Source organism: Salvia miltiorrhiza, chromosome 4 (assembly GCF_028751815.1).
Source record: "Salvia miltiorrhiza cultivar Shanhuang (shh) chromosome 4, IMPLAD_Smil_shh, whole genome shotgun sequence".
In the NCBI taxonomy this organism is placed as follows: Eukaryota; Viridiplantae; Streptophyta; class Magnoliopsida; order Lamiales; family Lamiaceae; genus Salvia; species Salvia miltiorrhiza.
In genome coordinates, this window is record NC_080390.1 from 42,264,468 (window position 1) to 42,408,646 (window position 144,179).

The window sequence follows — 144,179 nt, forward strand, 5'->3', positions numbered from 1 at the left end:
ATAAATTTGGGTGAGACTATTTTAGGAATCAAAATTTGAAATACAGATCAAAGTTCAAATTCGAATATGTATTCAATGACTTATTTATTATTTTGCTAGTATTTTATTGTGTTTAAATCCGAACTTTGACATGCATATTCGATTTCACTCGATGCTTCTCATATTTTATGTAATGACCCGACTTTTAATTGAGGATTTAAAATCTTCTAATGACTGATTAAAGATTTATTTTGATAATTAGGGTTCAGCATCCATTAATAAAATACGAACTTATATGAATTTGATGATTTATATACGTGATGATTTATTTTTATTTTTATTTTCAATGGATGATGCACTCAAAATATATTTTGAGTCCATTAATCTATTACCGAGGATTTAACATTGAAGTGTTAAATATAGATCTTTTAATTGATTGTTAAAGTGAGCCCATGAGTTATTTAATTTATGTTAGAGGCAAGTCCAAATGGATTTTATACTTCAAATAAGAATTAGTCTTGTATGTGTCAATGTATTTAAATGAGTTTGAAACCATATGATTAATGTATTAATCTCTTAGACATTTTGATGAGTAAGATGGAACCATACTAAGCATACTGAAGAAATTCCACATTCATACTAAGCATGCTGAAGAATTTCCACAATCATGCTAAGCATGCTGAAGAAATTCCACAGTCATGCTAAGCATGCTGAAGAAGTCCACGATTCTCATCCATCCAAGCCACCCCATTTTTCTTTTATAACCTACACCATTTTTCACCCATTCCCACCTCTGCAGCAAGTTTCACCCCAACAAATTACAAGGTAATAGAGCAAGATAATTCATCCCATTCAATTCTTCTTCACAACAATTCTAACTTATGTGATATACCAAATCTGCAGAGACAAGCAACATTCACCACCAATCCAAGGTTTTCCCTATTTCACTTTTACAGGGAATCACCAATTCATACACGCCTGTTTAATGTTTCACAACAAGTTTACATATGTACATATGAACTGAAATTTCTACACTGAGTGTTTTATTGCAAGAAAAGAATTTCAGATTTTATAAGCATTACAGTACATGATATTTATAATTTCATATTTACAGTGTATGACTTTGCAGTATATGTTTTTGCACAAAAACCCTATGCTAAGTGTTTGAATGAAATCTGGGGTGAGCCCCTGTTTTGTGTGAGATCCGAGGGAGACGGCAGCCGCGGTGGCTGCCGGTGGTCGACGGACGGCGGCGGAGCCACAGGGTGGTTTTGTTCTGCCATAGAGGAAAAGAGGAGAGGGGTTTTCAGATTTTTAATTTAGAAAAGGGGAAAATGGTAGAAGATAGGGTTTTACCTGGGTTGTCGGCGGCTGCGGCTGCGGCTTCGCCGGAAATCGGAGGGAGGAAGGGCGGCGGCCATGGCTGTCCTGTGGTCGCCGGATTCGAGGGAGTCGGTGATTCAGGGCTTCGGCGGTGGCTGGCTTCATTAACAGCTGCTGCTACTGCTGCCGGAGTCGAGAGAAGGGAGATGGCTGACCGGTGCTGTCCTCGCCGGGGAAGAAGACGACGCGGCAGCGCGGCTTACGCCGTGTCTGCGTGCGTGTGTGTGTGAGTCAGTGAGAACTGAGAGAGAGGGAGAGAACCGAGAGGAAGAGGAGAGATGCCAAGGGAGAGCAGAGCGCCGCTCGTCGGCGGCGATGGCGCCATTGAACGGCGGCGGCGGCGGAGAGAGCGCAGAGGCGCCGAGAGTGGGAGAAGAGAGAGAGACGAGAATGAAGGGGGAGGGGCGCAGCTTAGGTAGAAGAAGGGGGAAGAAAAGAAGAAGGGTTTGGGTTAGGGTGTTTGAGGTTGGGCCGGGTTTTGGGCCGGGTTTTGGGCCGTTTTTAATAAGTAGTTGGGCTTGTTTTTATAGGGCCATGTTCTATTTATTTATAATGGGCTTATTTCATTTAAAAGTTTTGGGCATTTGTTAATTTTTAAATGTTTGGGCCTTGATAAAAAAAATATATATATATGATAGACTTAATTTATCTAATTAATTTGGGCTTATATCTATTTAAATTATTTGAGCTCTTAATTATTAATTTAAATTGAGCTTGATTAATTTAATTATATATTGACCTTTAAATTAATTATTTAAATGGAGTTCTTTATTTCAAGTATTTATAAATGGATTTTAAAGTAAAATATTTTGAGTTAAACTCTTATTTAAATTAATTCTTTTCAAATGACTTATTAATATGGATTATTTGAAAATGATTAAATGATTTTAAATATGAGAAAGCATGATCTATGATGATATAATTTATCTATGTGATATTATAGGATTTGTTTTTAAGATGACAGAATATTTGACTTGATGACATAAATAGAACGAGTTATGATTAATGCGCATGTTGATGTTCGAATAAATAGTTCGAACCTAAATGTTAGTTATGTGATAAATGTTTTGAGTTTAAGGTTTTTGAACGAGACGAAACAAGATTAATATGGATGCTAGAACCCTAAAATCATTAAAGGAGATAGTTTAGTTTAGAGACCTATCTTCCTTTCTTACACGACTTTCTTCTCGAACTTATCGACTCTTCGTCAATAAAGGTCCAGACGGGAAGTGAAAGCTAAAGAAGGAGGTAACTCTACGCCCCTAGTGGGAACGGAATGAGGTAGGCATTACTTTTACTATACGTATATAGAGATCCCCTGCGTGTCGTAGGCCTCTTATACGAATGAATGCATGAGATGATTTAACTGTTAATTTCAGTTTTATATATCAATCAAATGAGTTTAATGTTACATTTGAGCAAGTTATTTCGTTACAAAATATTTGAGTTAAAGTTATTTCAAGTATTGTCTTGCCATAAAATGTTTAAATTTTAGTATGATATCTATCTGCTTTGGCTTTGCCAATGATGCAATCGAATTCGAGTCCTGAGTAGTTGATAGCTATCCTGCCAGGGCTAGTGTACACCAGTGACCGTGAGTCATCTAGCGGGTTGGCCGGTCAAGTGACCGTGAGAGGTGGCCACCTCTCCGGCACACAGTTCCAGATATGATAGATTACAAGAGAACTTAGTCTGCAGACGAACTTTAAGAATCACAAATGAATTTAGTAAGCTTGGGCCTTTTTAGCGAAAAACTCCCTTGCTGTACTGTTTATGATGGCATGACAATTTACAGTTTTGAAGCATGTATTTTTATACCTAGGCATACGTGCCCACTGAGTGCTTTTGTACTCAGCCCTGCATATGTTTTCTAAATGTGCAGATTGAGCTGATGTGATGATGGTGCTGCAATGAGCGGAGTCTCCAGGGTTGTTAATAAATAGTTAACCTGTCTAGAATATGTCTTCATACATATGTCTAGCTACTTTCCGCTGCAAGATGTTGTTGATGTTATAGTATATTATGTCATACTTTGAGTCTTAAGAGAATGGTTTCATATGATGTATAACTTGATTAATGATATTAATTAAGTTTTATGTTGTCTTTCATAGACTGTTCAAAAGAGTATTAATGAGTAAATACGATGATTTTTCTTAAGTTAAGTAAGATTTACGGTTTCAAATGATGCCCCTTTCTTTCCCCGCTTCTAAATCCCCTTCCCGAGTCATAACCCCGGTTAAGCCATCCTTAGGGATTGCGGGCTGTGACAGAGTGGTATCAGAGCGAAGGTTAAGCTCTGAATTAGAAGTCTTGAGTTTAGTCTAGAATGAGTCACTAGACTAATAGTTATTAACAACCGTGAGCTCAGCGCACCATCACACCAGGCTCAACGAGGTATGTAAAATTTCAAAGTTTATTTGACGTTAAATTTTGAAGAGCACGATGTTGAGGTTATATGATGAATTATGATGTTATGCTTTAAAGATGCATAGTTTGAGTTTGAGGATGACAACATGATTAATAATGAGTTATTATGTTGTAAGAGCCTATGTTGACGTTACATGATGAATCATGATAGCGTTTATATCATATGATGTTATATAATTGAAGATGCATAATTATGAGTTATGATGTGATGTATTTGAGATGTTTTGTGATGAGAATTGTTCGAGCAGTTGTGATAAGTCACGATGATCTAGATGAAGGAATCTAATGTCATTGTTAAGAGAGATTTTCTACTAAGTAGAAGGATGAAATGAGAACTTAGAGCTAAAGCTTGAGAGAATTAGCAATTGCTTTAAGTACTTGTTGGTTTGAGTTATGAGTTTGAGTTATGAGCTTGAGTATAATAGCATGATTAATGATGAGTTATTAGCATGCTGCAATGAGATATTGTACGATATGTTGAGTTGTTTGGTGACGCGAGTTTTGCTCACGCAACCTTAATGGTACTTGAGGAGGTATCATGAGCCATAGTCTTTGGAGATGGCTTTGAGAGAGAATTGTTGAGTTGTCTTACTGAGTCACGATGATTTAGATTAAGGGATCTAATATCATTGTTTAGAGAGATTCCCTACTAAGTAAAGATGGGACGAGATGAGAATTTAGATATTTTAAGCTTGAGTTTTAAGATAACAGTACTACTTAGTAGGAGTTTTGCTAAGTTATGTTTTGTTTATTTCGGTTGCTGGAGCCGAGTAGAGTTAGTTCCTAGAGTCACCTTTAAGTTCTCCTTATAGGTTGGCCAGGACTGTTGTGAGATCGAACTCAGGGAAGATCAGATACGAGGACGAGGCGTACAGTATGTGGTACAGAGATACCCTAGCAGATTATCAAACACATGTTCATAAACTATGAAAGGATGAGAAAAAGCCAAGGAAGGCTAGGGTTGAAAGGATGAGAAGTAGCCGAGGAGGGCTAGAGTTGATGAGGATGAGAAAAGAATCCGATGTAGGCTAGAGTTAAGGATGATCTTGAGAGTATGAGCAGTACACCTTTGTTTTTGATTAGTTTCAATTACATTGCGATGTATATAACTTACTTAGGAGATACTGATACTTGAGCTTTTGACATGCTGATAGATAAGCATGCGAATATAGTACCCTACTGATGTTAAATAGATGGATGTTCCTAGTGTGCTAAAATAGCAACTAGATGAGTTAACTGGTAGCAATTACTGTAAGAGGTCCAGACCGAGACATAGTACTATTAATGGTGTCGGTTTAGAAGGGACATTACGATAGATACTATGGTTTTTGTAGGGTTTATATAACCCCTTTATGTAAGTCCTCTAAAAAGAGGCATTCTACTGATGGATATATTAGGTTGACCAGAGTGGTCTTTTTGTTAGCATTTCGTGAGTGCTTATTGCCTTACAGATGAATGTTAAGGTGACCGTGAGGGTTTCCTTAAAGTTGAGTTAGTAAATTGAACTTGAGTTTTGAGGATGCTTAGAGCGTTGGTCGAGTTGAGTTTTCCTTTTGTGATTTCAAAAATGCCTCAAAGATGTCATCAAGAGTGTGATGTGAAGGATAGGCGGGATAATTCTCCGCCACCACCACCGCAACATGAGAGGAGAGTCGAAAAATATTGAACTTTCGAAACAAGAGTCTAGAACATAGGACCCTGAGTTTAAGCTTTTAGCTTGCTGGTGTGAACTTAAGTTTTGTTATGTATAGTATGATGAGAATTTAGAAGACCTAGAATTACCAAGTTCGGGATGATGTTTCCCGTGTAACTGGGAAGTGATTATGTTGGACCTGGCCAGTCCACATGATCCAAATCTCAGTAGACGTCTTTAGGGTTTATAAACCCCTGTATTTCAACTTCAGTTTAAAAATCAGATGGGTTCTCACTCTAGGTCATTTTGTTCGACCTGGTAGTTACTCCATTCTACCCTCTGGTTATTTATTTGAGTCTCTTGAACAAATTTTCTGCAACACTTTATATCATTCGAGATTTGAGCCTTTGCAACTTTTGAGTTGTCCTAGTAGATTCTTTTGAGGTATACGACTAAGAAGTGTTAGTATATTGACTTAGTAAGTCACCCAAACTATAGCTTGGTTAACTGTCCATCAGTTTGTGTCTAAAATTAGTTGACATTAGTTTTTCTCCTCTAATTATTATCGACCACTCCTTTTGTTAACAATTTATAGTACAAACCGTAAGGTTTGAGAATAAGGACTTGAGTTATTTTGTCTATGCTGATTTCACGATGGAATCATGGAAAAGTGTTACGCATGTGATATGAGAAAAGGGATGTATTGATGATCGTCTTTCTTTGAAAAATAGAATGTCTGGTAGATGAGAAGCTAGAAACGAGATGGGGACAAAAATGAACCATTACGAAAGATGGATGAACTTTTTCTCGAGTAAAGCTTGTTATAGCTATGAAACCAAGAATCCAGTTGAGGGTAAACTCTAGATTAAGACGATGAAGAGAACCTTTGATTTTTTTTTTGTACCGCACAAAAAAAAAAAAAAAAAAAAAAACGACTTCATGTGTTGCGTTCCAGTTGACTAGATCTACAGATTTTGGTGGGAGGCCAAAAGAAAAGCAATGACTCAAGAATGTTAGCAAACTTGTCTTAGTAAGACTATAAGACGGACAATTATTACATATTTTTTTTTTAATATCTGCGATAGGAGGAGAGAAACGAAAATGTTCAATCTAAAGCAAAACAGGATGTCTATGACCAAGTACGACCAGATTTGCTGCGACATATCCGTTATGCCCCACAATAGGTGGACATCGATGAATAGATGCCGAAGAAGTTTCGACCTGGCCTAAAGTATGAGATAAGAATGGCATTCGCCAACCATGGTGAGTTTACGTACTTTGAATTGCTCAGCAAAACTCTAGACGCTAAGGTAGTTATGCCCGGGGATCACCCGTCACAAATACAAACTGAACAAAGCGATCAAGACATGAAAAACTTTTCACCCATAGAAGGAACGACGATAGTGACACGTAGTTATATGAACCTGTAATTGAATGTAGAATCACTTAAGGTGGTAGCGAATAACTTGATGTTATACCAATATGGAACGTAGATGTAACCCTAATAATGGACTGGTTAGCTGAGAACTATATGCTATGATTTATGCAATGAATGGGAAATCTCCTTCAAACCTCCAGGAATAGACGCTTTAAGTTTTCACGAGATTAGTATAAGGAGCGGATACCAGTTATTTCATACATACAAGCCATGAAGGTGATAAATAAGAAACATTACCAAGCTTTCCTTGTATACCTAAATGGAGGAGCTAGAACCGAAAGGACAATTGAGGACATAGAAGTTATACGTGAATTCCATTATGATTATCCGGAGAACTTACCAAGACTGCCACCCAACAGACAAGTAGAATTTACCATCGACCTAGTACCAGGATCGACACGTGTATCAAAAGCATCGAACAAGATGACTCCAAAGGAATCGGAGAACCTAAAGATCCAGTTGCAGAAACTACTAGACCTAAGTTAGATCATATCTAGTGCATTCCCATCAGGAGCGCATATTTTGTATGTTATGAAGAAATATGGCACTTTAAAAAGGCGCACAGACAATAGAGCGTGGAACGAATTAATACTCAAGAATGAATATCCTTTACTGAGAGTAGATGAATTATTTGACCAACTCAAAAGTGCAAATGTGTTTTCCAAGATCGATTGAGGATCGGATGTCATCACCCAAGACAACTTTTAGAACGGGTTATGACCACTACAAGTTTGTAGTTGTGCCATTCAGGCTAACAAATGCCCAGATATATTCATGGGCATCATTGATAGAGTATTCTACCTTCACCTGGATAAGTTCGTCTTAGTGACTCCAAGAATGAAGATGAACATAAGGAACATTTAGGGACCATGTACACAAGTACTATTGGGTGAACGAATTTATGCCAAATCAATAGGTGTGAGTTTTGCTCAAGGAAGTGGCATTTTCTGGAACATATTGAATGATTTGAGTTTATATATGTGTGTTTATATTTATTAAATATTGCACGTATAATTTACTTAGATTAATTTGAACACCAAGGTTCAAATTTGATGAAGGCCGTGAGTCATAAGGCCAGAGACGAGCGATGCTCGATTTTAATTGAGTTATTTTGAGCATGCCAATGTGTTTAGAATAATTAAAAATATTTGTATTTGAATTTTTGGAATTTATTTCCATTAAATATGAATTTTCTAACTATTCGATGATTTATTAAATTGAGATATGTGGAGTATGCGAAGTCATGTAAGTGAACTAGCAGTGCATATGAGTTAATGCTATGTTAGTAAGACTATATGAATTATTTGAGTATTTATGAGATGAGCATGATTAGTAAGTTATTGAGTTTTTTTTGAATTGCATGAGAAATGCATATAAAATGGCTAAGTATGAGAAATTAGCATGGATTAGATTTATTAGTTTAAATGAGGTAAATAAATTAGAGAAGCACGTTAATTAATTATAGTTGGAATTTAGTATTTAATTACAAAGTCCGAGATTTAATCGAGAACTATGAGCATGATAAATTGTTAAGATATAATTTATTATTTAAGTTTGATATCGATTATGTGTCTAAATGGAGTGAGTGTGAGAGTTATGAATAACGCACATAAATGTTGGTCTCTGACACTCGAACAATTGGTGTCGAGTATAAATGATAGTTTAATGATAAAGAGTTTTGATGATTTTGAATTGTAGTGTTAGAGATTCTAAAACCTGATAAGGAATTTGTAGTAGCTGATGAGACAAAGAGGATGGGTTGAACCCGTAAAGGATTATGATGTTGGTATTAACCATCACATGGACAAGACCAATGTAGTAGATGATACAGTGAGCCGGAAGGCCTCGTCTAAGATAAGATAAGATGATAGAAGTGATTAAACCACCCAGCTTGAGGAAAATGGTGGTAGAAGCACGAAGGAAGGATGAGAAGTTACGAGTAAGAATAAGGATAAGAAATTTCAAGAATTACCACGAGGAATCAAATAATGCTATCTTCTTTGAAGGGAAGATATGCATCTCCATGACAATGAACTTAAGAATAAGATAAAGCCATGGCACCCATATACTGTCACCAGGAAGTACTAAGATATATTAAGATCTAGAAAAATTCTAGTTAGGAGAAATGAAACGAGATGTAACCTCATTTGTTGAAATATGTCTTGCGTGCTAACAAGTGAAGGTTTTACAACATATCATATTGTTACTTTGAGTCTTCGAGCTCATAAAGTCAAGCTTAATGTCATGTTTGGGACAAACCGAGCCCTTAACGAACCAATGAATTTCGTTGTCGAGATGGATTTTTCGAATCCATCAGACTTAAGCAAAGGTTGTCACGAAAGAGGGCAGTGAATGCCCACATAACTCGAGATTCCTACGATGAATGAATAAAAGTTTATAACGACGTTTATGCTGACTGCCTACATGCTCGAAATGGTGGGTCTCCTTACAAACTGTTTAAGTTGCCTTAGGAATGCTTTAGAGATATTAGTCGTTATAGTTCCGCTTAAACGACATAGAAATTACTAATAAGGTATGTTGAGGACGACCAAGCTAAACCGGGGTGAAAGCTGAGAACATGTTTTTGCCACTCTTTGTGAGACATATAATACCAGTTATCAATCGACTATCGATAGGTTAGCAAATGAGGCGTTATACGTGAGAAAATATAGATCACCACTTTGTTGGGATGAAATGACTAGATGATTGAAATCATTCGTCAAAATTTAATAGTGAATAAAAGAGGGTCATGATTGACAGAGTCATATGTTGACAAATGACGAATTAACCTATGATGTGAAAGTGGAGAGATAATTTCCATAAAAATTTTCTCCATCAAGAGAAATCATTGGATTCAATGTGAAGGGTAAACCTAAACTCCGTTTTATAGGCTCATACGAGATTGTAGAAAGGATAGGCCCACTGACTTACTGGTTGGCGTTAGCGCTAAGCTTTAAGAATGTGCGTAATGTATCCCATGTGTCGCAAATAGAGAAGTATGTTTACGATTCAAAACAAATGATCCATAAGAACAACATTGTTATTAGTCAATATTTGAGTTACGAAGGAAGATCCAAATCTATCTTAGATCGGGAAGTTCAGGTACTAAGGACTAAGTCGATACCGATAGTAAGGGACCTATGAATATATCATGGTCAAGAATAGACTACGGTCTAACAGGAAAGTGAAGTACTCAGAGTTGTTTTCTGCGGTACAAATTTCGGGACGAAATTTCTTTTAAGGGGGATAGTATGTAATGACCCGACTTTTAATTGAGGATTTAAAATCTTCTAATGACTGATTAAAGATTTATTTTGATAATTAGGGTTCAGCATCCATTAATAAAATACGAACTTATATGAATTTGATGATTTATATACGTGATGATTTATTTTTATTTTTATTTTCAATGGATGATGCACTCAAAATATATTTTGAGTCCATTAATCTATTACCGAGGATTTAACATTGAAGTGTTAAATATAGATCTTTTAATTGATTGTTAAAGTGAGCCCATGAGTTATTTAATTTATGTTAGAGGCAAGCCCAAATGGATTTTATACTTCAAATAAGAATTAGTCTTGTATGTGTCAATGTATTTAAATGAGTTTGAAACCATATGATTAATGTATTAATCTCTTAGACATTTTGATGAGTAAGATGGAACCATACTAAGCATACTGAAGAAATTCCACATTCATACTAAGCATGCTGAAGAATTTCCACAATCATGCTAAGCATGCTGAAGAAATTCCACAGTCATGCTAAGCATGCTGAAGAAGTCCACGATTCTCATCCATCCAAGCCACCCCATTTTTCTTTTATAACCTACACCATTTTTCACCCATTCCCACCTCTGCAGCAAGTTTCACCCCAACAAATTACAAGGTAATAGAGCAAGATAATTCATCCCATTCAATTCTTCTTCACAACAATTCTAACTTATGTGATATACCAAATCTGCAGAGACAAGCAACATTCACCACCAATCCAAGGTTTTCCCTATTTCACTTTTACAGGGAATCACCAATTCATACACGTCTGTTTAATGTTTCACAACAAGTTTACATATGTACATATGAACTGAAATTTCTACACTGAGTGTTTTATTGCAAGAAAAGAATTTCAGATTTTATAAGCATTACAGTACATGATATTTATAATTTCATATTTACAGTGTATGACTTTGCAGTATATGTTTTTGCACAAAAACCCTATGCTAAGTGTTTGAATGAAATCTGGGGTGAGCCCCTGTTTTGTGTGAGATCCGAGGGAGACGGCAGCCGCGGTGGCTGCCGGTGGTCGACGGACGGCGGCGGAGCCACAGGGTGGTTTCCGTTCTGCCATAGAGGAAAAGAGGAGAGGGGTTTTCAGATTTTTAATTTAGAAAAGGGGAAAATGGTAGAAGATAGGGTTTTACCTGGGTTGTCGGCGGCTGCGGCTGCGGCTTCGCCGGAAATCGGAGGGAGGAAGGGCGGCGGCCATGGCTGTCCTGTGGTCGCCGGATTCGAGGGAGTCGGTGATTCAGGGCTTCGGCGGTGGCTGGCTTCATTAACAGCTGCTGCTACTGCTGCCGGAGTCGAGAGAAGGGAGATGGCTGACCGGTGCTGTCCTCGCCGGGGAAGAAGACGACGCGGCGGCGCGGCTTACGCCGTGTCTGCGTGCGTGTGTGTGTGAGTCAGTGAGAACTGAGAGAGAGGGAGAGAACCGAGAGGAAGAGGAGAGATGCCGAGGGAGAGCAGAGCGCCGCTCGTCGGCGGCGATGGCGCCATTGAACGGCGGCGGCGGCGGAGAGAGCGCAGAGGCGCCGAGAGTGGGAGAAGAGAGAGAGACGAGAATGAAGGGGGAGGGGCGCAGCTTAGGTAGAAGAAGGGGGAAGAAAAGAAGAAGGGTTTGGGTTAGGGTGTTTGAGGTTGGGCCGGGTTTTGGGCCGGGTTTTGGGCCGTTTTTAATAAGTAGTTGGGCTTGTTTTTATAGGGCCATGTTCTATTTATTTATAATGGGCTTATTTCATTTAAAAGTTTTGGGCATTTGTTAATTTTTAAATGTTTGGGCCTTGATTAAAAAAAATATATATATATGATAGACTTAATTTATCTAATTAATTTGGGCTTATATCTATTTAAATTATTTGAGCTCTTAATTATTAATTTAAATTGAGCTTGATTAATTTAATTATATATTGACCTTTAAATTAATTATTTAAATGGAGTTCTTTATTTCAAGTATTTATAAATGGATTTTAAAGTAAAATATTTTGAGTTAAACTCTTATTTAAATTAATTCTTTTCAAATGACTTATTAATATGGATTATTTGAAAATGATTAAATGATTTTAAATATGAGAAATCATGATCTATGATGATATAATTTATCTATGTGATATTATAGGATTTGTTTTTAAGATGACAGAATATTTGACTTGATGACATAAATAGAACGAGTTATGATTAATGCGCATGTTGATGTTCGAATAAATAGTTCGAACCTAAATGTTAGTTATGTGATAAATGTTTTGAGTTTAAGGTTTTTGAACGAGACGAAACAAGATTAATATGGATGCTAGAACCCTAAAATCATTAAAGGAGATAGTTTAGTTTAGAGACCTATCTTCCTTTCTTACACGACTTTCTTCTCGAACTTATCGACTCTTCGTCAATAAAGGTCCAGACGGGAAGTGAAAGCTAAAGAAGGAGGTAACTCTACGCCCCTAGTGGGAACGGAATGAGGTAGGCATTACTTTTACTATACGTATATAGAGATCCCCTGCGTGTCGTAGGCCTCTTATACGAATGAATGCATGAGATGATTTAACTGTTAATTTCAGTTTTATATATCAATCAAATGAGTTTAATGTTACATTTGAGCAAGTTATTTCGTTACAAAATCTTTGAGTTAAAGTTATTTCAAGTATTGTCTTGCCATAAAATGTTTAAATTTTAGTATGATATCTATCTGCTTTGGCTTTGCCAATGATGCAATCGAATTCGAGTCCTGAGCAGTTGATAGCTATCCTGCCAGGGCTAGTGTACACCAGTGACCGTGAGTCATCTAGCGGGTTGGCCGGTCAAGTGACCGTGAGAGGTGGCCACCTCTCCGGCACACAGTTCCAGATATGATAGATTACAAGAGAACTTAGTACTGATCAGTACGAACTTTAAGAATCACAAATGAATTTAGTAAGCTTGGGCCTTTTTAGCGAAAAACTCCCTTGCTGTACTGTTTATGATGGCATGACAATTTACAGTTTTGAAGCATGTATTTTTATACCTAGGCATACGTGCCCACTGAGTGCTTTTGTACTCAGCCCTGCATATGTTTTCTAAATGTGCAGATTGAGCTGATGTGATGATGGTGCTGCAATGAGCGGAGTCTCCAGGGTTGTTAATAAATAGTTAACCTGTCTAGAATATGTCTTCATACATATGTCTAGCTACTTTCCGCTGCAAGATGTTGTTGATGTTATAGTATATTATGTCATACTTTGAGTCTTAAGAGAATGGTTTCATATGATGTATAACTTGATTAATGATATTAATTAAGTTTTATGTTGTCTTTCATAGACTGTTCAAAAGAGTATTAATGAGTAAATACGATGATTTTTCTTAAGTTAAGTAAGATTTACGGTTTCAAATGATGCCCCTTTCTTTCCCCGCTTCTAAATCCCCTTCCCGAGTCATAACCCCGGTTAAGCCATCCTTAGGGATTGCGGGCTGTGACATTTTAAATATAAACTAGAAATAGCTTGTGGTGTATGATAATAATTATAGTTTAGAGACTATACATATATATATATAGGATGCGGTTCTAGTCAGAACTACAATTTTTATAAGAACTTGAGAACTATTAAAATTACTGCATTTACTGTAGAAATTAATGCATTCGTTATTAAATTTACCGCACTCGAAAAAAAATAAAATTTTCACTCCCTTCAGGATTCGAACCCAAGTCCTGCATTCATCCACCAAGATGATGCATCCACCGTAGATATTGATGATCGAAAGGCGAAAATGGTTCTTCGTTAGTGGTTCTTATATATATATACCAATTAATATGTTAATGGCATTATATATTATTATTATAGTGTTTCTTAAAATAAATTGTAATATATGATATGCTATTATTATATAATAATTACATAATTTTCTATTAATAATTTTTTTATATAAAAAAATAAAAATACATAATTTAAAAAATAAAAAAGAAATACTTAATTAAAAAAAGAAAAAGAAAAAAGGAGTAAATTAAAAAAACGATAAAATTGAGGGCAAATACATAATATAAATCGTATATATACATACATATACATATACATATACATATACATATATAATTCATTTCAAAGTGTTAAATGTTTATAACTTGTCATTTTAAATCGTTTTATATATCATATACATCAAATTAAAGTTTGTATCGAAATCTTCATTTCAAGATGCATATTACATATGATTTTCTAAACGAAATAATATGATTTTGAGAAGAAAAATAATAATAAAAAATAGTGTTTTTTTGCAAAAACATAATAATAGGCCAATTAAGTTAATAATTAGAAGCATTTTTAATTAACTTATTTTAATCTAATCTAATCTTTGTATATATATATATATATGTGTGTGTGTGTGTGTGTGTGTGTGTGTTGAGTTTCGGTAGTACCATATTCTAAGGTAGTATGTAGTATCAAATTTAGATCACGCATTTTGTAGATGTGGAACGATAAGAACGTGACACGTGGCAGAAAGCTTCCAAAGCCTTCCAAAACAAAATCTGTGAAGGGGTAAAATTGAAACAAATTTTTTGGATATTAAAAAAAAGAATATATATATATATATATGTATGTATATATATATATATATATATATTAACATTTGAAACTGACATGTTTTTCATGCATAAATTTCATACAAAAATGCATAACTTTGCTCACAAAAATACATAATATTGTACACAAAAATGCATTGCATTTTGCGACTGATCATGTACTTCTTGTCGTTGAGCTCACCCCCCTCCCCCCCCCCGAAAAAAAAACTCAGGTCAATTTTTATTTTATCTTTATTTAATTTTGTTTCTTATTTTTTTATTTTTGCATAATTTGACATACAATGTATAAACACAAATATGCATAACATTGCACTAAAAAGGGCATGCATTTATGCATGGTTCAGATGATGGAGGGTCAATGATAAGAGGTATTTAATCGGTCGCAAAATGCATTGCAATGCATTTTTGTGTACAATGTTTATGCATTTTTGTGTGAAAAATTATGCATAAAAAATATGTGAGCTTCAAAAAATCCAAAAAAGTCAACGAAGAAAAATATTTTTTTCTAATATTCGAAATTTTTATTCTGATTTTACCCCTGCGTGGATTTTGCCTTGAAAGACATCTGCCACGTGTCACAATTTTAACTCGTCACATGTACAAAATGTATGGTCTACAATTGGTACTATACCTAACGCTTGAGTACTATATGATCTCATTTCTATATATACATATATATTTATAATAAGACATTATTTTTAAAGAAATTAAAAAGTTATTATTTAAATCAATTTAAATTTAATTTCCAATTAAAAATTTCTTTTTTAATATATTACTATTATATGTAAATAAATATAATAGAGGATATATAATATCGAGTTGGACGTACCGATTGAACAACTGAATGAACTGATCAAGAAAGCCGTCATGCCTTCTGCCATGCCTATGATGGTGATTCGAATTCCTCTATTATTGATGCTTTATTTTGTTCTTAATTATTTATCATTTTATTTTGTCAAATGCCTTTTCTTTCGTATTTCAAACAATATGCGTAGATTACACCTTTATACGGTAAATTCTACCCTACACCAGGGTCGCCGGCACTCCTAGATCGGATGTGCGACACGTGGAAAGGTGAACTTTATGGCTTTTAATAAATTTAAATACAAATTAAACATAACAGTGTTAACTTCCGTTTAAGTAATCATTTGTAGTAACCCCATTTTTCAAAGTTGGTCTGATCTAGGTTCAGTGGTCATTCCAATCACGCATTTCGATGAGTTTCGGCAAGTAATTTCGGCAAGACAATGTTTATGCTCGGCAAATATTAATTTACTTTGGCAAACATATTTTAAATTTTTAATATATAATTAAACTTATAATTATTGAAAATATTAATTTTCGAAGTATGTTTATTATGTGAAATAGATAAAAGCAAGTTGAAATTGAATAAATTTCTTTTATTTTAAAAGAATATACATACATATATATATATGTATATATATATATATATATTATATTTTCTTTGATCAATGCTATGTGGTCATTCCTAGCACGAGTTTCCATATTTTCGGCAATCACTATTTGGCAAGCCATGTATTATGCTTGGCAGACATTAATTTAGTTCGGCAAACGTATTTTTAAATATATATATATATATATATATATATATATTAAACTTATAATTCTGAAAATATTAATTTTGTGAGTAAGTTTATCATGTGAAATAAATACAAGAAAATTGAATTTCAATAAATTTATTTTACTTTAAAATAATTTGTATTTTTAATTTTGTTCCGTTGAAATACGTAATCATTCCTTTAATTAGTTTATATGATTTCAATATTTAATATTCGGCAACACAATTTTAATGTTTGGCAAACATTATTTTTGATCGGCAAAGGTATATTTAAGTGCAAATATATAATTTAACTCATAGTTGTAGAAAATATTAATTTTAGATAGATATCTATTAGATGAAATTGAGGTCGGCATATTTTATTGAATAAATTTCATTATTTTCCATGTTATCGGCAAATAATCTCGGCACCCACTTTGTATGCTTGGCAAAGATTATTTTTGATCGGCAAAAGTATATTTAAATACAAATATATAATTTAACTCATAGTTGTGTAAAATATTAATTTTAGATGCATATCTATTAGATAAAATTGATGTCGCAGATTTTATTGAATAAATTTAATAATTTATCATGGTATCAGCAAATAATCTCGGCAGCCCATTTTATATACTTGGCAAAGATTACTTTTGATCGGCAAAAGTATATTTAAATGCAAATATATAATGTAAGTCATAGTTGTAAAAAATATTAATTTTAGATGTATATCCATTAGATGAAATTGATGTCGGCAAATTTAATTAAATAAATTTCATTATTTTTGTCTTAAAATTAAATAAATTTATTGGTTAACTCCGATTTTCTACATTTATCTGTTCTAGGAATATTTGTCATTCAAATTATAAATTCTCATGGTATCGGCAGGGACGGAGCCAGGGGGTGCCTGGGGGGGGGGGGCTGAAGCCCCCTCCCAATTTTTTTTTTTTTTTAATTTATGAATTTATTTTCGAAAATATATATAGATATATGTCTTAACTTTGTTATACAAAAATTGATTTGCTTGTTATATTCACCCGTATATACTTAATTTAAGGATAATCGTGTTATTTAAAACTATATAATCTATTAAAATATTGTTCATTATTATTATTATGCTTGTCTTGTAATAGAAAGTGTATGAAATGCCCAAAAAAAAATTTGTTTGTTATTTAGATTATACTTGTCTTTTAATAAAAAATACCTAAAATGTACGAAATGTTAAAAAAAAATTGCAGTGTTTTGAAACTAATTTGTAATATATTGAAACTATATAATCTATGAAAATATTGTTTGTTATTATTACTATTATGCTCATATTTTAGTAAAAAAATGTCTTAAATATACGGAATGTCAAAAAAAAATTCTCGGGGGCTACCGCCCCCGAACCCCCGTATAGGTTCAGCCCCCTCGAACTTAATTCCTGGCTCCGTCCCTGAGTATCGGCAAAGAATCTTGGTAGTCAATTTAGTATGTCTGACCAACATTAGTTTTATTATGCAAAATACTTTTAAATGTAAAAATATAATTTAACTTATAATTATGAAAACTACTAATTTTAGAAGTAAGTTTGTAAGGTTAAATTAATATCGGCAATTTTTTTAATAAACTTTATTATTTGAAAAACACTTAAATTTAAGGGTTTCTTTGCCTTGAAATATGTGCATTTAGCGGGAATGTGTATTTTGCAGCTTCTTTCATTTTGAATTTACAGCTGGGTTACACTCCTCTTCCAGTTTCAAGTTTCGCCCGCCACGCCATCGCGTCGTCGACCCAGGGTTCTGCAAATCGCCGTCGTCGCGGGGATTCTCCTCTGATTTCGTTCGGTGAGCAGCTGACCCACAGGTCATCGTTAAGCGCATGGCTCGGCGAGAACTCCCCTCATCTTTCTGTTTTCTCAATTAAATTTTCTGTGTAATACTCAGATTTACATGAAGTAGAGAATGTCGAGAAATGAGCGAAGGGGTTGTTGATGGGGAAAACTCTGCCTTCAAAAGACAAGGATAAGGACAAGAATAAACTCGTCTCTCGCTCTTCTCACGCTGGACTGCAGGTTTATTGCTTTGTTTTTCGAATTATCGCTTAATTTTCATGTAATTTTTACGTTGATTTGTTGGAATTTGCGGCTTTAATTTTAGGGCAAATTATTATGATGGATTGATTGTGTCTATGAGCTCTTCAAGTCTTCCCTTGCTGAGTAATTTGAATTATCTCTTTCTCTTAATGGGTTAGTTGTTGTAGGTGTCCCTCACGCCGTCGCCGATTATTCTCCGACACCGCTCGTCCCTCAGTTTGCAGGTGAAATAGATTTGTGATATTCTTTGTAGCAAAGTAATTAAACTATTCAGCTTGCCTCTTCTGTAAACTAGTTAAAGTGGCTAGCAAGTGTAGGACAATAATCCATTGAAATATGACTTAACCAACTGTTATCCAGATGATTACTTATAAAGGTCGTCCGGATTTATAAACGTGGACAATAATATTGAGCTGTCATATGTTCTGGTATTTGAAAACTGTTAGTAATGCATCGTTCATATTCCGCTAACTGAAAAAGATCCTTTATAATAGTCCTCTTTGTTGTTAATAACTTAGGTGGAATTTTGGATTATAACAGTATGAAATTATGTTGTAGCACTACCCTTAGTCTCTCCAGCTAGTAAGTGTTCGGTTGTATGTTTTAGCCTTGTATAAGATATTGTTTATTTGTTGATTTTGAAAATTTTGGATGCTAAGCTTCCTATTCTTCAAAAAAAGTTGATTACTTAAATGGTTGGATTCAGAAATTTAGTCCCAATCTTTTTGTCCATCTCTAATTATGTTTGAATGTCATTGTCTGATATAATATGAATACCTAAGGATTTCTAATAAGGGAAGGATGTGTATTTGAAAGATTGAAGTGGGATTCTGATTTCATGGTTATAAAGTCAAAGATGTTTAGGGTGGAGAATATTGTACTGGATTTGAGACATATAACTATTCTGCAGCATCTGAACCTTGCAATAGGATTGATATCTATCTCTAATAAATGCATGATCTATAGATAGAAAATGTTGGAGGTTAACATATTTAGGGGGAATGACTCAAATTAGCATTTTTCCCCACAACATATCAATTTTCTTATCTGTCATGCATCTGACTACTCAAGGTTGAAAAATCAACACTACATGATAATTTCTCAGTTTACAAGCTGAGTTTAGATCATTATTTATCTTTATCTGTCATGTTGTCTGCTCCCAGATGCTCATTGCATGGGCTTGGTTTGTGTTCATTACTTGGCATTTTGATTTGCACCAATTGATGGAGAATTACTTTGCATCACGTTTATTGAAAAAATGTATGTATAAAAGATTGATTGCTTCCCATTGATTTGCAGGTCTTGTTATTGACGAGAAACCTGATCTTAAATTTGTTCAGTCCTGAGTTCGAGCCAATTGTAAGTGCTCTGCCTCATCTGGTTGCCCCAACATTTTGTGTAGAATTTTCTATCTTGCCTATAGCGAGTGCATAGGTGTGGTTTCTGTTTGAGTGATTACTGGAAATGCAATAGAACCTCTTTAAATTGATATATGTAGATTGATCCCACTACTAACGACGAACCACTTGTAATCTTGCACCTTTGCTTGTTGTACCTTTCCACCAAACTCAGGAATGTATTTTCTTTGATACACAAGTTTTGATCACACATACAATTTCACCTTGGCTTCATGGAACAGAATAACACCAATGGGAAAGCTTTTCTAGAAATCATAACTCACTAGTTTCTGACTCTTTTACCAGACAATGACCTTATATTCCTGTGACTCTTTAATTTTTCCATGCCATTGATTTGCACCAGTTTCTCTTTGCTCTCTTGTCTCATTGTTGTGTCTTCACATCAATGATCTAATTTTCCATGGTTTCCACATAACATCAGATTGTTGTTACATTTCCAAGCCAGTATTGTTAATAGAAGCCTGCTATTCCTATACCCTTCTTCCAGTTACGTTTTGCACTAGTTTTGGAGTTTTGACATTAACCAGTCTATTATTTAAACATAAGGCATTATATGCCTGAATTATAAAATTCTCTTTCATTCCTGAAATGTCTGGTTACTGAAAGAGTTTACATATATGTTTGCAGAAAGAGGTCCAATCATCATATGATGTCCAGTTGAAGGAAGTACAAGTTTCACCCGGAACTGTGATCAGTGCTGAATGAGCTTCACCGCTTCTCAGAATGGACATATTTATTTTTTATATGTATATAGTAAGCAACGCACCATCATCACCCCGAGCAATAACTGAAGCATACATATGTTATCTGAGTCTCTCTTCAAAAGCACTGTACAAGATAATCCAATAGCAAGACCTTTATACACAAGGTAGAAACAGTCTCTCCAAAATGACGCTGGAGATGAAAAGAGTCATCGGCATCATTTGTACTTACTCTACCACTGTGTAGAGCACACCCTTTTGCCCTTGTTGTATAAATCTGTTTAGGTATGAGCATGACACCTTTCTCACCTCTAACTTGTATTTTTTTCAATTTTGGTGCTCAGCTGTTGTGGTTAATTCGTTGACAATTGACATAGTAGTGGCTGTAGTGCAGTGTCATTGTAAGTCTTAGCTATCTCTCTTTTCCCATGTAGATAAGTGAGATTGTAGTTCAGTTCTTGCTGTAAACTTTCAAGTATTGATAGTGCTCCCTAATTTTGACACAAATGTGAATTCTGCACTTTGTGTTTATATGATTGCCTCAATCAAACTTATAAACGTGGATATGTTTTTTTTTTCTTCATCTAAATCTGCAATCAACTATGCTTGGTGTTTTCTGGGTAAACTCATCTAACTATGAATCATATTCTTCATTCGAATAGCAATCTCTTGAACTGATTATGCTGCTGGATTACTATTTCCAATTGTTACTATCATTAACACAAGCTATGTATAAATTTACCAATAATTTCACCTCGTCTATCAAAATTTGGCAAAATTTTGAAGTTGCAGCCTCAACATGTTGAGCACTGAAGCGGGTCAAAATAACTCAACATTTAATCAAAAAGCATACACAAGAAATGTTTACTTATTCATTGATGCTGTGATCCTATATAAAATGTTCATGTGACTAAACATTCTAAATTTATGAAAGCAAGAATTCACTTTCATGGCAGAGGTTGCTGAAATGAAATTCTGCCATACACAGACATGGCCACAAAATGGCATGATCATTACATGGGTTTTGCCACCTTAAATTTCTAAGCTACAATTTCGCCTTTAAAATGAATCTCGTTGCTAATGGAGCAAAATGAATCGGAGGTACAAGCTGAGTATCAAACCAAAAATTCACTTCTCTAGTTCTGCAAAGTCTGGAGTTCCTGCTCGGCTACAACTGAATCAACGGGCTTGTACGAGACTTCGGCCCAGTTTTTGGTTCCTCCTCCAAATAAACCACCCCCCAAATGCCAGCAGTCCAATTAGAACCACTACAACAAATGCTATGACTAACGCCAAGTAATGTTGTTGCCACCATGTCCTGGACAAATGCAATCATACTCATATTTAATAACAAAATTAATTTGCCATATTCCTTCCACTCAGCTGTATCTTTCAAGCTAATATAAGAAATGTAAGTGTAAGCAGTAAAGAAACAAATTCTTGAAGGTAACCGTTGTACCTACTTGACGAGCAGTTTTCCTCTCAGCTGTCATAACACCCATAGGATTAAATGTCAGGTGCGTTGCAACAGTGTCATCAATTATCTGTGTCTCCACAGTCAACTCCCCTAATGAACAAAGTGAACTCAGTGCCTCCACTCTAAATCCGAAAGTCGTTAATGATCGGAGGTCTGAAAAATCCAAGAGCTTGGATGTATGGTGCTTTAGTGCCAAGACCTATCAATAGCAATTCAAAGGGGGTAAAGTAACTAGACTCAGTTTTGACTTGAGGTTTCAAAGTGATAATTTTATTAAGTAAAACAATTCTGTTGTATGCCTTTACGGGGGAAATGCAAAGAAATTTGCAAAAATATAGATAAATTAACTTGTTCTTGAAAATTTGTTCGTTACTCTAACAGACTTTCAATGTGAAAAACACATTAAAGAAACCAATTTGGCTAGTTCGACAACAGGCTCACAGCTTGAAGGCTTCCATGGATGCTATTTAAAGACAGATAAACACCAATGTAATGAATTAAAAGCAACCACAGAAGCAACAAAAATGAGAGTAAGAAGGTTTGTGAACAACAACCAGACACAAAAATCAAACCTCTCTAAAAATTCAGAAGTGTATTTCGTGTGAAGACAAGGCAAGCATGTTCAAATCTACAAATTTCAAATCTTCACCAAGCCTCTCACCCCCCCCAACAGGGAACCTTAACAAGCCTCACATTTTTTTGCCCCAAATTTCAATAGACAATTTAATAGAACCAAGCTAATAGCTAAACCATCATAAATTTCAAAAATCGAGCCCTATGTCCTAAAACTGAGACAAAGCTTACCTGCAGTCGAGTCAGGGACGGCGAGTGGATGACGGCGAATGAGAGACTTTACCGTTAAAGGCAAAGAAACCTTTAAATTTAAGTTTTTTTCAAATAATAAAGTTTATTCAAAGAATTTGCCGCTATTAATTTAACCTTACAAACTTACTTCTAAAATTAGTAGTTTTCATAATTATAAGTTAAATTATATTTTTACATTTAAAAGTATTTTGCATAATAAAACTAATGTTGGCCAGACATACTAAATTGACTGTCGAGACTCTTGCCGATACCATGAGAATTTATAATTTGAATGACAAATAATCCTAGAACAGATAAATGTAGAAAATCAGGGTTAACCCATAAATTTATTTAATTTTTTGACAAAAATAATGAAATTTATTTAATACAATTTGCCGACATCAATTTCATCTAATGGATATACATCTAAAATTAATTTTTTTTACAACTATGAGTTAAATTATATATTTGCATTTAAATATATTTTTGCCGATCAAAAGTAATCTTTGCCAAGTGGAGTATATAAAATGGGCTGCCGAGATTATTTGTTGATACCATAAAAAATGATTAAATTTATTCAATAAAATCTGCCGACATCAATTTTATCTAATAGATATGCATCTAAAATTAATATTTTCCACAACTATGAGTTAAATTATATATTTGTATTTAAATATACTTTTGCCGATCAAAAATAATCTTTGCCAAGCATACAAAATGGGTGCCGAGATTATTTGCCGATAACATGGAAAATAATGAATTTATTCAATAAAATATGCCGACCTCAATTGGAGTGCGGCGGTGGGGGGATTTTACTGTGGTCGTTGGTTGCGTCTGACATTTCAGTATAGGACTACCGAGTACCGACGTCCAAGCAAAAAAACTATTTTGGATATCATTCACTATGCTCACAATGTTTGGAAATCACAATCACAAATGCCTCAAAGATGAGTTTTGTACCAAGAAGCTTAATATAATGTATATTCATGTTTTCTTGTCAAACCAGATATAGCAAATATGAAACAGTGCCAATATTATTTATACTTGTTAGTTGTAGAAATAAGTCTTACCAGCAAGAACCAGCCCATTGGGGCATAGTGTTAGTCTCCCGCTGAGCTGATTTTCCAGAGATTGGTCAACTGTTTGTACCTGAGACACATTATCCATAAATATGTGTCATGAAGAAAAAATACAACAAAAAAAAGATACCAAGTTAGGATAATGGATCCTAACGATGTGGTAAAGGGCTTAAGAATTGCTATAATTCAGAGAGTTAGGTCTCATCTAGCTATATCTCTACACAACTTTGACCTGCTTGAACTCTTAGAAGAAAATAAACATACCCAAGAAAGGGCCTTCGTCAATGGTGGCTCCCCAGTCCCACTTGGAGTAAAATCATCCAACTCAGGTAGGGTAAGAGGTAGCTCAGCTTCAGAAACTGGAATACATTCACCTGTACCATCTAGGAATACATTCACCTGTACCATCTAAAATCATCCATAAGTCTGGATTAACTGATAATGGTAAAACCTCAACACATATATATCTCATTATTAGCTCTAGCATGTGTGTTTTAAAGAACAAATGAAGTATCTAAATCGTTCTTTTATTTAACTCAAGCAGTTGGATAATATAACAACGTTTAAGTCAATGTTAAAGTTTCATGTTTCGATAAGCTAAATTTCTTGCAATCCAGTGTGATAATGTGAAGTTCAATCATAGGCATATGCAAAATCACTAAAATGTAACTTGAGATTCTGCTCCCCAGCATTAACAGTGCATTGTTTATTCGGATCTCCACAAATCATTGACAGCAAATTAATCATCCACACTATACTCAATGCAAAATAAATGACTAGGATATATATATTTGGATCAGAACTTGTATTTATCTTGCAACATTCAGCTCGGCAACAGCAAGCTCACGTATCAATTCGAAACACCAGCGGCAGAGAGATTGGAACGCGTACAGAAATTCAGAGAAAAAGACTTGTAACAATTACATAATTTGTTCCGGAGTAAGAATCAGATATATATAATTAACTATATCCTCAAATGTTTAATCATAGATGACGAGAACTAATTATACAAATAAAACAAATATGATGTATATCTATTAGGTATAGGATTTATGCCAAAGTTCGATATATATCTATAATGAAAGATGAACACACATAACTCGAGGTGTTTCAGAAATAGGAAATGAAATAAAAATCTCATAGCATTTCATCAATGACATACAAATTAGAACTAACAATATCCTGATTGTCCTAATGTAGTGATAAAGCAAAACTTGCCAAGTAAACGGATTCACGATCTACACAATTTACCCAAATACAAATTGCGAGAGAGGAAAAACCTTGTAACGTTTGTGCAGGCGACAGTTTGATTACAGGGAACCTCAATAAGCTATTATCTAACACTTTTTGCCCCAAATTTCAATAGACAATTTAATAGAAGTAAGCTAATAGCTAAACCAGCAGAATTTTAAAAAATCGAGCCCTATGCTTAAAGCCCTAAGTCCTAAAACTGAGACAAAGCTTACCTACAGTCGAGTCAGGGACGACGACGGCGAGTGGGTGCCGGCTAATGAGAGACTTCACCGTCAAAGGTGCTGTGGCGGCGGTGGTGGAATGCGGTGGTAACTATGAGAGAGATGAGAAATTAAGAGTGAGTGAGAGAAAAAGAGCAAATAGAAAATTAACAATAGAGAGATGAGAATTGACACTAGGCGGTGTGGTGGTGAAGAAGAGCAGTGACAGCGGTGGAGTGCGTCGGTGGGGGGTTTTTTACAATCGTCGTTGGTTGCGTCTGACATTTCAGTATAAGACTGCCGACGTCCGTCGGTCGGCCTTCCGCCGGCAATCTCCTATGGCCGTGGCTCCATAAAAATTTCCGACAATGTCCGATTATTTTTCTTGTAATGAATCTGATAATTCGTAGGGAAGGAAATGGAGAAAAGTATTCCAAAAGTCTTGTTTTGACCCCCAAAAAATTGAAATTTGAACATTGGCGCCGAAATTATACATATGTCAGTGTTGCCGAAACATTTGGCAAATAAAATTGCCGAATTCTGATGCCATGATACACCACTTCCCAAGAATGTAATGAGTGCTTGACGGAAGGAGTTAACTCTGTTAACTCATCTCTGCAAAAGAAAAAGATAAATTCATAAATTAAAGATAGACACGTGTCACACATCGGAGGTAGGAGTGTTGGCGACCCTGGTGTAGGGTAGAATTTACCCCTTTATACATGGCTTTGGCTTGTGCTCCGTATACTCCGTTGCACTGAATCCAACTCAAGAGTGATACTTTGATTAAAAACAGAGTGACTCAAATAGCGTAATATTGATTTTCTTTTGGCATCAAAATCATAAATTACGCCGATGAAGCCTAACTTAAGTGACAAAGTTGAGACATCTAAAAATTCTCTTTTATAAAAGATTTTGGGTTCAATTTCATCTGCGTGCTGATAAATTTCCACTTTCGTGTAGGTAGTGTTCTCACCTTTGTGTGGGGATAGACTTACTTATTTGATTATATATTAGATACCTCATGTAATTCTAAAAAAAATCATAAATTATAAGCCTATATAACATTAAAATTTTATATGATCGACTAAATACTACTACCTCCGTTTTATTACAAATGTCTCATTATTTTTGGGCATGGAGATTAAGAATTGTGTAATTAGTAGATAAAAAACATTGATGAAAATTATTTAAATATTAGATATAGAGAGAAAAATATGTTGCCTAAAAAGAAATATGATTTGTGATGGGACATTCCATTATAGAAAGTGAGATATTTATAATGGGACCGAGTGAGTAAGTATATGATTTTGCATGTTTTCTAAATAGTGGTTCGGTTTAAAACTCGGGTTTGGTTGGCTTGATAAACTTTGGTCGGTTTAGCAATTACAATAAGTTTTTTAAATTGTAGTTACACTAATTTTTTATTTTAGGCAGTAAAACTATCGACCAAATTTTGGAAAAATTGTTCCAACGCGTCCCATAAATTGACGTCATTTTGGATAAATTTATCCCAACAAATTAAACGAGTAGTAGTATGTAGTAGTATAAGTTTTGTCGGACACGTTAGAACAATTTTTTCATAAATTAATCGATATTCTTTTTGAGAGTTTTAATTCTTGTCACGCATTTGTGAAAGCTGCAAGAAATATTATTTCACATCATGTTTGGAATGAATCTCCAATCTTTGTGGAGGATTATCTCCATATTCCATGTTCTTGTGAGTAATAAAGTTATCTCTCTTTCCCCTAAAAAAAAAAAAAAAAATCTTAACACGCACTGACGACAGCTGAACTTCGGGTTTTAATCGAAGTTGTCGTTTCAGCTAACGTACAAATAAATTTATAATACCTTACCCAAAACAGGCGTAGTGCCAGTGATAAGCAAGGGTCGATCCCACAGGATGTTGGTGTAGTTGCGTCTCGTGTCACGTTCACAAAAAAAGAAAGGGGAAAGGTGGACGTATCGTCTTGGTCACTGAGAGACTTTATCGAGTCTCAAGGGACAAGTATCACGGGCAAGAGGGAAACAAAAATAAAAACTGAAACACTAAAAGAAACAATTAAAAATAAAAGGGGAACCTGGGTAAAACAATGAATCAACAAATATAAACTCGATCGGTCATCGGCTAAGATATTCACTACTATGTATGTCTACCAGTTATAACTTACCAATGATCTGTGCCCCCATTCTCACTCGTCACGTGCACTTCCATCATCTAAGAAAATCTACCTTTACTTGTGTTCAAGGTAAGGGACACCCTATACCAATAAACCATCTTGACCTAACCATCAATAGGACGCTTCAGAGTATGCAATTAAACCAAGAAGCATTGAGCCCTAGATAGACCTGATATTGAACTTAAGCAGACCGTAGTCTACTTCAACCTCCCGTGCCCGCGAATACTCTCAAGACACACAGTGATCGTACACACCCTATAATCTTGATTTATTGGTGATCTAAGTCTACTCAATTAATTAATGGCATGTTAACTAATCAAGTCGATTTAGACACTTGGTTATAATGCCCAGCACCCCGGGAACATACACAAACAGATTCTCACGCCCAAGACAACCTCATGATTTATGAGTTTATATTCATATCATCACGCCCAACTCAGATTAATAAACTTAACTAAACGTAAAATAAATAACAAGCATAAAAGTAAATGAAGACATAAAATAAATAAAATGAAAACTTACTATTGAATAGAAATAAAAACACGACAAGCACCAACGCCGCCGACAACAAACATACGATAAACTAAACTAGCGTCTTGCCCCGAAGGGCTTAACAAAAATGAAAAACTATAGCTAAAGATTGGTGTGGTTCTCCTCTCAAATATCCTCTTTGTGCCTCTGGTGTGTTCTAATTCGTGTGTGTGCAACTGGTATTTATAGGGGAGAGTTGGAGTAGGCTGCAAGCTTTGGGCTGTGTAGAGTCCTTTATTTGGTAGACTGTCTAGGTTCATCTCGCCCAGACTCCAGCTTTGCATGAACTCTGCCTGAAGCTATCTCGTCCAGATCCGTCCTTATCAGAAAAGGCTTCAAATATATCATATTCTTCCAAATCTTAAGGGATAAACGTTCACCCTTATCCATTCTTGATTCGGACTATCTGCCACGTCAGCATCTTAACTAAACACGTCTTGCCCAGAGTCCATCCTTGCGTGGACTCTTCCATGCATATCTTCTCCAGATGCCATGTCATCATCTTATCCGCCACGTCATCATCTTGCCCAAGATGTCACTTAATGTTCCTGCTCAGCGGATCTTATCTGCCAGTCACGTCATCATCTTGCCCAAGATGTCGGTCAATCAACCTGCTCAACTCCATTCATTCTATCTTGACATCTTCTTGCTCTCAATGCTTCTCATGATGAAAGCTTGATTCTGAGTGGTAGTTAGGCTGACTCTTGGTCAACAGCAAATAGCCTAAGCTGCAACACTCTCTCCCAGAGATCAACTCCATCTTGCCCAACACCAGCGAAGCTACTACTCTGAGCGGTACTATCTGTTCTGACCATGACATCTGGTCAAGCAGTTGGCATATGTATGTCTCTGCATTGAAGTTTATCCGCACCGCAAGACTCCAATATCATGACCATGCTCCAGCTCATTCCCAGATCTCAAATAAATGCTTCATTTTGCCCATTCCAGCCTCTTCATGTCCTGCCTCATCAGTGTGTCCTCCCAGACATAAAACAAAGAAAAACGACACGATCTAGACCTAGACACGGCACAAAAAAGAGCACAAAACTTGAGCTCGTCACGCACTAATTAACTTATGCACCGAAATAGTGCAAAAATAAAATAATTTGTTATCCCTCCCCTGCTCTTTGAGTTATCTTTCCTAAGATATGCCCTAATATGTTATTCATCCGTCTCATTATAAATATCCACTTTTCATAATGAGATGTCTCATTACAAATGTCACATTCTTTTTTTGGCAATAATTAATATTTAAATAATTTCCACCAACCTACTTTATCTACTTTCTACACATTTTTTAATTTTTGTGCCCAAAAGTAATGGAACGGAGGGTATATTATGTTAATTTTGTTCGTTTTATGTTAATTATGTTATCCAAAATCTATATAATATATAAAAGATGAGTTTAACATAAACTTTTTCCCACCAAAATTTCTCTCTCCTCACTTTTCTTTTTTATTTTGATTCTCTTTTAAAAATAATTAGTTTTGATTCATAAAAAAATATTTAATATTGATGCTAAATTAAAGATGATGAAAAGATCTTTAATCTGATGTAAAAATTATAAAAAATAAATTTAAAATAAATAAGTTATTATCGTTTAAAATCACAAAATTATTTTTTTCTCTCTCTCCTCTCTCATTTATCCTCTCCTCTATCCTATCTTATTTCTTTAAATGCCACAGTTCTTCATTTTTTTTTCTATTTCATTCCTTTTCTATTTTTATTTTTATTTTATTTTATATTTTTGTTAGAAATTATTTTTAATATTTTCTATTTATATTTTTTCTATTATAACAATTTAATGCAACTAAAAATATTAAACTTATATTTGTTCATTTTTATCAATTATAAATAATTAATTGGTATTTCAAAAATTGAAAAATCAAATGTTTTCAGATTCATGTGTTTATTGAGATTATGCCGTTCATAACTTTGACTTTTTACTGAGATTTATGTTTACATTTACTTATATTTAATATATGTTTTATTTATCTAAAATATCGTTCAATTTTAATATTTGTCGTGCATCGCACGAGCGGGCATACTAGTAAAAATACAAAATGCAAGAACGAACCTTTGAGACTGCCTTTTAATATTGAACCTCCTGAAATACCTATATAAAGAAGCTTCCAGCCCAAACAAGAAGGGAAAAAGCTAATTGAAAAAGAGTTAGAAAATGGCTTTTAATAAGCTTTGTTGCTAACCTTTATTTCTCTGTTTGGAGGCAAGAAAATAATCCATTTCTTTTTAGGAAACTTTCTTGGAACTTCTCAATCTCATGGTAAATCTTCCTAATTTGCATTTTTTTTTCCCTCTCCCATTACCTTAATTTATTTGAAAACTTTATTTTCAAATTCTAATACCTTAAGCTTGAACTATACTAGCTAGTATATATTAAGTTATAGGAAGCCCATTTTCTTATAAATTTAGGATAGAGAGAGACTAATGGGATTATCAGCAAGTTTTGAGTACATTTGTGATGTGATAAGCAGAAGTTATAAGCACAAGTTGAAGAAGAAGAAGATGATGAAAGAGATGCAGACAGTTAATCTCAAAGTGAGAATGGATTGTGATGGATGTGAGCTTAAAGTTAAGAAAGCCCTGTCTTCTTTGAGTGGTAAGTTTACTATTGCCTATTCGATAGCTACCGTTTTTATTTCATTAATGTAGATCGATTGCACGTTCATCTCTATTGATTCAGAAAAAATAAAATAAAAAACTGGTCTCTATTTTATAAATGATAGTGCTACTATCATACTAGTATCACATGATAATATACATTATATGAATTAAAGTGAAAATGAGAAAAATTGAGCTGCCTGAATATTTCATGCTACTCGAAAAAAATTTATTCATCCCACAAAATAATGAAAAAAAAAAACAAATAAAAAGAATAAAAAAACATGCATGAATCCATTTATATTTATTTGAATTGGAATTTAGAATGAATGTGTGGGGCGGGCAGGGGTAAAATCGGTGGAGATAAACAGGAAACAGCAGAAGGTGAGAGTAAGAGGATACATAGAGCAAAGCAAAGTACTGAAGAAGGCAAAATCAACGGGGAAGAAGGCGGAGATGTGGCCGTATGTGCCCTACAACCTGGTGGCGCAGCCCTACGCTCCGGGGGCTTACGACATCAAGGCGCCACCTGGATTTGTCAGAAAACTAGATAATGCACTATCATTTGATGATCATCCCTATGTTACAATTTTCAGTGATGACAACCCTAATTCCTGTTTCATCATGTAATTATTTATCATCAACTACTCTCGTCAAAACAATTTTACTATCTACATTCATTTCTCTAGTTTTTCTTTCTTAGACTTTCTGTCTATTCTCTCTGGCTCACAACTTTTTCCTTTGCTGTTTTCAGACATTGAATACTTGCTGTTAGGAGTTTTGGAAACTCGTAATTTATTTTGTGAAATCTTGCTTGTATTAGCTTACTCAATGAATCTTGATCTAGGAGACAATTCAAGGAAGAGAGCCGCAAGTTTTAAAATACAAAGGAGTGTATTTTATCCTGTTTCTAATATTTTGTGTTCCACTCGTGTGATGTGACACTAAAAAAATCATCATTTCAATATTTATTAAAAATGTAAAAATTATTATAATTCTCATCATGTTTAATAAAATAATTATTATAAAAATTAGTATTAAATTAAAAAGTGTTCTACCATATACCTTTACGATGGTATTTTCGTGTTCTCCTGGTGGGACGAAAGACAATGTTCTATGTTAGAAACTAAAATTCATATTCAACGAAGCTTTATTCACAATTGTTTCTTTCCAATTTAGAAGGCAAAAATTTAGGGCTTATTTTAACGATAATGGATGCATCACAAAATTTCTTGCATCATTTGTGTAACAAAATTTAGTTACACATTCATACATGCATCTATCTATTTTTATTTTATATAAATCAATTACTTACAAAAAATATTGATATACCATAAAATATCACTATATATTATCAGAATTTTATTTAATGATATTTTTATGGGGTGATACCTTTTTAAAAAGGGATATTTGCATTAAAATACATGAACTTTCAGCAAATTCTTGTTTTTTCCATAACCTTTAAAATTTGAAAAAAAATACACCACCTTTTGATTTTTTCTGATTTTTTTCCATGGGTATGAAATACCCCCAAATAAAAGTTGATTTTAGAACTTTTGGCTTAGATTTATTGATACGTAAGCCGATGCATTGACTTTATTATGCCATATTTATTATCCGTCATGCTTAGGTATCAAAAAATCTAAGTCAAAAGTCCTAAAATTAACTTTTATTTGGGGTATTTCATACCCGTGGGAAAAATAAAAAAAAAATCGAAAGGTCGTGTATTTTTTTTTTCAAATTTTAAAGATTATGGGAAAAACTAGAATTTGTTGAAAGTTCGTGTATTTTACGGCAAATATCCCTTTTAAAAATCATGTAACAATTGAAACATTTTGTTATAGCGTACAAAATGCCCAATACCTGTTGCTTAATAACGCAGTACCAGTTAATTGACGTCACATTATTGATTGAAGCAAATTTTGTAGTAGCCAAACAAAATAATGAAAGTTAATAGTGTACCCCAAACATAATTTCAATAAATTATAGTCTAAAATACGCCTTCCTTTTCCCTCTCCCTCAAACTCTCTGCTTTTTTTTTTCTTACACTCTCTCTCTCTCCAACGACTCTCTCTCTCTCCGATTAGCCCTTATATATCTCTCTATCTTCGATGACTCATCTTCTTCAATTTTATTCGTCATCACCGTCAACATTCTCTCCTCCAATATCTGGTGAACTACATTGTCTCCCCGTCGATGCTAGATCCATTTCGATCTCTTCTCCGAGATCTAGTTCCAAATATAAGAGATATATGAGTTCTATGAGTTACAGATGTACGAGAGTTATGAAATTAAAATCTAGATCTACGAAGATTTGGAAATGAAATAGTACGAATAGTTACTTTCATATCATCCGTTCTAAGATTTGTCGTGTCAAACGCAGGAATGAAAAGGACCAATGCACCCATTTGGACCATCCATTATGTCTGTTCCGAGATATGTAAGGCTAGTACGGTTGGTGTGAATGAAGCCATTAACACCATACGTGCCAACTGTTTTGAGATCTATCCCGTATATGCGATGAACGAGCGATATGAAAAGATTTCCATTTGTACCATTTATGCCAAATGCGCAAGCGGAGACGTATTGGGGTGAAGAATAAAACAATCTCCACCCTTCCCCAATTCACTACCACCGCCCCTGCACGATGCTTTCATCCAGTGAAGAAAGTGAAAGAAACGATGAAAAATGAATTGTACGAAATGACATATTCATACATTCGTCCCAAGACTTATCGCGGCATATCTTGGAATGAATGATACAGATGACCTATTCGTACCATATCTTGTTGCAAAAAATTGAAGTAATTCAAATTCAAATCAACTTAAAAAATGTCCATTCTGTCCATGATATCATTTCCACTTTGTGGACGGCACAAGTTCTTAAGAAAAAGTGGTGGATAATAGTTGATAGTAGTGGGTATTGTTGTAAGTGGAGTTTTGGTCTCACTATTATATATTGTGAGTGAAGTTTGTGGACCTTACTGCTATAGATTGATGTAGAAAATGATCTTGTGGTTTTTAAACTAGTTTTGTTTGATTCTTATCCCATTAAAAGGGTGAAATTGGAGAAATCCTACTATTGAGAATAAAAATACTCAGTCATGCATCTTATCAATATTGCAAAGTAAACATTCCCCTTATAGGATGGAGGGAGTAGATTTTTACCTTTTCTCATCTCTCCTTTTTCACCCTAAGGAGGGATAATATTATTCTTCCATTTTTGGTGTGATAATATTATCATTTTTTGAAGTGAAAATGAGGAGTGGAAAATGATAGAATTATCTTTCGTAGAAAATAAGAAGAAAAAAAGAAGAAGAAATTTAAAGTTTTTTTTTTTTTTTATTCTTCATTTTCTCATAGTAATAAATTTATCAACTTAACTCACTCTTCAATGAAATGGCATGTTTATCACCCCATCCCGTTTAAGCAGCCACTCACTCCAATACTCAAATTTGTTACAATTTCTATACGAGATCTCGTTTTCTACATCATATATATTTAGCCTTTTTTTACAATTGAAATAAAAGATGAAATGTTGATGGTGTAAAATTGGAGGTAAATAACATATTTTAGATCAATGTTGGAATTATATAATATCTTGTAGTATATATTTACATGAAAAACAAAATAAAAGTAAAAATGGACTCTCCTTTCTTGAAAACTAGCTAGATAGTCACAAAATTCTGTAAGTGATTTTAAAACGAGTATTGATGAGTTAATTTTTCTTGATTCGTTTAATTTCCGTTGAAGGATTAGAGAATAGAGCAGGGGCTATAGCAGGCCGGCTCCTTAACTTTTTTTTTTTTTTTTTGATGAAATTACATTATAAATTATACAAACCACACACACACCCCACCTAGTGGTTATTGTGGCCGAGAGTACTCGAACCTGTGAACTCTTAGACAACAGGCAACCACCCTAACCACTAGGCCATCCCAAGGGGACAACCGGCTCCCTAACTTGGTACTGGTAGTGATGGTAATAGGGAAAACCGTAGTAAGGCGGCGGCACCACCGCCTGCGCCTCGGCCGCAGCACTGGTCTGCTCAACACTCATCAGCTCCGCATGGCCCATCTTTTTCCTCAGCCGCCGCGTCAGCTCCACTGAGTCCACACCGTCGCCCATCACCACCACCTGGTCCTTGTCTCCCCTCACAATCGCCGCCGATTCAACACCTTCATCACCCCAATAAGATCATTTATATTTATACATATATTTTGGACAATTTTCATGAATTTATGCGAATAGACATACCTGGTACGGAGACAGCAACTTTGAGAGCCTTGGAGCGACATTTGTCATTGCAGAGCGACATTCCGATCACAATCTTTTGCTGCAAACCACGAGTCTTAAGAAATCTCCGAAGCCAACAATTATAGAGAATTAATCAAAGGAAACACGTTCCTAATTTCTCTAACTTTACCGTCATTTTTTCTTTGTCCGAAATGGAGAATGTTGTTGAAATGCTCAGTATGAGAAAGTAAGAAGCAGCATTAAGATTATTTATAGGAAAATATATAATCACAATATTATACTTAGATTAATTGACTTATAACATACATATATGATTCATGGCTGATGCATTAGTCCTATGTAATTTAAATAGGACTCATCAGTTTTCGACAAAGATTTGTTCATATTTAATTATAATTAATTAATCGATAATTAAAATTTATTAATTACAATTATGTTTAATTAGAACGAATGTACCATCAAACCAAATGTATAGAGTGTAGTTTAGTATGTATTTAGGGGGTGTTTCTTGAAAAATATTTGGTAAAAAGGTTTTAAAACAACTTATAAGCTATAAAAAATAGAGTAAATATCACTTTAAACCCCGAACTATTTTCGCACTATCAATTATATCCTGAACTATTGAAAATAATTTTTTAAACCTTGAACTATCAATTTTGTATCAATTGTATACCCTTTATCCATTTTTCATCCTTTAAATTTTTAATGAGTAATGCATATAATCACGTCGTTTTATATAATATAGGTAAAAAAAAAAGAATGATTCTAATATATTGTAGTATCCGGTGAGCCACGTCAAATTTTTGAAGCTAAAAAAGTGAGCGAATGGTACAATTGATACAAAATTGATAGTTCAAGCTTAAAAAATTATTTTCGATAGTTTAGGATATAATTGATAGTGAGAAAATAGTTTGAGGTTTAAAGTGATATTTACCCTAAAAAATAACCTTCAGTTATAACTTCCCCAAATATAAGTTTATCAAGTTCAACTTATTTTTTTCATAATCTAATAATTAAGCAACAATCATTTTACTAAAAATTAATACTATTGCAATTTATCATTTTTGACATATACCCTTTCAATTTTATTTACCTTTAATTTTTTCTCTTCTTAGAATAAGCTAGAGCCAAAACCCTCTAAAATGATTGTGAACAGTTAGATCATTCGAACAAGTTAGTTTTACGAAGTAATAGAATATATTATCAAAGGAGTATTTTATATATTTGACATTTAGACATTTATAAAAGGACTTTTCGATAATAATAGGGGTTATTGCCAGAAAATACATATACTTTGTCAATTTTCTGGTTTATATCATGACCTTATAATTTGGCCAGAAAATACATCAATTTTCAATTTAATTGCAATTATAACATGACTTTATAGTCTGGCCAAAAAATACACCAAGTTTCAATTTATTCTCAATTATAACATGACCTTGTAATTAATTTAGTATAATAATATCAAGTTTAATACATTAAATATTTTTAATTTTCTTTTCATCTCACAATATACTATATATAAATACATATATATTTGATAAATATACATCTATACGTAAATAATATATAATATTATTTACTTTTTAACATAGTTTCTATTATATATGTACGTAATTTTTTTTAATTGGTCCTAATATTTTATAATTTCACAATTTAAATAAATAAATACTTATTATATATATATATATATAATATTAATAGAATATTAAAATCAAATTTATATATATGCATTTGTGTGTTGAAAATGTATATATATATATATATATATAAAACAAGATATTATATTGATGGCTTAAAAATACATACATACATACATATATATATATATATATTATGAAATAATTAATCATCTAACTTAATTTTTATAAAAATTAATCAATCAATTAAAAATATTTTATACATAAAAATTTAATATTAATACATCTAAACAAGATATTATATTGAGGCCCGGACCGTTGACCACACGGGCCGGTTCACCCGATTCCGGTTAGCCCTGAACGTCATTATCTATTGTGTTGTACTATTAATTTAATTATTTTATAAATATTTATTATAAAAATAAAAAAGTGTTTTTATATAAGTCTTAATTAATATTTGTCGTAAAAAATAATAATTTAAAAAAATTACTGGATAACTATAATAGCTTGTCCTTTGAAATTATATAAGACCGTACTATTTCAGATCTATAAGATATTTTATATATTCAATTTTGATGTAATGATATAAATAGATTGCAGAGTGATAATTGATAAACACCCTTTGAGTGGTTGGCTATAAGTCAAATACCAGCTCTAAGAGTCTAAGTCTCCTCCTTTTTGTTTAAATAAGTGTACATTTTAGTTACATCTAAATTGTTGGACTTTCCAGAATTTTCTACAGTTTCTTTTTGTTTTCTGAAACTACCCGTAAATTAATTTATTAAGAAGTCATATAATTGTCGTTTCAGCTTTAAAGAACACCTACTATACGTCTCTACGCGCATAGATGACATATATAATCCTAATTATTTTCTATAATAAACAAAGAATGAAGAATTTGATTATATCTAGTTCGTTTACTTATTTTTGTGTACAGTGTGAGGTCAATTACAAAAACTTGTATCTTGCCGACCAAATCCACGTTTCTGAAGATTTCAGGTAATTTATATAAATAATACTCCTAATATTTTTGAAAATTAATACTCCCTCTGTCATATGCAGCATGACACAGTTCTTTTCGGCACGAGAATTAAGAAATTGATATTTTGTGTGTTAAGTGTGGTAGGTGAAAAAGTGAAAATGTGAATAAAAGGTAATTTTTTTGTCATTTTTAGAAACGTGTCATGCTTCGTGAGACAGACCAAAAAGGAAACTGTGTCATGCTTCGTGGGACGGTGAGAGTACTATATTTTTTCTTTTAAAGAGATCTAATAATGATTCCCATTTTTTTTTTGTGGTGACTCAAATATCCGATCTATTGATTGGAGGAAAAACGTCTTACAAACTGAGTTACACTTCGTTGTCACACACTTTTATATGAACATGTAGGTGCAGAATCAAGCTAAGTCGAAATTTGTAATTTTCTTATAATAAATAAAATTAATTAATTAGACATTAGCTAATATACATAATTTTCATTTAAAAGTATTAATTGAACTATAGATAGCATCTCAAATTTATAATTAATTAACCCATGCATAAGTTTATGAAGAAGCTTGTCCAAAGATTAAAGAGATGAATATTGTCAAGTTGAAGATTAATTTATTTATGTTAAAGATCTCATAGATTTTTGTTGGAACGAAAGATAGTTCTCAAGTTATCCGATTTATTTTTGACTCTTAGAATGCTTACGATTTTATTAAATGAATGGTGTGAACACAGTGCAAATTCTCCACAAGAATCTGAATTAGACCGTATAACATGTCTAAAATTCTTGATGAGGAATAAATTAACAATTATTAATCTGATTATCAACAACCACCATAATCTGAATCATGAATATTTGAAATCGTCAACCTGCGGGGACAGTTGGGCTCCAGTTTTGGCTCTAGTTATGATCGTCCAAATCAACTGGACAATTACATCCTACTTTTGTTAAGAGATCATGTATATCTTAGTACATAAGATTGTATTATGACTTATAACTCCTCCAAAAGACTATTACATTTTCTCTTTCTAAACTTTTTTTAAGAGTACGTTTACGTTTACTTTGACGAAAAATGAGATAAAAAGTACTCCATTTGTTTATGAAAAAGAGTCCTACTTACTCCTTTTTTTTAGTCCTATTTAACTTTTTGAACCATCAGATCATATCTTTTCTCTTACATTTAACTATAAATTATACTTTTATTCCACTTTTTAACTAAAATTGTACTTTTATTCTAAGGTTAATTGTCTATAAATACACAAACTATATCCAAATTTTGGTTTTTAACCACATTTATCTTTTTGGTCAAAAAATACATAAACTTTTAATTTTTTGGAATTTGACACGACCTCAAAAGTTTGTTGGCCAATAACTTGATTGTCTGAATTCTGATGGTCAATCTGAATGTATAATTGGAAAGCTATTGACGTTGTCTTACTAAGGATACTTGTATTGTTGGGTTTTGGTAATCGAAAGTGGTTAAAAAAAGAAAAAAATATAGAGTTTCGTGACCTTGACTTTCATGCCATTTTTTTACTACTTCCGATTATCAAAACCCAACAATATAAGTATCATTAGAAAGATAACATTAAGAGCTTTCCAACGGTACCTTCGGATTGCCCATCAAAATTCAGATAATCAATTTATTAGCTTATGAACTTTCAGCTCCGGTCAAATTCCAAAAATATAAAATTTTATGTATTTTTTGACCAATAAAATAGATTTGGTCAAAAACCAAAATTTCAGTATACTTCGTGTATTTATAGACAATTAACTCTTTATTCTACTTTTTTGTACTGATATTATCCCTACAAATTGTACCTTTATTTTACTTATATTTACTTTAACAATGTTCTTAAAATTCGTGCCGAACCCCAAATATGACTCTTTTTCGTGGACGGACGGAGGGAAGAAGAGAAGTTTGGGTTTCGGCCTCTCCATTATTTTCGAATGGAAATGCCCTTTCACTTAATTAGTTGGGCCCGAGTTTATTGATTTCTGGGCTGCCCTTTTAATTAATACCTGGCCTGTTATTTATTTGAGCTGGGCCTTCTGTTTAATTTAAAACATAGCCTGCGCTTATCTAAAGAATAAGGCTGCGACTTTTGCTAAGGAAGGGCCTTGATTTAATTATTTAATTAAGCTATGAATTAGTTTAAAATTTATTATTTCAAAGAATTATTATTATTATTATTATTATTATTATTATTATTATTATTATTATTATTATTATTATTAAGTGTAATTACTTTAGAGCTGGTCTTGGGTACAACCGGGTTGCACCCTAACTCGCACCCTGATCTAAACCCGCATCATAATCCGAACCATGTAAATGACACTATTCTATTATACAAATGACACTACCTGCAATTGACACTATCATGTTATACAAATGATACTACGTATAAATGATACTATAACACTGTAAATGACACTGTGTATAATTGACATTATTCACCTATACAAATGACGCTAATCGTGTAAATTACACTATTCGGTTATACAAATGACATTGCCTATAATTGACACTATTTAGTTATACAAATGACATTATGACATTTTTAAATGCCATAGTGTTATTTACAATGTTATAGTGTCATTTATACGCATTGTCATTTGTATAACCGAATAATGTCAATTATAGACAATAGTGTCAATTATAGGTAATGTCATTTGTATAACTGAATAGTGTAATTTACACGATTTGCGTCAGGATGTGGATTCGGGTTAGGATGCGGATCATGGTGCAATCCAGTCGTGCGGTACAATCGGTTGTACCCAAATTTTTGTAATTACTTTATTATGTGATTGAGCATGAAATGATTTGCATTAAGTATTTTTGCAAATAAAAACATGTACTATGATTTAAATTGGTTTTCATAAATTCAATTATCAAATAAAAGTTAAGAAAATATATTATTGGTATCTTTAGCTCAATTATTTAGTTTTCAATTTTTATTAATTAAAATTTGGAAACGCGTCGTGATGAAGGAAATGTTTTAGCTCAATTATTTAGTTTTCAATTTTAATTAATTAAAATTTGAAAACACGTCGTGATAATTGGGAATGTTTTAGCACGTTCACCAAGATATTTATATAATGTAGCGATTATGCTTACATGCAATGTAGATATTTCTCACTTATTTGATTATATAATATATAAACATATACAATTGCTAGTGCTGAAATATTCAGTTGGCACGTGACATTCTTCTTGGTTCATAAATAGGGAAAAGAGAGAAATAATGATCATTGTCTAGCCACGTACTACTTCACATGGAGAAGCTAAAGAAAAATATTTCACATAAAGTATAATTTTATATACTCCATTGACCTTGTAAAAATAGCCCTAATTTTTTTTTAATATCCACACAAAATTATCTCATTCTATTTATGGACACTACCCCATAATATATTATCTTTTATATATTAACTTATTTATCTATTCTATTATATGGTGAGACCTTTTTTTCACTCATAATACAATTAATTATTATTATGGGTATTGGCCTATAAATACCCGAACTTTTTATATTTTCTGGTTTTGCACCTCAACTTTAAAATTTACCTATAAATACCCGAACTTTATATTTATTCTGATTTTGCACCCGACGAATTTTTACCCCTAAATCGTTAATGAGATGACAGTCAAATTGAGAGAGAAGTTTGAAATTTATGGCGAAACAAATAAATTTGTTGTCAATGTGAGATTTAGAACATGTAATTGTAGATTTGGGATGTCAATCCGACTGCCATTTTAGCAACGATTTGAGGGTTAAAATTCGTTGGGTGCAAAAAAAAATAAAAATACAAAGTTCGGGTATTTATAGGCAGATTTTAAAGTTGGGGTGTAAAATCAAAAAACAGAAAAAATTCGAATATTTACAGGTCAATACCCTTTATTATTATTAATATTATCTTTATGGTGAGATTCTTTCTCCATTCATAACATACTTAATTAATTTTATTAAAATTTACACCACTCCCTCTTAAGATTTTTTTTTACATAACGGAGGAGGGAGTAATAAATTTGTGAAGCTATTGAGATAAAATCGAAGTAGCCCAAAAAACCCAAATCTATATATAAACCCAATTAGCTTTGACAATAGCAACCTTGAGGATCCAAGCTAAATGTTAGCTTTAAAATGAAATGAAATAGGAAAAAAAATAAATAAAGGAGAAAAGACACCCAAACTTCTCTCAACACGGTTTCTCCTTCTTCACCCTACTTCTTTTCCGTCAATAAGCAAATTGAATCAAGGGCATTTATATAAGGTGGTCAATCTGCGCATCATCTCATTTGATTTTCTTTAATCTAAATTTCCCATAAAACCTCCGATCATTTTCTTTGTTGTATCTGTACTAAAAAACCCTTGCACATCCATTTCGCAAATTCATCCGATTGCTCCAGAAATTTTCCTCATGTATACTCATATGCTGTAGATTCAGAAGCTGCTAAGGTAAATATGTGATTATAAGCCTTGATCAATCAATAAAAACACATACAATAATTTTATTTTTGATGTCATTTTTCAGTTTAATTGTTGTCATGTTCGCCTGTGATAATTGAACCCAAAAACACGTCTACATCCACTTAAAGGAAGGGAAGATGACGTATTCATAAGAGTTTTCTATCTTGTGTGGAAGAAATGTATTTTCTGGTTTCTGCTTTGTCATTGCTGATTGATTTCTTTTTTGCAACATCTAAGATTATAGGTATAAATTCTCATTTTTTTTTCCTCACTGAATACGCATGTGTTCTTATTAGATATCTGGTATACAGTTTTGCACCTTAAACCAACATTGTGCATTGATCCGTGCGATAATGATGATAAACTGCTGTCAAATTGTGTTTCAATATAGTACATAGATATAGATTTGGTTACTTCATTCAATGACACTTTTATGTTCAGTGGGTTTGGAGCTTTAATGCCTGCGGGTTAAGTATACAATGGAATGTTGTTGCCTATGTTTATATCATTGAACACTGTTTTCTGAGCTACACGTTACATATTTTGACGTTTAACGCTTCTGCGCGTACTTGTTTTCTTTAGATGGCGTCTTCAAAATTTCCACGACAGCCAGAGAAATCTCAGGCAACACTTGGTAACACAGCAGCTAAAGCAGGAAATCCTAAAGCAACTTTTTCTAGATCTATGCCCTCAAGCATGTCAAATTTGGCGAGTACAAAGTCTGCTGCAGCTTCAGCTAAGTTCTCGGAAAATACTGAACATCTTCAAGAAATAAATAGTATAAGGAAAGCTCCTGTAGGGGCTCAGATAAAACGTGTTATCAACTTGCTCTTTAAGGTATATAATCCGTTTCTCACTTGTTGCATTTTGGTTTGGAGGGGCAGGCTGTGTTATTTTTGTTTGTTTTTTCACATTTGCCATCTACAATGAACATGATCCCATGTTTTGTGAAGCTTCATCACGTACTCCAGTGAAATATGTCTCACATTCACTAATTCTCAATAAGGAAAACTTACAACTTGTGTCATTTTTAATATTCTTGGTTGATGAGTATGTTGTGCTTTAGTTTAGATGCAACCAAATAACAATTATGTCTCATAAGTTCTTTTCAGGTTTCCACTCTGCTTCAGTTACACGCCTTTGTCTCTGCATTTTTTTTGTATGTCAGTCTCATCTTTCAGCCACAACAGCAAATTTGCTTGTTAGTCATTGAGTATGAGGTGTTCTGTGATGCGATGGGAGTTGTATCTACTTCTTTCAGCCAAGCTCTGTCCTATTTCCGGTTGTGTTATAAAAGCTAGCAATCTATAAGCAGTATGTATCTAGCAATACCTAGAGCTCCTTTATGTAACTACTGTAAGTGTTGCTCCACACGAAATCAATCGGAAACCTTATGTTAAGGTAACACACCAAGCAGCACAGAGTAAAACTTGCAGCGGAAATAAATCAACACAGAACTTTGAAAAATTTCTTCAAGTTATAAAATAACTTGAAGAATGCCTTATGGCGAAATGACTAAAGGGAGAATGACACTCACGTTCAATACCTTTACAATGGACTAGGTATTGAACTTTAAACACTCTCACTAACAAACTCAAACTGGATTCAAGAGCTACACTCCGAAATCCAACAAAACAAAGAATGCTATAGCTAATGTTATCCTAACACGAGAAACAGCACTCCTACACAGATCACTCAAAAGCTTGATATCTTCTCTCAAAGTTCGTGATCTGAACTGAACTCCTCCTTGGTATTTATAGATCTTCAAAGCTTGATCTCCAAGTATGAGTTCGTGGGTTGGGAGGTGGATGAGTGGTCGTTGAGTTAGTTGGAAGAATCAGTCAACTCAAGCTACTCATCCCTTTGATTTAGGAGCTCCCAACAACTCCTCCTTTCTCTCTCCTTATCTTCTCTTGCTCCTTCCTTCTCTCAACAGAAATCGTTCCTTCTTTTCCTCCTTCAACCTTCACGATTTCCATCTCTTGACTTGGTCAAAACACCTACAAACACAAAGTGAAGAAAGAGCAAAACACAAACTATTCGATACTAACAACTACAAATGTCTCCAATGAAAATTGTGGCCTATGATTCACAACATATAATAAATAGTCAAACAGAGTAAATGGTTTTGCCAATTCTTTTTATTTGTGTAGTGTTTTCATATCCATAAGATAATGAAGCACGGAGATTAATTTCTGATCTGTTTGGCATGAAGTAATAATCTCTTCTGGCTGCAGAAATTTGGTTCCTTATGGGAAATAAGAAGTAAGAATGCTGGTGAATATGCTTGTGCTTATAGTTTTGCTGACTGTATTATATTATGAATTCTTAGTTGAGCTGTTTTGTCCTTTTTTAGTAATTCTTAAAAATTTCATTATTCCCATTTGCTGGCATGACTTGGTATTAGTTTCATGTAGTAGCTGCTGTGGACAAGATCCTGATCAGCAGATGGAGAAATAGATTAATAAATTTTTGCTCATTTGACTAGTTGTAGAATTTCCTTCAGCTGAATCTATCTGAACATTAAGACTTTTGTTGTTTTTTCACAACCTACTTTGTAATCATTCCAGTCAATTTATCTCTTCTATCTTACATTATCATGGCATAAATTTGCATAATTCGGCTCAATACCTTATGCTGCTTGATGTCCACCTGAACCAGTTGCTAAAACTATATATTTTTTAGAGCTTCATTGTAGTTTATTTACTGTTAACATGTGGTGCTGGTCAAAGCTAGTTTAGCATCATCTAACTATTTTTTTTTTAATGTCCAGACAAGGGAAGCCTTGACTCCCGATCAAATAAATAAAGCATGCTACGTGGATGCAAATGGGAATAAGGCCGTATTTGACAGTTTAAGGAACAATCCAAAAGTGCGTTATGACGGAGAGCGGTTCTCTTACAAGGTGAGTACCGTAGAGTTTGGTCCTTGCATAAACTATCAAGTAGAGTAGTGCGTCACTTGTAATTGTTTGCCGTTGGTCAAATTACACCTTTTTCTCCATGAAAATTTTCCTAGGTCACTTACTTTTTTTTTAAAAACTACATTTGCAGTCCAAACATCAGTTGCAAAATAAGACTGATCTTCTTCAATTAATTCGGACGCGTCCGGAGGGCATTGCTGTTATAGATCTCAAGGATTCGTACACAGCTGTATTAGATGATCTACAGGTAACTTTGCTTATAGAAACTTCAAATTATGCTAGGGAAATATATGTTGCTTTGGGTTGCATTTTTCATGCATCCCACACAGTGGGACTTACCTTACTTCAGATTTGGGGACGGGATGGATTTATCTGTTTCCGAGGGAGTGTGTCAAATAGAACCTTTTCATATTCCTCTGATACTCAAAATGCGACTTACTGATCATTAACATCTTGTAGACTCTGAAAGGTTCAGGCGAAATTTGGTTGCTATCCAACTTCGATTCACAAGAGGACATAGCATACCCAAATGATCCTAGAGCATCTATTACAGTTGATGATGATTTGAAACAGTTGTTTCGGGGGATTGAACTCCCCCGCGATATGCTTGATATTGAGAGGGATCTTCAAAAGAATGGGATGAAACCTGCTACAAACACTGCTAAGAGGAGGGCTGCTGCAGAGATTCATGGCATGCCTCAGAAGCCCAAGACAAAGAAGAAGAAGCACGAGATCAGCAAGAGGACCAAGCTTACCAATGCTCATCTTCCAGAACTCTTCCAAACTCTTCGCGGACCGGGATAATGATTGCGGGATCAAGGTATTGGTTGGAGGGGATAATCACTTCTCTCGGTGATACTTCTGATCTGATTGATCCCTACTCATGTTTTCATTCATGGGGGTGTAAATATGAATGAACAAGTACTGTTTGATTCTTGAGCAGCCAATCTTGATTGTATTAAAATGTTTTAATGTCTATGCTGGAAGACATTCTGTTTTATTAAAGTCTCTAGGCCCTCATTCATTTGATTAATATTTGGGAAAATACACTTGTTTAAATGGACTTATTAATAGTATTAGCCATATAAAAAGAGTAAAAATTTAAAATGCCCACTTCCTTATCTTTTTTTGTAAAAATGCCCTATCTTATTATACAAAGCATTCTATGCCCTATTCTTTAAGTACCCTTTGATTGGATGGGTTTGCTTGGTTTTTTGTGAAAGTCTTACACATTTGACCGATTTGATAGCTATCGGTCATAAAAGTTAACGATTTGACAACTATCAGTCAAGAGTACATATGACCGGTGGTTGGCTAGATTATATGTCCGACCGGCCGGACACATTATTTTACCGGTCGGATGCATGATTTTATCGGTTGGACACATGATCCGACCGATAAAATCATGTGTCCGGCCGGTAAATTATGTGTCCGCTCGGCCGGACACATGATCCGACCGATAAAATCATGTGTCCGGCTGGTGAAAACATGTGTCCGGCCGGCCGGACACATAATCTGGCCACCCACCGCCACCGGTCATATGTACTCTTGACTGATAGCTGTCAAATCGTTGACTTTTATGACCGATGGCTGTCAAATCGGTCAAATGTGTAAGACTTTCACAAAAAACCAAGCAAACCCATCAACATCAAAGGGTAAATTAGGCACTTCACATAATTAGGGCATAGAATGCTTTGTATGATAAGAGAGAGCATTTTTACAAAAAAACTTAACGAAGTAGGCATTTTTGCCTATTAACACATAATGTTGAACATCTCAGTTTTCAAATCAAAATACGGGTGAAATAATATTCTTCTAACATGATAAAAAAAAATTGAGCAGCCCTTTTTGCCTCCTTTTTACTTTAATGCACGATAATATTATCACGGGATAGCAGTATGATATTATTTTCTCCACATTTAACTCTCTACAGAATATGAGAAAAAAAATATTAATAAATTTACAACAAAGTAAATGCACCTAGCTAGAAGTATAGTTTTTTTTTCTCTGTTGAAAGTGTGTGTATATATATATATATATATGCGCGCGCGTGCGCGCGTGTGTATATAAACAAGTATGTATATTAAATCGAAAAGTACTACTCTTTCCGTCTATAAAAAAATTGTCATTCCTTTTATAGCAGTATAGGGTCACTCAATTTTACTCACATTTAAAATGGGACTGCCATTTTACTAATAATTTTATTTATATTTTATTAAAATTTGTGTCATTTATGATGCGATAATTTTTTTGTGAATGAAAGAAGTATTTTTCATGTTTTCAAAGTAGTAGCAACTAGCAAGTACTACTTGTCGGTTAAAACGCTGCATATTTATACTTATTACCTACTTCAAAATCAAGCCGCAATGCGTTTCTGATATAATAGTTATTGGTTCATAAATATATTATTTCAATTAGAGTAAAATTTTGAAATAGTCAAAATAAATCATAAAACACAAATTATGGCCACCAATTGAAAAAGTATAAATTTTGGCCATTTTTATAGCTTTGGGACGTTTTTGCCCTTAATTGGGCGGACTGGGTAGGGTCAGGAGCGCGGGTCGCGTGCCGGATAGGATCAAGCACGCGGGTCGGGTTAGGCACTTATGGCACTAATAGTGCCATAAGCGCCAACGAAATCCAAAATAAAATCAAGTAAAATCTTGGCACTTATGGCACTATTAGTGCCATAAGTGTCAAACGTGCAGAACAAATACAGAAACAACAACATCATCTAAACCCTAAATGAAACATTTAAACCCTAAATGGATAATCTAAACCCTAAATAGAACATCTAAACCCTAAATGGATAATCTAAACCCTAAATGGAATATCTAAACCCTAGGAGGAAGTGTTTAAAATGATCATCTTGGCACTTATGGCACTATTAGTGCCATAAGTGCCATACGTGCAACAGAAATACAGAAACAACAGCAACAACAATCATCTCTTCCGCCATCGGTTTATTATGCCAAAATCAAAATTTTTGCAGTCTTCACAATAATCTATAAATAATAGTAATAAAAAACCACACAATTAACCAAATTACAAGCTAATCGCTAAAAATAAATACAAATCTTGTGATTAAATACAGAAGAAAAAAAGTCTAACTAAATCGCCTTCCAGTTTCTTGCTGCATAAAGTAGATTGCGGCAGGCATCGTGGCGACGACGATGATTCAAACCCCGCTCCAGCGAATACGTCCACCATCGGTGGCGACGCCGCCCTGCGGACCTTTCTTGACACCACCAACTCCGAGTCGGATTTGGCGCGGATCTCCGAGAGAGAGAGAGGGGAGGGAAGCTAAGATCTGGTGCGTGAGATGGGTAAAAAGGCAAATTAGGTATACCGCCTAATTAATCGCCAGATTTTGTAGTTTGAAGATTAGTGGCCAAAATTTGAGTTTTGATCTTCATTATGGCGCCGACCACATTGTTTCTTTCGATTATATATATGTATAGGATTTGGTTCAAATAAAAATTAATTTTAAAATTATAACATACAAACTATTTTTAACCCATAAATTGTGAAGATGTACGATGATGTATTTGTGTAGATTTGATGAGACTTAGAGGATTCGCAGTGAGCTTACTTGATAGCCTACTTGATAGTAGGGGACCACATTGAGTAGAAGAGGTCACAGTGGGGTTACTTGATATCTTACTTGATTTTTTTTGGTTTTGATTTTTATGATTTTCATTTAAATTTAATTGCTTAAATTTAAATAACACAATTTAATTCAAATTTAAATTGCATTAATTTAAAATCCTACAACATACATAATTTAAAAATACTTAATTAAAACCTAAAAAACATAATTAAAAACTACACAAATTAAAATTCTACTATAGATAAGTTCACGATCCGTGCTGAGGAGCTTCATATCGAGCTCCTCCCTCTTGAGCTCGTTCTTCTTGGCGTACTCGGCGGTGATTGTTTTCAAGTTCTGGTCGGACCTGTCCAACCTCTCCACGAATTCGGGTGGAGGCTCCGAGCTCTGCGACGCCTTCCCCTTCCCCTTGTGGAAGGAGATGGACGTGGAAGAAGATTGAAGATGGTGGAGAGGTTGGAAGAAGAATTATTTAAAAAAAGAAAAATAAATAAAAAAACAAAATAAAATTCACAAACGGTCAAATGGACCGAAAATTTTAAAAAAATTGGAATCTGCCAAAAACTGCCGTTTTCCAATTATTATTATTATTATTATTATTATTATTATTATTATTATTATTATTATTATTATTATTATTATTATTATTATTATTATTATTATTATTATTATTATTTATAAGGGCGCGTGTAGAACACGCGCCACAATTGAAGCGAGATCGGGTATACTCGAAAGCACTAGTAGCCCTCGAATGGGCATGTCTTGCATCGGCCTACTCGAGGATTGCCCTACTCGAGTGAGTGCTATCAAGTAGGGCGATGCAGATGCTCTTATGAATCATCATTTGTGGCAACAAATTCATCATTTTTCAATATGTTATATTTAATTAAAATATTCTCTAGGTTCGAGCCATACGGTGGACAACAATACAATTTGTATGAAGTAATCAATTAATAATTTTAATTTGGATCATATTTCTTAATTATTGTAGGTGTATATAATTATTCAACAATTCCATTTCCACATATATCATCCACAATGCATTCCATTTGTTTTTTTGTTGGTCCCATTTTTGGTCTTTACTGGTTCTTTATCACTTTCGATTCTCAAGAAAAAAAAAAAAACCTTGACAATTTACACAAAAATTGGCTGTTTTTGTTTGTAATTTTTTTTTAAAAATTATACTCCCTCCGTCCTTGAAATAAGTTTCTCTTTGGGGACGACACAAGTTTTAAGAAAGTATTGTAAAATGTATTGATAGTGGAGAAAAAGTTGGAAGTTGTGAAAAAGGTATTGGGAGAGGTGAAAAAGTGAAAAAGTAAGAATAAATAAGTATTATTAGTGGCGGAATATTTGTCCAAAAATGAAAAGAAAGAAAGAAAAATGAAGTTATTTGGGGGACGTCCCAAAAAGGAAAATATGAACTTATTTCAGGGACGGATGGAGTAGTTGTAGCTATATTTTATTGCAACGGTTATTTTTAAGATTGCCTATATTGTTAATATTATATTTAGGGTTAATTATATGAGGCAGTTTTGACTAACCATATAAAATAGTGAAAATTAATAATTGTCTTTCAAATTTCATTAAATTATAGTCAAAATTAAGTGTTTTAGACCGAATTATCCCATCTCTTCTTTCTTTTATGTAAAAAATCACAACCTCTCTCGTTTTTCTTTACTTTCTCACTCCCTCTATCTCTGAAACCCTAGTTTGTCTGCAATGCATCCACCACTCTAAATCCCTAATCCTTCACCATGCCACTAAAACTTTTTCTCTAAAGCATCGCACCGATGTACTACCATATACTCCAATTACTTTCTTATTTTTATCGAGATCTTTCTCTCTCACTGCACTCTCTTCGATGAGTTCCGGAAGTTCTAAGACTTCTAGATTTACTAGAATGATGAGATGTAAATTCAAATCTAAAAAGATTTGGAATAAAATGGTACGAATTCATAACATCCTTTCCAAGATCTGTCGTATCACCCAAATGAATGGGAAAGGGCCAACACGCCCTCATCCATATTGTTCGTACCAAGATCAGTTGTGGCAAAGACTTGTACGATTGGTGCAAATGGAACTATTAGCACAATTCGTGTCAAAACGCCCCGAGATTTGTCACGCATATGTGAGGAGCAAGTGCTACGAAAAAAATAAATTTGTTTCATCCGTGGCAAGTGCACAAAATTATGGTGAAGAAGACAACAATCTACAGCCTTCCCCAATTATGCACCGCCTTCCCCGCACCATGCTTTCTTCCAATGCAAGAAAGTAAAGGAAAAATGATGAAAAATAAAAATATAGTTTAGGAATTTATTTAGATTTTGTTTTAGTTGTCGAGATTTGCAACATTTGCTCATGTGACTTGTAATTGTATTGATCGAAAAATTAATAAAATGTTGATTTTAATTTTGTTCGTCAATTATACTTAGATTTGTTGGAACAAGCTGCAAATCTATAGTGATTTTATTGCGTCATTTTTGTGTGACCAATTGTATAAAATGGCATATTCATATCATTCGTCTCAGATGCTGACTTTGGACGAATGATGCGAAATGGAATATTTGTACTGACCGTGCCAAAATTTGGGCGACACAGATATTGAGACAAATGATATAAATATATCATTTCGTGCCAACTCTATCGGGTTGTCGGGCCATTCGGACTGAAATTTTATTGAATTGAAAATTTGCAGCCATGACCCTCTCGAATTGTTGGTCCATTCGACAAATTCACGAATTTCGCGTTGGATTGACATCCCTACTCACAACCTCAAAATTCTAATGGGACAAATATTTGACAGCCCAGTCTATTCCAGCCCTATCCAACTCAAAATTAGACTAACCTTTGTCGGATTGAGTAAGAAAGTCTTCGGAGAAAAAGTTGTAAAACTGAAGATGGTGAAATTCATAGCAATATTGGAGTTGAAGGTGAATTAATGAAGTTCATCCAATGTTCAAGGAACTTGTTGCCATATGCCACTTTCCTCATGTTGAGATATGATGAATAAGCTCTCTTTTTTTCTTACATGTTACAATTTACTTTTCTTTCAATGGGTGGTCTAGAGACATAGAATTTGTGAGGCGGAACACAAGTAAGTTTTTTGATGAGAAAGTTGAATAGTTGTTACAAGCTCAAGTGAAGCATCATTAATAAAACAAAGAGTAGTATGGCGACCAGCATTACCAATTATTTGACAAGTGATTTCCTTGACTTGATTTGTGCATCAGGGCCTCTCTCTGCATTTCAAAATATAAAGGGAGAATGAGCGAAGTGTAAACAATTACTCCATAATATTTCACATAATTAGAGATGAGTTAGGAAAGAAGTTACCTAATTAATTAATGTGAGTGTGTATATGTTTTGTGCATGCAACTCACTCTTTCCTGTTTCCGGAGTAGACATTGACAAAGTTGACATCGTAAATAAGTGTAGCATTTGCAGGTATGTTGCAGTCCCCTGTTGGCCACCTTTAAGTTCATTTTCACACACAAGTGTATAAATAAGATGCAACAAAATGGTAAATTAAATGAAACCTGAAAAGCAGCCTGCTGGCTCAGGCCCATATGCTAACTGTGGAGGGATATGAAGCTTCCTCTTCCCTCCAACATGCATTGCTGGCACACCTCCACCTCCCAAGATCCCTTGATCCAATCCCTTTATCACCTGCACCTCCTCAACCACAACAAATTTCATTTTTTAACATAATCAATCATTTTCATTTTTTCATAATCCTTAGCACACTTGAAAGTAAAAATAAAAAATAAAAAAAATTCAACTTTACTTCTCTTGGAAGTTGGAGGGGTCCGCCATCTGAGAACGCACCTTGCCAACGCCGAGGCGCATAGTAAGCGGCCTAGCACGCTTGTAAGTGCTATCAAACACGATCCCATCATCAAATCTTGCTGTGTAGTGAACCTACATTCATTCAAAACCATAAATGCTCTCTTCTAATTCACCCTATTCTATGTCTAGTGCAAGGAAAACAGAGGGAGACAAGAATTAAGATATGAAACTGACGTTGATGAGCTGAGCAAAAGGGACCTCCTCGCCGGAGCCAAGGAGGATGTCGCAGTAGCCAAGCCCCGAGCGCACGAAATTGAGCTCACAGTCGGGCTCGGAGACGGTGGCGAAGTACTCGATTCGGGTGGCGTCGGCCTCCAGAGGAGCCGCGGCAGCCACCACCGACGCGGCTAAAATCCCGGCGGCCACGCCCATGATTTGCTTCTTGAAGCCACCGTGGTTGACGGTGGAGCATGAAGCGGTGGCCCTGAATGTGTGGGGACTGCGAGATTTTGGTGGCAGAAGGGTTAGGTGAGAGGCTGCCGCCATTTCTGATTCTTACCCTTAGTTTTGTGCTATCTCAAGTTTGTGGAAGTTATGGGATAAGGCTTTGTTTTTTCTTATTCCATACCTCTTTTCCCCTTATTTTGCAACTTATATATTTCATTACGCTTTTAAATCTTTTTTATAACTTTTTTCAAAACAAAAATTAAATTTTGCCCAACCGCCCATCGGGCTTTACCGCTTTCCGTAGACTATGCAGGTCGCGATGTTGTTAAAATGAGTTGAACAAGATGTCTTAATTGTTACGTCATGTTCCATTACGTACTAAAAACATTACTCATTTCGTTCCAATTTTTAGTATCTATTTCAAAATACTTCATCCGTTCCACAAATCTTAATGCAATTTTCTTTTATGGCCGTTCCACGAATCTTGAAGCATTTCTAAATATAGTAAAAATTAGCTAAAAAATAAGGGTTGTTGATTACACTTTTCTACTTTATCAATTTTCTACTTTATTACGTACACATTTCTACTTTATCATTTTTCTACTTTATTATCTACACACTTAAAACACTAATCTTCAACTCCTTAATTCCTGTATCGAAAAGAATTTCATCAAGATTCGTGGGACGGAGGGAGTAACATAGATTTTAATAAAATAATTGAGTGTTGTCAGTAGAATAAGGATCTCACTTTATGTGAGTGTTAAAATAATTAAAGTGGAATAACGGTATCACCTAATTTTACTAAAAATAAAAATAAATACCAAAAAATGGAATGGACTAAAATAGAAATATGGATACTAAAAGTTGGAATCGAGGGAGTACTATTATACATAATTCAATTGGAATATTTATATACATAGGGGAGACGTGCAAGTAAGAACCATTAAATAAAATAAGAACGAAGTCATTTTCAGCTATTCTATCATTAAGATTTTCAGGGATGCATCATTTTGGTGGATAAATTTAGCACTTGGGTTTGAATCCTGAAGAGAGTAATTTTTTTATTTTTTCTAGTGCAATATTTCTATTCAACAATATGTACAGGAACTTGGTTTGCTTTGATATAAGCAGCCGATGCGAGCGTGAGGTTATGATTTTACCAGACAATAATACTCGTCCGCATTTTTTGTCTTGGAAGGCATCTGCCACGTATAAACATAATGTAATGTGTGGTCTAAATTTGGATCTATATATACTAACCTTTGGCCTCATGCAAACATTAATCGCTATATCGATAGGTCAATATACACACATTTTTATTTTATTAATTTGAAATGCCCTCCATATTGTATACAAGAAAAATTAATTTGTTCTAGTAATTCATTGCATGTTTATATCATTTCTTCCGTTTGATTGGCTGATTAACATTAGACATAGCAAAATATGAACAACTATAACCTCTAAAAAGGTAGTCTTAATGCAATTTAATTAAATACAAACACCAAATCTAGCACATCGGTAAAAGACGATGTGTAAGATTCTTGAAATATATAAAAACGAAAAGTGCGCCCTATTATATAACGCACTAGACATATATATATATATATATATACCGCCACGCCCATCGATTATTAATTTGTAGCCGGAGTCGCTCAAAGTGGGGGCAAATTTTGGAAATTAAAATTCTCATCAACAAGCAAGTCATCCCACTCCCATAGACTACTGCTCTTTTGTAGGTTTAAACTCCAATGTGAATTATCTTCCCCACTTTCCTGAAAATTCATGCAAGGAAAGTAAATACATCACTCAAATTAAAGCTTCTTTGTATAGGTATTGATAATTAGTAGTCACCGATATTTACCTCTAGAAGATGATTGTCAAATTGTGGCTCTTGACATGCTTCCTTGTGGTGATGGAGATTATATGCATCTTGTTGATGGTGATTACTGTGTATTTGGTCGGCATTTATATTGCGAAAATCTTCACGTCCCATAATATTATTTTCATTTGTAGCGTTGCTGCCATTGAAGAAGATAGTGTTGTCAACACTCCCAATCTCTTTGGATTGGCTCATTGAGTCTGATTTTATGCATTGCAAGCCACTTCCCATCTCGTCGTAGAGGGATTGCACCATTTCCGATGTGCTAGGGTTTATCGCCGTCGTGGTTGTGGTCGGCCTGAATATATATTCAAGAAAAACTTTCAAGAAAATTCTCTGTTAACAAAAGTATTGCCGAATCCACTTAATGTTCTCTTTTTAATTATGACATTCATTCTGTATATTTTTTTTATTAGGTATTATGTCTCATATTGTATGTTTATATATATAGAAAAGTATACATAAATATACAAATAAACTCAAATGATAGTTTTACCTTTGGATCTTGGATGCCGCATGAACTCTGAGTGGACATGTGAATTGCATCTGAAAAAACCACCTACAAATAGACATTTAAAAAAAACCAATATATATTAATTTGATGTCATTAATAACTATATACTGTTACGTATAACAAAACACACTTACTAAAGATGAAGTATATGCACTGAAATTGTCTTGGTCATGGAAGTTGAACAAGGGTTGATCCATCATCAATGACTGCTGCAACATATATAATTGTGAAATCTTATTTCAGGAATTATTTTGAAAAAATAAAGAAGTTGAGATTAAAAATATTAGGATAGCTTTGGTCTTGAAAATTGAATACCGCTGGTTGATCCATCACTAGACATTGCTGTAAAACATAACTAATGTGAAGACTTCTCAAAATTCGAGATTAAATTGCAGAAAAAAAAATGTTAGATATTGATTAATTCGGTCTTAAATTTGTAGTACCTCTGATGTAATATGGTGTGATGCAGATTCTTGAATTGGAGCCTATGGATATATTTGATGGGATTGGGTGATCGAGTGTATTTGTTGACGAAAATATATTCTCATTCATTGGTTGCTTTCCATGATCTACTAAGTCTTGAAATATGCTTTCACGAACTTTGGCGCTGCAAAAATAACCACCAAAATTAATCATAAATGCATTCAGTATTTAAGTTCTAGTAGAAATATATATAGTTTGATTTTTTTGGAAATTAATTAAGAAGTTGAAAATGAAATGAAATAAAGTACTGTATTTATTTACCTGTAGGGACTAATCCAAGGATCGAGCTGCATTAAGATTTGGCCGGAGATAGGGATAGGGTTTTCTATCATTGAAACTTGATCGTTTTGATTTACAGAAGTGGGAAATGGTATTTGAGATTGGCTCTCTAACTCCATCTGACCAGAATCAATCTAAGAATTAATGTTAGCAAAATAAGTAATGGAACTATATATCATACATCACTCATCACGTTCTCAAGTTTGACTGCAAGAAATGAAGGTCAATTAAATTATGATTTTGGCGAAGCAAATATTTTTGTTGTCAGTTGATAATGAATATTTATCCTAATTATTTGATCCACCGTGATTTTGTATTTTTAAATTTTAATTTGCTACATTGTTGGAATTTTTATTAGGCTTCATATTGTTTATTCGAAAACCAAAATGATGTTGGACTCACCTTTCGAGCAATGACTCTTTGTAGAGAATGGTTCAAGTTTCTCTCACACCAAGACAACTGATGCAATGAAGGCTCTTGCTCAGGGCCAATCTCATAATCCCTACAAATTTCTTGTATTAATGTATGAACAACTTTTCATTCATATTCAAAATTGTTAATATTCAACATTGATTTAATCTTGCAAACTTTAGGTTATACCTGAGGTCGGTTTCTAGAATTTGTAATTCTAGACCCGTTTTCTTGATTTGAAGCTCAAGATTCTGATAGAAACAACAATTAAAAATTTAACTATAGTCATGCAAGATATAGTCTTTAATCGAAATGTGATATTTTATATACATAAAAAAAAGATTATGAGAAGGTATTTGTACCTCAATCCTGATATTCGTGTATCCAGACGCCGAACGAGACAGAAGAATTGAAATTGAATTACGTCACGAGAAAAAAATATTATAGTTAGTTACAATAAATTATCACTATATATATACAAACTCGAAGGTTACATACGATGCAATGAAATTGTGTAAGAAATAGTGCCTTCACCAAAATATTGAAAATAGAAATTCACCATATGTCGCCAAAGAGGAATTAATATTTTGCTTTGAAATATTCAGAATTGAAGAGATAAATTAAAACACAATAATGTGAAGTATACACAAAAGGGGCGGGTTGTCCTGAAAACTGCAATTTAAAATGAGAATTGGTTGATGATTTATTTACAAATAGGGGATTTGCCTAACCTCATGTTTGTTCTTAAAAAAAATTAATGTACTAACATATAACATTATTAGAGTCAGGGGATTTTTTAGGACATTAACTTAGATTGATTTGAAAATTAGGACAATAACTTTCGGACTTGTAAAAATAGGACACTAATTATTTTTTTAGAGTAAATAGGACACTAATTAATAAGCGTCGTAAAAATAGGACATTTCTCAGCCGATAATTGGCTAAAAAAATGTCCTGCGGATGCAACACTTGTTAATTAGTGTCCTATTTTACTCTAAAAAAAAATTAGTGTCCTATTTTTACAAGTTCGAAAGTTATTATCCTAATTTTCAAATCAATCTAAGTTACTGTCCTAAAAAACCCTCGAACTCAACATTATTACTACATTTTACCGTGAAATGAACTATATTAAAAAAAAAAGGGAAATCCTTTCAAAGAAAAGGGAAAAAAAAATCAAATTTTCTCTCCTTCCAAGATTCAAACTCAGGTGCTGTATTCATCCACCAAATGATGCATCTATCGTCGATCTTCATGATCGAATAGCTGAGAATGATTCCGTTCTCATTTTAAATAAAAAATCTCATTTAAACCTCTTCATATATGTATAGTTTTATTTTTTAGGTATCTACTGAATCGGTAGCTATTCCATTTTTACTATGTAATTAACTAATTAAATGACAAATATAGAAAAATGCCTTATATATTGATAACAGCAATGATAAATGTGAATGTTCATATCTTTATATATCTTAATCTCATTATATATATTATGAGGCATTTTGGGAAATCAATTACTAACTAAAGGACAAAGAAATTAAAACGCTAAATCTACTGTTAGGATATTGAAAGAACGACAATCTTAGAGCAAAATTAAACCAAGCTACAAATGTGACGATTTAATTGAAAAGAACAATTTAGAATAATCATGCAACATATTTACCAAAAGAAAAAGTAATCAATTAATTAGCAAACTTAAGAAATTAAAAAAGCGCGCGACTAATATTATAACAATAAAACTGAAGAGCATCTAATATTTTCATATCGATTAAACTCGTCATAATCATCATAATCACAAAGAATCTGAAATTCAGATGCCAATCAATTGAATTTCCGGCTAATTAATTATTTGCAATAACAAAACAGATCATCTCTTTTGCCCTCATAAAGAATCTTAGTGAGACCTTATTTACTATCGCACGGCTATGGATGAGGGTGGCCGGTGAAAAACTCTAGTTTTTATGCATACAAACGATTGACACACATAAATTAATTCTCCAAAAAAAAAAAAATAATAAAACAATTGATACATATATACACAATGTGTGTGTGTAAGAGATAGAGAGAGAGATTAACTGTTTGTCAAGATAGTGTAGCTTGCTGGTATCACCATTTATGTGTCTAAGCTGCTTTAACTTCTCCATTTTTTCCTGCATCAAGTAAAATGTAATCTAGCGATAAGTTTATTTTATTTTTCTTAACTCATTGTATGCATGTAATAAAAATCTTGAAATTCAGATAAACATACCGGGACATTGTTTATATGACTGTCACCAACCACAACAACAACACCGAATTGGACAAAATCATACACAGGAAAAAAAAATTAGAACCAAATATTTTTGAAAAAATAAAAAAAAGGAAGGAAATGAATATGAATTACTTTAATCTCTTGTCCGCTGGTAGATTGACATACCGATGGAGCACATCTTCAATTCTGTGTTGAAGTCATGAATTGAAAAATTAATGATCAGAATTGTGAGTAAAAAAATAAATTAGTGTTTAATTATGTAGAGAGAGAGGGTGAGACCTCTTTTGATTGCAAAACTTGCTAACACGACCCGAAGGGGAAAATGCAACAAATGCAACGTCAACATCACAGCACACTGCTATTTCATTGGCCTTCTTCATCAGACTGCTACGACGCTTTGAGAATGTTACTTGACATTTTGTTACGTCCTCTATCTTTTTCATGTCTATTTTCCGACCCATCTCTCTCTCTCTCGGAGATGGAACTGAAATATTTTGAAATGTTATGATACAGAGAAGCAAGAAATGGCCTATTTGTAGGTGAAAAATAGTTGGCTAATGTAAAACTGGAGTCACATACAGAATAAATGAATATGTTATTACACACACGTGAGCTGCACACTTCTGGAATTCCAAACATTAATTAGTAGCTAATTGAGAATCTCAAGTTCTAATTACTAATATAATCACAGATGCCATATTAATTGTAAACTCGGAAGCCAAGGTTTACATACTCACACGTACTACCCATGTTTAGCAATAATTAACGTCTACACATTCTCCAGCCTAGGACTTCTCTTCCCTTAAAAATACAATGTTCTATGTGATATCCACTTATGGATAAGACAGATTACACAAATCAATTTAATTTTGTTTGTCCATATTTTATTTAAAATAAAGGGTTTATATTTGAGGATAAGATTTGATAAAAAAAAGTACTAGTAAATTTATCTCTCGTTTATTTAAATAGGTTGCAATCTTTAGAGTATCCAAAGTGCCTGAATTATTTATATCATTTGATCTAATTTTGCTTGATTAGTATCTCATTAAAATTATGATATTGAAGAGATTTTAATTTTAAAAATATAAATATTTAATTTACATCATATCAATCATGCAAAATAAACTCCCGCTAATAATTTATTATACGGACTTCACCATACAGGTACGTCAACTATTCATTCTACGGAATCTATAATATACTTTAAATCTACACGTATATTGACGTTTCATCGTACTTAACTTTATGCACACTAATATTTGTATAATGTAGGCGCTTCACAATATACATGCATCAATGGTTCATTGTATGGACTTCACTGTAGACTCGTACCTGAACATATATTCAACATGCTGTCGCTTAGGCTCCAAATTTTTGGGGGCCCATTATATATATACATATAATTTTTTTCTTAATCAGTAAAATATAATTTCAAAACATATGCTAATATGCAAAGTGAAAACTCTTTTAAATAATTGGCTGAAAACAATTATGTTAATATATCATTATTGTATCGTCAATATAAAAGAAAATTGTAAGGGTCCACTTTCTAATTTTTGCTTAGGGCCCTGCGAGATACCGGACCGGCCCTGCTTCACTGTATATATTAATGGTCATTCAATGGATTTACCATTTGTGACGGTTTCTGGTGTAGTAGTCGCATACGGTTGAAGTTCCATGTCACATATTCGATTCGATTTGGTCGACCTAATCGACTGTTGTTTTAATATATTAGTTATATTAAATGAAACATTTCTCAAAAGTAAATGTGACTTTTCATCAAAGTAAGTAATATATGAAATTATATACACGAAGCATGAGTTATATTAATTACTCCCTCCGTCCCAAACGAAATGTCCTACTATTTCTTTTCGGCACGGAGATTAAGAAATGTGTATAAAGTAGATAAAGTGGGTTGGTGGAAATTATTTAAATATTAAGTATAGAGAGAGAGTGTATTGCCAAAAAAGGAAACAAGACATTTCGTTTGGGACAGCCCAAAAAGGAAAATATGACATTTCGTTTGGGACGGAGGGAGTACATAAATGAAATTTTGATTTAGAGCAAATGAAACTGTATAACTAAATGAGCTTTTTATGAACAACAAATTAATAAGTCTTTATAAATGAGATTTTTCTTTAATACGAATGAGAGTTTTCTTTAAATTATTTTTGACTTATCTTAAAAATTAAAATGAGACCTTTTTATAACAGCAAATAAAATCTTTGATTGGGTCAAATCTAAACACGGTGTCTAGAGTGTAGACACGAGTTGGGTCAAATCTCGGGCACGGAGCCCCAGCGGCATTCATGTCAAAGATGCTCACAACCAATGCTTAATTACAAATCATAAGCAAAGCTGTATATCAATTTAAAATGTATAAGTTGTCTTCTCAATAAGAAATTAAAATGTTGAGCTCTGAAGTGTTAAGAAAGTAAAGTTGGTACCAAACAAGTGATGTGAAAGAGTCATCTTGCAATAAATAAGGTAGTTGTGCTGATTCTATATAGGGCTTGAGATAGAAAGTCATTAAGGTGACAATTCTTATGGGTTAGGTCGGTTTGGAATAGGGATAACTCCAATTTCAATTTCTCGAGATAATGGGATAGGACTTGTTGCAATTTTTTAATTCTTCTTTTTATGTGTTCAGACATAAGAAAGTGGAAGTGGAGAAAAAGAAAGGTCTTAAAAAAATATTAATAAGCGTTGAAATAAATGGGTGTACGTCTTCATCGCACACTTTTCATTATCCATACGAGATGGTAAACATCACGCATGTCCACTAGTAATTAATGGTGTATAGTGTAGGCTCAAAGACAGACATGGATTAATTACTTTTCAAGTTTATACTTAAAATACTTGTATTAATTCTACTTCAATTTCTCCTATGAATTATGCTGTATCTCATATTTCGTTTGGCGTTAAAACATGTTAAATGTAAACTAAACCAACATTCAATACACATTATAATGCATGTGTACGATACAAGAATGAAAGATACTCCCTCCGTCCCACTTCAAATGTCCCATTTTCTATTTTGGGTTGTCCCACTCCAAATGTCTCATTCCTTTTTTGGCAATACACACTCTCTCTATACCTAATATTTAAATAATTTCCACCAACCCACTTTATTTACTTTTTACACATTTCTTAATCTCCGTGCCCAAAAGAAAGGAGACATTTGAAGCGGGACGGAGGGAGTATATAGAGTACCTCATAAACTGATCATGGGTTCGTTGTTTAAAAATTCTTCAAGTTTAAACTTATTTAGGTTTTAGATATATTTCATAAATCATTAGAATGATAACATATTTTATCAGATGAGTCATTTTTAATTAATTTATTTTAATTTTGAATTGTTTTTTCAATTAATTTACTATGTTTTATTATAATAAAAAGATAATTAACATGAGTTCACTCATCCAGTAATTTTTTTTTATTTGAAAGGGAAAATAAGCTTTCATTAATGAGTTAAATCACATCCCGAACATTTCCGCCATATATAAGAGCATTTCTCACCACCACGCCGAAACCGAAGACCCTCAACTCCATCCTCACGTAATCTATCCTTAACGGCTGGTTTAGCACAATTGTGTCACGTGCATCCTGGTACATATCACGACTTGTCTCCTCAGACGGTGTAGGCGTATCTGTTTCACCATCATGCAGCTGCTTCTCCACACCTGCCAAATAAGAATCAGTCACTCTTCCTACTCATTCTTCTCTTATATAATTTTAATTTTTACTCATAAATATTAATTATAGTTATATATACTTTATTTTTATAACAAATAATTATAAGAGTGGGACACAATGGAACACACTAAATTGTGAAACATCCGATATTTTATCAATTTGCAACAAAATAAAATATTCAAAAATTTTCGGCAACCACAAAAATGAGGTGATTTTAATTCTCTTTCAATGATGACTTAAAATTTGTCGTCACACTAATAAAGGCGTATCATTAATTTTATTACATTTTTAGGTGTAACATCTGGATGTATACTTTTGAAATTTATAAAAACTAAGTAAAATATGTAAATTTATAAATGTGGTAATACATAAAACTACACAAGTTTCACAAATTGTCTGCCAACTTTACCCAGTTCTAAAATCATTGACAATCTATATGCATTATAATTTTTAATGTATATCGGGTACACGCATGGGTTAGGGTCTGATAAAAGTAATAGAAAAATTTTAAGATTTTGACTAGTGCACACATGGATAGATGGAATCTCATTTATTTCCCACCAACAATAAAAGATACTCCCTCCTTCCCTCAAATATCTTTCTAGCAAGGGACGATACAAATTTTAAGAAAAAATTGTTAAGTGTATTGGTAATGAAGAACCTATATATAGGCATAAAGGATAATACAATACATAACTCGAAAATAAAAATAAAAGCACAAAAGTCCGCAAAAATGCGGAAAAACAATGATCTCGATTAAGCACTGATTTTGTCTTCTGCTCGGCAATAACTATTCACTACTACGCGCGACTTTCTTATTTTGGCAATATCTACCTATAACTTTTATTCAGACCATTCTTCCAAATTCAGTTTCGATATTTCTGTAGATTTTACCAAAGTATGAACAATTACACATTTCACATGATAAAACAATATAAGCACAAAACTGTTGGAAATATGGAAAATATATATGTGGGAGAATTAATTAATTTGGAGAAAGTGTGATTGGAGAAAGTTTAATTAATAAGTGCACTTGTGTGAGTGGACGTGGAAATGAAAGAAAAAAGGAACACCTTTATTTTTTAAGCTTTAACTTGCTTTTTCTCATTCACTACTACAATACAAAAGCTACACACATATATATAGCCTCCATAGGTCGGTTAAGTATTTACTAGAACAATCTAGCTATGCAATTTTCTAAATTAATCTACTAGGTTCTAGATTAGTCTTTTACTTTTACTTTGCTATTTCACACGTGCACTAGCTAGCAGATTCTAGGTTGTTCCAACAATTTTACTTCCTATATTTTCTATTTCTATTATTTATTACAAAATATATTTTCCTAAATCAAGTTTAATTTATTATTCCAACACTCCCCCTTAAACTTGATTTATCATTCCGAGCAAACTTCTCAGCTTGATAAAATCTTCGTACTTGAGTGGCTTTGTGAAGATGTCTGCAACTTGATCTTGTGATTTCACGTATTCCACTTGAACTTCCTTCTTTGCGATGCATTCTCTGATGTAGTGGAAGCGGGTGTCAATATGCTTACTTCGATTATGAAAAACCGGATTCTTTGAGAGCGCGATTGCTGACTTATTATCCACGCAAATAGTTGTTGGCTCCTTTTGTGGCCACCCAAGCTCTTCCAGTAAACTTCGTAGCCAAACTGCATGACAAACACTGGATGTGGCAGCCACATATTCAGCTTCACATGTTGATAGCGTGACTATGGGTTGCTTCTTTGACATCCAGGTGAAAGCGGTGTCTCCCATAAAAAACATGAACCCGCTCGTACTCTTGCGGCCATCATTATCTCCAGCCCAATCGCTATCACTATAGCCAACAAGCTTATAATCATCAGTACTTGAATAGAACAGGCCATAGTTGAGCGTACCTTTGAGGTAGCGAAGAATTCTCTTTGCCGCCTTAAAATGCGTAGTGGTTGGATTCTCCATATAGCGACTCACGAGTCCTGTCGCATAAAGAATGTCCGGCCTTGTGCAAGTTAAGTACCGTAAACTTCCAACCAAGCTCTTGAACAATGTCGGGTCCACCTTTTCTCCTCCATCGTTCTTGGATAATTTTATCCCGCATTCCACTGGCGTGTTGATTGCTTTGCAGCCCTCCATCTTGAACTTCTTGAGGATTTCCTTGGCGTATCCTTCTTGTGTGATGAAGATCCCATCTTCGAGTTGCTTGACTTCCACGCCGAGATAGTACGCCATCAGCCCAATGTCTGTCATCTCAAACTCCTTTGACATGGCCTTCTTGAACTCCTCAATCATCTTTGGATTATTTCCTGTGAAAATCAAATCATCTACATACAAGCACACAATTAAGACATCTCCTCCATTGGCTTTCACGTAGAGAGCATGCTCGTGAGGGCATTTGGTGAAACCATTCTCCTCCAAGTACTTATCGATCCTGCTATTCCATGCCCTTGGTGCTTGCTTTAGTCCGTATAGGGCCTTCTTTAACTTCAAGACTTTATCTTCTTGCCCTTTCACCTCGTAGCCCATTGGCTGCTTGATATAGACTTCTTTGTCTATATACCCATTCAAGAAGGCTGACTTGACATCCATTTGATAAATCTTCCATCTATTTTGGGCTGCAAGAGAGAGTATTAGTCTAATAGTTTCTAACCGAGCAACGGGAGCAAATACCTCATCATAATCAATTCCAGCTCTTTGACTATATCCTTTTGCGACGAGCCTCGCTTTATATCTTTCCACTTCACCCTTGGAATTCTTCTTAACTTTATACACCCACTTGACTCCAATGGCCTTGTGCCCTTTTGGTAGTGTCACGAGCTCCCATGTATCATTCTTCTTTATGGCTTTGATCTCTTCATCCATCGCGACTCGCCAATTTTCACTATCTGTTGCTTCTTCAAAGCTAACAGGCTCACAATCAACAAATAGGCAAAATAAGGTAAGATCTTCTAACCTTTCAGTTTCCTCATATATCTCGCCCAAACTCCTTGCTCGTGGTGTGGCTCTTTCATTTAAGAAAGATGGTGGCGAGTCTTCAGTGACTGGCACTGGTGAAGCTGGTGGAGTCACTGGCTCTTGTTGGACTTCTCCAACTTGCTCTTCTGCTCTTTGTTCTTCTAACTGTGGGATGTAGGTGAAGTCACCGTTGGAGCTGAAATCCCATACTCCTTCTTCGTCGAACTCCACGTCTCGACTTATCACTGTTTTCTTGGTATTTGGATTATATAACTTATAACCTTTAGAGTTAGAGTCGTACCCGATAAATATGAATGCTTCACTTTTGTCATCGAGCTTCTTCCTTCTCTCATCTGGTACATGCACGTAGGCTTTGCTCCCAAATACCTTTAGGTGGGAAATTCCTGGCTTTCTCCCGCTCCAAGCTTCTTGTGGAGTCTTTCCCCAAACACTTCTTGTCGGTGATCGGTTGGATAGGTACACCGCGCACGCCACTGCTTCGGCCCAAAACTCTTTAGGCAGATTCTTCGTCTTTAGCATGCTTCTCGCCATCTCCATAATTGTTCTGTTTTTTCTTTCCGCCACTCCATTTTGTTGGGGGGATCTCGGAACTGTCAGGGGCCGCCGAATTCCATTTGCTTCGCAAAATTCTAGAAACTCCCTTGACGTGAATTCTCCGCCTCGATCGGACCTCATGGCCTTGATTTGTCGTCCGCTCTCCTTCTCGACGGCAGCTTTGAATTTCTTGAATGCATCAAATACTTCTGACTTCTGCTTCAAGAAATATACCCACGTTTTTCTAGAAAAATCATCAATGAAGAGCAGAAAATAATTATTTTTACCGAGGGAGCTTGGATTTATTGGCCCACACACGTCAGCGTGAATCAACTCCAGTGGCTTTTGAGCTCTTGAGCTTGACTCCTTTGGGAATGGCTTTCTGAACTGCTTCCCGAGTAGACAACCTTCGCAGAGTTGATCGGGATGCTTGATGGATGGTAGTCCTCTCACCATCTCATTCTTTGACAGCAACTCCAAACCGCCAAAATTTAAGTGCCCAAACCGAAGATGCCACAACCAAGACTTATCTTGGTAACACGCTTTCAGGCATTTTGCCACGTCATTTCGAATATTCAATAAGAACATTCTATTTTTAGACATTGGCACCTTGGCAATAAGATTATTTTTGCCATCTCTTATTGAAAGGTTATAATCTCTCATGTAAATATCATAACCTTTCTCTAAGAGTTGTCCCAAACTCAAGATATTATTTTTCATATTGGGCACGTAATAAACATTGGAAATAAATTCATGATTTCCATTTTTCAAGCGGATTAAAATTTTTCCTTTTCCTTTAACTGGAATTTTAGATTCATCACCAAAGGAGACGTTGCCACTTACTGACTCATCGAGCTCCACGAACATGCTTCTCTTCCCGCACATGTGGTTGCTTGCACCGGTGTCGAGGTACCACGTGTCATCTTGTCTTCCAGCTTCTCCTTTATATGCCAGAAGCACACTACCAATATCTTGATTTGTACTTTCGGCGTAATTGGCCTTCTCTTCAATCCTTACTTTTTCACTTCTGCACTCGGAAGCATAGTGCCCAAATTTATGGCAATTATAACACTTTATTGAGGATTTATCGTACCTCGACTGCGGGTTGCTCCTCCCCCGACCATTTGTAAACTCCTTTCTTTCACTACTGTTGACGAAGCCTCCTCGTCCTCGTCCACGTCCACGACCTCTTCCTCGATCTTGACCTTGACCACGTCGTCTCCCGAATTGTCCATAGCCATTGCTCGAGCCTTCTTCTTTTTCTTTCGGGCTTACTTGCAACTTTAAAAGTTGCTCTGAAATCTCTTGCTTCTTCTTTTGCTTCTCCTCATATGCTTGCAACGACCCCAACAAAAGATCGATTGTCATCTCCTCCAAATTTTTAGTTTCTTCGATCGTCACCACAATGTGCTCAAACTTTGGGGTTAGTGAGCGCAATATTTTCTCCATAATTCTTACATCCTCCAATTTTTCACCATTTCTTTTCATTTGATTAGACACCGCCAAGACTCTTGAAAAATAAACCGATATCGATTCGGACTCTTTCATATGTAAAGACTCAAACTCCCCTCTTAAAGTTTGAAGTCGTACCTTTTTTACTTGCTCCGCTCCTTTGCACGCGTTCTGGAGCTTCTCCCATGCTTCTTTGGCGGTGCTCGCGTTTGAGATTTTCTCGAAATCGTCGTCCCCTAGCGCCTGATAAATAAGACAGAGAGCCTTCTTGTCTCTCTTTCTCGCGTCTCGCAATCTATCCTTTTGTTGTTGGGATAGTGCGGCCTCGTCCTGCGGCTCCTCGTAGCCATTCTCCACGATCTCCCAAACGTCGTGGGCTCCCAATAGCGCCTTCATCTTGATGCTCCAATTGTCGAAGTTGCTCTTGTTGAGCATGGGGACTTGAAACGATTGTAAATTCGCCATACCACAAGTAGAATCTTGTGGCTCTGATACCACTTTGTTGGAAATATGGAAAATATATATGTGGGAGAATTAATTAATTTGGAGAAAGTGTGATTGGAGAAAGTTTAATTAATAAGTGCACTTGTGTGAGTGGACGTGGAAATGAAAGAAAAAAGGAACACCTTTATTTTTTAAGCTTTAACTTGCTTTTTCTCATTCACTACTACAATACAAAAGCTACACACATATATATAGCCTCCATAGGTCGGTTAAGTATTTGCTAGAACAATCTAGCTATGCAATTTTCTAAATTAATCTACTAGGTTCTAGATTAGTCTTTTACTTTTACTTTGCTATTTCACACGTGCACTAGCTAGCAGATTCTAGGTTGTTCCAACAATTTTACTTCCTATATTTTCTATTTCTATTATTTATTACAAAATATATTTTCCTAAATCAAGTTTAATTTATTATTCCAACAAAAACAACTATCAAACACTCAATTCCTTATAAAATTAACATCATGGGAACATTAAGAATCATAGAAAAGTGAGTGTTATTAGTACTAATGTTGTGTTATCTTGATACAGATGGTATAAATTTATTCTATTCGTTTCAAATTTTATTAGATATGCATTTACATCTCATAACTCTCGTACTCGAACTCTTGGAATTCATTACTAACGAGAACGAAAGTATTTTTTGAGAATAGGATGTTGATGGCAGCATATGAGTTCGTTTTAAATTTTATTAGATATGCATTTACATCTCATAACTCTCGTACTCGAACTCTTAGAATTCATTATTAACGAGAACGAAAGTATTTCAACGGTGGTAGGATATTAAGGCTTCGGCGACGGAACAATTAGGATTTGAAAAATAGATAGCTAGCTAAAACTAAGAAAAAGAAAGAATTCATGTTTTTGTACAAACAAGAAAGAAGGGTAATGATAATTCCGTCTAAAACACTAATTTGATTATATTTTATTTAAATAATATCAAATGAACAACTATTAATTTTTCACTATCCCCAATAAATTTCACATATTATTAACACTTATCTATTTCCTGTAGTTACATTTATTATTTAAATTAAATGTAATACTTTTACATGTGTTGCACGTATCATCTTATTAGCATCTCTGCTAGTAAATTAGCTTACTTTAATATTTATATATTTCAGTTTTAATTGAATATTTTATGACTTTGTCAAAGAAAAATCATCATCTTGAACAAAGAAGAAGGATGCCAAAAGGTTGAGATGCGAAAGATGTTATATGATTTATTTATGAATGTTCTTTAGCGTCAATTACCATTGGATTTCATCAAATTTATTAGCTGTATAAATTTTCCTAGATGTTTTAACAATTCAGTAAGATTGACATACATATAAATTGCAACTTACATTAATTGAAAATTATTTGAACTTCACCTATAATTTGAAAAAGTTTAGTCACATTCTTTTCAATTATTAACTTTTTCCGACAAAAGAAAAAGCATAAATATCACTTTAAACTCTAAAATATTTTCAGACTATCAATTATACATCAGTTATGTATTAATTAATCGTACCCTTCGTCCATTTTTTTTTTTTGAAAGGGCCCTTTGTCCATTTTTTACTTTCGAAAGGTTGACCTTTTCTATACCAGATGCCACAATTAATGTATTTAAATTATTTTATTTCAACATACATGGTATAAAATGATGTTAATTGTTTGTATTTTACTATTGGGTTGTTAGAGTATTAAAGATATTTTACTATATTGTCAATATGTAGACAATTATAAGAAGTTTCACTAGATGTATGATGTATCACTCATTGTACTTGTCGGGTCTGGAACAACTGAAATCTTATCCCTGCTGGATTTTAGCAGCAAATTTGAGGATTATGTTTATGCGATTCTTGTGGATATTATCAATATCAAATCTCCAAATTTTATGAAGCCTTGTTGGATAATAATTACAGATAGACTCTGCTTTCATTGATTAAGGAGAAGATTGGAGACGTGTTGTCTATATAAGGAGGCCATATTTCGTTCAAGATGGTTGGGGAAAACTTCGTGCTTAATTGCTCTCGATCACCGTGTAGTCGAGAATCATTCTTATTCTTGCTAGGTGTCCCCCTCCCCCCCGGAATGTGGTACAATTCCTGATACGGTACCTTTCTTTATTCTAGCAAAAAAAGTGTTTGTGAGGAATACACTTGAGCGCACATTGTAAAAGAGTTATAAACTTTTCTTTATTTTGGTTCTTGTTTCTCAAGGGATTAGGTGCGCCTGAGAAGTTAACTTTCAATTGTCCACCGTTGGTGAAATTTTGGGAAGGTATAGAGACATAGTAAAAGGGAGTCTTATTGTATAAGTCCTTGTATATCTTAACTTCATATAGTGGATAGGTTTCCCTGGGCGAAGCCGCCCATATGTAGGTGTTTTATCACCGAATTGAGTTATTTTTCTTGGTGTGCTATTAATTTACTATTTTTTGATACATTATGTGATATTGCATCTGCAGACGTACCTGTTGTTACACATCTCATCACATATTCTATGGATTAGTCATTCTTTTAGGGGTTATGGCAAAAAAAATACACGAACTTTGAATAAAATTGTAATTTCCACTTGAACTTTCAATTAAGCCAAAACATACACGAATTTGTATTTTTGTTGCAATTTTCACATAAATTTGACTTTCAACGGAAATAGAGCTTAGTTCGCAGTCGAAATTAAGTCAAATATATTATTTTTTGTCTTCTTAGACCTCCGAGCTTCTAAATGCTCCCCATCATCAGAAGTTAGACTAACATCGGGTGAACTTCTGACTGCCAACTAAGCTTGATGAGGAGTAAAATATGCACAAGCGTTGTGCATAACATGGCTGGAATATTTCTATTTATTCCTATTATTATTATTATTATTATTATTATTATTATTATTATTATTATTATTATTATTATTATTATTATTATTATTATTATGGTTATTTCTGATATTTGGTGCAGCTCTGACTTGACAGGGCAGACTTTCAATCGGGAGATATTGTGGCAGCCTTAACCCGCTCTCGGCTTGGCAAGCTTAGCTCTGCCTCCCGGCTATGTCGCGCCAGCTTTGGCAGCTCAATTACAAGACGGAGATCAGAATAAGAATTGGGTCTACTTGAGTTAATGGGCCGTGTGCTAGCTAATGGGCCTAAGGGCCTTAGGTTTACTCTAGTGCCTATAAATATGAGTTTTATCACTAGATTAGGGGACTTTTGGATTCATTCACCTATCATTGTAAAATGTAAACACACAAGTCATAGTGAAAAATTCTGAAGACCCACCCGTGGATGTAGATCTTAGCGATCGAACCACGTAAACCTCGTGTTCTTATCGTTTTCTATTGTGGTGTTGATTTCTGTCACATCAAAGCTCTAATTTCGCTGAAAGTTAAATTTAGGTGATGTTGGGAATCTTGTGGAATATCCTAATCCTTGTTTTGATGATACCAAAATTCATAGGTCGTATTTGTAATAGACTAGAATTGTTTTTGAACTCAAGTGTTAGAGTTCGGTTCTAGTTTAGCTTGCGGTATCGAAGGCTGAAGACTGAAGAACGAATGACTGAAGACTGAAGACTGCAGATACCAACTGAAGTATCAGTTGAAGAATCAGTCAGGAACTGATTACTTAATGCGCGCAATGGACTAATACTAAAGTCAAGTATCAGTTGAACATTCCTCATCGGACTGATCTTCCAACGTTCAGAGGAAGCCACGTACTCACAAAGTACAGCCGCATTAAATGCAGAGATCTTAGGATCCTATCTCTGCAGAGGTCATTCCTATCTGGTGGTTACTTTTTAGAGACGCCACATCTCCTGTCCATCAAGAGAGCCGTTTCCACCCAGACAAGGAACCTCGAAGATTGAAGCCTCAGCCCAAATTCGAATTGCTCTCCAACGGAAGAAATCTTGATGACGTTCTACGCCAACGGATCTATTCAAGAGTTCTCCTACAAATAGTGCTCGAGGATTACTTCAACCTTCACCGATTCAACGACATAAGCTGAAGCTCTGCCGAAATTGCTACTCAGCCTAAAGCTTAACCTCCCCAAAGCTTGAATCGAAGAAGAGAATTCCAAAGCCAAAATCAGTCACTGCTGATTACACATATTCTCTTAGACCTTAGGCAAACCTCTGTTTACCCAGAAGCCAAAGGTCAAACTTGCTTCAAAGAACTTGTTCTTTGTAGTATAGTTGGCACTCGTTCAAACCTCCCCCCAAAAGAGTGTTTGAGTGATTCGGAGTTCAGGAAGGTACTCTGACTCTGAGTGAGAAGTTTTAGCACGGGTTGTGCTGAGCAAGAGAAATCCGACGCGAGTGAAGCGTGGCTACTGAAGAAGGGTTTTCTTTAGTGGTACGTTTGTGTGCACCCGGCAAGCACACGGTTTGGTTTGCAGTGCACCTGTTAAGCACTTGCGGAGTGGATTGTTGGTCTGATCAACCGACCGTGGATGTAGGAAAGGGTTTTTCCGAACCACGTAAAAGTCTCTGTGTTGTTTACAACTTTCAGTTTTACATTCTTACTTGTGTTATTTCAATTGATAAACTGAACACTGATTAACTGCAAAGAGAAACCTAAAGACCAACAACGTGCTCCACCGAGGCTATTGCGAAACTAAGTTTAATTTCCGCTGCGTATGATATCAGTTTGACTGATCTATCTTGTGATAGTCAGGAAGAGTGTTATCATCTCTGTTTTAGCAAACCCGACTGAAGCCTTTATTTGCATCAGTTAAGTTCCAGCAACTTAACTGATAACTCTTTACTGAAGAGCTTTCAGTATCAGTCGTCAACCCTGTTTGGTCAAAACTGTTTTCAATAGAACAGGTGTCTTTGTTTGCTTGTAAAGTTTCGTTTAGATCTCTGACTGAGATCCCTCTGATTGAGGAGTTTTTAAAATAGCCCATAAGTGTATTCCCCCCATACACCTATTCGAGACCCTCTGGACCTAACAGGTGAAAATTGCAACAAAAACATAAATTCGTGTATTTTTTTTACTTAATTAAAAGTTCAAATGAAAATTACAATTTTTTCCAAAATTTGTGTATTTTTTGGCCCTAAACTCTTTACTATTTAAAAAAATTCACGTTGGATTTTACAAAATTAGATGTTTTTTTTAACTTTTAATTATCTCTACGTGGATGGATGATATAATTATTTCAAAATCAATAGTTCATGACTTAAAATAATATATTTGATAGTTTAAAATATAATTGACAGTGTCGAAGGTTTTAAATGATACTTACTAAAAAAAAGAGTTAAAATATAATCTTGATATTCATAAATTTGATAGTTTCTTTACATCATAAAAAAAATTACCTTTAAAATTTGACCTAAATTTTAAAATATGGAAAAAAAAATTTGATAATAAAGACTGACCTACTGAATTTTTAGCATCAGATTCAGTGTACCACACTTTGTGTCCCACTTTCAATTTTATTTAATTTCTTATATATATTTTCTTCAATTTCAACTTTATGTGCTTTAGTTTAATTTTGTGATTATTAACTAGGGTTTATTCCATCAATCTAGGGTATATAATTATTTTTTATCATTTAATTTCACTTTTATTAGCTAATAATAGGTTGATAAATTCAAAGTCATGGTACATACTTTTAAAAAAAAAATTGAAATAAAAATTAAATATAATTCATAGTATTATAATAAATTTTATTTTTATAAAAAATATTTTTAAAATAATAGATATAAGCATGAGACACAATGGCACACATAAGATTGTGGGACACTGAATCTCATCCCTGAATTTTTGGGCTAATTGTTTCATGCTTGGGCTGTTTTCAAATTGAACCAATTGGACTAAAACAAGATCGAACGAATACTTTTGACTCTAAACGTCTTTTTTTCTGTCGGTCTTTTAGGTTTGAAAGGATCCGTTAGTTTGAATAACATACCTACTTAGTACTTCAATATATATATCTGACAATAAAGATTCATAACTCTTCTCACATTAATAGCGCGCGATATATTTCTCTAACTAATTAGCACGTATGCTTATAAAAATTTAATTACATGTGAAGATTGCTATAAGAATCACAATAGTATAACATAAAGAAACCCTTTATCACGAAGATATTAAAATAAACGTTAGAAAAAATAAAATAATTGATGAGTATTAACCCTAGGTAGCCATTTAGATTTTTAATTGTTTTATGGTTTGTAAAATCCTTTAGTTTCACCACAACCCATAATAGAAGAGGGCAATTCTCCCACTCTCTCAACCCCTTCTTCAAAAACCACTCCCATACCCATGAAGAAATGCGACTCTATATGGCAATGGAAGGCCCACACCCCCGGATTATCCGCCCGGAACCTCAGCGCCGTCCATCCGAAGGGGTGCACGGCCACCGTGTTCTTCATGATGGGGTCCACCAGGTTCAATTTCCCGGTAGTGCCGTTATACTTCCCCATTCCATAGCCCAACACCCAGAAATCGTGGCCGTGCAGATGCCACGGATGCGTCTCGCTGTTGCTAGGGTTCATGGTGTTGGCGTTCTGCAGGATGATGTCCACCGTCGTGTTGAACTTCAGCCGATAGGCGGCGTTGCTGATGGTGGCGTTGGGGTTCGGCGGGGGGGCCGAGATGTTGTACGCCGCCGCGTCGTAGCCGTCGGGCGGCTGCCGCTGCTCGAAGGCGTTGAGGAGGTTGTGCTTGTAGGCGATGAGGTAGGGCGTGTGGGGCATGTTGAAGGAGACGTTGTTGACGGACCACCGGAGGAGGCCGCCCACCGTGTTCTGCGTGTTCAGCATCACGATGGTCCGGTCCGTTGATTGAGGCGGGGGGTTGATGAACCCTCGGCGCGCCCTGATGGCGTTGCTCTGGGCCAGCCTGGGGGCGACGTCGTCCCAGCGGGGCCCGGCGGGCGGGGCCGTGGGCGGGTCCCGGCGCGGGTGGTTGGGGTAGTAGTTGAAGAGGGCGAGGCCGTTGGTTGTGTTGCTAGGTCGGCTCACGATCTTGGCGCTGGCCCAGTAGTTTCTAGAAGGATCCTGATCGGCGGTGATGAGCACGGAGTAGGTCTCGCCCGAGTATATGAAGAGGTTCTTGACCACGAAGGGCTCCACGTAGTGGCCGTCGGCTTCCACCACGGTCATGTTGTGGCCTTCGATTTCGAAGCTCAGGGCGGAGAGAGCCGTCAAGCTGCCGATCCGGAGGCGGTAGGTCTTGCCCGGTACAACCGTCATTGCGTAAGGTGCACACTCCGGGTTGGAGGCGTTGCATAGCGCTGCCGCGATGCCCGGCGTGTTGCAATCGAATTTCCCTCTCCCTTGGATCAAGATTGACTGGATAAAATATATATATGGTTTAATTAGTGTTTAAATTAATGGTGAAATGATGAAGAAGAATAATACTATTACTATACGTACATCAGGCTCTCCAACCCAGACAAAAGGAATTGAAGAGAGGCCAAGAGATTGTTCTTGGACGCTGGTGTGGTACCAATCATTGAGGATTATACTTCGATCATAGTCGTATTGGAATGGCTCCGACTCTCCTTCCTTAAGCAATACTCGAAGCGACCCATATAAGCCAGCTTCTCTTTGCATACCATAATGTGCATGATACAAATATGTTCCTGGCTGCAAATATATAAAAACATAATTAAATAAATATGTTTATTATACTCCCTCCGTCCCTGAAATAGCTTTCTCTTTGGAGACGGCACGGGTTTTAAGAAAAAGTTGTAAAGTGTATTGATAGTGACCGGAGAAAAAGTGTTATAATTATTATTGGAAGTTATGAAAATGTGTTATAATTAGTATTGAGAGTGGTGAAAAGTGAAAAGTAAGAATAAATAAATATTATTAATGGTGGGGTAGTTGTCCAAAAATGAAAAGAAAGAAAGAGAAAGTTATTTGGGGGACGTCCCAAAAAATATATAGAGGAAGTTATTTCAGAGACGGAGGGAGTAATATTTAATGATCGTATATCTAAAGTTTCCCGCATCGAAACACTTACTATCAATAGAAAGTATTATCATACTCTTAATTATTGTGTCATTATAATATCTTCATGTATTCTTTTTATTGCTACTGCTTCAACTAATACCCCCGTGGAAATGTCATGGGGTTTAAGAAATTAATTGAGTGAGTGCGAGTGGAATTAATAATGATCTCATTTTTATTAAGAATAAATTGCATGAGATACACTTAACAAAAAATTGAAAATGAGTATTCATTTAGAGGACGGATCAAGAAGAAAATATGGTGACTCACTTTTGGGGACGCGGGATTATATACTACATTAGGCTACAAACTCCTTTTAAAATGCAATTTATGAACCCGTTAATTCTATATAGAATATATGAATCCGCTGTGAAAATGTGTGGAACCAAAACTTGAATTTTAATTTTACTTCTATGAATTTGAACTCAAGACCATGAATTAATTCAATAAAGTGATGAATCCAACATATATAATTATGATCTAAAGATTAAAAATCAATTCATAATTTATATTCTAAAATAAGTTTTATTTTAACTATTACTACTATCTATTAAAGGGTTTGACGTTTGACCTTATACCGCTAGGTGCTAGCGCAAGTTGGGCATATTACATTATTTATTTAGACTTTCTTTTCCTGTCCTTGTCATACAGATAAGGCCACGTGAGCTATAGAATTCCCATTTTGGGTGAGAGATATATAGGGTAAGCTTTAAGTTTTTAATTCAATTTTCTGTTAAAATCGAATTAAATTAAATTTGTAGTTATTTTTTTTAAATTGAATCGGACTAAAATTATTCGAATATCAAACCGAAATTATCGTAAAGTTTAAAATAAAAACCGAAAAGTCAAAAGGATTAAAGAAAAACAGAAAAAAATCCTAAAAAGCTCAAAATACCAAAAAAATAAAATAAATATTATATAAATATGGCTCTTCTTCGTTTGGGTTGCAATGAAAAATATTTGTTGTTATTAGGTTGAACAAACAATGAAAAGAGACAATAATAATAGAACAAAAACCACGGACAAATTAGAGTTGAAATCACCAACATCGGACAATTTCTTTTCATGTTTTACTTGTAATTTCCTTAACATTAATTTCTATATATGTGACAATTTCTTTTCAGGTTTACTTGTAATTTCCTTAACATTCTATATATATATATTCAAAATTCGGATGATGTCGTAAATTATGTTATTTTATATGTATTTTCTTACACTTGATTATTATTGATTATTTTTATGAGGGAGGGATATCATTTTGTTGAATGGGGGAAGCATTTTGAATCACATGCTACTCTAGAGTAGTTGAAACAAACGTCAATTCCCTTGCATATTATATGGAGGTGTCCCTGAATTTCTGGTTGTTAGAATAAAACTAAAACTTTCCAATATAATTCCAAGTAAGTTGACGTTTGTTTCAAGAATTGCAAACTTTCCCATTCAAAATATCAATGAATAAACTAGAGAAGTAAACTTTGTTTTTTCATATAATTTGTAAAATTAATCATGCCAATAATAATTTTAGGTATTAAAATCAAAATAAATGTATAAAATAAAAAATATTCATGTGAATAAACATGCAGTACTAGTGGTCACGGTAGGTAGGTATGTAGCATGTCCATTCCTATATATATAGTTCAATTTCTAAAAATAAACTACGATACTATATTAATATAATTAAAGAATGATATATAGTATATAGTTTTTGTAGGAAATTGGAACTCACCCTGTCCACAACAAACTTGTATACAAAAGTGTCAGCAGGCAGAATTGGGCATTGTGTCACCCCTTCTGTTCCATCCATCCAAGGTGTACCAATCTGTCAAAAACCAAACCAAAAATATGTTAATATCGTCACTAGCCAAGCTTATGACAGTTATAGATTACCAAGTGTAGAACTCTACTTGCCAAACTCTATTATATGATGAAAAAGATATATATCAACCTGTCTAATCCCATGCCAATGGATTGCAACATTTTCAGTGATCAAACTGTTTTTGAGGTGAACAACGATTGTATCTCCTACTCGAGCCACGATGCTCGGCCCCGGCGATCTTCCATTGATAGTGATTGCCAGTTTCTTGTAGCAATCGGGAGACTTCAACTCGTACTTCACCTCCCATTTATACTGCCTAACTCTCGCCTCCACTTGTGAACAACAACCAACCACGCATGCTATTAATATCAACAATCTTATCACTTTCTTCTTCAAAAACTCCATTTTTTTGCTTTACACACATATATGTACCGCCTGTTTCTTTATATATAGATTTGGGATATGGACTCGGTTTTGGTCTATAAGACTGAGTCAACGAAGCAAAGTCATAAATAATTATGGTCAATTATTTTAACTGGGTAGATTCTGAGTAATTTCGTTCTATACAACAATATTATTGCTAATTCAAATAGAATCCTCCCAAGTAAGCGCTGGACTGGATCGTATTCAATGTTTTAATTCCTAGTTTAATTTCCAGTAAACTTCATGAAATTGTAATGGTTTTCGTGAAAAGAAGAAATATATATATATGATCACTTTTATTGTAGATCGAAATTAAAACATAAATTGTAATGGTTTTTCGTGTTTTGATTTTTTTTTTAAACCATTTTATGGCTTATCAGTTGATCTTTTTAGCAAACACTACAAGAAAACACGTAAGCAACGACAGTTAAAAAGACGGTTCTAACAACCGAATTGCAATTGGCTAATGGCTGTTTTATTTTTATTTAAAAAAAAAAAATTAACGAAACAACCGAAAAAATAGTCCTTAGTATCTGGATTTTTTTAGAAAATACTTTTCCTACTTTTTTACCATAATTTTACACGGTCCTTAGCGTATATGAAATTATTTTAAAATTCTATTTCACAATACAATCGTTTTTTATGGTCATGAATTATATATATTGTAACACCCTAATCTAATTAAGGAGTTAAATATAAAATTTAAATAAATATTTAATGCGGAAGTCTTTTAAAATAATTTAAAACTCACTTTTAAAAATAAATATTTTCGAAAATAATTTTAAGAAAAAGAAATCTTTAAATAAAATTGGTTTTTAAAGTACTTTTAAAACGATTTATAAGATATCAAAATTTTCAATAATGTATTCAAATATAAATCTTGATTTTTAAATCATAAATTTAACAACTTTATTTTCAAAGCATGACATGAAGATGTCAGAAAAATAATTAACTAATTAATAAAACTTGTACTAAGGAAAAACTCTAAATATAAAATAATATCTTTTTAGCAGCGGAAAATATAACAAAATAAAATCTTTATATAATTAAAAATTATGTATGTATCCATGTATATATTTTCGTAAAGATATAAATTCTTAAATAAATATTTGAAATGAATTTAAATATAAATTAAACAAGTCATGACATTAAAATAATATAACAACATTTATTTAAATAAATTACACACAAATCTCAAATAGTATAGAATTTCAGAGTTTACATAACCAAAAGATATCACATGAAATAACATAATATGTTTTAAGAAACATTTATTTTTAAATAGATTCGACACGCCCATTCGACTTGTGACACCCAAATTCATTTTAATTTAAAATGAAAACGCACGTGGAAAATAATGACTATAAATAAATATTTAATGTGAAAATAGGGAAATAAATATCTTATGTTAAAATACTTTACTAAACATAACGTTTTTAAGTATAACTAAATTCAAAACATTTTACTCGCCATTCGACCTTCCACGCGCTTCCGGCCTTTAAAACCTGAAAATGTTAAATATGGGATGAGCATACAGGGTACACTCAGTGTGAAAACATGCAATAATTGTCCATGTTAATAAAATGGTAACACATATTGTCATAACGTAACATAAATTTCCATACGCACTGTGGCAACTCCAAGGACTTTAATGTCCCGGACCCTATATGTGGGCCCCTGGCGACAATATAATGGTTGCAACCCTGTAACATGAAATCGCATTATGGCATACCAAGGACGGTGAAGTCCTGGACCAATTATGCTGGCCCCTAGCGATAAATATTTTTACAACACATACGGTAAACACATAATATTAAAATGGACAAATATTAACCACGTGCATGTACTGAAATAAATTCCACACCTGTAAATTTGAACTTGAACTTGAACCTGAAAGCTAACTTGAGTAATTCAATTAAAATTTATATCCTAGTCGCGCCGCACCTAGTCAGATAAATTCAAATAATAACATATAAGGGTCTATTTGAACTTTAAAATAATAATAATAATACTAGTTTAAATCATAAAACCATTCAAAATCGTTGATCTAATAAATTATATAATAGCTTTTCCTTATAAAAAGATTTGGGCTCAATACTTAAGTAAAACTAACTTCAAATTAATAATGCAAATTTGAATATGAAATTTAATAATATCCTTTGTAAAAATATATGCAAATACAGCCCATAAAAGAAATATTATTGTTGTGGTTTATTGGCTAATTATTCAACCCACAAATAAATTAAAACAAGCCCAAACCACTTAATGAAAACTAAACCCAATCTAAAGCCTATTCTCAAGCCCATTATTAAATCCTAACTTAAATCCTACTTTGACTTCTACACCCATCACAAACATACAACTCACGCCTCTTCCCTCTCAGCCGCTCTCTCTCTTCTCTCCACCCCTCTCTCTCCCTCTCGGCCTCCTACCACCGCGCCACCAGACGGCCGCCACCGCGACGGACAGCAGCACAGCCCAAACGCTTCTCCCTCCGCCCTGACCGGAAATACTCAGCAGCGGCAGAGACCACGGTGCCGCTGCCCCTGTTTCCTCTCGCCGTACGCCGCCCCTACTTCTCCCCGCCACCGCCTCTGCACCAACTCCTCCCCCAAAGTTCAGTCCAACTCCCTTTTATCAGTCTAGATTTTCAAAATTTCTTTCTCTGTAAACTATGGATATGAATTCTATTTGATTTCATATTAAATATAAATGATAGATTTGATGATGTATGCATATATGAATTTGGAAATCTTGGTTTTGAGCAGAGAATGAAGAAACAATTGAGATGCTGAAATAAAATAACTTTGCAAAAATTATTAAAATTACCAATGGAATTCTGCAGTGAAAAGCAGATTTGAGTTTTTGTGGTGAACTGTGAAGGGAACAAGTAAGTCGGTTGCTGCTGGGTTTTACAGATTGAATTATAAAAGTTGAGTTTTTGTTGGATTTGTGAATTTTGAGGATGATACAATGAGGTTTAAATAGATTGAATTTACTCGTTCGTCAAAGATTTGAATGTGAAAGAAATCAAAAATTTGCTGCTTGTGGAAGAAAATCAAATCTTACGGAAAGGAAATTTAATTCAAGTTTGGCATGCTGATGTTTGTCAAATACTGATATGTGTGGCTAAGGAGGAAATCGAATCGGGTTTTGTGTTTTATAAGTTTCAGAGGAAAAAGGATGGAGAGATTGAATTTACTTGTTTGAACACAAACGTGTGAAAGAAAGAAAATCACAGTTTGATCAAAGTTTTGCTGTAGTTTTGATCAAATCTGACGGAAAGGTACTACAGTGACATATGGCTGAAGCTGAGTAAATGTGGATATGTAGCTGAAGTCATTTTCATAAAAATTTATTTACACATTAATAATATATATATATATATGGGCTTGTAATGTATGATAAATAAATGGGCTTGTGTTGTTTCACAAAATAAATGAGAATGAAAGAAAAACGTAGTAATTTGCTGTGATGAATTAAAACAGGAAATTTCACAGAAACAATAAAATTACCAGCTGAAGTTTTGTGAAGGAAATATCAGAAATGAGAAGTCTGTTAACTTGAATGATATTTGTGCTCTGGAAAATTTTTATGAAATGAAACCTAGCAGGTTATTTGGGTGAATTTTAAATGTGATAGCAGTGAGTGATACGTGGCTGAATAAAATTAGGTGACTGAAGGTGATTAAATCCGAATATGTGGCTAAGGAAAAACTGAACCACGTAACATCTCATTTAAATTAAAGAAAGACATATGGACTTATAATAATAATTGGGCTTTAAAGATGATAAATGGGCTTTCAAATAATAAAATTTTAACCCAATTATCATAGAAAAAGAATAAAAACTATGGCCCAACATATTTATTAAAAATATTTGATAATATAAATTTGTATCTTTTTATAAATATAATCTATAGTTCAAAGTCATTTATCTAATTAGGGTGGTTAGATATCTGATAAGAATAAAAATAGGAATGGCTGGCTTGGAGACTTCTTTAAACAAATGTAAATAAATAGAGTAGAAATTGTTAATTTGCAGATACGAAAATAAGGTATCCAAATCCTTGAAATCATTAATAAACTATAAATGTTGAAACTTGAATAATTGTTTTAGGATCATTGCAAAAGAATTTGGCCCATTAATAATAATAAGTCCAACACTAATAAAAATTATGAAAATATTTTATTCTTAATCCAAAATTAATATAATGTCCATGATAAATATATTTAAGTAAATAAATTTATTTAGGCCCAAATTTATATAAAAATATTTTAGAGTATAAAACTTTATTTCTATAGGTATAACCTATAATTTAGAGTCATACATCTAGCTAGGGGCGCGACTAGATAATTTACCACAAACTCGACTCATAGATTTATATATATCTTAATAACTCAAAAATATACAAATTTGCAAATAAAATTTGCAAAGGAAGTAAATGGTTTTGGGCTGTGACAAACCTACCCACTTAAAAAAATTTCGTCCTCGAAATTTAACTTTTCATAGCTGCAATAATCCTCAACATAATAACATGAATACTGAACTTTCTCATAATAACTTGCATAATGAACTTGAACTTTGTGATAATACTTCAATCATTGCAGCAAAATCCAACATACTTTCAAAGTAAACCATTTATACTCATCCCCATAAAAAAAATACTTTGAAATACATTTACCTTGAAGTCGGAGCACGTAGAGGTCGAATGGATTTCTCACACATGACTTTTAAAAATTTTAAGTAAGATATTTTTGCAGAGTCTACAGGAAAGTAGACCTGCTCTGATACCATGCTGTAACACCCTAATCTAATTAAGGAGTTAAATATAAAATTTAAATAAATATTTAATGCGGAAGTCTTTTAAAATAATTTAAAACTCACTTTTAAAAATAAATATTTTCGAAAATAATTTTAAGAAAAAGAAATCTTTAAATAAAATTGGTTTTTAAAGTACTTTTAAAACGATTTATAAGATATCAAAATTTTCAATAATGTATTCAAATATAAATCTTGATTTTTAAATCATAAATTTAACAACTTTATTTTCAAAGCATGACATGAAGATGTCAGAAAAATAATTAACTAATTAATAAAACTTGTACTAAGGAAAAACTCTAAATATAAAATAATATCTTTTTAGCAGCGGAAAATATAACAAAATAAAATCTTTATATAATTAAAAATTATGTATGTATCCATGTATATATTTTCGTAAAGATATAAATTCTTAAATAAATATTTGAAATGAATTTAAATATAAATTAAACAAGTCATGACATTAAAATAATATAACAACATTTATTTAAATAAATTACACACAAATCTCAAATAGTATAGAATTTCAGAGTTTACATAACCAAAAGATATCACATGAAATAACATAATATGTTTTAAGAAACATTTATTTTTAAATAGATTCGACACGCCCATTCGACTTGTGACACCCAAATTCATTTTAATTTAAAATGAAAACGCACGTGGAAAATAATGACTATAAATAAATATTTAATGTGAAAATAGGGAAATAAATATCTTATGTTAAAATACTTTACTAAACATAACGTTTTTAAGTATAACTAAATTCAAAACATTTTACTCGCCATTCGACCTTCCACGCGCTTCCGGCCTTTAAAACCTGAAAATGTTAAATATGGGATGAGCATACAGGGTACACTCAGTGTGAAAACATGCAATAATTGTCCATGTTAATAAAATGGTAACACATATTGTCATAACGTAACATAAATTTCCATACGCACTGTGGCAACTCCAAGGACTTTAATGTCCCGGACCCTATATGTGGGCCCCTGGCGACAATATAATGGTTGCAACCCTGTAACATGAAATCGCATTGTGGCATACCAAGGACGGTGAAGTCCTGGACCAATTATGCTGGCCCCTAGCGATAAATATTTTTACAACACATACGGTAAACACATAATATTAAAATGGACAAATATTAACCACGTGCATGTACTGAAATAAATTCCACACCTGTAAATTTGAACTTGAACTTGAACCTGAAAGCTAACTTGAGTAATTCAATTAAAATTTATATCCTAGTCGCGCCGCACCTAGTCAGATAAATTCAAATAATAACATATAAGGGTCTATTTGAACTTTAAAATAATAATAATAATACTAGTTTAAATCATAAAACCATTCAAAATCGTTGATCTAATAAATTATATAATAGCTTTTCCTTATAAAAAGATTTGGGCTCAATACTTAAGTAAAACTAACTTCAAATTAATAATGCAAATTTGAATATGAAATTTAATAATATCCTTTGTAAAAATATATGCAAATACAGCCCATAAAAGAAATATTATTGTTGTGGTTTATTGGCTAATTATTCAACCCACAAATAAATTAAAACAAGCCCAAACCACTTAATGAAAACTAAACCCAATCTAAAGCCTATTCTCAAGCCCATTATTAAATCCTAACTTAAATCCTACTTTGACTTCTACACCCATCACAAACATACAACTCACGCCTCTTCCCTCTCAGCCGCTCTCTCTCTTCTCTCCACCCCTCTCTCTCCCTCTCGGCCTCCTACCACCGCGCCACCAGACGGCCGCCACCGCGACGGACAGCAGCACAGCCCAAACGCTTCTCCCTCCGCCCTGACCGGAAATACTCAGCAGCGGCAGAGACCACGGTGCCGCTGCCCCTGTTTCCTCTCGCCGTACGCCGCCCCTACTTCTCCCCGCCACCGCCTCTGCACCAACTCCTCCCCCAAAGTTCAGTCCAACTCCCTTTTATCAGTCTAGATTTTCAAAATTTCTTTCTCTGTAAACTATGGATATGAATTCTATTTGATTTCATATTAAATATAAATGATAGATTTGATGATGTATGCATATATGAATTTGGAAATCTTGGTTTTGAGCAGAGAATGAAGAAACAATTGAGATGCTGAAATAAAATAACTTTGCAAAAATTATTAAAATTACCAATGGAATTCTGCAGTGAAAAGCAGATTTGAGTTTTTGTGGTGAACTGTGAAGGGAACAAGTAAGTCGGTTGCTGCTGGGTTTTACAGATTGAATTATAAAAGTTGAGTTTTTGTTGGATTTGTGAATTTTGAGGATGATACAATGAGGTTTAAATAGATTGAATTTACTCGTTCGTCAAAGATTTGAATGTGAAAGAAATCAAAAATTTGCTGCTTGTGGAAGAAAATCAAATCTTACGGAAAGGAAATTTAATTCAAGTTTGGCATGCTGATGTTTGTCAAATACTGATATGTGTGGCTAAGGAGGAAATCGAATCGGGTTTTGTGTTTTATAAGTTTCAGAGGAAAAAGGATGGAGAGATTGAATTTACTTGTTTGAACACAAACGTGTGAAAGAAAGAAAATCACAGTTTGATCAAAGTTTTGCTGTAGTTTTGATCAAATCTGACGGAAAGGTACTACAGTGACATATGGCTGAAGCTGAGTAAATGTGGATATGTAGCTGAAGTCATTTTCATAAAAATTTATTTACACATTAATAATATATATATATATGGGCTTGTAATGTATGATAAATAAATGGGCTTGTGTTGTTTCACAAAATAAATGAGAATGAAAGAAAAACGTAGTAATTTGCTGTGATGAATTAAAACAGGAAATTTCACAGAAACAATAAAATTACCAGCTGAAGTTTTGTGAAGGAAATATCAGAAATGAGAAGTCTGTTAACTTGAATGATATTTGTGCTCTGGAAAATTTTTATGAAATGAAACCTAGCAGGTTATTTGGGTGAATTTTAAATGTGATAGCAGTGAGTGATACGTGGCTGAATAAAATTAGGTGACTGAAGGTGATTAAATCCGAATATGTGGCTAAGGAAAAACTGAACCACGTAACATCTCATTTAAATTAAAGAAAGACATATGGACTTATAATAATAATTGGGCTTTAAAGATGATAAATGGGCTTTCAAATAATAAAATTTTAACCCAATTATCATAGAAAAAGAATAAAAACTATGGCCCAACATATTTATTAAAAATATTTGATAATATAAATTTGTATCTTTTTATAAATATAATCTATAGTTCAAAGTCATTTATCTAATTAGGGTGGTTAGATATCTGATAAGAATAAAAATAGGAATGGCTGGCTTGGAGACTTCTTTAAACAAATGTAAATAAATAGAGTAGAAATTGTTAATTTGCAGATACGAAAATAAGGTATCCAAATCCTTGAAATCATTAATAAACTATAAATGTTGAAACTTGAATAATTGTTTTAGGATCATTGCAAAAGAATTTGGCCCATTAATAATAATAAGTCCAACACTAATAAAAATTATGAAAATATTTTATTCTTAATCCAAAATTAATATAATGTCCATGATAAATATATTTAAGTAAATAAATTTATTTAGGCCCAAATTTATATAAAAATATTTTAGAGTATAAAACTTTATTTCTATAGGTATAACCTATAATTTAGAGTCATACATCTAGCTAGGGGCGCGACTAGATAATTTACCACAAACTCGACTCATAGATTTATATATATCTTAATAACTCAAAAATATACAAATTTGCAAATAAAATTTGCAAAGGAAGTAAATGGTTTTGGGCTGTGACATATATATATATATATATATATATATATATATATATATGTATGTATGTATGTATGTATTATAAACAATCTGTGACGGATTCAAATTTTTTTTACTGTGGGGGCATAACTATATTATAAGAGTGTATTTGTTTTGGTTTAAAATTTTGCATTGAAAATTAGTAGATAAGAAAAGATGAAAAAATATTATTTAAAAAAAATTATCATATATTTACTAGAAATGAAAAGATGAGAAAATGTTGAAAAATATTTTCATACCACCACACAAAGATAATATTATCCAACATTTGAGAAAAAATGAGTGAAAATAAGTTGCCCGAAAAAATATTTCACTATGTCCGGAGAATTTTTCTTATCATAATAAACATGTGAAAATGATGAAAATAATGTGAAAATATGTACTTTTTCTCTTTTTCCGTCAAAATAAACGCACCCTAAATATAAAATATGTTTACAATTTTACTACATAATAATTCAAGTTTATTGAAGATTGTAAATTTAAAAGTTGGTTTATTTATTATATAATTTAATTTAATATATATATATATATATATATTAAATTAAATAAAGTCAATTTGAAAGGAAAAGAAAATGAAATAAAGCCTAATAAAGTAGACGCACGTATAGCTCTCAAAAAAAGTAGGCACGCATAATCAGAGTAAAATATTGCTCATTTAAGTGCTACTGGATTTCAAACATAAGACCTGTCAATTGAAAAACAGTGCCTAAACCAAATGAGCTATGAGCTCAATTGATAAAACAATATATATATATATATATATATATATATATATATATATATATATATAGGGAGTGGTTCAATTGAGAAGCTCAAATGTGTTGAGAAGTTGAGAAGCAATCTAATAGATGAACATGTCAATTAATTTTTATGAACACGAGTTTGATTTGGGGTTCGATCCTTGGCGGTGACGTATTTTTTAACAAATTAATAGATTCGTATGTTCGTCAGTTATATTTGGTATGTTCAAAGAATTTATTGATTTAGGGTCTAATTGCCATGTTCATCAAAATGTACTAACATGTTCATCTATTAGATTGCTTCTTAACTTCTCAACACATTTGAGCTTCTCAATTGAACCACTCCCTATATATATATATATATATATATATATATATATATATATATATATATATATATATACACACTTAATAAAACAGTATTCAAAATTTGTGGGGGCACGTGCCCCAAAGTGGGGTACGTGCGTCCGTATTAAACAAAACGACAGTCTGTGATGGATGGGATTTAGTGTACCATCGTATTCTACTATTATATCTATTATTTTAATAATATTGTTTATGAAAGAAAATTTATCATAATCTCATGAATTATACTTTAATTAACTTTTATTTGTAAAAAATAAAATTTTAATAATTCTATACCGTAATTTTAAATTCATCAACCTTATTATTAATGAAATAAAAGTGTAATTAAATTATTAAAAATATTATATAACCTGATTGAATGGACTGAATCCTAATTAATAAGAAAAAGCTAAATTAAAATATACAAAATTAGAATTGATGAAAAAAATATGCAAAAAAATATAGATAATTGAAAGTGAACAGTATAAATTAGAAAATGGATATTACCTTAAAGTATAGAATAAAGGATATGTACTTAGACTTGCTCTTGGTCTTATTATTATAAAGTGAGTCAACATTGAAAAGTCAAAATTATGATCAACAAAAGTACAAAAGCAAACTGAGGCAAATTCTATATAACTTCCTTACATAGATTGCTACAAAGATCCTCATTTCGCTTTTATTTTAATTCATATAGTCTTTTGCCTTTTCAGTATCATCATAAATACGGTTTATGATATTATATAAAATATATATTAATTAAAAGTAAGAAATATGTTTCAATAAACTAATAATTTGGCTTCGAGAATCATAGATTTAAAAAATATAAATACAAAGTATGGTTGATTATATATATATTTTAAAATTACAAGAAGTAACTATTATCACAAAGAAGAATCTTTGAGTGTCTCCATTTAGATTATATTTATTTTGATTTGTGGTTAAAGTCACCCTAATTTAGTTGTTAATTTATTCGAAAAAGTCAATTTTTTATGTGATATGTATGTCTTATGTACGGTTTTGATATATAAAGTTGTGATTGATTATTTAATGTTTAGAAAGGGACAAGAGAACACAAATATATATGAACACATTCCAGGGCTTTCGAAGCCACATGATGCATCTGCCACAATTAGGGATGTAAACGAGCCGAGCCGAGTCGAATACTAGCAGGCTCGAGCTCGGCTCGTTTAAATATTCGGGTGTTCGAGCTCGGTTCGAGCTCGATTCGAACTTTTATCTTGATGATCGAGCTCGGCTCGTCACCTACTTACTAAGCTCGAGCTCGGTTCGAGTTCGGCTCGGGTGATGCTCGATAATGTCGAATTCGAAATCGAGCTCGAGCTCGGCTCGTTAGATGTTCGTATATATGATGTTCAAGCTCGAATTTGTTATAAATTTAAGAAAATCTTCTTAATTAATATGTTACTCGAGTTCGAGTTCGACTCGTTTAAGGCTCGTGTACTAACTCGATTGAAGGCTCGACTGAAGGTTCGTGAACAGGCTCACGAACATGTTCGCGAATAATCGAATTCGAACATGTTCGCGAACTCAACGAGCCGAGCACTGTCAGGCTCGAGCTCGGCTCGATAAAATTTTCGAGCTCGAAATCAGGCTCGAGCTCGGCTCGTTTATTATCGAATCGAGCTCCGAACGAGCTTTTTTCGAGCCGAATCTCGAATAGCTTGCGAATAGCTCTGTTCATTTACAGCCCTAGCCACAATTAAAATTAAATTATAATTATAATTTAATAATCTCTATTTAAATATTATTAATAAATTTTAACTAATTAAATATTAATAAATCCTAATTAGATATAGTAACTTACTTTTGTCTCTGTCATAATTCTAAATTTTCAATAATCAAAGTTAAGAGATAGAATTAGAGAATGAACTTTTTTTTGATAAATTACATATGTAAATAAAGAAATTTAAAAAGTGTGTAACAATATTACCTATTACGCATATCAACACATGATTGGAATGTAAGAATGAAATGACGATTCATGCATTTGTTTTAATTCTATGATTGGCACGAATTTTTCTTGAGAAAATCATCATTCTCGGTGGAATATCTATTTTCATGAACATGGATTAATCAATTTTTTTTTCTAATTTTAATGAAACTATTCTTATTTATTTTTGGTTCTGACGACAACAACAACAACAACAACAACAACAACAACAACAACAATAATAATAATAATAATAATAATAATAATAATAAATAATAATAATAATAATAATAATAATAATAATAATATTTTCTTCCATAAAAACTAGTCAATTTTTATTATTTTGGGACGTCCACAAATATATATATATATATATATATATATATATATATATATATAGGGGAGGCTAAAATAAAAATACATCTTACACTATAAAATAGGAATGAATTTAGGCCTTTAGATTAGAAAAGATTAAGGGCCAGATTTCTGTCAATACTATGATAGATTCAAACACGCTAGATTAGAAGGGGTTGATTAAGTAATTTTACATTTTCATAATCAACAACTCCAAGAATTAAGGAATCTCATCATTTAATGTAGAATAAATTTCCATGTGAAATCCAATATGAAAGATTAACGTATCTAGATAGGGAGAAAAATACTACACAGTACAAAATAACGATACATACAACTTTTCTTAAATTCACACGTTCAACCCGTATATCTTGATAATTCATAAACGTCATATGTTAATTCATAATGCCGATCATATTAATTCATACGGATGAATTGTTAATTCATAATGCCAATTAATCATATTAGTTCATACTGATGAATTGTTAATTCATAATGCCAATCATATTAATTCATACTGATAATTCGTGATTAAAATTAAAAATTTCATAGTTCGAGCATAAATTGAACTCGCAAAGTATTAAATTCGTAACAAAAGTATTTCCAATTCGTGCATAGAATAAAAAAATTTCATTTTACATGAAAATATAATTCGTAACAAAAGTACTTTCAATTCGTAACAAAATTTTCGTAATGAGTGTGTGAAAATGCCTATTTCATAATAAAAATTCGTAACAATAAAAATTTGTAACAATTCGTAACAATAATTAATCCTGAACGGCTCAACCTAACAATTTTGATTCATGAACCTATAATCTAAAATAGCCAAAAAAAAATTAGTTATTGATATTACCGTAAAAATAATTTTAATAGATTTGGTATCAAATTGAATTTGATTCAAAGTATTGATGGCGTCAATTTAGTTTTAGAAATATTATCATTACAAATTTTTATTTCCATAATAAATTTCATCATTATCGAAAACACGTGAATGCAGATGGATGGTTTTTTTTCGAATCCCATGTTGCCCTTATACGTTAATTCTTTAATATATATATATATATATATATATATATATATATATATATATATATTAATGAACGATACCCCATCACATGGTAGGTACATTTATCCACTCACAATATAATTAATTACCATTATTAACATTACCTTTTATGTGTGGCTTTTTCTTCACTCATAATACGTTCAGTCATTTTTATTAAAACTTTGTATTATTTATTTTTAAAACTATTTTTTGTGAACGAATGAATTTAGGCATCAAACTTTTAAAACCACTTGCATCGATTGGCTTATGTAGGTGATTCAAGTCATCTGCACCGATGAGCCAGCCGATGCAGATGACCCAGACTCGAGGTGCGTCTCGTCCGCATGAGTCGAGCTCGCTGGGCGAAATTTCCGGCTAGTATGCTACACGTGCCCTATTTAAAAAATTGTAAACAATATGCAACGGACAGAAATGGCTAGTTTAGCCAAACTTTTTCCTTTTTTCTTTTATTCTTCATATTTTAAAGTTATGTAATTTTAAATTTCTGTAATTTAAATATATGTAATTTTAATTTGGGTTAATTGCATATAAATTACCGAACTTTCAATAAATTCTCATTTTGCACATGAACTTTAAAATCTTTATTAAAATTACTCAACTATTAATTTCTTCTCATTTTGCATATTTTTCCATTTTCCGACCAAACTTTGGGCCTGAAATGACGTCGTTTTTATCCAACTATACATTACAACGTCAGTTCTATTTTTCCACACGGTCATATTTATACCACGAAAGCATATTCATGTCAAGCGAGTGTATTTATGCCATGTCACTACGATGAATAATGGACAAATACGCAAATTGAGAAAAAAATAATAGTTGAGTAATTTAATAATGATTTTAAAGTTCGTATGCAAAATGATAATTTGTTGAAAGTTCAGTAATTTATATGCAAGTAATTAACCCTTTTATTAATTTTAATAATTATCTTATTTAAATTTGTACGTGTCATTTAAATTAAATAAAAAATAAAAAACTTAAAAATAATTAATATGATTCAATATGATGAGCCAATTTAATGCAACACTTTACTCATAAATAGATCGAAGCATTGATAAATCAAATGTTAACTCAACCAATATGAATGGTCTACATTTTCTAGTTTCAACCCTTGATTCGACAACTCAATATGGTTGGATTCTTGTAGGCTCGACAATATGAGCATTTTGATATAAAAATCAGTATTAGACGACGATGAATTTTTCAAAAATGGATCAAAATTATAAATAGAATCAAAATTTGTGATTTTAATATCAATTGTTTCTGTAAAAAAAATAGCACGCGAATTTCTTCAAATTTTGATTCGTGTTCTAGAACATAATCAAAATTAGTTCAAGTTAGCTTGTGTAACAATAAGATCGATTCGAGATTACTGCAAAATAAAAAATTAAAGCTAGTTCTATATTATTCTACTCTTTTTCGTCAATTTAGCATTGACGTAAAACAAAGAAAATGAAATGCGCGTGATCTCTTAGGATATGGACTATAATTGTTTTAGTATTAATCAAAGTTGCGTACGTATATTCTCAACTCTCAAATAAGGACGAAATAGGGAAGAAATTTCTCAGCTCGAAAATTGAATATAGTTTTTGTCTTGATCTTTTCTTCTTCTTATTTTTTCTCTCGCTTTTCCCCCTTCCTCTTTAAAAACAACTACTCCGTAGTTTATTAGTTAGTTCATTAAAAAATAAAGTACTCTCTGCCTCTAAAAAGAAGAGTTTGTTCATTTTCATTTTTTATCTGTTCCACAAAAATATGTAGTATAATTTATTTTTAGACGTGACTCATTCTCTAATCCCTTATTTTTAATCTTCACTTTCAACACTTATTTACAATTTTACCAATGTGACTCACCATTATTTCTCTACTTCATTCACAAAAATAGATTCATTTCTTAACTCACAACTTACTCACCTAATATTTATTAAAACTCGTGCCAAACAAATTAAGCATATTCTTTTGAGATGGAAGTAGTATAATATATGTAAAGTGTGACAGTAAATTCGATGAATCAATTAAGTTATTTACCTATGTCCATTAACTAAGATGTTCAATTCAACAGTTGATCGAATTAGTCAACTGATAAGATCAACAGGACAACTGACAGAGTTAACTGATGACGTCAGCTGAAGACAGATAGTTAGCTTAGAGCATCTCCAATGCAAAGTTGCAAAGGAGATGCATATTCACACTAAACCATTGTGAGGTGGCAAATCAAGAAGGTGGTAAACCAAGGAGAGAGGAGATGCGAATGCATCGATCCCGTGACGTGTGATTGGAAGTGTGCCAATTTTTTTATTTTTTTTATTGTTTATCTATTTTCTATTTTGCTTTTTCTTTTGTTAATTTACTATTTAAATTTGTTTTCTCCCAACTGCAATAATTTTTTGCAAGTTTTATAAAAAAAATTGGAGTTCTATATTGGAGGTAAAAAAAATCTATATAAGAAATCAATTGTACTACATTTGTTCCTACAATTTTTCATACTTTCTTCTTGGTTTATCTCCTTAAACCTTTTCTTCTTCTAAATATTTTTTTTATTTGCTAATTTTATTATCTAATATTTATAGAATAATTTATTTAATTTTATATTAATTAAAAATAAATATTAAATTAATTTTACTAAATTGTAAAGAATAAATGTGAAATTTAAATAAATTTTGAATAAATATTGAATGAGTTGAAAGTGGGTTCATGGTGTCAGCAAAATCCTGAGTTTGAGGATATATTGTTGGGGGTAAAAGTAAAAGGAAAGGAATATGAAGATGTGTTTAAGATAATGTCAGTAAAAACCTTAAAATGGAGAGGCAGTACTGGAGATGGTCTTATGGAAGACGAGTTAACTGACAAAGGATTTGTGAACTGACAAAGTTTGTTAGATGATGACATTTATGGGCTTTGTCTATCCTAGGCGCCCGCTTACTAGGCGGGGACGTTGATCTTCCGCCACGTGTCCTGCCATAGAAACCAATACTTCCCATTTTTTTATTCTGGTTTTGGTCCATTTTTTATTGTGGTTTTGCAGATGCAAATTTATATTGGCACCGCCAAACTACTCATTCCACGTACATCACCTTATCCGTCAATTTCACATTTTTGTTTTTGTTTTTCGAGGACCCATTAATTTCACGATTATCTCTACTAATTCTCACATCATTTGCCTTTTTGGAAAATTAATATAGTATTCAAAGTATACATAGGGGGAAAATAGCAGATACAATTTCAATTTAAATAAATAAGAGAACCAATATTTGATAATCGAAGATTTAAATCGTCAAAAAAATCCATCTAGTTTAGTTTTCTATCGACCTATTATGATTCATTCATTTACTTTTGAAGATGAATTTTAATCTCTAAAATTAATAAGACCAATCTTCACTTATTTAAATAGATCGGAGTTTTGGAATCAAGACTTTCGATTATTTTTACTGTTTAAATTAATTATATTTTATTTATATTTTACTCAAAGACGAGATTGGATAAATTATAATTTTAACGCTTCTTATGTTTCTGAAATATATTAATTTCTAATGGGAGACGATACGAATTTTAATAAAAGTTAGTTATGTATTTGATGATTCCCACAAATTAGTAGAATTTAAAAAATATTTTGAGACAAATGAAAAAAGAAAAAAAAATATTTTAAGAACGAATGAAATATATTTTATCAATTATACAAAGTTCCCAATTTGTTTGAGATATGACTAATGAACACCAACCAATTGAAATTTAAGTTTTACTAAAGCTTTTATTTGAAAATTACAGATATCTGTTTAGAAAAATTTAAGTTCTTTGCGTAGATAATTTGAGAAGGATGTTCTCATTCTACGTCTCATCTTCCAAATTCCAATCATGACTTGAAAAAAAATCTATTTATCGTTTCGGACATTATGAAAACAAATATTAATTCTTATTTACTTATTTCTTAAAGTTTCTCAATAAAAATAAACAATTTACACTGCTTATATATATGAATACAAAGTTTTTGGTCGAACTATTATATAATTTCATAATTTGCTTAAACTCTTAACATTATTATTATTATTATATAATTACACAAAGGTTTAAAAGTGTAATTGTGTAATATTATTCATTATATTATTATATAATTACACGATTTTTAATCTTGAGTTTTAAAACTGTTATATGATTAAATATATTACTGCAAAATGTGAATAATATTTATATATTTTTATAAGGATTTGTACTTTTTCTTTTGTTAGAGCAAATATACTATATATGGATTTTCCTCATTTAAATTTTCATGTTGATTATTTTTCGCAAAAATCATTATTCATTTATATATAAATACAAGATATGACGAGTTATCAAAAGAGTAGTGCTATTTGGACAAAATATGTCTGAACAAAAAATGATTAAATACTTCAAAGGGGATTAGTTAATCTTATTGTTTTCTCCACGTTTTAGTTTTTTTATTTTTTAATAATTTTTTATTGTATTTTTGTACTTAAAAAAAATACCGCCGAGAAAATTGAAAATACCGTCGGATAATTGAGAATACCGCCGACTAAGTTGAGAATACCGTCGGGAAAATTGAGAATACCGCTGAGAAAATTGAAAATACCGTCGGAAAATTGATAATACCGCCGACTAAGTTGAGAATACCGTCGGAAAATTGAGAATACCGCCGAGAAAATTGAAAATACCGTCGGATATTTGAGAATACCGCCGACTAAGTTGAGAATACCGTAGGAAAATTGAGAATACCGCCGAGAAAATTGAAAATACCGTCGGATATTTGAGAATACCGCCGACTAAGTTGAGAATACCGTCGGGAAAATTGAGAATACCGCCGAGAAAATTGAAAATACCGTCGGAAAATTGAGAATACCGCCGACTAAGTTGAGAATACCGTCGGAAAATTGAGAATACCGCCGAGAAAATTGAAAATACCGTCGGAAAATTGAGAATACCGCCGACTAAGTTGAGAATACCGTCGGAAATTGAGAATACCGCCGAGAAAATTGAAAATACCGTCGGATATTTGAGAATACCGCCGACTAAGTTGAGAATACCGTCGGGAAAATTGAGAATACCGCCGAGAAAATTGAAAATACCGTCGGAAAATTGAGAATACCGCCGACTAAGTTGAGAATACCGTCGGAAAATTGAGAATACCGCCGAGAAAATTGAAAATACCGTCGGATATTTGAGAATACCGCCGACTAAGTTGAGAATACCGTCGGGAAAATTGAGAATACCGCCGAGAAAATTAAAAATACCATCGGATAATTGAGAATACCGCCGACTAAGTTGAGAATACCGTCGGGAAAATTGAGAATACCGCCGAGAAAATTGAAAATACTGTCGAGAAAATTGATAATACTGCCGAGAAAATTGAAAATCCGTCGGATAATTGAGAATACTGCCGACTAAGTTGAGAATACCGTCGGGAAAAATATAGAATACCGCCAGTCGTTATTCCGACAAAATATAATTACACACCACGATGATATTTTCAATTTTCACGGTGGTATTCTAAAATTTTCTCAAGGTATAATTATTTAGCATACGGGAATTATGTCAAAATACCTTAATAATTTATAGAAACATCACATAAAAGTTATTAGACTTAAATATGTGTGATAATACCGTCGAGAAATGAGAATACCGTCGGAATAGTTCAAAATACCGACTGGCGGTATTATATAATTTTCCCGGCGGTATTCGCAATTTACCCGACGATATTCTCAATTAATCCGACGGCATTCTCAATTTACCCGACGGTATTCGCAATCTTCCACTTTGATATGAAATTGGACTTAGAAATGGGGTTACTACTTACGAATGCTAATTAAATCACATCACTACTCCCGCAAAAAAAAAAAAAAAAAAAAAAAAAAAAAAAAAAAAAAAACGCAATAAATGCAATCAAATCATGACTTTAATTTGAGAATCCCCAATTCATACCCATGAAATCATCAATGAATTTGAGAATCCCCTAATCAATTTCATCAAATCATACTTTAATTTGAGAATCCCCTAATCAATTTCATCAAATCATCATTGAATTTGAGAATCCCCAATTCATTTTCATGAAATCATACTCGAATTTGAGAATCTCCATATCAATTTCATCAAATCATCATTCAATTTGAGAACCCCTGATCAATTTTATCAAATCATCATTGAATTTGAGAATCCCCAATTCATTTCCACGAAATCATACTTGAATTTGAGAATCTCATCATCAATTTCATCAAATCATCATTGAATTTGAGAATCCCCTAATCAGTTTCATCAAATCATACTTGAATTTGCGAATCCCGAATTCATTTACATGAAATCATACTTGAATTTGAGAATCTCCAATGCATTTCCATGAAATCATACATACATGAATTTGAGAATCCCCTAATCAAATTCATAAAATCATACTTGAAATCATAATTGAATTTGAGAATCCCCAATCAATTTCATCAAATCATCATTGAATTTGAGAATCCCCAATTCTGTTGGAATGGTGTTAAAAATGAAAGTGGGGATTTTGTCCCACATTGGTTTTGCTATCAAAGTAGGTGGAGACCCTTAGGCTATTTAAGGAGTTCCAAGGTCTTTGATAGAAATGCACCAATCACTACCTTTAGTCTTGTGATTACTTCTAGTTTGAAATTCCTTGCTCTTTGTTTTAGAGGGGTGAGAGGTTTTCAAAGGCTTGTAAGAGTGTAGTGGTTGTGAGTCGAGAGGGTGAGAAATACTGTGTGATTGTAAAATTTATCATATAGTAATTTTTCAGTGGGTCGTGGTTTTTTTCTCCGGATTTGGAGTTTCCACGTTAAATTCTTGTGTTGTTAAATTGTGTCTAGTTTTTTATTCTTATTTCTTGCTTCTACCAAGTTTGGATGGGGAACTGATTTCCCAACAATTGGTATCAAAGCCTGGTTGAGGTCTCTTGATATTCCAAGTATGCTCTGTGGTTGCAGCATTGTCTGATCTTCCACATCAGAAAGGATTTCTTGAGAAAGATCCGGGCGGGGGTGTCTCTTGCGAGACGGCTGTTCATTTTGGTGGAGAAGCGGTACGTCAAGTCAACTTCAAGTCCAAATGAAGTTCGACGTGGAGAAATTCGATGGAATAATAAATTTTGGCTTGTGGCAAGTGCAAGTCAAGGATGTGCTGATACAATCTGGGTTACACAAGGCCCTGAAAGGAAGTCCTGGTGCAGTCAAAAAGCCCGGTGCAGATGATGACGCAAACATCAAGTCCGGTATGAGTGATGAAGATTGGGAGGATCTGGATCTGAAGGCGGCAAGCACAATTCGTCTCTGCTTGGCCAAGAATGTACTTGCAAATGTACATGGGATTTCGAGTGCGAAGGAGCTTTGGGAAAAGCTGGAAGCTCTGTACCAAGCAAAAGGCATCTCGAATCGGTTGTATTTGAAGGAACAATTTCATACCTTACGGATGGATGAAGGTGTGAAGATTTCAGATCACTTGAGTATTCTCAATGGCATTATCTCTGAACTGGAGAGTATTGGAGCAAAAATTGAAGATGAGGATAAGGCGTTGAGACTCATCTTGTCTCTTCCACGTTCCTATGAACACATGAAGCCAATATTAGTTTATGGGAAGGAAACTCTGGTCTTTGCTGAAGTCACGGGCAAACTTCTTTTGGAAGAAAGAAGGCTGATGAGTGAAGGACGTACTTCATCGGAAAATTCAGCAATGGTGGCCTTTAGCAGAGGGAGGAAGAAAGACTCCAAGGGCGTTGTTTGTTGGAGGTGCGGAAAACCCGGCCATACGAAGCGAAACTGTCCAGGTGGAGCTTGTCAAGGTGGAGCGAATTCGGCAGAAAGCTCCGAACAAGCAGCTAACATCGTGTTTGATGATGTCCTTTGAGAACATGAATATCCTTATGGCATGTCCAATGGCCATGATAGAGGATGTGACGATGTTAGTTGGACCACATGTGCATGGTTTTTGGCATAGATGCAGGTGTGTAGTGAAAAGTATGTCGATGGCTGATGACTTCTAGGAAGGCCAAAAGCTAGAAGGTTGCACCAAAATTTCAGCAAGGTTTTTTCGACATGTGCCGAAGTAAAATTCTTAGAATGGTTTATTCTAAGTGTTCTACTCATTTGGTGGAGTAGGTTTATTCTCTTTTGAGGATGATGGTTCTTTGTGATAAGAATCATAATTGTCGGTGAAGACAATGGTGTTTTTTTCTTTCATTTTTAACAAGGTGGAGATTGTTGGAATGGTGTTAAAAATGAAAGTGGGGATTTTGTCCCACATTGGTTTTGCTATCAAAGTAGGTGGAGACCCTTAGGCTATTTAAGGAGTTCCAAGGTCTTTGATAGAAATGCACCAATCACTACCTTTAGTCTTGTGATTACTTCTAGTTTGAAATTCCTTGCTCTTTGTTTTAGAGGGGTGAGAGGTTTTCAAAGGCTTGTAAGAGTGTAGTGGTTGTGAGTCGAGAGGGTGAGAAATACTGTGTGATTGTAAAATTTATCATATAGTAATTTTTCAGTGGGTCGTGGTTTTTTTCTCCGGATTTGGAGTTTCCACGTTAAATTCTTGTGTTGTTAAATTGTGTCTAGTTTTTTATTCTTATTTCTTGCTTCTACCAAGTTTGGATGGGGAACTGATTTCCCAACAAATTCATTTTCGTGAAAATCATACTTGAATTTGAGAATGTCACAGCCCAAAACCGTTTACTTCCTTTGCAAATGTTATTTGGAAATTATTATATTTTTGAGTTATTAAAATATATATCTATGAGTCGAGTTGTGATGAATTATCTAGTCGCGCCCCTACTTAGATAAATGACTTTAAATTATAGATTATATCCTCAGCAATGGAAATTTATTTTATACTCACATACATTAATTTAAAATTTAGCCATGAATAAATATTCACATAATATTCTTTATTTTGAGCCTAAATAATTTAAATTCAAATGTTGAACCTACTATAGTTATTAAGAATTTTCTTTCATGAGCCAAATTGTTTTGCAATTATTCAAATTTCAACATTAATGATTTCAAGGATTTGGATACCTTTCGTATTGCAAATTTCCGATTCCTGTTTTATTTATTTACATTTGTTTAAAGTAGTCTCCAAGCCATCAATTATAACATAGAGAATATAATCATGTCACCACTGACTTCCTATAACTACGAATATTTCTTTGAACTGCATAGTATTATTAATCAGGTACAAATAATTTACATTGAATCACGTGATGGAATATTTTTCAATCTACATGTACAAATATAAAAAATTTGTAGTTGAATATTATTAATCATATCACCGGTGAGCCAAATGAATTTGGGTTATACAAATAAAACAAATTCAATCACACATTTTTTTTCAAACTCCACTCATGTTTATTATTACCCCAATAACTATTACTATTTTTTAAAATCTAATTATATTTAATTTATCATTGACTCTTTCTCTTGATCTTAGCTATATCTATGTAATATATAAAAGAGGAGTTTTCTCCCTCCTTTTTTTTCCCTTTTTTTTTGTATCTCTTATCCCATCAATCTTTTTACAATTTTTTTTTCTTTTCTTTGTATAATTTTAATTCTTTTTTCAACATTTTTATATTTATTATTTCTTGTTTCTATTAAATATTTTAATTAATTTATTTAAATATATCATTTAATTTATCCACAAATATATTCAGCAATATGCTCATCATATATATTAACTTCTGCTCCATCTCTGCAATTTTACAAAGCAAAAACTATACTCACAAAATAATCAAGTTTTTCTCTCTAGCAGCAGATCAATCAACATGGTATTTGTTTTGAATCTATGAAATTTCTATTTCAAGGCAACAATTTATCATTTTCTGTTTTTACATCTCTGCAACTGCAAATTTTGTTGTTCTAAACATTCAATATACATATATATTCAGAAAATCACAAGCACACACCTAATCACTAATCATTTTCCTTTCAGTAGTAATCCATATATTTTAAGCATAAATAATTAAAAGAATAATGAGAAATTAGAGAAAATGGGGGAAATCGGGTGTATGATTGCTGGAGAGCAGGAGAGGCGAAGGGGGAGCTGGCTAATAGGCGTCGCCGGGCACTGCCGCGCCACGGCGGCCGGCGAAAATGGGCAGGGAGGCGGCGACGGTGGTTTGGCAGCACCAGATCTGGAAAAGGGGAGGCGGCGGCTGGGGTGTGCTGCTGTCGATGCAGAAGCGGCGATGGTGGCAGCTGCCGTCGACCAGTCGAGGGGGAGATGAGAGGAGGAGTGGTAGGCACTGACAAGGCGGCGGGAGTCGCCGGAGAAGGGAGGCGGCCGCGGCCAGGAGAGGGACAGAAAGGGGGACGAGAGATGAGAGAGAGAGAGACACACACACACACAAAGAAGAAGAGAGGGAAATGGTGCGTGAGTTAGACATTTCCGTCAAAAAGGGGGTGCCAATATAAATTTGCATCTGCAAAACCACAATAAAAAATGGACCAAAACTAGAATCAAAAAGTGGGAAGTATTGGTTTCTATGGCAGGACACGTGGCGGAAGATCAACGTCCCCGCCTAGTAAGCGGGCGCCTAGGGTAGACAAAGCCCATTTATGGTAGTTACTTTTATTTTTCTATAAATAATTGTAGCTACACACTGTACAACGTGAGAGAGAGTAATCTAGTGTTTCATTATGAAAAGTTGGGATAAAGTTGTTAGAGTGATAGGGATAGAGAATAGTGGATCTCTGTGATTAAGAGCTTGTTCTCGCTCGATCTTGTAATATTGTTATCGCAGGTGATAGTGAGTTTTCTATGTTAATCTCCCGTGAACATGAATCCAGATTCACTTATGTCACGTCAACCCTAAGTTAAAAGCTTAAAGAGAAGTCAACCTCTAAAGCATATCAAGCCATTCCTGCATTTAATGATATGCAGGAGGAGGAGGCTCCAAGATTTATGTGCCCATGAAAAACAATCCACTAATTGAAGATAAAATACAAATGGACTTACACAAAAAGGCTCCCTCTTACTATGCCCTTATACCTTCCCAAAATTTTACCTATGATGGACAATTGAAAGCAAGACAATGACTTTCCCCCTAGATGTGAACTCATCTCTTTCACCACTTAATCCCTTGATGAACAGGAACCAAATAAACAAGAGTCTACAACTCTTTTACAAAGTATACTCAATAGTGTATAGCTCATAAACACTCTTCTATTAGAACCAAGAAAAGAACCAGTACTAGGAAATGCATCTCGTGCAACTAGTCTGGGGTGCAACTAGTAAAAACATACTCCCTCCGTCCCACTCTAATAGTCCTGTTTTTCTTTTCGTGATGTCCCACTCCAATAGTCCTGTTTCTATTTTTAGTAATGATTTTATACTACAAACAATATGATCTCACACATTTTACACTCAAAAAGCAAGTTTCTTAATTTTCGTGCCCAAAAGAAATGAGACTATTGGACTGGGACAGAGAGAGTAATAATTATCGACTTCATGCGAGATTAGTTTGGCACGAAATTTCTCCACCTTCTTAAACGAAATATGGTCTTCTTAAATAGCCTTCATGTCCTCATTGTTCTCTTACGGCCCAAGTATTACTTTCCTAATCATGAAGGGTAACAACTCCTTGAAGATGAGTACAAACACATATATCCATAATCTGAGAACTCCTTGAGAATAACAATTAACGATCATGTCCATAATCTTGATCAAACAATACTTCAATAATCTGGAGATAAGAAGCCTGAAGAGTCTGAAATTCGCTTGCTGATAAGGATCATGTTGTTCTAACACCAACTGGTACATATGATGATATTGTACTAAGAACAGAAGATACAATGTTGTCTACATAGTGTGTTCTCTTAGGTTGATAAATTTATCATGAAAAAAATGAGGAATAACAAAATTTTATTCCCTTAAATCTCTTCTTTTCCCCTCGATTTCTACAAAAGAGAATTTTACCCTTTTCTCATATCTCATTTTCACTTCTATTATCACACCAAAAATGGAGGAATAACTGCTTTGGAGTGAAAAGAAGAGATGAAGAATGATAGAATTTCCTTTTATAGAAAATGAGAGAAAATAAAGAAGGAATTTAAAGGGGTAAATTTTTATTGTCCTTCTTTTTCTCATAATAAATTTATCAAGTAAAGAGAACACATCTATAGAGTATAACCTATACTCTAACAATATGAAATATTAAGGTTGAATCACAATTTTCAGTCTGAATCGTATTCTTCATGTATTTCTTTTTTACTCCCTCCGTCCCACGAATCTTGACACGTATTCCTTTTTGGGACCGTCCCTCGAATCTTGACACATTTCTAAATAAGGTAATAATTAGTCCAAAAATATTACATTTTCTCTCCTATCACTTTTATACTTTATTACCTACACACTTAAAACACTTATCTACAACTCCTTAATTCCCGTGCCAAAACCAAACGTGTCAAGATTCATGGGACGAATGGAGTATTTAGAGTATTATTTCCTGGATGAGTGCAAAGTTCATGTCATTTCCATCTAGTTATATTCCTTGGTAGGAGTCATCACCTTAGGGGTGTGTGTAATAACTAAATTTGTTAAATAAACTGATTAAAATGTACTCCTATTCAAATTCATTTAACAAATTCAGTTATTACACACACCCTAAGGTGATGACTTCTACCATGGAACATAACTAGATGGAAATTAAATGAACTTTGTCCTCATCCGGAATTGATCGAACATTTATTATTATTTTCATTTTAACCATTTTTACCGTGGTGGCTCAGATTTATACATACACACACACACACACACACACACACATATATATATATGGGGTTAGCTTTTATAGAAAAAAAATCCTTAAGATTAAGAAGTAAGAATGAATCTCACTCCTTGATTTACTAAGATCGAACGGTTCATAAAAAATGGACGAAATCTATTCTTTGATTAAATCATGCGTTGGATTTGAATTTTTTTAATTGAAAAGGTTATATCCGTCATTGCATTTTCGGTATGATTAAGGTAAGTTTCATCAGATCCCCATTTTATCGCAACTGTCCTTCTAAATGGCGATCATATAAGGATTTCAACGAATTTTAATCTTTACATTTGTAAGGGTATTTTTGCTTTGTATTTTTTGGTTTCATCATCGTCTGCAGTTCGGCGAACATGGTGGCTTGAAGGATACATGGTTGGAAACTGAGAAATCTGCAGATGTGGGTATGAATTTTAAATGAAAGTTCATTAAATTATATTGATGGTTCAAAGCATTAAGCATGAACATGCAATACAAAATGACAATTCTGAAATTGTAGATCAAAAAGAATTTTGTACCTTGGATCAAGTAGGGTAGAACCATAACTCTTATTAGTCTATTAAGATTATTGTTTTATGATACAACGTTCAATAAACTGAATCAATAAGTTCGTTGCAGATTGTTATGTTGCTCGCCGAGTGGTTTTTCAGTCATCGTTTCGCGATGGTGTTTGGCCATGGAGACTCTCGGCTTAGCCGTTTGTGTGCGTGGAACAATGGACTACACGAAGGTGGTGTCCCGACTCTCCGTTACAGTAGGGAGAGAGAGAAACAGAGGCCGTAAATCGACCGGTTGCTACGTCGGGAACTTGACGTTGGTTGCCGAAGGATGTTGCGGCCGTTGGTTGGGGAGATGGTGTTGGGAACCTTGTGGAATATCCTAACCCTTGTTTTGATGATACCAAAATTCATAGGACTTAAATGTAATAGACTAGAATCGTTTTGAACTCAAGTGTTAGAGTTCGTTTCTAGTTTAGCTTGCGGTGTCGAAGACTGAAGACTGAAGACTGAAGAACGAAGACTGAAGACTGAAGACTGCAGATACCCACTGAAGTATCAGTTGAAGAATCAATTGAAGACTGATTATTTAATGCGCGCAATGGACTGATACTAAAGTCAAGTATCAGTTGAGCATTCCTCATAGGACTGATCTTCCGACGTTCAGAGGAAGCCACGTACGCACAAGTACAGCCACATTAAATGCAGAGATCTCAGAATATCTTATCTCTACAGAGGTCATTCCTATCTGGTGGTAACTTTTCAGAGACGTCACATCTCCTGTCCATCAAAGAGAGTCGTTTCCACACAGACAAGGAACCTCGAAGATTGAAGCCTCAGCCCAAATTCGAATTGCTCTCCAACGGAAGAAATCTTGAGGACGATTTACGCCAACGGATCTATTCAAGAGTTCTCCTACAAATAGCGCTCGAGGATCACTTCAACCTTCACCGATTCAACGACATAAGCTGAAGCTCTGCCAAAATTGCTACTCAGCCTAAAGCTTAACCGCCCCAAAGCTTAAATCGAAGAAGAGAATTCCAAAGCCAAAATCAGTCACTGCTGATTACATACATTCTCTTAGACCCTAGGCATATATCTGTTTACCCAGAAGCCAAAGGTCAAACTTGCTTCAAAGAACTTGTTCTTTGTAAGTATAGTTGGCACTCGTTCAAACCTCCCCCCCATAAGAGTGTTTGAGTGGTTCGGAGTTCAGGAAGGTACTCTGAACTCTGAGTGAAAAGTCTGAGCACGAGGTGTGCTTAGCAGGGAAATCCTACGCGAGGTTGTGTGGGTGCTGAAGAAGGGTTTTCTTCAGTTTACGGTTGTGTGTACCAGGCAAGCACACGGGTACGGTTTGCAGTGCACCAGTGAAGCACTTGCGGAGTGGATTGTTGGTCTGATCAACCAACCGTGGATGTAGGAAAGGGTTTTTCTGAACCACGTAAAAGTCTCTGTGTTATTTACAGCTTTCAGTTTTACATTCTTACTTGTGCTATTTCAATTGATAAAACTGAACACTGACTAACAGCAAAGAGAAACCTTAATCCAACAACCTGCTCCACTGAGGCTATTATGAAACTAAGTTTAATTTCCGCTGCGCATGATATCGATCTGACTGAACTATCCTCTGATAGTCAGGAAGAGTGATATCATCTCTATCCTAGCAAACACGACTGAAGCCCTTACTTGCATCAGTTAAGTTCCAGCAACTTAACTGATAACTCATTACTGAAGAGCTTTCAATATCAGTCGTCAACCCTGTTGGTCAAAACTGATTTCAGTAAAACAGGAGTCCTTGTTTGCGTGCAAAGTTTCATTTTGATCTCTGACTGAGATCCCTCTGATTGAGGTCAGTAGATTAAGCTAAAAATAGCCTATAGTGTATTCCCCCCCATACACCTATTCGAGACCCTCAGGACCTAACAGATGGAGAGAGTATTTCGGCTTTTCGATTTGTGATAGTGGTAGTCTGAAGATGAAGGAACAACTACATGTTGATGGCTCACGGCCTAGTTGCCGGTCGGTGCAGAAACGAGCCGGCGAAGGGAGCACACTTAAGCTCTTGTTTGATTTTCGGAAAAAATGAAGGGAGGTGTTTCCATCGTTTTACTTTTACAATATGTTGAATTTATAATATAATATGCTGAACTTCTGCATTTAAACAATCCAGGTTCATTACAGTGATTTCCCATTTACTTTATAAAAGTCAATTTAGTATAATTAACAATGTTTTAATGAGTAACAAACTCAAATATCATATTAGAGATTAAAAAAAAATGCGTTGATTTATCATATTAGAGACCAAAGCCTAATATCTTCCTAAAATAAACAGATATGATTGAGATATTGTAGTGCATATAAACGATACAATTAATATGAAAATAACTAAAGTAACCTTTAATGAAAATTGGACGTTGATTTTAAGAATGATCAATTACCGTTAGATTAAGTTGATTGGGTGGTTGAGATTTCTTCTTCTTTCTTTTCTACATATAGGCCTTTTTCATTGAACCTTGACCTATATATAAGTATGTATAAATCTGAGCCACCACGGTAAAAATGGTTAAAATGAAAATAATAATAAATGCTCGATCAATTCTTTTTTTCACAACTTTATGTCGTTAAAAGACGGTATCAACAAATAATTCAAAATAAAGCAGGTTAAGATGCAATAAATTCTCTCGGATAGATCATCTATTGAAACGATATTCAGTTAGTTGCATATTCATTATTTTGAAACAAACACTATTTCAATATTCATCACAATAAATTATACAAACTTAAATAATCTTTCCTTGTTCTTATTGAAACCAAACTCGATTGTAGATTCTCTAGTTAATTGTGTAAGGATGAACAAATATGCAATGCCATTGCAAGGACAAACTATAAAAGAGTCGTTTTAACCAAAAAAAAAAAAAAATAGTGAAATGGTGAGCGCTACATCCAAAATTTTCTACTCTCTACTAATTTTATCCTCTCGTTTCTATCATACCATTAGTTTTGGTACATATGGATTTGAGGTTCATGTTATTAATGGACTCCCTGAGTCCCTTCTTATTCATTGTGCCTCTAAAGATAATGATTTTGGTTTTAAGCGACTTAATGTGCACGAGAATTTCCATTGGTATTTTCATAGGAATATATTTTTAACTACCATGTATTTCTGTCATTTTTGGTGCTCTTCGAAAAGCACAAGTTTTGAGGTTTTCAATTATACTATTTCAGAAGATTGTCGATTCGACCAACTCAATGTTGATCGAAACCGATGCGTATGGGTCGTGCATGAAGATGGGTTTTATTTTGGCAATCAATATCCTCCTCAAAATATGGAGAAAATGCACCCTTGGTAGTTTGATTAGTTTATGAATGTTGACGATGAGTCTAGTTCAAATGATAAAGTTGTATTAAAAGATTCTTCTTAGTTTTCTCACCTCTATGTTGAATTTTCATTATATTTGGATATGGTAATCTATACTAGTTTGGTTATTGTATGATTCTTGTGATCTCATTAAAAAAAAGATCGTGAATGTCAATTTTAGATACATTTTTTCTATTCCATTTGGTGGGTATGATATCCATGCAAATTATCAAGATTTAGTGCAATTAATACAACTGTTATTTTTTTCCTGGTCTTATTTTTAAGAAATGTTTGTTCTTGTTATTTGTTATGTTTATTAACTTTATACCGCGAGAATTTCTTCAAGGGGTGTTACAAGTTATATGTGGTATAGCATAAGTTTATCACCTGAAATTGAGTAGTATGGTTAAGGGAGAGTTATTATTGGGGGTTATTTTGTAAGGTTATTGGCGCCTAAATACACCAACTTTGAGGGTAGTTTGATTTTGCACATGAAGATTGAAAGGTGTAAGAAAATACATGAACTTTAATGTTGTAGTAATTTTGCAACAAATTCAATTTTTGTTCAAATTAAAGTTGATGTGACAAGTCAAAATATCGACGTGTAGTCATCAAACATTTTTAAAAATGACATCCTATAAGACATCTCTAATAGATATCGTATAAGATATCTCTAAACCTGTAAATCGTAGGATTTTTATATAGTTCGAAGACGGCTATATATTGGCCAACAAAATGACATATATATAAACACAGGGGATAAACATGGTACAAAACTTGATAATACAGAGAAAAACTTGAATATAACTCAATGACGGACGAAAATGGCTACAAACTCCGTCTCTCGCCCTTTTTGTTCATGAAAACGGCGCCCATCGTTTTCATTTCCATTTTTGTTAATATTTTCAGAGCGAAAACGACCATCTTGGTGCAAAATGGCGCCCGCCGTTTTCGTTGCCATTTTTGCACTGCTCCGCGCGGGTTAGTTGTTTTGGCAATATCTCTCTCATTTGAACTTCAATTCACGATTCGTTTGCTCAAGAACTAGACGATCTACAATTTTTATTCAGATCATTTTTCCTAATTCTATTTTAATATTTCTGCAAAATCAATCAAAATACAACCAAGTATCAATGTATCATACGAGTATTGCATAAGATAAAACAATTTAAGCACAAAACAAATATCAAACACTTAATTCCCTACAAAATTGACATCTTAAGAACATTAAAAATTAATCATATAAAAATGAATGTTATCAGTACATACATTCTAGACAGTTCAGGTGGTTGAACCCTTGCCTCATAATTTCGATTCATCTTTATGCTCCGCCGTGATTAAAGTTGTGAGTTGTTCAACTCTAGACTCGTCGTTTCGGCTTAGTTGTCATATTCTACCGCGGTCAACAATGAGAAGTAACTAGACTTAAACGTAGTATAAAATTATTTTATAGATTTATATTTGTAAACTATAACATAATGTTATTCTCTATTAAAATCGATCACATACATTTTATATCATATTCGGAAGCATCATCCTGATGTTGTTTGCTCTCGCGATGAAGCTACCATTAAAAAAAGAATACTATTAAGGGTCGTTTGGTACGGGTAATTAGGATGGATAATATGCCTATAACACCCTAATATATTGTTTGGTAAAAAAATAATACGAAACACACCGTCTTTTATAAATTAAATGCCCGAAAATATTATACTTATTTGAGTGATTATGTATACCACCTACGAAGGTGGTATACATAATACAGATTTTACTTAGAACTATTGTTAACATTATATAATCTTAATACATGATACCAAACAATATATCATATTTTATAGATATTTTAATGCATTCTATAAAACGCGATATTAATATGATATATAGTTAAAGATATTTCAGTTAAATTTATCACACCTTATTCATACCGCGTATTAAATGAGCTCTTATAATGTAAAGCTGTTTGATTTAAAGTGATTTTGGCGGGTTATACATTAATAAATACTAGTATTATTCCCGTGCGATGCACGGTGATACCTATTTAATTAAAATAGTAAAAAAATTATATTTTTAGAAAATAAAATTCTATAAATTATTTATATTTTTATATAAAATAGATGTAATAAGGATAGCAGCATTAAAATGAAGATGAAACCATTTTATAGTTTGAGGCTTATCAAATAATTGACTAAGATCTTGACAAAACCTTTTTATCTAATGATTATTATTATCTATTTAAAATTTCCACCAAAATATATAGATATTTTTCTTTCAAATTTTCTATTAGTCTTGAAAGGGTTTTTGGAACTTTTAATTACTTTTTACTGATTTGGATTTCACAACATATTTTTTTGAGGCGTTAATTGACTGTAAATCCACAAATTATTAGTGAATTTTGGTATTTTTTCAAGTATATAAAGTTGTGACATAAATACACTGAATTTTAATTTCGTCCAAATCAAAACCATACATGTCAAAATTAAAGATGATATAATATATACACATTATATTAAAAATAACTTATACAAAATTTATACTGAAATATATACAGTACTAATATATATATATATATATATGTGTGTGTGTGTGTGTGTGTGTGTGTGTGTTTGTGCGCGCGCGTGTGTATGTGAATGGTAATATATTATATTTAATGCACTTTTTTATTTTTAGTGAATATATAGTTTAATTTTAAATTTTGTATTTAGATAAAATAATAATACAACCTAGAAACTATGAAAATGACTTAATGGAAAATCATTAATAGGAGAACCATTATCATTTTTTCTTTAAAAATAAAAAATATAGTAGATTGAAGAGTTTAATTTTGTATTAGCACATCATTTAAATTTAATGAAATTGCATACATTTTATTTTGAAAAAACTATGAAAATGTGATAAATTATATCAATAGAAAAAAATTATAACAAACAAATATCTATATAATCTAGAGTAGACAAAATGAATAAAAAAAATTAGAAATAAAAAATTATATCCACAAATAGTAAGGTGATTTTTGGTTGGAAAATATAAATTACTATTTTTGAAAGTGGTTGTGCTTATATATATATATATATATATATATATATATATATATATATATATATATAGGGGACCGCTCCAATGAGACCCCCTAATTTTAGTGAGATCTAGGGCACGATCTGATGCGTTTATTTGATCAATCCTATGGCTGATATTGTATCTGGAGGGAGATTTTTTTTCGCAGGGTTCGAATCCTGGAGGGAGCAGAATATTTTAAATTTTGTTATTCATCAGTATATACTGCATTGTTCATCAGTATATACGGCCCTGTTCATTAGTATATATGTCTTATTCATTACGAATTTTTTAAATTTTATTTTTCATCAGTATATACATCTTGTTCATTAGATATACGTTTTGTTCATTAGTATTATATGTCTTATTCATTGTCCTAGTGTTTCACGAAAAATATGGGGTCTCACTGGAGCGCGCCCCTATATATATATATATATATATATATATATGGGTGGGCTACCGTGAGAGCACATCTTAAAATAAGAAATAAGAGCAATTTTTAATGTATGACTTTTATGTAGAACACGTATGAATTCGCTGTATAAAGGTATGAATTGTGAAAAATAATATTTTGCTATCTTTGGGATTCGAACTCAGGACCATAAATCTATCCAACAGGATTATGAATCAACCGTAGATCTTGATGATCTAAGGGCTGAAAATTATTCTTATTTTATATCTTAAGAAATACTCTTATTTTAGGCCTCCCATATATATATATATATATATAATATAGAAAATTATCTATATAGTTTCTAAAAATTACAATAAAAAAAATTAATTCTAAAATTAGTAAAGTGATTTTGGCGGGAAAATATAACTTACTATTTATGTTGATGGTTGAGCTTTTATATATATATAGATGATATCTATGCATTGCATGGAAAGAATGGTTGCCAAATAAAAAAGATGAAATTGTACTTCTATTAAACAATAGATTGAATTCTAGTGCCAAACCACTCCGGCCCATTTAATGAAAATCATAAAAAATATAAGCATATCCATTCATTCTCTTTTACATAATATGGGCCATTCTGGGCTTACAATATTTGTTTGGGCTTTTTGTTCCTATATGGACGAACTATTTGGTCTTTGTATTAGGAGCACAACAAGAAAGTTTACTATTGCCACGAAAGGAAGAGAGTATATTTTCAAAAAGATAAATATTTCTGTTGCTTGCATTGAGCAGTAAATGAATCTCTGTTGAGCACCGCCGTTCTAGGCCCAACTTCAGGCCTACTTAGAGAAATGACTGATTTTGATATCTTTTGCTGCAATTTAAATATTTTACTAGTTGTTCGAAAAAAAAAATATTCTACTAATATTCTTTTCGGTTATATGTTTTTTATTGGTAAATTAATAATTAATTTAATAATCATATCACAAACTCACGAGTCTCTTTCACCTTAAATGCTAATCATTTTTCATTAAACCAACAAAGCGCATGTTTGGCTATAAATATTATAGGGCTAAGGTGCAAGCTCTGAACTTGACACCTCTAGGCCCTATAGCTTTTACCCCTAAACTCGGGCAAGATGCGTTAACCTTTTTGAATTTTCGAAACAATGGTGCGGATTGTCCCCACGTAAACGCCGTTTAACTTAATTTTTTTTTTCTTGTGGGTCCCACCCCATCTCCACCTCCTTCCCCAACACAACTCTCGCTAATGTTTTCAGCCCCGCTCTCTCCAGCTCCTCCATGCCATACGCCTCCGCTGCCAGTCCACGTAGCGCGCCGCCGCCGATCCCGTAGTCGCTCTGCAGCTTCTCGAGATCCTCCTTTATGCCGACGCCGACAAAACTGATGAAGCGGAACTCTGTCAAGAGGAATTCATGGAGATTAAAATTTTATATGGGGAAGCACCCAGTTCTGAAAATTTTCGATTTGTAATCAACAATCCTCAAAATTTCTTTGATTTTCTAGCAGGTCCTTCTCGAGCTTCTAGAAAAAAAGAATCGCATCGGCAGAAAGGGGCATTTCTATATTTTGTTTTTCTGATCCATTCTCTCTAAATTATTGGGGAAATCATCTTGGGCTCGTAACCACATGTTTGACTCAAGGATTGAAGAAACTTTTTCCAAAATTTTGGATACCATGCTGAAATGGGTCCATCCGTACGTCCAGCTCGAGAGAATAAAAAAATTCAGCTTTTGGAAAAATTTATACTCACAAACAAAAATGGGATCTCGATTTGGAGTTGGTCATCTGAATTTTATTTTGGTTATCTGAATTTGGGGTTCCCGAAAACAAGCATATGGTTCTTGAAAATAAGTACATGTTGAATCTTTTAATTTTGAGGGGCGAATTCCAAATCAGGGGAATTATTTGCAGTACCCGATTGGGGCAAAATCAGGAAATCGCGAAGAGCTCAGGGGATTGCTGGATTTGAAGAAATTTTCAGGAAATGGAAGGAAAAGAGATGTTCATGTGGGGGGTCGGGCAACGCCGTGATGCTGATCGCCATTCATGTGGGGGTCGGGCTTCGCCGTTTATTATCGGATCGAGCTCCGAATGAGCTTTTTAGAATCGAACCCTGAATAATTTGTGAGCAACTTTGTTCATTTACAGCCCTATTCACAGCACATCAAATGGTGTGAAATTGATACTATTAAATTTCCCCTCCAGGCATGTTTAACATTCACTTGATACAATTCAGTTAAAAGAAAAAAGTTAAGTACTCAAAAACAAAAAAAAAAGGAAAAGAAAACTTTCCAATCAATTATGAAATTAGAAATATTTTCTCGTAGTAAAAACATCACTTACATCACCAAACAACAAAAATTATTGTCAAGATTTGTGATTGGAGGAATACAGATCATCATTACGAGCTTCTCCTTGTGTGACTCCTACTGGTTTTTTGTTGTTCCATTTCTCAATCTCCTTCACCAATAGCCCTATTTCTTCACTATCTTCGCCATCATTTTTCCTCACAAATACGAGTTTTCCTTTCTTCAATTTGTACGGCAAATCGAAGCACATTTTGATATCAAAATGTAATTTTATCCACAGAGGTCGTCAATATATATAGATATATAATATACATACACACACATTAATCAACGGAGAAGGAAAGAAGAGTGAAGACACGAATGATTTTGTTTCTAATAGTTTGTTGGTGATGAAAACTAGGTTTCATACCTTCAACCATGCCATTTGGATGGAGGCATTGGAATTTTCGTCTTGGAGTCAACTAGATCATCAACATGGAAAAAATATAAATAAAACAACTAGACTTACCAATCGCTTTTGAAGTTCTTTTTTTGTTTTATTTTTTGGATGTTACACTGATGCACACGCTCAGAAATTATCGATTTCGGACTTAAACCGATGATTTACGGTTCACTATGGAGGTAAACTTGAACCAACCCTTTAAAAAGTGTAGGAGGTATCAGGCCGCGATCGAAACCGATGATTCAGGTTGAGGTCTGAACCGTCGGTTTTTTATTTATTTTTATTTAGTTTAAGAACATATTTTGCATTATGTTTAATTTAATTTTGAAAGACTACAAATTAAATTAAACAACATTGTATAACTCAACTATAAAACTCGTATTATTATTAAATTTAAAATAAATGTTTAGTAAGTAATTCAACATTATATTTCATGTTGCGTAAGTTTACAATAAGGGAGGGAACTCTTATTTATAGAGATACAAGAGAAGGGTGGAAAGGTCTTTTAACGTCATTGTACATGTTCTGATTTAGGTAAGGGAATAGCCCATACAAGTAGCCGTCGAGTGTGTCAGCAATTTGTCGGATTTTGTCTGTTATGCAGCGCTGTAATATCCCTGCTCAGCTGTGACCTCCAGCGCTGTGATATCCCTGCTCAGCCGTGACCTTCAGTGCTGCCTGCTCCTTTAGCAGAAATACCATTAATTGCCCGCCAAAGACCTCGCTGGGTAAGAATTCCTCGAAGGATAGATCGAGGTAATCCTTCTCTCCCCGGCTCCAGCTCTGCTTCCCGACCATGCATACTTTACTCATCATCATATTTAATACATCATTCGTCCCTCAAACATCTTCTTTTCTTTTCATTTTGGTCCGTGCCCAAAACATCTTTCAAACATCTTCCTTTCTTTGTGGACGGACGAAAATAGTACTCCCTCCATTCTTATAAAAAGTATGAATTTCTAAATGGCACGAGTTTTAATAAAGTAGTTAAATGTGTTGTGAGTGGAGTAAGGGTCTCACTTTGTGAGTGAAAAACTTATAAAAAATAGTTTGGATATATTTTATGAGGTCGGACAAAAATGGCAAATTGGATACATTTTATGAGGACGGTGGGAGTAATAAATACACAATATTTGTGGACGCAGGGAGTATGTCTTAACTTCATTAGTGGATAATTTACCCTGGGTGTGACCCTCCAGACGTAGCTGTTTTATTACCGAACTTGGTTATCAATTTGAAGTTTTTCGTTTGTTACATTATCTATTACATTCGGTAACGTTGACTGCTGCGAGATTAAATATTTGTACATGGACATTAAAAACATCATATATGTGGTTCGAAAATAATGAAATTATATATGTCTAGATTAGGGTTTCACTAAATTAAAATTGAAAAAGTGAAATGAAAGTAACATCCAAACGGCGCCTTTGTTCCTACTAGTTGTCTAGTCCTTTTCAAAGGTGTTGAAATAGACGACCGTGGCCCGTTATTCTTCAGCCCCATATTTAAGCCCACATCACACACTTGTCAATTTTCGTAGGATTGGCTTTGTGAGGCTGGTTTTTACTTTTTACATTTTCTTTTTTTTTACTCAAACTTTTTACATTTTCTTATGATAATATATTACGTTTATTTGTACACATTATAGGATTATGTAGATAAGGGGGGAAATATGCGTATTATAAGTGATAACGCAAAGATCATGACAAATGATTTACAATGTTGGATTTAGAACTATAGGAGATGAAATCTTCACTTTGAAGTTGTGCCGAATAAAATGTTGATCATAGAATTCATGATTGATAGAACTAGTATTGTCCCCCTGCCATAATTTTCTTAAAAAATCTTCTTTAATGTCAAAACATGGGAGTGATGGAGAGATAAATTCATTATAAAAGAATAGTGGAGTGACAATCTCATGACTGAAAAATTATGAATTTAAAGTATAACCAATATTTAAATCAGGTCTTGTGTGTATCCACGAACTAAAGAAATAAATAAGTACAAGATTAAAATAAAATGTGGAGTTTAAGAAAACTGAAGTAGTTATATTTTGTGGGTTTGATTTTTCGCATAAAAATTGCTTTAGGCTGCAGCCGGTGCTTTCCTTCTCGTTTTTCCTTGTATAAATTTAAAAGGTTCAATTTGAATATCCTTATTTTTCATACATAATAAACTACAAATAGTTAGTATTTATTTTTTCTAAATCGATTCAAATCCCTACATTTAAAATTCTAATTACAGTTTTCCAAAAAGAAAATTTCTAGTTAAAGACTGAGTCCATTTTTAACTAATTGATCATTATTTTATCTTATTTGATGACGAGGAAATCATGCAGCTGTTATTAATTTAAAGTATGCACAACACTTAATTTTGGCGAGGCCATTATGCTAATTAAATTACTAGTTTTGTTCTGGAAAACTCTAAAGTTAATTTGTGATATAATTCTTTTCTTCATTATTATCTTTTTCACATGTCAAAGGTCCACGGGTTAACCCATTCAGCATCACGAGATACATTATTTTCTGGCTTTCCTTTAATGTTTTCTCGTATGTTCTTTTTCCCATGCAATTGTTCCATAAATATTTTGATTTTGCACTTTCAAGATAGACCACCCAAACAATTCTGGAAGTGGGCCCCGAGCCACTAGCATGTTGCCACGTGGGCAGCCAAACTGCCTATATGTAGCCAACTAGTTTCAATTCGCTGCCATCACGCAGCCACCTTCACTACCAGAGCTACATTGTTTCTCACTCCTTAAAAACATCATGTTCATCAAGAGCTTCAAGGTTGACAGCCCCAACGTTACCTACACCGCAAATGAGATTCATTCTGTGTATAACTATGAAACCACTGAGCTTGTTCACGAGAACATAAATGGTAGCTATCAGTGGATTGTCAAGCCCAAAACCCTCAATTATGATTTTTAAGACTCACACCCATGTCCCCAAATTAGGGTATTGTTCTCTAAATCATTTCTTTCAATCGACAAAATTGGATCATGTCACGTTTAATTTTATTTGTTTGATTGCACATTTTGCAGGGTTATGTTTGTTGGATGGGGTGGCAACAATGGCTCAACACTAACTGGTGGTGTCATTGCAAATCTAGAGTAACTTCTTTTTTTAACGAATTTACGTACTGTTCCATTAGCTTTTGTTTAATCCAGATTTTCTTTATGTTTTTGTTTAGTCATTGGATTTCTTCTTACCTTGGACTGCTATAGGACTTCTTATTTTTTAATGATCAAATTAAGAGTCATACTTGGACATTTGTGTGTTTTAATTAGTAGAGAAATAGCAAGATTGATGAATTTCTTATGGGCGCTTATAGAAGAAGTATGAGAAAAGATTGAGATATGGGATTTTGGAATTTTGACAGGGGTATTTCATGGGCAACAAAAGACAAGGTGCAACAGGCCAACTATTTTGGGTCATTGACACAGGCATCATCAATCAGAGTTGGTTCTTTCAATGGAGAAGAAATCTATGCTCCATTCAAGAGCTTGCTTCCCATAGTACTAACTCTCAAAATGGATATTATTATCTACTGTCTAGAATGGACATTATCTATAATTTCAGTTGAATAAAGTGATTGTTGTTTGCTGATGTTTTTGAATGATTCATTTTTTAACTTTGATTAGGCGAATCCAGATGATATAGTATTTGGAGGGTGGGACATTAGTAACATGAATTTGGCCAGGGCTAAGGTGTTGGATATTGACCTTCAGAAGCAGCTTAGACCCTACATGGAGCATATGGTCCCTCTCCATGGAATCTACGATCCTGATTTCATCGCAGCTAATCAAAGCACGTGTGCGAACAACATCATCAAAGGAACTAAGAAAGAACATGTTCATTAAATCATCAAAGACATCAGGTAACCTATTTTCATGTTTAGATGCTTTCCAATGGTTAAATAGGATATGAATAGTTGGATTTTGGCAATGATGAGCATTAATTATAGCAATACGAACACATGGGGTTGTCATCTAATAGGAACTTTAAGGAGCAAAATAAGGTCGACAAGGTAGTAGTATTGTGGACAGCCAACACAGAGAGATACAGTAACGTTGTTGTTGGGCTAAACGACACAGTTGAAAGCCTCATGGCCTCATTGGAGAGATACGAGGCTGAGATATCGCCTTCAACCTTATATGCCATAGCTTGTGTTCTTGAAAATGTTCCCTTTATCAATGGCAGCCCACAAAACACATTTGTTCCAGGTAATGCCTTCAGATTAATACCATATTCCCCTTGCAAAAAGTTGGCTAACAAATTCTTGGATGCAGGGCTGATTGATTTGGCCATTCAGAGAAACAGTTTGATTGGCGGGGATAACTTCAAGAGCGGCCAAACTAAGATGAAATCCGCGCTAGTTGATTTCCTTGTTGGAGCTGGCATTAAGGTATGACAAATTCTCACCACATTTTGATGCTATAGATGAAAGTGATGTTCTCACAACTTGTTTGTGAATAGCCAATATCAATTGTGAGCTACAACCATTTGGGAAACAATGATGGAATGAATCTATCTGCGTCTCAAACCTTCCGGTCCAAGGAGATCTCCAAGAGCAATGTGGTTGATGACATGGTTGCCAGCAATGGCATCTTCTATGAACAAGGAGAGCACCCCGACCACGTTGTGGTGATCAAGGTACTCTACCATCACTCCCACTTGTAGTAGCTCTTGTTTGGTTAAATAAATCAAACTATTGGAAATCTGAACTTAATTTATGTGGTATGTTCCGTATGTGGGAGACAGCAAGAGAGCCATGGATGAGTACACATCCGAGATCGTCATGGGAAGGAGAAGCATAATAGTGTTACACAACACTTGTGAGGACTCTCTTCTTGCTGCTCCTATCATCTTAGACTTGGTTCTTCTCGCAGAACTCACCACTCGCATTCAACTCAAAAAACTCAAGGAGAGGTTTGTTTGTTTCCTACAAAATTACATTCTCTGGACCTTCCATTTTTGCAATAACACAACGCCATCTTGTCTGAAATAGGGCAAGTTCCATTCGTTCCACCCCGTTGCTACGGTTCTCAGCTACCTAACTAAAGCCCCTCTTGTAAGCACATTGAGCATTACGGTTCAATCAAGAATGGTGGAAATATGTACTCAGATAGTGAGTTTATGTTTTTATCTGCGGGTTCCTCCAGGCACGCCCGTTGTGAATGCACTATCGAAGCAACGAGCAATGCTTGAGAACATTTTGAGGGCCTGCGTGGGATTGGCTCCAGAGAACAACATGATTTTGGAATACAAGTGATTTGTTTTGCTTTGAAGCAAAATGTGTTACTTGCTTCTCTTGTCACTTACACTTTCGAAAGTGAAGTGTAGTAGCTTTTCTTTTCTTGTAGTTTCGTATAGCTGTAATAAATTATTGTTTTGGATGTTTCAAAGGGAATCAAAACCATATCCCAGTGAACGGATGCCATTTCATCTAGAATGATTCAGTTCTTGCCGTGAGATCTTCTATTGGTGGAGTGAACGAGTTTGGATCGCTAATGTTGTCTAACTTGAATACTAAAGTATAGTTTAAATCTCTTGTTTAATTACTATGTAATTATGAAATAGTATATTATTTTCTTAAAAGAATAAAATCGTTAAGCACTCTGCACCCGTAATCTCAGTTATAATTATGAAATTGAGCGAAGTTGACGGATATATTAAAGTGATTTATTGTCCAAATTTTTTACCAAACAAAATTCTACACGACACTGACTCAATAATTGCAACGATCTATACATTCTCCACGCCAATTATCTTAATCCGTTTTATTTAAGTTTGAGAGGTTCTATAAAGTTGGGGAAGGAAAAAAAGAAGGGGGGAAAATGCTCTTCTGAAATTAGAATTTTAGTTAAATACTATATATTATTGAGAGTGTTATGCTATACACCTGCCGTGAACACCATTCTGACCTTCATTCCCTTTTAATGGTCTCACACGCAGAGCGTTCTCGCCTACGTGCGGTGATGTTTTCCCACCGTTGAGTGTGGTGTTGAGGTCTCGCCTGCGTGCGAGTTGCATAATTAATTGTATTCAGATACCTCTTGTAACTTCAAAAAAAAATTATATTAGCAATTTGTAATACGTTTTCTAATACTTCAGAAATTGCTATTGATACTATTAATTTTTTAAACTACGTAAAGTTCAACGTGTTATTTTTCTTAATAGATAAATAAAAAGAACATATCGAGCTTTAATTTTTTTGTGAAATTAATGATATCAATAATAATTTTTTAAGTATTAAAATCAAAATAAATTTACAAATTAAAATAAAGAAAATAATAATACTTTAGCGGTGCTCACAAAAAATATTCACCTTAGATTTGTAGTATATCAATTATCTACGTCATATTATAGTGCTAATCATTGATTAGTTTTAAGGTGCACTCGCAGTTCTAATTTTCCTTGATGGCTTCCAGAGAATGAATTAACCAATGTTTCGTTCATTATTTTGAGCACATTCAATCAACACAGTTGGCATTTAGTTAAATACATTTAATCATTTTTCTTTGTGATTTTGTGTTTTTACTATAACTAGCATTTGCATCCCGTGCAATGCACGAAAAATATTTTTAATTTTTATATTTATATTAAATTAATACTAATTCAATTATTATACTTATAAATATAATAAAACATTAATTTTAATTGAATCTATTTGAATTGAATATTGAAAAAATTAAAAAGAATTCACAATTATAAAATTTGATATTATGAAGAAAAAAAATTAAAAATAAAATGCTAATTAAAAAGAATTTAAAATATATTTATTCAGAAAAGATGAGAGAGGAGAGAGAAATTTATAAAACTTTAATATTTAAACAAATTTAATTTTTACATTTTAAATCAAATATTTTCATAAAATATATTAAAGCTCTTATCGTGATCTTTAATTTGATATGCATATTAAATATTTTATAATTAATCGAATTTCACAATTTTGGAAAGAAATGTAACAGCAAATAAGAAGTTAAAGAAAATGAAAATAAAAAGAAAAATATATAATTTAAACGTAAACCTTCAATTTTATTATAACTATAAAATTGCCACTCAATTTTGAAATTAATTTGAAATTGATTTCAAATTGGAAACCCCCTTTTTAATATAGTATAGATACTATATAAATTATTACGAAATCATCAAATGTATAAATTATTAAAATCAAAATAAGATAAATTCTTTATTAATCTGATTGAAGTTAACTGAAAAATGAACAAATCAAGCACACAATTTTAAGTAATTTGTAAATTTGATATACAAATAATAATTTATAAATATTAAAATTAAAATAATATAAACAATACTAATATGAACTAAATATCAACAATGTTTACAAATGATGGTCGACGTTTCAATCATGTTTATGGGGGGTTAATATTTTCCCATAAGAAAATAAAGAAAAAGTTTTATATCCGTAGAGGTACGCAAAATAACTAATATATCCTCAATCAATTTCACACCAATCTTCCGTCTGCTGGTTGCAACTTGCAACGAGGGATCACATAAAAAACATGTTTTGTTTTTCAAACTAATCATGGTTAAAATTTGAAATTTCTAAAATGCCCCAGAAGTTGCTAAAATTTCATATAATCCCGGTGCCCCTTTTCCCTTACTAGTTACTACTATCATGGTTAGGGATGGTAATTTACCCGTGGGTAATGGATACCCGCGAAAACCCGAACCTATTAGAGTGGGTTTGAGAGGCATTTGATATCCACGGATAGTTTCGTGGTTGCAATTCACTATCCATTTAGTCCGTGGGTATGGATTTGAATACTTACTATCCATACCCGCGAAACCCGTTTACCCGCGAAAAATATCCGCGAAAATACCCACAAATTACCCGTGAAATACCCGTTAAATTTATTATAAATTTATAATTAAATTTTATTTCGCGGGTATTCAATGGATAATGGATGGCGGGTATCCGGCGGATAATGGGTGGCGGGTATCCAACGGATAGTGGGTGGCGGGTATTCAACGGATAGCGGGTGGCGAATACCCGACGGGTAGCAGGTATCAGCGGGTGGCGGGTTTGGATACCATTTGATATCCATGTTTAATTTAGTGGTTAAAAACCACTATCCATTTAGTTTATGGGTATGGGTATGGATAGTCACTATCCGTACCCGTCGTACCCGATTGTCATCCCTAATCATGGTCGTCCTTTGTGTTATCTGCAAAAATGCAATTTGCACCGATTTATTCAATTTAGTTTTTCAATAAATGGATATCGAAATCGTCACTTATCGAAACACATACAGCTTTGTAATAGATAATGTTAGTACACACGATATATACTAGACTTACCAGTATAATAAAATGTATAAAAAATAATAAAGAATAATACGGCGCCATGAATGGTTATTCAGTTCTATAATAAAACACCTACATCTCGGGGCCTCGTCCAAGGAAAACGATTCACTACTTGAAGATAAGATACATGTGGACTTATACAATAAGACTCGATCTTACTAATCTACTATATCTTCCCAAAAACTCATCAGTGGTGGACAATTGGCAGCAAGAAACGACTCACTCACTAGGCGTGTCGGCGCATTCACCACCTAATCCCTCACAACAACTTCACCAATTACTTAGTGAAGTAACAAAGTAGAAAACACAATAACTGAACAATCGCTCTCTCACACAATAAAAAACGATTAGCACAATCACACTTAAACGCAATGTATAATTTGGCAGCAAAACTAAAAAATAATATATGCACTTAAAAGAATATAAAACAACAGTCTTCTCATGTTTTTCTCTTCGCTTTAAATAAAGTGTTGTCTGTCAAACCCTAACTCGATAAGAACTCCTTGAAGTTAACAATAAACGAAATCCAAATTAATCGTATCTTAACAAATTATTCCTTCAATAATAAGGAGACCAAAGCCTAGTGCAAACTTGAATCGTCTGAATAGATAAATTCCAGACGTTTATTTGTTATCAAATCCCGCACAACTAGGGAGTCTCTGCGAGTACCGAGTAAGGAAGAACATCAATTGATATATGTATATGAACAAGGATTGAACTCCGAATGTACAATCTACATAATGACAAACACTTAAGAGTAATCTATACTTTAACAATCTCTCATTTTGTCATTTATGTAGACAAAACAAAGCATTGCTCAACACATGAATAAACAACAGTACCAACTCAAAATAAATGAGTATGAGCATCATAAAAACTCCCCCTTAATATAAACTGGTCTTCCCCATAAATCATGAGCAACAACGAAGCAACAATGATAACATACCATAAGGGTTTATAGTACAGACCAAAGGCAAGGAACAAAAGGGAAACTAAGGTGTTTAAGTACATATCATCAACAATGTACAAAGAGTTTAAAAACAACAAGCTTAACAAACCAAAACATTCCGAAAACAAGGATAACCAAGTACACCCCCCTTTTTGTCCGGAGTTGGTTCATAGTCCATCCGTCCAAGATCAATTTTCCCTTTTTTTTCGTTTTAGTACGTCAACAAAAAATATTCACTTCCCATTTTTAAATACTACCCCACAACACAATTTACTAATGTGGGACCAAAACTCCACTCACCCACCACACATTTTTAAACACTACCATATAATAACTCCTTTAATGTGGGACCAAAACTCTACTCACAACACACTTACCTAACTTTTCTTAAAACCCGCACTAAAAAAAGTGGGGAACATTGATCATGGACGAAGGAAGTATATGTTATGAAAAATGGTATATGGCCTTATCAATACCACCACGATGCGTCGTGGGCAGAAAATTTTGGATAGCAATTTTATGTAGAATAGAGTACATTGTAGTCATATTTGCACTATTAATAACGTCGGTGGTAGGCCAATGCAGAGGTGTTCCACCAAAGAGCTCTTGAGCAACGTAATACAGAGAACTTCATGGTGCAGAGTAGCATGTCGACCAATAAAGGAATCAATCACAATAGGAGTTGATGAATTTGAGGTTTTCTGGAGTTCATTTGCCTTCAGAGCTGACTGCATTTCTTCAATTGAAATGTCTTTCTCCCTTTCATATAACATAACATCTTTCAGGCGGTCATATGAGAGAGGAAGTGCATTAAGCAGGATAATTGTTTGATCCTTATTTTCAATTTTAACATCTACATTTTCAAGATCATTAATGATCTTGTTAAATGCCTCAAGTTGATCATCCAAAGGCTTCCCATCCACCAATTTGAATTAATATAGTCTCTACTTCATATACAATCGGTTTGCCAGAGACTTTGTCATGTAGATTGACTCCAGCTTGGCCCATACCGATGCTGCAGACTTCTCTTTGGCCACTTCCTTCAACACCTTATCTCCCAGGCATAGGATAATGAGATTGTGCACTTTCTCGCTCATCTCGGCCCTTTTTAGATCAGCATCTGTGGCCGCTACGACCTTGTCATTTGAATCGGTATCGTTAGCAAATGATGATGATGATGATGAACCTTCATCATCTCTTAGTGCCACTGTTAATCCTTGTTGAGTAAGCAACGCAAACAGTTTGATCTTTTACAAGCCAAAATCATTTTTTGCCCGTGAATTTCTCGGTTTCAATCTTTGGCATCATCATCTTGGTGTCGGTCCGCGGTCTCCCCTTCCCACATACAACGCCACTTGTTAATGAATCGACAAAAGAAATTAACATAAACGTAGTAACACACAATATTACGTTATTCGATCCTACGACCTACATCCACGGGCTAAGGAAACTTTAAGCTTTATTCAATATAATCAAACCACGATTACAATCAGAAACAGAAGAGCAAGAAAAGAATAAATCGGCTCAAAAACTTTGAAAGGAGATTGAAAAACAAAACTCTTTTCGCTCTCTGAAACTAAAATGCACACAGACTAAGAATGGAATGCAACAAAGAAGATGAGCTGTTGCAATTCTGTTATAACTAACTCAGGTGCTCATTCAAACATAGCCCTTCGATTGCAACAACGACTGAGATTAAAACACACTTTAATAGCTTCTTTGCAACTAAAACCTTCCAGCTTTGATAAATTACAAATAAGCCCTTCTCAACTAAAAATACAATTTCAGCTTGAATCTTCACGCGTGCGATTTATGAATCAGATATTATTGGGAAAAGTAGCAAATATCATACAACCCCCTAACACATTTACCTCCCTATCTTTTGATTTTGGACTGTTAGCCCCTCAACATGTCATAAAGAGTGCAAAATGCCCCCTGCTTTAAACGAACACTTAACACCGTTAAGTATTTTTTATTTTTTTTTAATTTCTTACTAATATTTCTTACTATAAGCATATAATTTTTTTTTTGAATTTAAATTTAAATGTTTGTAATATTTTTTAAAATAAAATCATTTTTGAACACACATACTTTCACTGCATTCTTGTAACAATTAAAGTTAGATGATATTTAATATATTATATATTATAAACAAAAAAAATAAATCGTACCAACTAATATATAGTATATAAAAATAAAACATAACAAAGATAACCTTGTATTTTTATTATTCCTGATATTATGCAGCTGGTTCGGGATGATCGCCGTGGTCTTCCTTATGTTCAGATTATTTCTTAGGTTTTGCTTTCTTGTGGGACGTTATCAGGTTATGATCTTTTTACCTCTTCTCTTTTTGCTTGTTTTTTTTTCTCAGCTTGCTTGTTTGGGTTGTGGGGAGTTAGATCCTCATCGTGGGTTCGCTTGCTGGTTATTGAGTACTCCAACACTGCTGGACGTTTCACCGTTGAACTCTGTTGTGTGTTTGTTGTGGTTGTTGTCCTGGTCTTTCTTGGTTTTTGTTCTCCCTGGGGTGCTATGAGTTTAATGTTTTGGATGCAACAGCTTGGTGAGCAATTTCTTGAAGTGATTTGACCAATAGATATTATGGGGAGTGTTTTCATTGCATTGCCTAATTTCTTTCTCTGGTGTTGATCGGCTATTTCAGTTTTGGGTCTCTGCTCCTCTGAGGCTACTTTTGATCTTCATGAGCATGGGAAACCACGCGGTTTTATTTTAAATAACCTCCAAAAGTGTCGATCCCGTGAATTTGACCTATTTTAATTTGGCTTCTGGTCAAGGTTTATGCCTGTTCTGTATGGTTTTGAGATTGATTATAAAGGCCAATGCATTAGGAAACTCACTTATAACGGGGAATTGGGTCTGAGCGGATAGAATTGTATCAGCTTGTTGTTGCATCTTAAAGCCTTAGCTTGTTGCACTTTTTGGGTCTGTACTGACCTTGGGAGAGTTGGATAGGAAGGTGCTTTGTTTGGTTGTGGGTTCATCGGTGTCCCGCTTTGGTGGGTGTGGTGGTTACTTTGTACCTGCTATTTGGGGATCTTCTTCCTTGTTTCTTGTTTTGGTGGATTTTGTTCCTTAGTTTTGTTTTGGCTGTGTTTTCCGTGTATGCTCCTCTGTGTTTTTGTTTCAGGTGGGGCTTGCTCCTGGTGATTGCCACTGGCCTCTTCGTACGATCGAGCGAGTTGTTGTTTGGTTGGGGTGTTGTTGTCTTGTCTGCTTTTGATGGGCTGTCTTGGTTTTTTGGTTTGTTCTTCTTGTTTGGTTCTTTCGTTTCTGGTTTGGGTGAACTGGGACTCCTAGGGGTGATGGTTAGGCCGGAGCTCCTGAGGTGTTCCTTCTCATTTACCCGCTAGTTCCTTTTTTTCTGTCTCTAGACGGACACTCTTTTTCCTCTTTTCTTTGAAGAGGTTTTAATGAGGCCCGACCCTCAGTTGCGTTTGTGCACTCATGGGTCTAGGTTTTCTTTCTTTTTAATAAAATTTCTATTTCAGCAAAAACCCAAAAGCATACACGATATATGGAAGTAGAAATAATTCGATAGACAAAGATAACCTTGTATTAATTAAGAACGCAGTGAAAGTGTGTGTGTATCCAAAATGATTTTATTTAAAAAAATATCATAAACATTTAAATTTAAATTCAAAAAAAATTATATGCTTATAGTAAGAAATATTAGTAAGAAATTAAAAAAAAATGAAAAATACTTAACAGGTGTTAAATGTCCGTTAAGAGCAGGGGGCATTTTGCACTCTTTATGATATGTTGAGGGGCTAACAACCCAAAATCAAAAGATAGGGAGGTAAACGTATTAGGGGATTGTATGATAGGGGACTATTTGCTACTTCTCCCGATATGCATATAAACATACATAAACCATTACTAACAATAAACGTCCCAAATATCTAACTCAAAAAACTCATGTCCAATTCTCAGCCGGTAAATTCAATTTTATCAATCCAAATTTCAAAAGAAATTATTTGCCTAAATGGGTAAAACATCTTTTCAAATTTTTGCGCATTGAGCAAATAATGGGTAGAGTTGATATCTCCTTTTATAAAAGCAGGGTGGGATCTTGAGCTATAACCATTTCTCCAACCACTAATTTGTCCTATTGCCATAAATCCTGCTAGCCACCAAGCAATGTTGGGGCAATTTCAATGTATAGAATACACTTCATCATCACCACTATTCATTTTGTTCTTGTACTTATATAGGAAATTTATTGACAATTTGGACGTTGTTACCAAAATATCCTTTTCACCTGTGTTACCAGTTGCTCCACCCATTAATTTCATCAAATGATGAAAAGTGATGTATGCTCCATTATGTAGAATATGGTTTCTAACATTGATGCATGAGATTTGTCTATAGTGATGAAAACTCAAAAACATAATGTTTTCATATATTCAAAAACAAATATTCATTTTTCTTATATTATCCCTTGGTCGGTTATTGTGTCAGAGCTCATAGGTAGAAATCATTAATTGAGCTAGTTAAACTTTATGGCCCGAACCTTTTTACTAATATTTAAAAGGATTATTAACGCCTAAATACAATGGTTTGTAGTTTGATTTTGCACATGAATTTTAAAAGGTGTAAAAAAATACATGAACTTTAATGTTGTAGCAATTTTATGATAAATTCAAATATTAGATATTTGAACTTCATAAAAATCTTATGATTTACGAGTTTAGAGATGTCTTATACGATATCTTTTAGAGATGTCCTATACGATGCAAAAATTCAATTTTTGGTCAAACTAAAGATTACATGACAAGTCAAAATATCGACGTGTATTCATCGGACGTTTTAAAAAATGACATCGTATAGAACATCTCTAAAAGATATCGTATAAAACATATCTAAACCCGTAAATCGTAAGATTTTTATAGAGTTTGAATATCTAATATCTGAATTTGTGATAAAATTGCTACAACATTAAAGTTCATGTATTTTTTTACACCTTTTAAAACTCATGTGCAAAATCAAACTACCTCCAAAATTGGTGTATTTAGGCGCCAATAATCCTATTCAATTTGATCTCAATTAAATCTTGACGTCCTGTTGTGCTTGTTTGATGTGCAATAAGGAAGCACAAGAATATACCAATGGATTTCAATCATTCGAATTTCAACGACGACATTGTCACACACCATGTATACTAAAAAGATAAACGAGATGAAACATCTTATCGATACGATAGTTCAGAAGTATTTACAAACATCTCCAAGTCTGCAGATTAATCTCATTCATGCTCCAAACACAAAGCATCAGCCAAAATATAATTAGATTAGTGTTTAGTCCAATTGCATCATTAATTGCCTCTCTACCAACATCCTTAGACTTTTCTGCATACATGTCTAATTATAAATACATATATATAACGGAACATTAATACGACTAGAAAGAGAGCTAATATTTCATCCATGCATAATATACATCTAAACACAAAAACCACATATGTTAGATAGATACTTATATTTTTTCAGGCCGCCGCCACAGTCTCCACTTCTGGGGCGGTGGCGGCCACCTCCGGGTGGTGGCTTTCTCCACTCTGGGCGGCGGCACGCCTCTCTTTCCTTTCGTCTTGCTTCATTTGCTGTTCTCTACATTCCATGCTACAAAATGCTGTGTCACCCCTATAATCATGGATCAAATAAAATAGATCAATAATTAGAGAAGCAACCACATTAAATAAGCTATTGAAGCAATAATTGATGCATGTGAAACAGGGGATGCTACTGTTTTGTTTTTTCATGTTTATCATACTAGCTCCTATTTGAGTAAATACTCAAGATCAACAACCAAAAAGATATCTGCCTCATAACGCGACAAATAAAATAGTTTTATGAGACCGTTTCTAATTAAAGATTGATATTGTGTTGGTTATTTTTTTTTTAAAATCATATAGTGAAAAACAGTAAAAATGAAGACCAGCTTGGACATATTATTTTGCTACCTCAGAGTTCACAACTCAATATTATCCAACATTCCTCAAGAAAACACAACGTATCCATTATCTATGATTATTACTATGTGTATTGTGATTTTTTTACCATTTTTTCTTTTTTATTTAATTATTAATGTTAATTTTAATTTTATATTCAATTTTAAATATAGAATAATTTTATTATTTTATAAGTAGTACATTAAAATAAATTGAATGTAATATGAAATTGATGAATATATATATATGTATATATATATATATATGTATTGTATTTATTATAGTGAGATCTAAATTGAAGTTAAATCTAAATTTAATTTAAGGTATTAATTATTTTAATAATAAAAAATAGAATTATAAAAATATATATGCACATTTATATATATATTTTATATATAAATGAGAAAACACAAATGTATATTTATTATAATATTATCATTGTTTTATAATAAAAATGTACTATATATTTTATTGTAAATATTGTGTAAATCTATATTTACATAATAATTATATACTATTAAAAGTGTAAGTAATCATTTATTTATGTTATGAGATTAAAATAAAAAAATATATATAATGTGTACAATATATAAGTAAAAACATGTTAAAAATATTATCAATCACAAAATTAAATATATGACATTAAGTTATTTAAAATATCCGAATGACAAAATATGATAATATTGTATATGTGTATGTATGTGTATATGGAGGGGGTTAGGGTATAAATATTTTTTAACATATAAAATACAAACTAGTTAAAATGTATGAATTTTATGTAGAACACATATGAATTCAATGTGCGAAAAATAAATTTTTTGCTACCTATGGGATTCGAACTCGGGACCATGAATTCATCCAATAAGGTGATGACTAAACCGTAAATCTTGATAATCTAAGGATTGTAAATGGTTCGTATTTTATATTCTAAAATGTATTTTTATTTTAACTCACCCTTATATTATATTATATATATATATATATATATATATATAGGGGTGGGCTACCTTAAAATAAGAAATAAGAGCAATTTTTAATGTATAAATTTTATGTAAAACACGTATGAGTTCGCTGTATAAATGTATGAATTGTGAACAATAATTTTTTGCTACCTTTGGGATTCGAACTCAGGACCATAAATCAATCTAACAGGATTACGAATCAACCTTATCTTGATGATCTAAGGGCTGAAAATAATTCTTATTTTATATCTTAAGAAATGCTCTTATTTTAGCCCTTCCCTATATATATATATATATATATATATATATATTAAAATTAAGTGAATATAGAAATTAGAATCTTAAGTAATTATTCATTTATCTAGTCAAAATGTATTTGTCGAATATTATCCTCGATGCTCAATTCAAAAGGCTAATTACTTGAATTGTATATATACTGAATATGTACATATTTAAATATTTTACTTACTCACTTTTAGTTTTAAATATCATTGTTCCGATAATTGAAATAAAATAACTATACTTAATATTCAAATATGTACTTAAATTAAGTGATTATGCAATTTTATTTAAATATTCGTAATACAGTTATAACTTTTATTGTGTTTATAATTTTTTTTAATATGACAAATGGTTGTATTTACATAATTAAGAGAATTCATCATATAAATTGAAGATTAATTTAAGAATGCATCAGAAAATGTTCCAATGTATTTATAAACAACATATAAACAAATAACAATCACAAGAAAATTTATATAAATAAAAATTACTATAGATTAGAAAATAAGATAAAAAGGAATTCACTAATTTGACTATTAACATACCATTAAAATGGAGTAATAAAATCAGAAAATAAGTAATATCAGGAGTAAAAAGTTTTTCTTTTTTGTAAAAACTATATCAATTATTTTTGTTATATAAATCTACAACCACAAATTATAAATTAATCTAATATACTTTGCTTCCAAAATACTACGGAATCGTGCCACTAATGTTTCAGTTTTTATTCGTGAAAACGAATCTATTAATTACACATGCTTCAATTTAAACCACATCTAAAATTTGAAAAAGAAAAAAAAATACATATATATTTGATTTTATTTCATCAACACAGTAGAGCACTTTCCGCTGTTTCCGTCACACGTCTATTATGGTGGTGTTTGACGGCGGCGGCGGTGGAGTGGTGGTGGTGGAGTAGGAGAAAGGAGAGAGAAGAGTTACCTATACATATAGATGTCATGACCAGGCGCCAAACTGCGGTTGCAGAGGCCGCAGCTCCTGAGAAAATCGGCCGTGTCGACGTGGAAAGCGCCGGAATAAGTCTTCCTGACGTATCGCGGTGACAGCATGTGATAGCAATCGCCGCCGATCGTGGCTGAGGGAGGAGGCGGCGCCGCCTCCGTATTGGCGACGTCGATGGTGACTCGTGACATGCTGGCCGTTCTGGTGAAAGTAGGGCGGCTACGCTTCCCCAACATCAAATTTCGATCTGAATTTTGTGCGTGCGTGTTGGGAGTTTTCGGGGGAGAGATAAAGAGATGGTTGGAGTGAATCTTGGCCGTTGGATGCGATTAACATTTTTCTAGGTGTCCACGTCATCCATCAATTTCTATTTTAATCGCTTATGTTGTCATTTGTTTCAATTTTGCTTTTTGTCACTGATTGGTTGCCTTGCCTCCTTCTTAAGAAATTGATGTATGAAAAGAGTAGTTCGAGGAAAAAAATTATGTATACGCGTATACGTGTAAATTGTATTTTCATGTACCACCGTTTTACTCGAAAGACTTTGAGATCATTGGGTGAGGGAGAGTGGTCGTTGAAATCCAACTCCAAATTACTAATTCTAATAGATTTAAACATCACAAAATTTCATGTACATCCGGATGTACGGTACATTCCGATCGTACCCGATCCGGATCCTAACCTAACTAGACTATCCTATCCGAATATCAAGTGTTAGTGTCATTTCAATATAGTGTTAGTATCATTTTCGAATTAGTGTCATTTGTAAAATAAAATAGTGTTAGTGTCATTCCAAGATCGTGTTAGTGTTAGTGTCTTTTGAAGAAAAAATGGGTCAGGATCGAGTACAATCTGGGTGTACGGTACACCAAGGTGTACATGAGACCACCTCTTTAAAGATTCGTGTTAGAACTAAAATTTTTAGTTCGAATTTTAAAAAAATAAAATAAAATTGATTGATTCAAACCCAAAACAGATCGGACTTAATAGGATTGATCCTAAATTTGTGTGTGTTGGTCTGATTAACATAACTACAATTTCTCATGGCTTGATTGTCAAAATTCGAATACATTGCTTCTAAATTTGACAATAAGATTATTTTAGATATTTTTGGAATGTGTTCTGATTTTTTTATCTATAAGTGTTACTCGTCATTTTAATTTTTTCGCCTTTTTAAATAAAAGTTTAATTAAAAAGTTGATGCGAATTTTTTTTTAAAAAATATTTAAGAAAAATGTGTGTTCAATCCTTATCTCACAGAGTTAGTATTTACTAATTATTATGTAAATTTTTATTTATGAAAATTGATATTGAAATCACACTAACTTTTGCACCTTATATAAGGTCAAAATGTATTGATTAATAAAACGATGTGTTTGTATTTGGTATTTTAGGATTATAAATTCAGGGCAAGTATTGTATTGTACTATAATTTTTTTCTTTTGAGAAAATATTGAACTACAATTTAAGTATAATATTGGGTGATTCTATTCATAGCTCCCATTTTACTCTTTGTAGCCACTTATTTAATAAAATATCTAAAATTATTATTATATTTACTGTTTTACCCCTATAACCTCAGTTTAATTTACATAACTTCATCCGTAGCCTTGAAACTTTGTAGCCTTGAAACTTTGAAGAGAGAATATGCTGCTAGGATTTAATTATAAATTCTTCCTTTAATTATAGAATTTTCAAGGCTTGAAGCCTTCAATTAGGAGTCTGACTCTTTATATGATGTCGGAATGAAAGCATAGAGAGTCAGAGACATTTTGGAAAAGATGAGTACATTATCCTTTTTTCAGCAGGTCAAATTGCAATCAGAAATATTCAAAACAGGCAAATGGGCAACGATTGACGGCCAATTCCTCATTATCAAATTGTTGTCTAGGAAATTTTCAACTGTAGCCATAGCTTCATTTCCTGCACCGACGACAAACCCCGTTCTCTACCGTGGATCCAGAGATGACCCGCCGTGGATCCAGAGATGACACGCATATATATAAATTTGTTAGGCGATTAAAGAATCTCGTGGTAGAGCTCCGCCGTGGATCGCCGGAGTTGGCCCCGGTTAGGGTGCGAGGCTAAGTGCTGTTGGCGGCGTCTTCAAAACTGAATCTGAAGCACAAAATTTAGAAATTCTCGACGACAAGTTATTATCAATTTAAAAAGTCAGACACCTAATTGAAGGATTTATAATTAGATCCAATGTTTGTTTATGGCTTCATCCGTGTAAATTAAACAGAGGACTTCAGGGGTAAGATAGTACGTATATTAATAATTTTAATATTTTATTAAATAAGTGGCTACAAAGAGTAAAATGGGGGCTGTAAATAGAATCACCCTATAGTATTAAGCACAGCCTCCTGTTTTGCCCTATTATCAAGCGGACATGGGCTGATTCGCGCTTTGGCTTCTTCATTTCACAAGCGTCGGGGTTGCCGTTGTGGGACATTGTTGCTGCTCTTCAGAAGGAGTTTTCGGCCGATGGCTATGAGGTATGGGTGGTTATGTTGTGGAAAATCTAGAGTTTTAATTGCAAGTTGGCCCATGAGGATAATGAAGGAGCCATTGCTCTCACTGAGATGGATTGCGAGGCTTTCTGGCAGTTGTATCAGGCTGCTAAGCCAACTTTTCTGTCGGAGGCATTTATGGGGATTAAACTGGAAGAGAAACGGTGGACTACCTCGAGAAGAGGACACTACAAAGTCAATGTTGATGCCCTTTTTGACATGACGGTGAATGTTTTTGGAGTGGAGGTTATAATAAGCGACGATAGTGGTTGCACGAAAGCTGCTGTAGCGAAGCCTCTGCCACCCTCTTCCAACGTTATGCTCGCCAAGGTGATGGCAGTGGTGCATGGTATTGTGGTTTGTATGGAGCACCAGTTATGGTCAGCGGCGATCTACACTGATTCCATGCTTGCGGCCCGGGTTATGGCGAACAAGGAAGAGGCTGATGTCTTGCTTCCGAATGACGTGAAGGAAATCATTGAGAGTGCACGAGATTGTTTCCCGTGGGTGTGTTTCATGCTTATAGATCGGCTGATCAAGCTGCTCATTGTCTAGCTCAATTTAGTCGTACCTTAGATCGGCCGATGTGTTGGACTTCTGCTTTTCCTGATTGGCTTGTATCTGTTACCACTTCTGATTATGCATGAATAAATGATCGTCTTTCGTTTCAAAGAAAAAAAGTATAGTATTATTGATAAATGCATGGTTCCAATTTACGGAAATAATATATTGACATGGGTTAGAGAAAGATTGAAGACAAAATATACAAGTATGATATAAGGGCAAAATGATGCTTCATTTGTCCATGAAAAATAGTCTTTTTTTGCTATTTTTGAAAGTTCACAAATATTAAATCATTTTTTTTACATAAGTGAGACGTTTCTTTTTTACATGGAATTTAAGGACTAGTGTTTAGTTGTTTAAGTATGTTTCTAAGTTTGTGAATAAATTATTATACATTTAATTAGTGAATTTTAAAACTTTGAGGCTAGATTTATTTTTGGGGTAATTGCCTGTAAATCCAAAATATTTTTCCGGAATTGGTTTTTGCTCCTAATTTAAAAGGTCTACTTTTAAATACATAACCTTTCGTTTTTGTCTCAAATTGGTCCAGTGACCGATTTTTTCTTACGTCGGTGCCAGAATTGACAAGGTGGCACATTTGTGACATGTGAAAAAAAAATTAATATAAAAGGTACACATCATCATCTTTCCCAACCTCCCCACTCCCAAACCCCTAATTTTTCCTCCCCCACCCGCCGCCATTGCCTACCACCGCCCCTTCCGCCACCATTACCGCCGATCGCCGCCGCCTTCTCACCCTTCAACCTCCCATGTCTCCCTCTTACCCCTCAAAGATCTGTCCTCGCTGAGGATTGCCAGAAAATGAGAGGCAGAAGGCATCAATAATGTTATCCCGATGGGTTTATTACCCAGCACCTCTCTTTGAGTTGCGATTTGGCTGTTGGATTAAATAAGTGGAATTCGTTATTTTGTATACTAGTTTGCGAAGATTTGGCTGTTACGATTTGGTATCCAGTACCTCTCTAACCATCTATCTACCTTTCTGAGGTGAAATCAACTTCAGCGGGATGTAAGCATAACGTTGGGAACTTAGTGAAATATTCTTTACCCTAGTTTTGATGATACCAAAATCCTTAAGTTTTCTTTGTAATAGACTAGAACTTTTCAAACTCAAGTGTTGGAGTTTATTTTCTAGTTTAGCTAATATTCTGAAGACTGGAGACTGAAGACCGAAGGACTAAAGACTGAAGAGCTCGACTGAAGTTGCGTTTAAAGGCAGAGTCAAACACTGATGTTTGACTTATCGAGTTTCTCAACTAAAGGATCAGTTACGACTGATTCATTAATGCAGGCCACATGGATTTAACGGACTGATACTACAGTCAAGTATCAGTTAACTTTCTTCCTCAGACTGAACCTCCAAAGTTAAAAGGAAGCCACGCACTCCCAAGTACAACTGCATTAAATGTAGAGATTTCAAGGATCGTCCTTTCTCTGCAGAGCATTTCTTTTTGGTGATTACCTTTTCAGAGACGTCTTACCTCCTGTACCCGAGTAGTCGTTTCTCACCAAACAAGGAACCTCGAAGATTGAAGCCTCAGCAAAGTCCGAATTTCTCTCCAACGGATGAATTCTTGAAGACCATCTTCGCCAACGGATCTATTCAAGACCTCTCCTATAAATGGAGCTCGAGGAACACTTCAATCTTCACCGATTCAAATACACAAGCTGAAACGCTGCCGAAATTGCAATTCAGCAAATCAAAGCCTTAAAAAGTTTGAATCGAAGAAGAGAATCCTAAAGCCAAAATAAGTATACTACTGATTACATACATTCTCTTAGAACCTTAGGCAAATATTGTATATCCAAAGCCTAAGTTACTGATTACAGAGAACCTGTTCTCTGTGATCTAGTTGGCAAGTTTTCGAGCCTCCTTTCAACTGACCGAAAAGAGTGTTTGAGCCGAGAGGAGTTCAGACCAGTGTTCTGACTCCAAGAGATCTTAGCAGTCGCAGGGTAGACATAGTTTTGTCTCAGCGAAGCTAAGAGTGACCTAGAAATCCAACCCAGTGTGTTAGTACTGAAGATTAGATTTTTCAGTTGTTAAGGTTTGTTGTGCACCCGTAAGCACAAGCCCAGAGTGTTTGTCAGTGTGATCAACTGACCGTGGATGTAGGAATTGGATTTCGAACCACGTAAAAATCCCTTTGTCGTTTATCGCTTTTAGTCTTTACTTTCTTATCTGTGGGCAAACTATTTGTTAACTGAAACTGATTAACTGCAAAATGAAACTAAATCTTGACAACGTGTTTAATCACAAAGGCTATTTCAAAAGAAAAGTTTTCCACTGCCAGTGTTATTAGTCTAACTGATAAATCTTCGGATAGTCAGTAAGATTCATAACACTCCTCTATTTTACAAACCTGATTGAAGCCTAACGCATATCAGTTAAAGTCTTGGACTTAACTGATATCTCTTTACTAAATAGAGATTCAGTATCAGTCATCAACCAAAGTTTTCATTAACTCTTTCACTGTTAAAAGGTTGTGTTGGTTTGTTTTTTATAAAAATAGCCTATGGGTGTATTCCCCTCCCCACCATACACCTATTCCAGACCTTCCGGGACCTAACAATTGGTATCAGAGCAGGTTGTTCGCAAGAACGATTTGCTTTGACCCGGTTCTACTGAACTAGATCTTGTTCAATAGAAGGTCTCAAAATCTCTTTGTAAGTGCTAACTGTGTTCCTTATCTGTTTTATTTCTTTTCTTGTACAATGGAAACTAACTAAAGCAGAGCCTCATCACTCCCGATATTTAGTATTGAAAAATACGACATATGAAAGTTTTGACTGGAGAGCTTCCTCACTGCCCAACACTGTAGGATGTGGGAAGTCATCACCGAAGTGGTCAAGAGGATTCCAATGGACATGACAAGAGATCCATTTGATGAAATTCAAATCAAGTCAAAGGCCGATTTTACCACAGAAGAAAGAAAGCAAGATGAGCTCGATAATCTTGCCAAAAGCATCATCTTCGGAATAGTCCTAGACAAGCACGTCACCGAAATCATCAAGTGCAAGACAACAAACGAGATGTGGGACATTCTTGAAGGAATGTGCATCGGATCAGAGAAAATTAAGGAGAACAAGCTGGCCATAGCTTGTCAAAAGTTAGACTCCTTCATCATGCTAAAAACGAATCAGTTGAAGAAATGGAACTCAGATTCAACCTGATTCTGAATGAAGTGCAATCCATCTCGAAGGACAAATACACTCAACGAGAGATCAACCTAAAAATTCTATGAGCACTTCCTGCGAGGAGATTGGCAAATCTATGATGTTGCTCATCAGAACAAACCCAGATTCAACCAGCTCCCAACAAACAAGTTTTTCTTGAATCTCGTGGCAAATGAATTCGACATCCAGAGAAATCGAGAAATAAAGAAAGCTGGAGGATCAGACGAGGATGCTCCATTAGCATCAAAAGGAGTAGCGCTGAAAGCATCAGCGAAGGAAAGCAAGAAGCAATCGAAGGAACCGACTGAACTAAAGCCAGAAGACTTCTACAGTCAGTATGCTCTGTTGACTGAGAGGTTCAACAAGATAAAATCCAAGTTACGCAAGTACAAGAAGTTCCACAAAAGCGCTACAAAGGAAAAGAGAGAGAACAAAAGTCCAATCAAAACATGGTACCTGGACAGCGGTTGCTCGAAGCACATGACTAGCTACAAAGAATATCTAACTCAATATGTTGAGAAAACTGGATCAAAAGTTGATTCGGAGACAACTCAATAGAAGAAAGAAAAGGTTATGGCGTGCTCAACATGGGTAACGCCAGTATCAGTAATGTTAGCTATGTTTCTGGACTAAAACATAATTTGTTGTCTGTAAGTCAATTTTGTGACAGCGGATTCGCAGTGAAGATCAAGAAGGATGAATTCACTATGAGAAACAACCAGAAGAAGGTGGTGCTAAGAGGAATCAGGTAAGGAAGTCTCTACGTCGTATCATGGGAAGATAACCCACCTAAAACATGCCTCATCAGCAAAAGCAACTCAGAGCTCAACTGACTATAGTACAGAAGGCTCAACCACCTCAATTTCAAGATGATCAACAAACTTGCTAAACATCAACTGGTAGAAGGTTTACCTTCTATTGTTTTCCAGAAGAAGCAAGAATGTGAAGCATGTCAAAGAGGAAAGCAAACAAGGACTTCATTCAAGTAAAAAACAGGCCACTCCTCTGAAAGGATTCTTCAACTGCTTCACATGGATCTTTTTGGTCCAGTGTCTCCCAGAAGCTATAACGGTAGAAAGTATACCTTAGTTGTTGTAGATGATTATTCTCGATACACTTGGGTTGTCTTTCTATACAGGAAAGGTGAGACACTACTGGAACTACCAAAACTGATGAAAAAACTATGCGTTGAAAAGGAAGTCAACATCATCAGTATCAGATCAGATAGAGGGACTGAATTCCTCAATTCAGTCATTCGGAACTACTGCGAAGAGCGAGAAATCAGTCATCAAACCTCTGCAGCAAGAACTCTACAGCAAAATAGAGTAGCAGAAAGAATCAATAGGTCTTTGAAGGAAGCAGCAATGACGATGCTAGCTGAATCAAAACTACCACTGAAGTTTTGGGCTAAAGCAGTCAACAACGCTTGCTATATTCAGGATCGCTCATTCCTCACTCAAAGACATGGAAAAACTCTATACGAGCTATGGAAAAATATGAAGCCAACAATTTCATACTTTCATGCTTTTAGTTCTCGGTGTTTCATTCATAACAATGACAAAAAAAAGTTAAACACCTTTGATAGCAAGGCTGATCCAAGAATCTTTCTTGGATACTCTGGAACTGAACAATCCAGCAAAGCCTATCGAGTGGTTAACTCTCAAACTCTTTGTGTGGAAGAAACACCTCATGTTATTTTTTATGAGTCTATTGATGATTTCAGGAAACCGAAAACTGAATAAAATACTGAGAACATTGGGGTTTCCAATACTGAAATGAAAAGCACCGAACCTACTGAAGTGTTGGTGTGGGGACTAGGAAGAGAGGAAGATACTGAAAAGCTTCAGTATCAGAAGATCAGTCAAAGAACTGAAGGTCCAACTGAAGATGCTACTGAAGGCATCAGTCAAAAGGGAACTCCAACGACTGGAGAAACAGGAAAGACTGTAACTGAAGAACAAGTTGAACCTACCGCAACACTAGTTCAACACTCCCCTAATCAAGAAGCAAATAAAGGACCGAGACCTATCCTAACTGAAGAACCTCCACCTTCACCAGAGGAAATCAAGAAGTATAGAAGATGGTGTGAACTTCACTCTAAAGACAACATCATTGGAGAACCATTAGACGGTGTGAAGACTCGAAGATCAATGTGCAACCTCGTCTACTACATCAATCAGAACTGCATCAACGAAGATAAAAATTTCAGTTGTTTCTCATCAAAAGTAAAGCCCAAAGATATTGGAGAAGCGCTGAAACCACTCAATGGGTTATCGCAATGCAAGAAGAGCTCAATGAATTCAACAAGAATTCAGTTTGGGTACTAGTGGATCGCCCAGACGATGCAAAATTTATTGGCTTGAAATGGATTTTCAAGAACAAGAAGGACGAAGAAGGAAACGTGGTGAGAAACAAAGCAAGGCTAGTGGCCAAAGGATACAGTCAAGAAGTGTCGAAAAGGAGTTCAGACCAGTGTTCTGTCTCCGTGAGATCTTAGTGCCCAGTGCGCCAGTGCGCGCTTGGAGTGAAAAATCCAACCCAGTGTGTTGGTACTGAAGATAGGATCTTCTGTCGTCTCGGTTTGTTGTGCACTCGCAAGCGCACGTTCAGGTTTGTTGTGCACCCGTAAGCACACACATCAGTTTTCTGTACACCCGTAAGCACATGCCCAGTGAAGTTGTTGGTCTGATCAACCGACCGTGGATGTTGGAAGTGTTTTCCGAATCACGTAAAAATCTCTGTGTTATTTACAGTTTTTTGTACTTACCTTCTTACTTATGCTCTTACCTTCCTAAACTGAAAACTGATTAATTGCAAAGAGAAACTTAACTGTTGACAACGTGATTAATATCACAGGCTATTTCGAAACAAAAGTTTTTCGCTGCGTGTGTTATCAGTCTAACTGATCTATCTTCTGATAGTCAGCAAGATTCATAACATCTCTCTGTTTTTCAAACTCGACTGAAGCCTTATGTGTATCAGTTAAAGTCTTTTTGACTTAACTGATAACTCTTTACTGAAGAGTATTCAGTATCAGTCGTCAACCCTGTTTTGACAAAACTCCCTTCAGTAAACAGGTTGAGTTAGTTTGTTTTTAAAGTTTCTTTTTATCGAAAAATAGCCCATAGGTGTATTCCTCCCCCCCTCCCATACACCTATTCGAGACCCTCCGGACCTAACAACCGAGTGTACCATATAATCGGGTTGGTTCGCACCCAGACCCTGATTCTGATCCGTATTTTGACCCAAACTATATAAATGACACTATTCGGTTATACAAATGACACTGTCTATAATTGATACTATTCAATTATATAAATAACATTGTAACATTTTAAAATGTTATAGTTTCATTTTTAATCTTATAGTGTCATGTATATATTACTAGAACTTCCATTCGTGTGATGCACGACGAACATTGAAATTAAATGATATGTTTAAATAATAAAAAGATATTAAATAAATGAAAAATATATTTTAATAATAAAATAAAATAATCCACGTCAATTACTCAATAAAATCATGAATTTGAAATGTAGATTTTCAACTTTGTATTAAGTATAATGATAATTATAGTTATTAGATAAATTTAAATTATTTGATAATGAAAACTGACATTAGACATTATTATTATTATGAGTATTAAGCGTCATAATAAATAAATTAATATTTTCATACCCAAATATAAATACATTATTTTAAAATGTTAAGGAAGAAAGAAAAAATAAAATATTTATAATTTTAATTTTTTTAATAATTTTTTATTTTCAATTCATTTTTGATAGCTTTTTATACCATATTAAAAATCTTCTCACAAACTTAAAATTAAGATGTACTCCCTCCGTCTCACGAATCTTGACACGTATACCTTTTTGGACCGTCCCACAAATCTTGACACATTTCTAAATAAGGTAATAATTATTATCTTCTTTCTCCTACTTTATCACTTTTATTACATTCTCTCTATTACTTTATCGCTTTTATATTTTATTAACTACACACTTAAAATATTAATCTGCAACTCCTTAATTCTCGTGCCGAAACCAAACGTGTTAAGATTCGTGGGACAGAGTGAGTAGTATATTAAGTATTTTTTTCATGTATTAAATTTTATGATGTTTAGAAGAAAAAAAATTAAAGAAAAAAATAGAGAAAAAATAGTGAAAAATTATTGAAAGAAGAGAGAGAAAAATGGAGGGAAAAGTTGGAGGAAAAGAACTCATCTTTTATATATTATATAGATAGTGTCAATTACAGAAAGTGTCATTTATATTTATGAATATTGTCAATTATACACAGTATCTCCCCTAAAAAAAATTATACACAGTATCATTTTGATGCTTAGGGTGATTTTTTTTTCAAAAAAAAATCTCTCCCTCTTCCCTCTTGTTATCTCTTAGATTCGTGCCAAAATTTGAGTGAAATTGGAGCTGGCAACGGTGACTACTTGTTGGTAGAGATGTCAATTCAACTAGAAAAATTAGAGGTTTACTAAAACTAACCAACATTCCAATATATAGAATTAGGGCTGAAAACTTATAATTCGAAAAAATTTCAATTTAAATAACTTGTAATTAAATAACTCGATAATCTAATGGAGTTAGCGCGAATATAGCCCGAACCCGATAAGACTAACTCAAAATTTAAAACAAAAAATTCACTCAAAAATAGAACTGGTTCGAAACTGAGTGAAAATTCTAATTCAAAACCAAAAATTCAATTTAAGAGTACATGTATCGATTAATCTCATTATCCAATAGAACTGGTTTGAACTGGGTGAAAATTGATCAAATTGATATCCCTACTTGCCACTGACCATCCAAAAATGACAATTTATCACCGCAAAACTTAGAAGAGAAAATAAAAAGAGTGGAGCAGTGACATATATGAGAGAATAGTTCACTAAGAGAATTAAGAGAAAAGTGTGAGCTATATGAAATAGTGGCAAGGGGCAGGGGGAGACTGGTGGAGGCAGCGGTGGCCTTCACTAGATTTTGGGAGGTGAATCTCGAATTTTGGAGAAGAATTTCTATAGAAATTAAGAGATAGAAAGAGAATTTTCTGCATATTTTTATTATACTAATATTTTTTTCATCCAAGTATAAACACAACATTGTTTTGATGCTTGGTGAAAATAAAAAAACCCAAGCATTTCTCATCTAAAAATTCTGATAAAATGATTCATCATTCCATCAACGATTTTGTAATGCGAAGTATAACTTTTTTAAAAGTTGGAGACTTTTTTTTCTTTTTGGTGATATTTTTCAAACTATGGTAAAAGTTGGCGCACAATTTATAAAAAGAACCACAATTATTAATAGAAGAAGCTTTTCAATGAAAAATATTTAGTAAATAATATACTCCAATGATTGTTATTTTTCGTGAGATTATGAGTACAATAAATAAGGCAATTGTTGGGACACAAAAGATATCCAACTAATTTTGATGACACCAAAACCATTAGTTTGCTTCTCCTGTCTTTGTCTCATTTGCAGGTCCAAAGGTTCCAGTTCTCACACGCCTTGACTAAAGTTACAAAGACTTTAGTTCAAGCGGACAAGGAACCAAAGACTGAAGATCAAAGACAGCTCAACTGAAGCACGCCTCACTGAAAGGACACATCTCAACTGGAAGTCTTCAGTCATCAGTCGTAGATGCTCACACAACTCAACATCAGCATTGAACTGAAGACATCTCAAATACCAGTCGACATTCTGCATCTAACTGAAGCAAAAGAGTACCGGACACGCTGCATTTAATGCTCATGTACAACAACATTAAATGCCAAAGATTTGAAGATCGTCCTTGCAAGTACGAAAGTTTCCCTTTGCGTGTAAAGATGCAGAAGCACCATACTTTAAGGACAAGTCAATTCAAAATGCTGTCAAATGGAGTATCCGAAGATTGCCACCTCAGCCCAAGAAGCAACATCCTCTCACAACGACAAAAATCTTGAAGACCATCTCTCCAACAGATCTATTCAAGACTTCGCCTATAAATAGAGCTCGATGATCAACTGCAATCTTGACGATTCGAAGACATACGCTGAAGCTCTGCAGAAGTAAAGAGCCAGCATTTCCATAGATAGATTTCGAATCGAAGAAGGGAGTAAACCACGTTGTAAAATCAGTCTAGCTGATTACCTAAACTCTCTCATTTGTCTAGGCATTTCTTGTTTTATCTTAAGCCTAGAATGGATTACACGAGAGCCTGTTCTCTGTAATCTTAGTTCGAAAAGTTCAAACCCCCTTTTCAACCAAGAGAAAAGTGAGTTTGAGTGGTCGTAGTTTAGTGCCAGAAAACTAAACTGTTAGGTCCCTTGGTACCGTCAAACCAAGAGGGAGTCCGGCTTAAAGGTTCTGGCTCCAATTACCTTAGCATTAGCTGACTGGACACGACAGTGTCAGGGCGTGCTAAGTGTTAAAACCAATTCAATTGGATTGGTAGGTTTGCTGTGCACCTCTAAATATTAGCCCAGAGAAGTTTGTCAGACAAATTATCTGGTTGTGGATGTAGGGGAGATGTCTCCGAACCACGTTAAAATCCTTGTGTTCTTTACTTGCTTTTCGTTATCTCATTTATCTGTGCTGAACTGATTTCAACTGAAACTAGAATAACTGAAAAGTGAAACTAAGGATTTTACAAAAGACAAACTTCTTTCTAAAGGCTATTCGCACTAAGTTTAA

The 144,179-nt window shown here is 33.8% G+C and overlaps 8 protein-coding genes, 5 long non-coding RNA genes and 1 pseudogene across 18 annotated transcripts; 3 read left to right on the plus strand and 11 right to left on the minus strand.

The window, feature by feature from the left end:
- Positions 1-10,939: 10,939 nt before the first annotated feature.
- LOC131021791 (uncharacterized) lies at positions 10,940-12,968 on the minus strand. Its single transcript, XR_009101069.1, has 2 exons — positions 11,281-12,968; positions 10,940-11,200 (listed from the first exon to the last, which is right to left on the minus strand). It is a non-coding gene; the product is annotated as an uncharacterized LOC131021791 (long non-coding RNA).
- Positions 12,969-21,261: 8,293 nt separating this feature from the next.
- Positions 21,262-23,695, minus strand: LOC131023462 (uncharacterized). Its single transcript, XM_057953003.1, has 4 exons — positions 23,668-23,695; positions 23,491-23,609; positions 21,890-22,102; positions 21,262-21,744 (listed from the first exon to the last, which is right to left on the minus strand). Exons 1-4 carry the CDS (start codon positions 23,693-23,695, stop codon positions 21,595-21,597), a joined length of 510 nt encoding a protein of 169 aa, XP_057808986.1. The 3' UTR covers positions 21,262-21,594.
- Positions 23,696-23,777: 82 nt separating this feature from the next.
- Positions 23,778-25,916, minus strand: LOC131021792 (uncharacterized). Its single transcript, XR_009101070.1, has 3 exons — positions 25,253-25,916; positions 24,051-24,185; positions 23,778-23,856 (listed from the first exon to the last, which is right to left on the minus strand). It is a non-coding gene; the product is annotated as an uncharacterized LOC131021792 (long non-coding RNA).
- Positions 25,917-30,100: 4,184 nt separating this feature from the next.
- LOC131021793 (heavy metal-associated isoprenylated plant protein 23-like) lies at positions 30,101-33,503 on the plus strand. 2 transcript variants are annotated; one of them, XM_057951084.1, is made up of 2 exons: positions 30,101-30,571; positions 32,957-33,503. In XM_057951084.1, the coding sequence occupies exons 1-2, from the start codon at positions 30,400-30,402 to the stop codon at positions 33,166-33,168; spliced, it is 384 nt and encodes a 127-aa protein (XP_057807067.1). In that variant the 5' UTR covers positions 30,101-30,399; the 3' UTR covers positions 33,169-33,503. The 2 variants fall into 2 exon arrangements, with proteins under 2 accessions (XP_057807067.1, XP_057807066.1); XM_057951083.1 differs by lacking the exon at positions 32,957-33,503 and adding an exon at positions 30,920-31,424.
- Positions 33,504-34,265: 762 nt separating this feature from the next.
- On the minus strand, positions 34,266-35,134 carry LOC131021794 (heavy metal-associated isoprenylated plant protein 47-like). The gene is made up of 3 exons (XM_057951085.1): positions 34,999-35,134; positions 34,830-34,908; positions 34,266-34,750 (listed from the first exon to the last, which is right to left on the minus strand). The coding sequence occupies exons 1-3, from the start codon at positions 35,002-35,004 to the stop codon at positions 34,494-34,496; spliced, it is 342 nt and encodes a 113-aa protein (XP_057807068.1). The 5' UTR covers positions 35,005-35,134; the 3' UTR covers positions 34,266-34,493.
- Positions 35,135-41,543: 6,409 nt separating this feature from the next.
- LOC131021795 (uncharacterized) lies at positions 41,544-45,857 on the plus strand. 3 transcript variants are annotated; one of them, XM_057951087.1, is made up of 5 exons: positions 41,544-41,732; positions 42,512-42,766; positions 44,703-44,834; positions 44,983-45,099; positions 45,312-45,857. In XM_057951087.1, exons 2-5 carry the CDS (start codon positions 42,512-42,514, stop codon positions 45,654-45,656), a joined length of 849 nt encoding a protein of 282 aa, XP_057807070.1. In that variant the 5' UTR covers positions 41,544-41,732; the 3' UTR covers positions 45,657-45,857. The 3 variants fall into 3 exon arrangements, with proteins under 3 accessions (XP_057807070.1, XP_057807069.1, XP_057807071.1); XM_057951086.1 differs by having other exon boundaries at positions 41,573-41,917; XM_057951088.1 differs by lacking the exon at positions 41,544-41,732 and adding an exon at positions 41,925-42,173.
- A 5,683-nt stretch (positions 45,858-51,540) lies between these two features.
- On the minus strand, positions 51,541-52,974 carry LOC131021796 (photosynthetic NDH subunit of lumenal location 4, chloroplastic). Its single transcript, XM_057951089.1, has 5 exons — positions 52,486-52,974; positions 52,291-52,383; positions 52,002-52,131; positions 51,799-51,924; positions 51,541-51,704 (listed from the first exon to the last, which is right to left on the minus strand). Exons 1-4 carry the CDS (start codon positions 52,795-52,797, stop codon positions 51,842-51,844), a joined length of 618 nt encoding a protein of 205 aa, XP_057807072.1. The 5' UTR covers positions 52,798-52,974; the 3' UTR covers positions 51,541-51,704; positions 51,799-51,841.
- A 1,096-nt stretch (positions 52,975-54,070) lies between these two features.
- Positions 54,071-54,871, minus strand: LOC131021798 (uncharacterized). The gene is made up of 2 exons (XM_057951090.1): positions 54,560-54,871; positions 54,071-54,470 (listed from the first exon to the last, which is right to left on the minus strand). Exons 1-2 carry the CDS (start codon positions 54,830-54,832, stop codon positions 54,351-54,353), a joined length of 393 nt encoding a protein of 130 aa, XP_057807073.1. The 5' UTR covers positions 54,833-54,871; the 3' UTR covers positions 54,071-54,350.
- A 204-nt stretch (positions 54,872-55,075) lies between these two features.
- LOC131021799 (uncharacterized) lies at positions 55,076-57,102 on the minus strand. Of its 3 annotated transcripts, none has more exons than XR_009101073.1 (7): positions 56,627-57,102; positions 56,454-56,515; positions 56,256-56,355; positions 55,836-55,972; positions 55,535-55,698; positions 55,226-55,300; positions 55,076-55,136 (listed from the first exon to the last, which is right to left on the minus strand). It is a non-coding gene; the product is annotated as an uncharacterized LOC131021799 (long non-coding RNA). The 3 variants fall into 3 exon arrangements; XR_009101072.1 differs by having other exon boundaries at positions 55,226-55,297; positions 55,836-55,987; positions 56,627-57,101; XR_009101071.1 differs by having other exon boundaries at positions 55,836-55,987; positions 56,627-57,098.
- A 1,213-nt stretch (positions 57,103-58,315) lies between these two features.
- LOC131021800 (uncharacterized) lies at positions 58,316-59,012 on the minus strand. Its single transcript, XR_009101074.1, has 4 exons — positions 58,792-59,012; positions 58,645-58,698; positions 58,510-58,528; positions 58,316-58,411 (listed from the first exon to the last, which is right to left on the minus strand). It is a non-coding gene; the product is annotated as an uncharacterized LOC131021800 (long non-coding RNA).
- A 14,697-nt stretch (positions 59,013-73,709) lies between these two features.
- On the minus strand, positions 73,710-77,872 carry LOC131021801 (L-ascorbate oxidase). The gene is made up of 4 exons (XM_057951092.1): positions 77,555-77,872; positions 77,336-77,428; positions 75,031-75,243; positions 73,710-74,946 (listed from the first exon to the last, which is right to left on the minus strand). Exons 1-4 carry the CDS (start codon positions 77,828-77,830, stop codon positions 73,816-73,818), a joined length of 1,713 nt encoding a protein of 570 aa, XP_057807075.1. The 5' UTR covers positions 77,831-77,872; the 3' UTR covers positions 73,710-73,815.
- A 34,407-nt stretch (positions 77,873-112,279) lies between these two features.
- On the minus strand, positions 112,280-113,772 carry LOC131021802 (uncharacterized). The gene is made up of 2 exons (XR_009101075.1): positions 113,357-113,772; positions 112,280-112,409 (listed from the first exon to the last, which is right to left on the minus strand). It is a non-coding gene; the product is annotated as an uncharacterized LOC131021802 (long non-coding RNA).
- Positions 113,773-116,093: 2,321 nt separating this feature from the next.
- Positions 116,094-119,314, plus strand: LOC131021803 (inositol-3-phosphate synthase-like; annotated as a pseudogene).
- Positions 119,315-128,334: 9,020 nt separating this feature from the next.
- On the minus strand, positions 128,335-131,707 carry LOC131021804 (FCS-Like Zinc finger 7). Its single transcript, XM_057951093.1, has 2 exons — positions 131,198-131,707; positions 128,335-128,703 (listed from the first exon to the last, which is right to left on the minus strand). The coding sequence occupies exons 1-2, from the start codon at positions 131,452-131,454 to the stop codon at positions 128,550-128,552; spliced, it is 411 nt and encodes a 136-aa protein (XP_057807076.1). The 5' UTR covers positions 131,455-131,707; the 3' UTR covers positions 128,335-128,549.
- Positions 131,708-144,179: the final 12,472 nt, after the last annotated feature.

Excerpts from the sequence above, each read along its gene's own strand:
- LOC131021793 (XM_057951083.1), top strand. The coding sequence starts at position 30,400 with ATGGGATTATCAGCAAGTTTTGAGTACATTTGTGATGTGATAAGCAGA. Across the intron at positions 30,572-30,919 it reads AGCCCTGTCTTCTTTGAGTG|GGGTAAAATCGGTGGAGATA; the intron begins GTAAGTTTACTA and ends TGGGGCGGGCAG.
- LOC131023462 (XM_057953003.1), bottom strand. The coding sequence starts at position 23,695 with ATGAATATACATTATATTAAGCTTCTTG. Across the intron at positions 23,610-23,667 it reads ACATTATATTAAGCTTCTTG|TGAATGATATCCAAAATAGT; the intron begins GTACAAAACTCA and ends TTGTGAGCATAG. Across the intron at positions 21,745-21,889 it reads AGAGGAAAACTGCTCGTCAA|GACATGGTGGCAACAACATT; the intron begins GTAGGTACAACG and ends GCATTTGTCCAG.
- LOC131021795 (XM_057951087.1), top strand. The coding sequence starts at position 42,512 with ATGGCGTCTTCAAAATTTCCACGACAGCCAGAGAAATCTCAGGCAACA. Across the intron at positions 42,767-44,702 it reads TTATCAACTTGCTCTTTAAG|ACAAGGGAAGCCTTGACTCC; the intron begins GTATATAATCCG and ends TTTAATGTCCAG. Across the intron at positions 44,835-44,982 it reads GAGAGCGGTTCTCTTACAAG|TCCAAACATCAGTTGCAAAA; the intron begins GTGAGTACCGTA and ends CTACATTTGCAG.
- LOC131021804 (XM_057951093.1), bottom strand. The coding sequence starts at position 131,454 with ATGTTGGGGAAGCGTAGCCGCCCTACTTTCACCAGAACGGCCAGCATG. Across the intron at positions 128,704-131,197 it reads CATGACATCTATATGTATAG|GGGTGACACAGCATTTTGTA; the intron begins GTAACTCTTCTC and ends CCATGATTATAG.
- LOC131021801 (XM_057951092.1), bottom strand. The coding sequence starts at position 77,830 with ATGGAGTTTTTGAAGAAGAAAGTGATAAGATTGTTGATATTAATAGCA. Across the intron at positions 77,429-77,554 it reads ATTGGCATGGGATTAGACAG|ATTGGTACACCTTGGATGGA; the intron begins GTTGATATATAT and ends GGTTTTTGACAG. Across the intron at positions 74,947-75,030 it reads TCTGGGTTGGAGAGCCTGAT|TCAATCTTGATCCAAGGGAG; the intron begins GTACGTATAGTA and ends TATTTTATCCAG.
- LOC131021796 (XM_057951089.1), bottom strand. The coding sequence starts at position 52,797 with ATGGCGGCAGCCTCTCACCTAACCCTTCTGCCACCAAAATCTCGCAGT. Across the intron at positions 52,384-52,485 it reads CTTTTGCTCAGCTCATCAAC|GTTCACTACACAGCAAGATT; the intron begins GTCAGTTTCATA and ends GAATGAATGTAG. Across the intron at positions 52,132-52,290 it reads TGCGCCTCGGCGTTGGCAAG|GTGATAAAGGGATTGGATCA; the intron begins GTGCGTTCTCAG and ends GAGGAGGTGCAG.
- LOC131021794 (XM_057951085.1), bottom strand. Across the intron at positions 34,751-34,829 it reads AGTTGCTGTCTCCGTACCAG|GTGTTGAATCGGCGGCGATT; the intron begins GTATGTCTATTC and ends GGGGTGATGAAG.
- LOC131021798 (XM_057951090.1), bottom strand. The coding sequence starts at position 54,832 with ATGGTGCAATCCCTCTACGACGAGATGGGAAGTGGCTTGCAATGCATA. Across the intron at positions 54,471-54,559 it reads TTGACAATCATCTTCTAGAG|GAAAGTGGGGAAGATAATTC; the intron begins GTAAATATCGGT and ends ATGAATTTTCAG.